This window comes from Agelaius tricolor, unplaced genomic scaffold (genome assembly GCF_023055355.1).
Source record: "Agelaius tricolor isolate 1412-34295 unplaced genomic scaffold, bAgeTri1.0.p SCAF_2, whole genome shotgun sequence".
Lineage (NCBI taxonomy): Eukaryota > Metazoa > Chordata > Aves > Passeriformes > Icteridae > Agelaius > Agelaius tricolor.
This window is the reverse complement of record NW_027269262.1, coordinates 44,126,454-44,243,664: the sequence shown is the minus strand read 5'-3', so window position 1 is coordinate 44,243,664 and position 117,211 is coordinate 44,126,454. Positions and strand designations below refer to the sequence as shown.

The following is a 117,211-nucleotide window of genomic DNA, read 5'->3' as shown; positions in this document are numbered from 1 at the left end:
CCGTGTGGAACTAATTAGTGTTATAATGAATGCCACAACAGTTTATTGCCAGGAAGCATCTAATGACCTGGCAGTAATCTCACAATGACTAATCAAGATTTTCTTCAATTCCCTTTAGCAATTTAACCTGATAAATTAGTGCAGAAAAAAAAAACCAAAATAAAACTGTAAGCAGAACAGAGATGCTCTGATTTAAAATATCTGATGGATGATGCTCTTCGGCCTTCCTGGGGTTATTGTGCGCAATCCTTCTCCATCAATTCTACCACCTTGCATACCAAGAGCAGAGTGGTTATGAATTCTTCTTCACTGATTTCAGAGGAGTAGCCTTAAGCTGATGAGTTTAACTTAAATTTTGTATGTGATGTGTGGGCTGCAACCTACTAACCTGAGGTTGACTGTTTTATCAAAATTGGGTGTGTATTACCGGGACTGGGTAAAAAATGGAGTTACTATTTTCAATTATTTCTGCACATAGCAGGAAAAGCTTAAAAAAAAGAAAAAGGAGATGGATTCAGATGGTTCACAACCAGAGCAGTCCCCATCCCATGCCTAGCCCAGCACATGGTGTGTAGGACTAAGCATATGCACAGCCCCCTGCAGGATGCCGTCTCTCACAGATTGTTTTTCTCACAACAGCAAATATTTACCCTGCAGTACAAAAAAGACAAGGAGCTCCAGGAAGGTCCAGCGAAGGGACACAAAGATTATTAGGGGCATGGAGCACCTCTCTTATGAGGAGAGACTCTGGGCCTCAGAAAAGACTGAAGGGGATCTCATTAATACCTATGAGTATCTCAAAGGTGGGTGCCAAGAGGATGGCGTCGGACTCTTTTAAGTCGTTCCCAGTGACAGGATGAGGAGCAATGGCCATAAACTGAAACACAAGAAGTTCCACCTCTGCACGAAGAAGAACTTCCCACTGAGGGCGGCAGAGCGCTGGATCTCCATGTCTCTCTGGAGACATTCAAACCCCACCTGGATGTGCTCCTATGTAACCTGCTCCAGGTGACCCTGCCTTGGCAGGAGGCTTGGACCAGATGATTTCCAGAGCTCCCCTCCATCTCTAACGATTCCGCGCTGTCCCCGGGGCTGAGCCCAGGGCGCGGCGGCAGCCCCGGAGCGGCTCCGGCGGCGCTGGGATGGGAGCGGGGGGCAGCAGCGAGGCGGGGCCGGGCGCATGTGACCGGCGGCGGGGGCGGCCCCGGCGGGGCTGGGCCGCCTCGGCGGGGCAGTGCGGAGCGCCGGGGATGCGGAGCGGCCGGGCCCCGGGCAGATGATGGCGATACGCGAGCTGAAAGTCTGTCTGCTTGGAGTGAGTAAGGGCGACCGGAGGGTCGCTTCCCCCTTTTTTTGCCTCCTCTCTCGCCTCGCAGGTGGGGGCGGCGGGAGCTGGGCTGCTCGCTAAGCCGGGGAACGCTGTCCCGCTCCCAGCCTGGCTGTCCCGCTTCCCGGGGGGCGCCGCGTCTGGCGGCCCGGGCGGGGCGGGGGGGGCTCGGCCGCAGAAAATTCCTGCACGCCGAAACTTGGCAGCCGCGCACGGGGCGGGGGGAGGCTTTGGGGCTTGTTGTTTTTGTCTTGTTTCTCAACTTTTTAGAAGTGAGAAGGGCGTAGCGGGCTGGGGGAGGCGGAGAGCGGCTCTCTTTCGGGGGTCTCCCCCAGCGCTCCCCCGGCGGAGGGGCCGCCGGCGCAGAGCCATCCCCCCGACGGCCAGAGCCCCGAAGGTACCGGAAGGGGTAGGGGGGTTTGCTGCCCACCCTGGGGGCTCGTCACAGGCGGCGGTGGCCCCGCCGAGCCCCGTTCCAGCGGTGGGGAGCCGCCCGGAGAGAAGCAGCAGCGCTGCCCGCCCCGGGACGCTGTGTCGGGGGGGTCGGTCCCGGCTCACCGATGTGCTGCTCGGTGCTTTGTTTAGTTCCTTGCCTGGCTTTATTCAGCAGCGCTTCTTTGACTCGATTCCTTACAGGAACGTCCTTTTTGCCATTCCTTTTTTTTTTTTTTTTTTTTTTTTTTCTTCTTCTTTCGCTTTTTTGGCGAACTCGCGCGTGCGTTTCACATCTGGAGCAGCAATGTGCTTAGCTCTGCACTTTGGCTGCGCCTGCCCCTCTCTGCCCGGCACCGAGCGAGCTTCCCGGCAAAATGTGCCCACCAAGTTGGCACAAACACCGCCGCGGAGCAGAGCCACCTCTGCTGACAGTAACCAGCAGAGGATCACTACTCCAGTACACAAGTTTCTTTCTAAAAGTCAAACATCAAATCGCCCGCTGCAAGTTCGGCTGCTTTTAGGCCCGCATCTCCATAAGCACTCAGAGAAGCTGCATGAATGAAGGCTTTTTAGAGTGAATTTGCTTTCATGCCATCCAAGTGAGTTGAACATTTGAAAACCAAACACAAATAGACGCTCCAGTTCTCTCTGATTTGTGTTGACACTTAGCCCAGCAGGAGTGGGTACCTTGCCCTGGAGTAGTTCCTGCCAGGATGCGGTGCCAGGGCACTGGAGAGTTCAACCCCAAGTATTTGGCAGTCACCATTCCTCCTTTCTTGGTCAGAATTCCTGCCTTCAACTTTTAAAATGGCATAGTGACAAAAATAAATGTGGTTTGTACAAACATGAGGAGTCTGTGGTAGAATATGTGGATGTGTCTTTGCTTGTTTTCTTCTCCAGCAGAAAATGTTGTAATTTTATAGAGATGAAACGTCTTGTGGTATGAGATTCCACATGTCCATAATTTATTGATGTTTTGTAACATAAAAACTTACTGGAGATTTTGTAAGGCAATTGTTTGCTTTTTTTTTAAGACAGGAAAAGAAACCTATAGTACAGTTCTGTGTTACTAAGAGTATGCAATTACTCTGTAGATTCATTAAAATGATGGGGTGGCAGTGGTAGCACTTAGGGAGATGTGTCTGTAGTTGTAGTCACAACATATCACATTAGTGATATGTTCCTTCTGTTTTAAGAGGGCATAGTTGTAGAAAACCTTCTACTTCTCATCACAGACATCTCATTTACCATGGGTATTGACACTATTTTCCCAAAAGAGAGGAATCCTTCAGATGATGAATCCCCTCAAGAAGTTGACGTTTCTAGAGCAGGGAAACTCCATACCTGTCTGTGTGAACAAATGGAGGCAATAATTGTCTGATCTGCTTGAAAGCTAGATGGCAACTCAAAAATACATTCTCAGATCTACCAAAAGAAATCTTGACAGTTGTTTTTTCAGTAGGTCCTGAAAAAAACCTGGTTAATCTGTATTGTATGTCATAGATCCCTTGATAATCAGTAAAGTCTGGAATATCCTAGTCCCAAGACAAGTTCTTATCCTTGTTAGAAGTATGGATTAAATTGGTATGTAAACCCATATCCCTCTCCACTTCTGAACACAGCCCTAGACTGCACCTCTGGATCAGACAGGAGGATCACAGTTTGGCTTCAAGCTGTGCAGAGGGCCTGGGCTTGGCCTATTTCTGCCTATTCAGAATTTCCCAATGGGAAAAAATTGCAGCTGGTGCAACATTTGCAAAGCCAGCTTCTCCTCAAGCTCTGGAGCCCCATTTGGCTATAGAGGGTCGGTCGAGATGGGAAGATGATGAAGAGGAATAGAGAAACCAGAGCTCTGGGCCACACTGCCAGCCCTACAGACCAGTGCAGTAGTCCAGGGCCAGTGAGTGGCCTGGAGCCATTGCACTAAAGATGGGGAGTAGGTTATTGGCTCCGGGATGTGACCCTACATTGCCAGGAGGGAGCCTGGCCTCTAGTTTTTAGTATTAACCTAAAAAAACAGGATTTGGGTGTCTGCATTTCATTTCTTCTTCCTCCATAGTATCTTGAGGTTTTTAAAACTCTCTGTGGGTGTCACAGGAGTGATTTGGAGCAGCCAGGAGAAGTGCTCTACAAGACGATGGTTGTGGGATTTGTAGCTGTTGGAGGAGACACGAGCGAGAGAAGGGCAAAGGGGAAATCTGGGGCAGCAGGAGGGTGGGAGTGAGTCAGTTTGGAAGGAAGGCTTTGTTGATTGCAGAGCTCTCTGAGAAGGGATGGTTCCAGCTTGCCAGTGGGCGAGGAGGAGCAGGATGCCTGCCTAATTGTCCAGTGCCTTGCAGCCTCGGGTGTAGGAGCTACGGAGGTGCAGTTGAACAGCTCTCTTTAGTATGTTGCCATGCAAGTGTCCTCAAGCCTGCTCCTAAACTACTTCCTCCAGTAAATTATTGCTGCTGGGTAGTGAGGTGTCTGCATGTGGAAGGTGTTCATCTTCCTGAGTGCAAATGCTTGGAGCTCTGTTCCAAGTCCTGTCTTGTTACCCCCGACTCTTCCTGCTCTCTCAATCCAGTTTATTTGTTCCCAGCAGTTGTCCCTGTGTTAGATGCCACATGCTTCTGGGTCTGAGTGGGTTTTAGCTGCAGCTCAGTGTGTGTGGTGAAATGAAGTGTAGCTCTCCTTTGACTTGCATGGTGTTTCCATGTGGGCACCTTGTTGAGGGGCTGGAGGAGAGAGGAGTATAGGGGAGCTGCTGTGTTCCTGAGCCGTGCTTCAGTGCTGAAATGTGGCTGGCTGTGCAGCTGCCAGCTTTCCTAATCTGTCTGTGGCTGCTCAGTGCCCTGTGCCTAGCTCCCAACATTTTCTTTATGTGGGCTGGAGGAGCGATTTACAGCTCCCTGCCAAATCCTGACATAATTGTGTGTGGCAACCGCAGAAGAGATTGCCAGGTTTACGACTAAGGCAAAGTTTCTTGTCTTTGTCACTTCCTGAGGAAACTTTGACAACTCTTCAGAATTTGGGAGGTGGTTTGCTGACTACCATTTAAAATGACCTCCATTACTCCTTTCCTTCTGTTTTTGTTTATTACATTTTTGTGTTGTGACTGTGCATCACAGGACCAAAGGAGGTAGGATTGGAAGAGGCTCAGAGGTCATCCCTTGTCCCTAAAGCCCTTCTTATTCCTTACATATGTTTGTTTCCTCTGTCTTTAAAACTCACAATGTTCTCCCTGGGGTTATGTCCCAGGGCTTAACTGCTTTTCCTGTAGAAAGTTTTTCCTGAACATAGTACCCACGTCTTCCCTGGCTGATGCTTTGTTTCTTTGCCCTTCTGTTTGTGCCTCTGTTTTCTTGCTCCTAAGAAGTCACTTGCTGGCCTGCATTGTGCTAGCATGAAAATGCTGTCTGAAGCTGGTGAGCCTGCATTTGTAAAAGGAGTGACATTTCCTCTGTGGAAATTACACTATGATACAGATATATACACAGATCACTGGGAGTATTTTAGTTTGTGTCTAAAATGTTTGTCATAGGCAATGCTTTTATGGCCTACATGTCCCAGCACAAATAGGAAAGCTGCTGTTCTGTTAAAAACAGAACACACCCCTGGCTGGGTTGAACCAGTTAAGGAGCTTTCTTCTCACCAGGTATGTGCAAGGTGGCCTCCATGGTAAGGTGAGCATCCTGCTGAAGACAGTAGCACTGCTTTGTGCAGAAGCCATGGGTGCATCAACAGCTGCAGTGTTGTAGCCTAAAACAGAGAGCAGAGCAAACAAAGGGGGTCATGAGAAGAGAAAGAATGTACTGATGAAGTAAATGTGTGCCTTTTGTAATTTTGTCCACAAAACTGTCTTGTCTGAGAGAAGAACAGAGACTGCCAAGCAATTTTCCCCCCATATGAATGGTTCATCATTACCTACTCATTCATTCTATTTTATTGTGTGAACAAGTAGCTCTATCATGAGAGAAATTTTTGAGTTGTGATCACATGGCTGTCTTGTGAAGTCACTGGTTTGAAGTGTCCATCATTTCAGCCTTTCCATCAAAGGAGCCCTTTGATCTGTATCTCTTTCCTAGCCAGTTATGTTTTTGCATTGTACTGAAACATCAAATTACAGGTGAAACTGAACAGTGATTTTAAGTCCATGGAGAACTGAAAGACAGACACATGACTAGCTGAACTGCATATACCTGATTTTCTTGGGAAATGTTTTTTCTTTGTGTTCTTCTTTGGTGAAGAATACTCTGAAATATGCACTTTGTGTGAGCACACAGCACTTCCATATTCTGTTGCCCTGCTTTGCCAGTCAAAAGAAGCATACAAGATACTAAAGGAGACTGAGGCTGGTGATTTTATTTTTATTGTGTTTGTCAATATTGCATAAAAATCCAGTTATGCATCAAGCAAGCAAGAAAGGCCTAGTCTCTTGTAGCAATAAAAAAGTGTCTTCAGAAGCCTAAATCAGCCTTTTCATATTATTTTATAAGACATTTAAATGGCTACAATCAGATTTTTTTTTGCAATATAGACATTAAATATGTAGGTAAACAATTTCTCATAATTTGGAATTTAGGATTTCATGCTGATCTTGGCCCTATTGCTTTCCTAATGTATCTACAAATTTTTTTCTTTTGTGATTTCTTCCAAGGGTATTGGGTGGGATTGCTTAGAAGAGCAGACTGGAACATCCTTCTAGGAAAAGGTGATTATGGAGGCCACACTCTGCTTTCGTTTCCAGTGGCCCAACCAAACTGGATTTCTGAAGAAGCAGAAGGAGGAATTTGAAGCAGATTTTAGTTTCAGTAGCAGCAAAGCCTCAAAGGGGAAGCTTGTCACTAATCATTTCCTGGGTAGCAAAAGAGCACCCTGTGGCTGGTGCTTGTTGCTGCACTTCATGGGCTCCCATTTGCTGATAACCATCTCTGAGCTCCCATCCCATGCTTGCAACTTGCCTGTTGAATGAGTCCATGCAGTGACTATCACCCAGATATCATATGCAGGCTGTAGTTCTACTGTTTTTCAAATTCTCTTTATATTTAGATTTCCCCAACCCCATGCTCTTTTTGATTTCTGGCCAAAAATTGGGAAACTTCTTGGTTTACAGTAGTTCTGGAGAAAAAAACCCCACATTCTTTCTTTCTGCCAAAATAAGGAAGTTGAATGGTGATAAACTCAATTTTTTTTTGTATAGTTGAGTGCAGTTTTAGCCCTATTCAGTAAAGTAATGCTGACAGACTATGTGAAGGAGGCAGAAACTTTTAATGCAAACAATACATAGGGAAAAGAAAAACCCTCTCATTTCCATCAGGTGGTTCCTTTGAACTAGCTCAAGTCAAGCCATATTAAAAGGCCATTTTTAATTTGCATTTAAAGTGTGTTTTCTGAAACTCTGGTTGATGGTAGGACTTGTTTCTAAGGTGATAATTTGATTTATCGGTAGGATGTGCTGCAGTTACAGTGCAGTTCAGCTCCCCATGGGCAAAGGCCTTTGAGTCTGCAGGGCTTTTGCCTGTGGTGGTGTTTATAAATTACACAAATTATAGAGTGCTGGTGCATTTTGCTTGTGTTGAGTTGTGTCTGAGCTGGGTCAGTGTGGGTGCTGCAGACTGCAAGTGCACGTACAGGCTGGAGAGACCTATTCTTGACCTATTCTGTCTAAAATTTCTCAAGCTAATTGCTTGTTGAGAGAAGCATTTACAGGGAGGTTGGAGCCATAACTCTGCTGCTCTTGCTCTTTTGCCTCCCTGCTGCTCCTTCTTGCAAATGCCACTTGTCCAGTCATCGGGGTTGCTAGACCCTCCCAGGACTGCTATTAGTCATGGATTTCCTGGCCACATCTCTCTTCAGATAAGATCAGGACAGGCACTTTTTTTTTTTTTTTTCCATTTCCTGCGCCGTGGTTTTGAGGGGAAGGGAGAGGGGCACATTGAAGTGAACACTTTGAACTGAACTGCTTTAGCAGGTTTACACTGTTAAAGAATGGTGGAATGGTTTGAGTTGGAAGGGACCTTTAAGATCGTCTGGTTCCAACCCTGCTGCCATGGGCAGGGTCGCCTTCCACTAGAGCAGGCTGCTGTTGGCCCCACCTTCCCCACAGTTCAGGTGCTGCCCCAGAAAACTGAGTGCAGGGCAAGGAGTTTCTTCTCAGCTTTGGTGGCTCACCGGCCTCCACTGATGTGGGGGCTGGTTTTGGAGCTGTGGTCTCCATCAAGAGGTCTGGAGCTTCCTCTGCTCATATTTTTCTCAAGGTGTTTCTGGGGCCAGCCAAGTGCCCAGCACATGGTTGGAGGTGCCTTCCAAGAGGGTTGGGAATGGAGGTTGGAAGCTGGGGAGAGTCGTTCTACTCACAAGCTACCTACAAGTCTTACCTCCTTCCAGTGCTCATCACACCTATGGGTTAGGTCATGGTGCCAATGAGTTGGATCATCCCGTGCTTTTTAGAGAGGGCAGAGCAAGCCTCCGGTGCTTTGCTCCTTGTCATGTCCCCCACTACCTCCTGACTGTAGGGCCAAGGGCAGCTGATGTGAATTTAACTCTGCAGAAGGTGTCTGGAGCTGCCATGGGACACGTGCTTCCAAAGTAAACCAAAATAAAAGATGTTTTTATTCTTACAGAGTTGTTTTTCTTCTCACTACATACCTTGTAGAGGCTGGGTAGTGGTGTCAAGGTCAAGTGAAAGGAAATTTTTAAAATTCCATCTCCGTTTGTAGGATGCCAGGAAAGGGACACATTTCAGTTTCCTTCTGAAACATCTTGTACACCTTTTCCGTGAATGCTCGCCGTTTTGAGCACCACTGCCAAAGGACAAATCCAAGCTTTAGGAAGCCACCAGCGGAGGTGGATGGGAGGCCAGCTGGGAGCAGAGCCTTGTGTAAGCACATGCCAGTGGTTGATTTACAGTCTCTGGCCTTGCAGGGCTGTGCTGAAAGCCAAACAACAGGCAGTGGAACAAACGCTTTTTATTTTCACCAGGATATTTTTAAACAGAAATGCTGGTTAGTTCATGGGTTTTATATTTTTTGCAGGCAAGGGTAGAGAAGTTACGGTTTTTCACTTTTTGTTTTGGCCAGAGTATGTTCTTATTTGGGCAACATGTGGAAGTGCATGTGCATGAAATCCAGCCACTAAATACTTAGTGTCCCTGAGTTATTGTTTCCTCCTTTGTCAGCAGAGTGACAGGATGCTGCAGACGTCACTGGGTGTCCTGGTTGGACCCCTCAGGGGAATGTAGTCCCTGCAGGGTACTATAAAAAACTGTACATTATAAATACCAGGCTCTTACAGGAATTCACCTACAGTTAGGGGCTCTCTGAAGCAGATTCTCCTTCCCTTTAAAGCCTGTATACCAAAGAACCAAAATAAGTTACAAGAGACTCCTAAAGTGGGTTTAATTCTGAAAAATAAAATAAAAATTTGGGGCCCATTTAATTCTGCAGCAAACAAAACTTAAGTGTTGTTAGGATCTCATGGTTCATCAGCAAAGCTGTGCTTCTGGGTGACAGAATGTGTCTGAAGTCACTTGCATCTCTTTCCGTGTTCACTGATGACCTCTGGGATACAACTGGAGTAGCTTTAACCTTCTCTATCTTATGCTTGTAATTGGTAACTGATAATTCATCTCCAGTACTGCTGTTGTGTCAATTCTCCAGATCTACCCTTTCTCCCTGTGAGGCAATTCAGTGGCAAGAAAGAATCCTTAGCTCAACATCTGGTGTGTGCCGGCAGAGAGAAGCCGTACTGGGAATCACCAGACTTGCCAAAGACTGATTGAAAAGAGCATTTTCTTGAATGTGGTCTGGTGTCACACCAAGATTCAGCTTGACTCTTGAGACTTCAATTTTTAGGTACTTGATTTAAGGGGGCAAAAATATGTTATCACTATGGTCAATAGTTTAGGATTTAGAAGGATATTACAGCTGAGATATTGGAGGTGTTAAAACAGTCACAGTTTTAATTTTAAGCATCTTCTACTATCCATGGAAGCAAATACTAATTTTGTTTGCTTTAGATAGTCTCTGTCAATGAAAAACCCTCAAACCACAAAAAAGTGAACTTCTCACTGACTGATACACACCACTATAAGCCTGTAAGGGTGCACTTCCACTTTGGTGGATGAATCTCGCAGCTGATTAATTCCTGGAGGGGTTTAGGAAATGGGAAAGGGAGTATGTTCTTTCATGAATAGGAAGCCCATTATCTATCTCTTTTTTTTCCTTTTCCTTTGCATACTAAATATAAGTATTTAAGTGTCTATTTTAAGAATCATAATAGCAACACTTGAAATACACCTTCTTAAAGCTGATATGAACAGGAAGCCTCCAACCACTTTTAGGCCAGAAGTTATTCATGGTGCATAGTCCATGCTGACTTCAACCTTTCCAATACTGTGTAGACAAGCTTCCTTTTAGGATATTAATTTTGTGAATATGCTACAAACATGGAGGTTTTTTGCTACATTATCCCTTACACCAGCAGTTTTCTTTTTTGAATGTTATTGCTCTTGTGGAAAATCCAAGGAAACCTGAACTTTGTTTTTGTCTTGGTTTTGTTAAATGTCAGTGAGGGAATTAAACTTTGTCTTCAAGTGTTATGACTCCAACAGCAGAGTGTAGTTTATGGGAATAATCTTCAGAATCAATTGTTCTGTCTTAAATTGATGTGGTTTTTTTTCTGCTTTGGATATTTTTGTTTATTTTTTTCCTGCAGAGGGCACTTGAAAAGAATAAATGCATGCCTGGGCATTAGACAGACAGTTGGGGCATGTTTTATGTGACAAAAATGGCAGTTGGATAAAACCAAATAACATAAATTTGATTTGAGATTATGTTACTGAAACCCTAATCTGAGTAGCATCCTTAAACTGTGTTTGATTCTGAGCATTAGGGTAATCCCCCTTCTGCAGAGTGTCAGGGTTCATCCTTCAGCCTTTGCTGCATGGGCTAAATTGCATCCCATGCTTAAAGCTCAGCATATGCTTTAATGCACAGCTGAATGTGCTGCTGTGTGGAGATTAGGATAAAATGTTTAGGTAAATTAAGTATTTGAGATTATACAGCTCATGAGTGATTCCTGTCATTTGACATTAAAGCCAGACAGAATAGCTGAAGTCTACCTATCTTGTGGCCAGGTTTGTCTTCTCCCTTAGGCTGGTGTGGAAAATGGCAGAGAGAAAGCCAACCTCCGATGCTGTAAATCCAAATTTAAAGAGATTGTCTGAAGGAGAGTGGTAGCCCTGCAGCCTAAAAAAATTCTTCAGGAACAGTTTATGACCAAAGAATGGTTTGGGTTGGAAGGGACCTTAAAGATCATCTCATTCCAGCCCCCCTGCTGTGGGCAGGGACACATTCCTGTAGACAGCATTGCTCAGGGCCTTGAACACTTGCAAGGATCTGCAGATCAGTAGGAAAAGGGGTGTAGAAGTTGGCATGGAGGAGATTTGGAGAAACAGAGAATAATGGAGGAGGAGTAGGAGGAGTACTGAAACTGAGACCAAGGAAGAACATGTGGGAGCGTTGTAAGGGGACTGGTGAGAGGGATTGAGGAACACAGAGCAGTAAAGTCAGGAGCAAGGGAAAGAGAATCTGAGGATAATAAAACAGAAAGCTAGACAGAGCAAAGTAGCAAAAAGGTAGTAGAAATAATAACATGGGGTGAAAAAACCCTGCCAACCTCTCCCTTGATTTTAGCCTTCAGTTTCCTCTTAAATTATTTTAAAACCCTGACTTTGTCTTAGTGCTGTTTCATTTGTGTTTCAAAACACTTTTGGCCAGTGGAACCTGCAGAATTGTTGCTTGCATTGCTTTAAATTTAGCTGTATCTCTCAACCAGTCAAAAAGTCTGTCAGAGATGTGACACAGGGAAGCTTTGGTGGGATCTCATTGGCCAGTTGATATGTCTTCCTCCATCCCTGTGCCTGTTGTTCTGCCTTGTCTGGGATCTGTGGGAACTTCGGAGTTAGTTCCATGTAGTCCCAAACCCTCAGGCTGTGACACTGGAAGTGTGTAGTATCCAGACAGTCTGTCTTGAGGGTGACTCCTCAGCACCTTCTGTGTGGCTTTTGCTATTTTGGAGGGAAAGATGAAATGCACTCTTGTACTCCTTTGTCCTTTGAGGAGGTGTCCTTAAATGTACTAAACTCCATGGTTTAGCATTCCTCTTGACATGTTCCCAGCGTGTTTTCAGTTGAGATTTGCAAAGTCTATACACTTTTGACCATTTCTGGTTCCCAGATTTTGAGTGAAAATGAGAAAAAATGGCCAGATGAATAAAACATTCCTTCTGCAAGTCAGTTGTAAGTTAGTACTGGTTTCCTAGTTATTTTTGTGATGGAGAGAAGAGGGTGCCTCAACAGTAAGAGCAACAAAACCTGATTTTCCTTAGGGGCCTTTCCCTAAAAAGTTGAATTTCATGGCACTAGTGTTACCAGCTTTTAGAAGTTGCTGTGTTTCATTCCTGATGAAATCAACAGGAGGTGAACACATCCAAGAAATCAACTGCTTAAGGGCTACAGCCTTGCACTGATAATTTCTCCCATTTGTGAGCCTGTTTGGTGCAGATAGCTTTAGGTTTAGTAACTTCACAGCAGCACACAGTAAATCCACAGATAAAAAACTCAGCCCTGGGATTTATTATACCGTGCTTGCTGTTATCTCTTCGGTTTGCTTGCATGAGTGATAGAGGGGAAAGCACAAGGTGGGTCTTTATATGATGCTGTTTAAAATAAGTGGTGATGTTTGCTGTCTTAGGGAAAACTTTACATCCAGACAACAGGTGGAATGAATATGAAATCACTACTAATTGAGGTTGGTTAAACCTAAGAGCTGGGTGAAACATTTCTTAGCACAGATTTAGGTTTAGGCAAACTTTTGATTGTCCATTTCCCATCCTGCACATAAATTCAGGAAATGAAAACCTGCAGTTTCAAGGATTTCAACCTCCTTCATGTTGCCGCTGAATGTCCACATGGATGCATAGTATCTACATGTCATTTGCAGTTAATTGGAAATAACAAATAATGGCAAATTTCAGCAACTCTCAACTTGTCCCCTTCCCCTGACACCCCCTGCAGAAGAAACTTGTTTTATTGTGTCTGGAAGGTTGATGGAGGTGGCATTCCAAAGATTGGCAAATTGTAAAAGCAGCTTGCATAAAGAGGGTGCCCATAGCAGCTGGGCAGCCTTTAGACTGCTGATAAAGGAGACCAACTCATACCTTAGATGATCACCAGAGGCTGCTGATTTTGCAGTTTATTGTATCAGCTAAAAGGAACTGATAAGCAGAGTTTCTGGCAATAAATCCAGATACGAAATCCTTAGTTCCCGTTCCACCCTTGTGGTGTTTCCTGACCCACTCCAGGCTGATGGTGTCCAGCTGCCTTTGGCCACTGGAGACCAGTGGAGGAGTTATTTGCTTCTGGTTGTTGGTAGGTGACGTACCCAGTACCAGGGCTCTGCTAATTTGGAGCAAAGATCCTTGGCCATGAGGCTGGTTCCTGTTTGTTAGAGGAGATGTGCGTTTTTATAGCTGGCCCTGAAACTGCCTTCTTCCTCTCTCTTGCCTGTTGCTGTAAGGGAGAAGGGATTGGGCTTTCTTGTCTCTAGGATTGAAGTTTTCAACCAGTGTTTCAGTTGGAACTCATAATTTAAGTGGCTTTTTTCTTCCTCTCTGCTATGAAATGCAGTAACAAGTTGCAGGTGGGACAGTTACAAAGTGGGATGAGTAAGTCTGAACATTGAATTGAATAGCACTTACTGAGCTTGGTTGGACAAATCTGAAGGTAATTGAGCCCTTTTACAGTTTTTCCAGGCAATTGCTGGACAATTTTTATACTAGTGAAATAGCAAGCTGAACACAAGAGCCATTTTGTCAAATGCTATGGTTGATGGGCATATTGTTGCTTGTGTAAGAGCCACTGCCTTCATTTAATAAAAGAAAATGACTTGATACTAGTTGGCAATCTACAATATGAAATTACAGTGTTTGGATTTGGATTATCAATTTCAGATAATGGTTGGAAGATTTTTGATATCTTCTATGTTGGGACAGGAATATAAATTATTTTGTTTTTGTATTTACTAGGTGACACTAACAAGCCCGTATTTCTAAATCATGACCCCTAATGATAGAATTTGACAATGAAAAGAGGTAGAGTGTTGGAGTATGAACAGCAACTTGTGTCAAACAGCAATTTGAGTCAAAGATTATCTCCTCATCATACCAGTATTTTGAAAGTTGCAGCTGTTACAATATATGTGGGGAAGGTTCACTTAGGAAAAGAATTTGGTTTGGAAAGAACTACACAGAATTTTTTATCCCATTTTTTGCTGGCAAATTGTACTTGAAAACAACATTTGTCAGGATGCTGTTGCTTAATGTGTTTACTTAACTGTGAAAACATCAGGTTATTTATGCATGTTGTCTGAAAACTAAATTTGGTTTCCGTGATCACTGCATTGCACAATGGCGATGAAAGATGTTTAACCAAATTGTTATGCTGGTGTGTGTGCATATGGCCAATGGAGATAAAACCCCTGCAATCAATACTCATTATCACTGACAATGTGAGGTACAGTGACTTGTATGTTACTTCCCTTACCTAATTTTTCAACTTCAGGGACAATTATGAGGATTTCTAAGTAGATACTATTCACACATCTTTTTACTGTATCTTTAAATAAGAATTTCTCTGCAGGAGGAGTAGTACATCAAGTGGATTTTTGTGACTCCATGTGTGTTTTGAGATAGAGCAGGTAGGAAAGGAATGGCAGCATGCAGATGCTAAAAAGTGTCCCAGATTTGTCTAGAAAATTAACTCTGACCATTGGAATTGCCAAAACCCAGGTATTACTATCAATAAAATTGCGTAGGCATTGAAGCAGTACCTGCAGTTTAATTTATTTTAGCTTTATTTAGCTCCTCCCTGTTTGAGGTTTGACTTGCTGGAGTGATCTGGGAAGTTTGCTTTTAGTTCCTGTTTTGTTGGTGTTGGGAGTGTGACCCATGGTAAACCAGAGCCCATTTCTCATCCTCACCTGAAAAATGAAATGGTGAACATGGGAGAGGTCGTACTGAAGTGTCTGTGGTGGAGCTCAGATGGGAAATCAGCAAGCTGGCAGCAGGGAGATGTCATTAGGGTGAGCTAGGGTGGTAGGAGAGCGCCTCAAACATGGTTTGAGGTCCCTGAGGGCAGCTGTGGCTGCCCCATCCCTGCAACTGTGCAGGACCAGGCTGGATGGGGCTTTGAGCAACTCGATCTAGTTGGTGTCCCTGTCCATGGCAAGGGGGATGGAAATAGATGATCTTTAAGGTCCCTTTTGTCCCCAAACATTCTGTAATTCTATGATTCTGTAACACACTTTCTCACCACTTACGAGGCACCTCTCAGGGTGGGTTGAGTGGGTTTGTCTTCTGGCCCGTGTTATTCCATGGTCAGGAGGATCCTCTGATCCAGTGCTCAGTAAAAGGCAATTAGAGGTGTGAGAAGATAGTGACTCTATGAAGTCCCACAACTATGGTCTCCTAAAAATTAACCCAAAAATTTCCTTTCTGCGGCATACAACATTGTTGATACTGTGCAGGTTTGGGTGAGGCTTTTATGGGTTTTGTGGGGTTTTTCCTTTCTTTGTTCATTAGTACAATAAATTTATTGTGGGATAGGGGCATTCCTTTGAAGCTGCCTTTGCCACATTCACACTACCCATTGCCACACAGGGCTCCTCAAGATGGTCCCAGCAGTGGGAGATGCCTATGATTCCAAGGGAAGGTGCTCAGGCACTCTTCTTTCCCTCTCAGTCTGCATCACCTTTCTAGTTCTTGCAAGTTCCTCCCGCTGTCCCCTTTCCCTCCCTCCCTCCCTCCCCAGGCTTTTGGCTCCCAGCTCACTCGAGCAGAGTCAGTGTCCCTTCCTCCTGCGCTCCAGTCTCAGCGTGGCCGAGCGGAGCCGGTTCGCTGCTCCCGCAGTCCCCGGAGTCACCAGGTGGTGCTATTGCCCAGGGAAATGCCCTCCGTGCACTGCCACAGCCCAGCAGCCCCTGCTGAGGGGCTCGGTGGGCTTGGTTTTGGGATGGAGCTCGCTTTGGTGGGCAGCTGGCTCAGGTACTGCCAGGGGTTCTCTTTCTTGCCACGGGTTCAGTCTTGAGTCAGTTTTATTGATGCAAAGTTGTTTCCTGTGACTTAATCAGCCAGGGCCTTGTTTGACAGTGAGGTCCCCCAAAGGCTGTGCTGCTTCTGGATAGTTTGTGCAGAACTCAAAAAACTCAAAAACTGAAAAGCTGCTTCACTGTAGTGTGGAGCATAAGCAGGTCTCATTAAGGATATCCTCAGGCTTTGTACTGTTGGGTCCCCGTGCAATCCAGTGGGAGGGATTTTTGCTCATTCATTGGCATGTGCTGCTTGTCCAAAGGAGATCTATGTGTGTGTGACCCTTCAAAGGTGCTCCTCTTCTTTCTCCTTTCATCCTCTCATCTCATTAGCCAGCCAGATTGATACCACCTTATTTGCAGCTGGTTTTTATAGAGATCATGCTCCTACTTGAAACTGTAGAGGCAGTTCAAAACTTGGAGTTGAGCATCTTAAATGAATAGCCAGTGCCCCCAAAAGCCACAATTTGAGCTGAAGGAATGCAAATAAACAGCAAGTTCCTTCTTCCTTTTCACCAGGCTAAGCAATTCTCTCTCCACAGCCGCCCATACCACATGCTGAGAAGGGCATAAGAAATTGATTGAGATTCTGCTCTTTGATTTCAAGTTAAAATCCCCCATTTCTCTTGGCAGTTCAGCTGCTGTTCTGAATTTGATAACTTGTGTGCAAAGGGGAAGGAAAGATGTAAGAAAGGACACAGAGAATTAACTGGAAATTTGATGAGGGGAAGCAGTTTCTAAATAATATTAGTAACAATCAAAGGCTGTTATCTTTGCTGTCCATGCTCATGGTGGCATAGCACTGTGGTTAGCTTGCTCTTTGTATAGTAACGTGCAGTGATTAAGCATAAACAGTGGAATTGGATTATGGATTTGGGTTTTGGGTTGGTTTTTGTTTGTTTGGTTGGTTTTTTTTACCAGACTAGGTGAGCTTTGAAGAATAGCTTTCCCTCCACAGCCCCCTTTCTCATAAGTCAAGATTGCTTTATATTCCTGTGTCAGCTTCATAGACAAAAGAGTTGGCAGGTTGTGGAAGAGCAGCACGATTTGTAAGTGCTGGAAGAGAAAATGTGCAGCAGACACGTGGAATACTTTGTTGGGGCAATGAGTATCACTCCAGGCTGGGGCATGAACAGATTGAGAGCAGCCCTGCTGAGAGGGACCTGAGGATTCTGCTGGATGAGAAGCTGGGCATGAGCTGTCAGTGTCAGCTTGCAGCCCAGAAAGTCAAGCACCTCCTGGGCTGCATCAAAAACAGTGTGGCCAGCAGGGCAATGGAAGGGATTCTGCCCGTCTGCTCTTGTGAGACCCCACCTGCAGGGCTGCATCCAGCCCTGGGGTCCTCAGCACAGGAAGGACATGGGTATGTTGGAGAGAGTCCAGAGGAGGCCACCAAGATGATGAGAGGGAGGGAGCATCTCTAGTACAACAAAGGGCTGAGAGAACTGGAATTGTTCGGAGAGGAGAGGAGAGGAGAGGAGAGGAGAGGAGAGGAGAGGAGAGAAGAGAGAAGAGAAGAGAAGAGGAAGAGGAAGAGGAAGAGGAAGAGGAAGAGGAAGAGGAAGAGAAGGAGGAGAAGGCTTCAGGATGACCTAATTATGGCCTTCCAGTACCTGAATGGAGCCTACAAGAAAGATGGAGAGGGACATTTTATCATGTGTAAGTGGCAGGACAAGGATGAATGGAGTCAAACAAAAAGATAGTAGGTTTGGATTAGATATTAGGAGGAAGTTTTCTGCTGTGCAGGTGGTGAGGCTCTGGAACAGGTTGCCCAGAGCTGTGGATGCCCCATCCCTGAAAGTGTTCAAGGCCAGGCTGGATGGAGCACTGGATGGAGCACTGAGCAACCTGGTATATTGAAAGATATCCCTGCAGGGTAGGTGGGTTGGAGGTAGATGATCTTTAAGGCCCCTTTCAATGATTCTGTTATTCTTAAGGCTGCAGCTGTGATTCTCCATGCCACCAATCCAGAGGAAGAGCTTGGGATTGGAGCCCTAGTGATGATAGCAGAATAATGCCAATTGTCTTGGAAACACTCTAGGAAAGACTTTGGTTTTATGTAATATTACATGCATGGATATATCAATGTCTCTGGCAAAGTGAATCTTTGCTAGCATTAGCTACAATATAGAATTAGCTGCTCTTTAGTCTCTCTTATCTCTGGCCAGGCACATCACTTTGGTAGGATCACAAAGTGGTTTTGGCCATCAATGCTTGCTTGATTTTGTACATTTGTGAAAGACATACCCAAAGATCACAAGCAACTTCACTGTTGCTTGTGATCTTTGGCTATGTCTTTGACAAAAGTAGATAGTTGGAAGAGATTGTAATTAATATTGCAGTCTGTGAGTGAGGGAGGGATGGAAATACTCTTTTTTATCTATAAGAGAGAAAAGGATGTAGCAAAATATTAAAGAAAGTGTAGTTGAAACTTGGGCGTTAGAGGTTTTTGTTGTCTCTGGAAGATGACTGGGCTGGGATCTGATGGAGAGCAAGGGGCCTGTGACTACAAAGAGACTTGCTAACTCCAAAGAAGTCTACAGATATCAGGACCAGTAGGACTGCATTCTCTGGCTCCAGGTATTGCAGATACTGGAGCAGCTATGCAGGCCTGAGTTCAATTCCACAGGAAGATGTGTGCAGGATGTGTGTGGAAGGAAACCACATGCTGAATAATCACACTGGTAAGGGTGCCAAAACTGGTAATGCAGCAGGCATTTGGCTTTGGGGACTGGTTGGGAACGGAGGTGGACAGGGCTGTAGCCTCCCTTCAGCTCTGAGGTGAAGCAGATAGTCAATCGCTGTACATGTTTTGCAAATGGATGTGGAGTGAAGGAAAACAAACCTAGAAAAGGGACCAGATGATGTTTTCCATTCAGAGATGCATTGGGTTTCCGTGGCAAGGCTTTGGTAGTGGCAGGGGGGGTGGGGTTGCAGGGGTGGCTTCTGTGAGAAGCTGCCAGAAGCTTCCCTGGTGTCCTACAGAGCCAATGCCAGCTGGCTCCAGGGTGGACCCACCACTGGCCAAGGCTGAGCCCATCAGTGATGGTGGTACTGACTCTGGGGTAACATGGCTAAGAAATGGAAAAAACTACTGCACAAGAGCAGATTGCAGAGGAATATGTGACAGCAACAACCCTGCAGACAGCAGGGTCAGTGGAGAAGGAGAAGGACAAGGTACTCCAGGCTCTGGAGCAGAGATTCCCCTGGAGCCTGCATGGAGACCATGGTGAGGCAGCTGGGCCCCTTCAACCCATGGAGGTCCATGGTGGAGCAGAGATCCTCCTGCAGCCCATGGAGGGGACCATTTTGGAAAAGATGGATGCCTCAGGGAAACTGTGACCACATGGAAAATTCATGCAGGAGGAGGCTCCTGCCAGGACCTGTGGACCCATGAGAAGAGGAGCCCACACTGGAATAACTTTGCTGGCCTAACATGTCACTCCATGGAGGACCCACACTGGAGCTGTCTGTGCCTGAAGGATTGCACCCCATGGAGAGACTGTGCTGGAGCAGTTTGGGAAGAGCTGCACCCCATGGAAGGACTCACATGTGAGCAGAAGAAGAATGTGGGGGATCTTCCCCCTCAGGAGGAGTGAGAGGCAGAGACAATGCTCTGGTGAGGAGCAGGTAGAGAAACTGGAGTAAAGTTAAACTCGGGAAAAAGGGAAGGATGTGGGGGAGGTTTTTAAGATTTAATTTTTATTTTTCATCATCCTCCTTTGATTTGATTGGCAATAAATTAAATTAATTTCCCCATTTCAAGTCTATTTGGCTCATGGCAGTAGTTGGTGAGTGATCTCTCCCTGTCCTTATTTCAACCCAAAGGTTTTTTGTTAGATTTTTTCTCCCTTGCCCAGCTGAGGGAGTGATAGGATGACTTTGGTGGGCACCTGGTTTGCAGGGAGCATCAGCCCACCACAGGAGGCCAGATACATTAAGCCCTGGCTGGAAAATGTTTTTCTGTTTTAAAACAGCCAGTAGAAATGTACAGGTGGTATTGAAGATGCATATAAATACCAAACAAATAAACTCAGTGCTTGACTATCTCTTAAAGAACTTAAATAGCTCTTTGATACTGTCTGAATGCTTTAGAACTATCACTGTTTTACATCCCCATAATGCTGTTGCAAGGTAAAATCAAATAAGTATTTTCACCTAGCAGCTAGTGAGCTGAGAACAGTAGAGCCAAGAATTACTGTGCCAAATGCAGTCCTTGCAGCACTAGGAGGAGGGATTGCATTCTGGCATTCTGATATAACAGGACTGACCTGATTGTGGGTAGAACAAGTGCTGCACTTTTGTGTGTTGAGGGAATTGATATAATTCTAATGTGCTCCAGAGGAAAAAGTCTGATTCTCTAGCTAATTTTTGCTCTGCAACAGCAATGTTGGCCTGAAAGCAATTAGAAATGATGTGTAGGGTTTTTTACTGTGTGGAAGTTGGCATAGGTCATCCTAACTTAGTGGGAGTAATGTACCAACTGACTTAAAAGACACCTTTACTACTGTATATTATGAGTTTAAAGAAGGGAATGCAACAAAGGGAAATGCAAATAGGGATTTTCATATAAAGTTCACCCAGGGACAGGTGACCAGAAGAACTGTGGTGGTTCCTACTGAAGTGAGACACTGCAGGGGTAAACCCTGGGTAAATCCAGCCAGGGTAAACCCACCAGAGAAGGCCAGTGGTGGCCATCCTCCTCTCAAAACAGAGTTGCAGTGAGATCCATGTGTTTGTGCTGGGATTGTGGGCAACTGGGTTCCAGCATTCAGTGTGAGTGGTGTTCATTTGGCAAGTACCCTTCACTCAGGAAAGAGCATGTCAGCAAAATTACACTTCTGGGAGCCAACTCTGGTCTAGGTCTTCCCTTTGAAAAATTTGCTTTGCAGATGAGTATCTCCCAGATCTTTGCAGAAATTCCTTGAAGATCACTGGTGGTATATGGCCACAAAATTTTAATTTGGAATTTACAGAAATCATTAGTGTCCTGGATGAGATGCCTGTATTTTGACTGTGGAAGTGAGGCTTCAGAGCACCTGTACCTGCATCCCTTTGGTTCAGGCTGAAGCCTCAGGCAGTTTTGTCTTGGTGAGGCAGCTGAGAGCCAGTGTGTGAGTCTAAGAGCTGCTCTTGTATTTTCATCTGTGCAGCTGTGCAGTGATAGCTTTGCCCACTTGGTACATCTTGCAGATGGAAAAACTGAATAAAGGCGGGAAGCTTTTTTTTTTTTCTTCCTAGACACCACTCCAGAGTGCATGGCTTCATTTTCCCTGGGACAAGCCTGACACTTGGCAGATTCAATTCAGTCCCAGGGGTGTCTGAACCTCGGTCTCCTGCAAGGTATTTCTCCTTACAGCAGTGTTTTCAGACAACTGAAAGTGATACCCGAACACAGGGAAGGGCAAAGGATGTGTTTAAGGACAGCAAAAAGTTTATTGGGCAGAGTAATTCTTGGATTAAAATACTGCCCTTGGAAACTGCTATCAGGAATCTGTTGTGCATAACTCTTCCTTGTATGTTCATACAGTTGATAAAAATCCAAAGGCAGTTTCAGATGCTCTTCAAGCTGTCTGTCACAGCCTTCCAGAGCAGCTGTAAGTGGATTAGTAAGACATGGAAAGTATTGCAATGCTACCTGCATTTGATCAGTAGAGTAATGATTAAAATGTTGAAGGCAAGCACAGAGGACTAAAGCAGGCTGCAAATTGCAAAGCTTTAATTTATTTTTCAGCTTGTTGCTTTTTTGCCTCCACTGGAATTTAAAAGAGAGCCATAATCCTGTGCTCAGCCTTAGCATGTCACATGCCTTTGGGTTAAGAACTGGCAACCCTGAAAGCATTCAAAATGCAGGTTGGGTGTCTCAGTGCTGCATGCCAGACCGTGCCCGAGGAGTGGCATTCCTCCTGGACACCAGGCTCCACCAGAGCTGAGCTTACATTTCTGCTAAAGCCCAGTGATACTTTACAGCCCAGGCCCTGCAATTTGTTTGATGATAGCTAATGAAATGCAAACCATTTAGCAGCTCTGAGATGCGATTACACTGCTGTGAATTTTCAGATTCCATCAAAGTCCTGCTGAGGGTAATGGGAACGGGCCAGGGTGATTCAACTGTAAATCAAAAATGAAAGCGTGGCGAATTCTGGCAGTGGAAAGAAGAGCTGTTCAAATGTGCAGAAGCTGATTTGCCAAGTCAAAACCAGCTGTCCTTTACAGAGCTACTGGAATGAATGGTCTCTCTGCATTTGTATTTTTTTTTGTGACTCATTGATTATTTTTCTTCCCCTAAAGTTTAAATTCTGTCTTTCTACCTCAGGTTTGCCTGGCCAGTTGCAAAGCTTTTCAGTGCCTGGTTCTGGTATATAAAATACCAAATGCATTGATAATAAAGGACAGTTTTCTCCTTTTTGGTAACTTCATACCAATTCAAGTGTTTTCATCTGTACATCTTTAATGCTTCAACAATGAAAGCTCTGCTCGGAACAAGACAAGGACCTCTCCTTCCTCTCTGCACTAGCACTGGCAGGAATCAAATCAGTGTTACAAAAAGTAGAATTTAACTTGGGAAATCTTGAGCATAAACTGGCTCCTCTGTTATTTTTCAGTTAGGGATGAATCAGCCAGGAGTGTCCAGCAGTGTGAATATGTAACAGGGAGCCAGGAATTGTTGCTTCTCTTAACAATGAGGAGCAGCCAGCTTCCTCTCTGAGCAGATCCTCTCCTCCCCACCCAGGAGAGTGGGACAGCTTTTTGACTACACCCCAGTTCTGTGTGTTTCATCAAGCCTGGGTTTTTTTGTTGTTTTGATTTTGTTTTGTTTTGATTTTGTTTTATTTTTTGGCTGAAGGATGACAGAAGGTGCTGTTATCTCACTGGACAGTACACTGAGCGAATTGTTAAAGACAAATTTGACCACAGATGTTTCTGGTGCATGCACTTAATTGCACTTCTTGATGCTGACCAGTCTGGAGAAAGCTTCAGAGTAGTTTGCTGGTACTGCTCTCTGGCTGAAACCCTGAGTTCCATCAGTGTGAGCAGCTTTGTAATTCCAGCCCTATACCTGATGAAAAAGCTCTGCCATGAGAGGCTTCCTGGGGGTTACACTAAACTAACCCTGACTGCATTGGTCGTGCTCTTTTTCTCTTGATCAGGGATTCTCAGAGGAAGGGTTCAGCCACCAAGGGGTTCAGCCACAGTTCTTGTGGTGCCTTTGCTCAGGTTAGGGTGGTTGGCTGCTCAGCTTTTGGGGAGCCTGGCACAAATGGGCTCTGAGGAGCAGATGTATTCCTGCTGTGAGGTGCAGGGAAGTCCTGCTGAATTTGATGGAAGCCACATGAGCTGTGGGATCAGTTTCTGGCATGTGGGAAAGGATAAAGACTTGTCAGGTCCAAATGTTTCTCATATTATTACTGAAATAACATCTTCTTTGCCTGGGGATTTTTGAGCACTTAGTATTTATACCCTCCAGGTTGCTAGGGCTCATTCTTCTTTTGATCTGTAAGACTAACTCATGTTAAACCCTGTCAGATTTAATGAGACCTGTCTGTAGCTGATGTTTCAGTGACTCTTAGTTATTGTGAAGAATGTTTTGAAGGGACAGGCACTTTTAAGTTTTAAACATTTTTTAAAATTCACATTGTAAATTTGATTGAATCCTGGCTTTGTCCAAGTTGATGAGAAAACTTCCTTTTGGAGGAGCTGTGTGTGGGATCCCTGTTAATATAGAGGTCAGTTCTCCTGCATTGCTTCTTAATGCAGATTTTTGTGGTGCCTGTCTCCAGGGTGTCTCAACCTTCCTTTAAAGCTGAAATGGGAAGTTAGTCATGAGATCTGTGGTGGTTACAAGCCAGATGTTCTTTTTTTCTTTTTTTGTCCTTACTTTGCAAGTAGAAGGACAGAAGGCAGTTTCTTCAGTGTGTTCATTCTTAGGGTGCCATTTCCTCGTGTGAAGTGCTGTCTAGTGTTCTTGTTTTTGTATTTTAAAAATCCTAGAGTCATAAAGGATTTTTGTATGGTTTATCTAATTTAACACATACTTAGGAAGCCTTGTGTGTTAACATAGCAGAGAAAGACTCTGCATAGTCGAGACTAAAAAAGCTCTTGCAGCAGTGTGCATGATTATAGGGCTGCTGTTTAGTCATCAGTCATGATATGTGTGGATTCTTTTTTTGTGAATCCAACATTTATTCAGTTTCAGATGTAGAAAAAAAATTACATGAAGAGATTAGTTTAGTCAGCACAGTAGGGCTTGACCCTCACTCAGTTAAAAGCTATTATAATATCAAGGGTGCAGACTAACAGCCTAATCAGGGATATGTTTACAGGGTGCTGTAGCTTCCTCCAGTTTGGAAAAGTGCTTGGAGGACCAGGCCCTATCTGCAAAGATATAAATGAGACATCCAGATTTAAATTAAAGTACTCAATTTTTCTGCATTAGCTTTTTCTGCTGGGATAAATGTGTTTGGAACAATAGACAGAGGAATATACCAAATGCCTATTTGTAATGGGAAAATGGTTTTCCTTTTTAATATATTGCTCATATTTTTTCTGCTTTCTTTTTTTTTTTTTTTATCTCCCTGTAAGCTGCTGCAAATCAGCCAGAAGCAGTTCAGTTGTTGCTTGCCTGCAAATGAGTTGCCAGCATCCTATAATGCTGCTGGCTTGAAATACAGTCTCATCTCCTTTACAGCAGTGAGAGCCAAGGAGAGCCAAGTGGGGTGGTTCCCCAGGAGCAGGAGTGTGGGTGGAGGCACTGTTTTCTGTGGCATTCTGCTCTCCATTCTGGTGCTCTTAAAATCCTCACACCTAAATCCGCTGCTAAGGGATTTTGGAAGGACAGAGAATGCGTTTTCCGGGGTTAAACATTAAAAGTCTGGAATTAGTCATGCTTACATTGGTCCCTTGTATTTATCAGAAACATCTGATACAGTTTCAGATTTTGAGTCCATTTTGCTGACCAGGGGACATTCTGAAGCTACTTATTCTGGCAAACGAATAGTGGCTCACTTACTGTGAATTACATTCCTACTTCTTTCCTTCCTCCCTGCCCCACCCACTTTGCTTATCTTGCTACAGGGTGGTTTATAACTGATATTTTGTAAGTGTGCTAGGAGGTTTATGAAGAAGAAAAAGAATAAAGAATAAAACCCTGTAGTTGGTTCCTTGAGTGATTTGTGAACACCTTGATTCGCAATAATTGTTTTATATTTATTCATTTCTTGCCACTTCTTTCCTGGATTGGTATGCTCTTGAGTGTGATGAGTCAATGACTGTAGTGCTGAAGCCCTTGGGTTTCCTGTGAATGAGGATTTTCCCAAAGAATTGCAGGATCTGTAACTTGAAGTGCAGCATAACTCCTGAGGGCATCTTCTCAGTTTCTGAAACTTATCCAATCCACTCTGCTCAGTGCCACCGTGACCTTTTGCATAAGCCAAGATGTTGTACCTTCGTGTATGTTTGATGTTATATGTACACCAACATCAGGTAAAACAAAACAGAAAAACAGATTAGAGGGTGTAATAGCAGAACTCTGAGAACTGGAAAAATAAATCTTCTGTATGCCTGAGTGTTATCCAGGCATGTGGCTTGATAAATCTACTATAATCCTTTGAAGAAAAAAGAACAAAACAAGGGAGATCATCCCCATCAGATGTTAGAAAAATAGGTTTGTGTAGAAAAAGACCATATAGTAAAGTACAAAGCAGGAAAGGTTTATACAGCCTTAGCAAGGAGGTTCAATATCAATGCACTGCTGAGGAAAAAACATTTTTTCTACTCCTTTGAAGCAACAGGTCTGCTTTCCTTGTCTTCTATGAGAGACTTCAGAAATAGTTCCCTGTTGTTGGTAAAAGTTAAGGTCTCTTTAGCTGTTCTCAAGTTGTTGTATAATGTTCATATGCCATGATTTGCTTTGCTTTCAGGCAGGTGAATGTCTTGATTGATGGGTGTCAGTACAGTTTTCAGTAACATTGACTGAACACTGTTGAAGTCGTTTTAAATCCCATGATGGATTATCACTGCCTTAAGTAGGAAGCTTTTTCTATTTTACTTCCTTCCTCTCTGTGCTCTAATTATACTCTGGTAGGTGGTGGTTTGCATCCTCCAGGCAACAAAAGGGAAGCTGGGAGTGCTTGTTTCAACTGAACCCCCCCTGGTGCAATGAAGTGCCTGGCTCCTGGAAAGCACCAGCCACTGGCTGCAGCAGTGCTTGTCCTAGAAACAGGTTCACTCATGGCCCAAGTCCATTGGTTTCACTCCAGTTACTCCAGGGGGATCTTTAGCCCTCTTGGTAGTGCAAGCAATCCCAGGAGCAAAGTGTAAGAAAGCCTTTAAGCTTCTGGAGGGCTGTTGGTGTGCCTGGCGTGTGCTTAAGTTTGACTGTGCTCGTTGTGAGATGTGAAACTTTGAAAGGTCCTTTCAGTGTTATCATGAAACATTAGTAAGAGCCACGAACTGAAAGATGAAGAGGTTCCAGGAAAATGAGCTAAGCTTTAATCCATGCTTGTGGATGTCACGTCCCTGCCAGAGACCCTGGCTCCTCTTGTGATTTCAGTTGCCATTCTGAGTGACTTTGTCAGGGGAGCTGGAGGAAGCAGATGAATCTGAAGCATCGTCGGGTCACCAGAGTCAATGTCTAGTTTCGAACGCTGTGGCAGAAACACTGTCCCCACAAGAGAGAAATGTAATTCCTTGACACCAGTGGGTGGTAATTCTAGTTTCTCTACACCATTTGAAACCATGAAAAATAATTAGATCCTCAATTTCAGGGCAGAGGGATTTTTTAATTTTATTTTTTTAGCGTGTTCTGCCATCCTGGTGTAGTAATTATACAGCGATGTCAGCTGGAATTGATAATGAAGGCAAAATTTGGGAATAGTAACAGGATGTGTTTCTGCTATTGATCAAAGGCTACAGGGCTGTTTTTAAACACTGCTCCTCTCTTTGATCTTTTTTTCCCTATTGATTGAACAGAGTAGATAAACAACTGTCTGTGTAACATGAGCATTTATTATGGCTTTTAAGCTGACTAAGGACAGCTTTGAATTAAATATGAGAGTTTAAATGATGGTTTTCTAATAAGTGCTGTCCATAAAGACTGGTGTGACAATACAGTTTCATGTAAGCATGGTGGAAGGAAATGTAAATAGAGGCATTCTTTTTCTTTCTTACTCAAAAAGAAGATAACATATTGCAAAACTGATTATAAGAGGCAGAAGTGCTATTTTTAATATGTAGCTATGTGTGGGCAAAAGCTGCTTTTCTATTTTTTTAATAGAAAAGTTATGTGCGTTTTGCTGTTAACAAACTCTATTGTCTTATCTCGGCATTTTTCAAGAGTGTTTTGTAAATTAGTCATCTTAAAATGTGGATACAAATGGAGCTACCAGGTACAATCTGGTAGTTCTGCAATCACTTCAATGAAATTAATAGAAAACTTTCCATTGACTGTTTAATGAGTTAGATTGGACCCTGGGCTGTCATTGTTAATGTCTTGGAAAGGTCAGTATTGATTTCCTGGCATCCTTTTTGTCTCTAAGGAGGCTCTTTGCAATTCTGTGGAAGACACAGTGATAATGTTACTCCTCTTCCTTGATAATTCCCTGTATAATTTAAGTTCTACCTACCATCCAAGGCTTTGGGCAAAAACAGACAGACTGAAAAATGTTGCATTTTACGGAAGTTGTTTATATCTTAGGTGCCCAAATAATATTTCTGCATAATTTCAAATTTTCTCCTGCCGCTTCAGGTTATTTTGAATTTTGTTTCAGTATTGTACTGCTGTTATTTTTCCCTACTGATTTGATATGTTGAAAGAAAATAAAAAGATTCTTCCTGCAAATGGAATCAGCCTGCCATGTTGCAGTGTAGAAAGTAAGCTGTGTTGCCTTTAAAGCAATGCACTGCAGACCTCTAGCATGGCATGCACAGGGAGAGCTGCACATCCCCGGGGATCCAGATCTTTGCATTCCTACCTTTTCAAAACCACGCAAAGCCTCTGCAAAGTTTCCACTGAGTGGGCTAGTTTGTCTTGCCATGAAAAGGTTATTTTCACTAACTCAGTGCTGTCAGTGTGCTGAAATGTTGGTGTTATTAGTCTGTTTTGGAAGCTTGCTTGGGCTGGCTGTGCCACAGGCCTGAATGAAATTGTTTCTCTGGCTGTGCCGTGTAATGCGCCGCGTGTTGGAAATCACAGGGTTTGCTTGTACAAGTAAATGGCTCTGCTGGCTGGAAAGCAGTACTTGCAACAGGAATATAAAATCCACCCAATAAAATAGAGGGCTTGGAGAGAAGGGAGTCCTGGGAAGAGGGCCAGGAAGATTTACTTACAATGCTGACGTTTGAAAAGGATGAGCCATGTCCTTACTTTTCTTCTGAAATGTGTGAAATGTGTGTAATGTGCCCTGCTTGCCACAGGACAAGAACAAAGAGTCAAATATTAATTCTTGAAAATGAATCAAGTGAAGTATTGACATCTGGGGTCTCGTGGATGTGACTTCATTGACTCACTGTCATGCTTTCTTTGATTTTCAGGATACTGGGGTTGGGAAATCGAGCATCGTTTGTCGGTTTGTCCAGGACCACTTTGATCATAATATTAGTCCTACTATTGGGTAAGTACCAGACAAAATACCACTTTGGTTTTCACTGGTCAGTGAGGTTTCAAATCTGACCTTTGAGTGATTTTAGTCTTAGGTCTCACAGCCAAAACAGTCTAAAGTGGGAAGCTCTTGACAAGACAAAAACCAAAATCCTACAACCCAAGAGGCTGTTACCTGCACAATGATCAGGTCATCCCATAGCTGAGTAATGGCAGGAAGACCATGGGAAGCCCTTAAAGTACCTTTGTTGAGTGTCCTGGTAGGCTGGGCTGGAACATGGACAGTGTCTGTTTCCCCATATGGATGTGCTTTTGTTGAAGTTTAGGATGTGTCACATTTTCCTTTCTTAAAATAGGAACAATGCAATTCAAACTAAGTATAATTAATTTATATAACTTTAAAAACTACTAAGCTTTCATGTATCAGACCATCAGAATCCTAATAGTCCTGTACTAGATTTTAATTCCGATTTTTTTTTTTCTTTTAATACCTTAGGGACAGATTTTCCAAGTCCAATGCGACCTGGAAAATTTTTGAAGTTAGGAATCTCTTATGGGAAAGGAAGCTATTATGGAATTTACAGAAAGGAGTAATCTGGGGGGCAAGGGCTGATCTGACATGTGTGTCAGAGGTGTTTTACGTTGTCTGTGAAGGACTGGTATTGATTGCTGGGTGTTGTTCAGAGGGTTGGACAGTACCTTCTGAAGCTCTGCCTTTCCGTGCATGGAGGAGTCTCAGCTGGAAGCTGCACGTAGAAGTTCCAGGACAATTTTGGATTCCTGAATGAGATGAATAGAGAAAAATGGACAGAGAGAAAGAAAGCATGTCATGAATAAAATTACTGGCTGAAGGATACTTGTTTGTAGTGAAAGAATTGATGGCAACTTGAGTGGGTTTTTTTTACTTCTGAACTCTTAGCAGCCTTTTTCCCAAGTAGTTGTTGTTGCTAAGTAAATGCCTTCTGCTCAATTTGGAAAACAATTTTTCTCTGTTACCATAATTATGAAAACTAAAGGGATTTTTTTTTCCCATTGGGAGATTAAAATGTGAGCGCTAGCTTCACACAGGTGATATTATTTGTCTGCACAGATAAGGGTATTTCTCTTCCAAATTATTCAACTGTTTTAAATATATAATCCTTGCAATCAACAGTAGCCACTGTGGATCTATAAAGTTCCCATTTTTGAATCTGTGAAGTATTATTGGTTTGAGAGGGAGAGTGACAACTGAGTGAATACACCCTGAAAACAACCAAGAAATGTGCCCATTTTTTTCCATAGTTAGTATTTTCATAAACAATGCAGCATTGTTAAATTCAAACAATTTGCAGATGGCTTTAGAGGAGAACTCTGGTATATCATTCTCAGAAAATGACGTTTGATGTCATTTGGTGCTTTTGTAACAGCCATCCATTCTATCAAATGCATCTTTATGAGCCAGGAAAAATGTTACCACAACAAAAATGGTTCAGCAGTACCCAGATAGGATGGGGAAAATAGAAATCTGCCAGAGTTTGGCAGTCTTTCCTACCAGCTTTCAAATGAACTGCTGTAACACAAAAAAAGCCTATAAATTTGTAACCTTCTTTCCTAAAAGAAAAAACTTTGAAAATATAGACCTATATAATTTCCTATGGAAAATAAAAAAAACTATGAAGACTTCTTCATCCCAGTTGAAAGGGAGAACAACTTTCTTGCATTTGTTTAGCGTGTGCACTCCAGCAGGTGACTTTTCTGTTCCCTGGTGATCCAGTCTCTTATGTTAAAGTGAAAAGTGGTACATGATGTTGTCTGTAGCCTTTCTCTCAGGTCTGTACCACCAAGAAGATGGAGTTAACAAGCAGCAGAAGCATTTGTGCTCCTGGACCCATGAACAAATGCCCTTTGAACTTCAGAGGCTTTTCCCTTCTTTTAAAAAAATACATCTATAAGTAGCATATGTCCTATCTGAGAAAAGGGAGACTTCTGCAGGTATTTTATCAAGGTTTTGGAGTTTTCCCCAAATGCTGTCTAATCCAGAAGAACTCCCTAAGGTCTACTGGTTACATATTCAGAGTGTCAATTATGTTACAAATTTCTGTTTTCCTTATTTCCAGAGCATCCTTCATGACTAAAACTGTGCCATGTGGGAATGAGCTTCATAAATTTCTGATCTGGGACACAGCTGGTCAGGAACGGGTGAGTATTAGTTTGCAGAATGCTTTCCTGCTCTCTCTTAATGTGTTGATGTATTTTTTCTAAACCTTTCATTTCCAGAAGACTTTGTAAGTATCAACCTCCTGCATCTTTGCAAGGCTCTGCAATGCAGGTGGTCAGCAGGCACCAAGGACGTAGGTTCCCTTTCCTTGGATGATGAAAATGCAGACAGACTTACCTAAAAAAACCATACCACTTACCTAAAAAAAACCCCAAACCATGGTATGAATTGTCAGCCACCTTCCCCAAGGCAGCTTGAGCAGTGCCCCAGCAACATCCAGTTCCCCTCTGGTTTCATCAGGTTCCTATGTGGCAGCTCTCATTGGCATTGGGAAGGCTTTGACTTGCAGCCCATGGGCTGGGGTGGTCTGAACTTAGGTGGTGACTCTGATCTTGTCTTGGATTGGGACAGTGAATATGGGCATGGCTTGTGTCTGCTGTTCTTATTTGTATTATAAGAAATTGCCACCAGCAACCTGAACCACTTTGGGGTTTTGTTGCCACCAGCAACCTGAACCACTTCGGGTTTTTTTTTTCTTGATTTTTTTTAAGCATATGAAGAGAATTGCTCAGGTCAAGCAGCTTTTCCTTTGACTTAAAAAAAAAAAAAACAAAACCAACCAAACAAAAACAAGCCATAATGGATTTTTAGGCATTAGTTCACCTGGACTGTATGTAAGTCTGGTTGATAATTTTTTTCCTTTTAATAGCCTCGGTGACAGTAGTATGCAGTACTAGACTCTAGACTGTAGAGCTGTAGGTTTCTCTTAGTACATGTCCACTTTTGTTTTGAGAAATGGAAAAACCTATGCACACTTCCAGAACATCAGACTTGTGAAATGTCACAGTGTCTCTTCATGGGAAATTGCAGCTATGCTCACATTAGGTTGGGATAAAGTGAGATGTTTATACAGCCTGGATGTCAGTCCTGATACATCCTACTGTATTCTCCATACCTGGTATGTGAATTGTGGGCAAAGAAGATTTTTTTACTCTTAATTGCAGGAAATGCTTGTGCTTTTATTTGTAATGCACAGTGTGAGATAAAGTGACTGATGAAATCTGTTGGCTCATAACAATTCAGTAAGTTATTTGTCATGGGAAAATAGACCTTGAAAAACATATTTGAAGCCTAATTCCTTCCCTTGAATCTTGTTTGTTCCATTTCTGCATGGTCTGGAGCTGATAACTAATTATTGCAAGAGCTAGCAAAAGTTCAGTTTTCTTTCCCATGGTTTCAGTTTTCTTGCTTATTCTCTCTCTTTTCCCTCCACTGCCCTGCTCTCGTTGTTTTTTTTTTTGTTTGTTTTTGTTTTTGTTTTTTTTAGCACTTTACACACAAAACTCAGTTGGATTAATACTTTTATCAATATTTATCTATTTTCCTACGTAGTCTAAGGACTCTCAAAGCCCTCTAAAATTTGGTGAATGGTAATATTCATATTTACATATTTACTGAAAAAAATGATGCCTCATTTGAGGCAGGAAATCTGTGACTGAGCTCTAACTCTTGGACACACAATTCATCCTTCCCAACTAGTCCCTTATGTTTCCTCTCAATTCTTTTTTAGCTCATCTTTTTTCAAACATCTGCTTTCCTTTTTTTTTTTTTTCGTTTGTGTGTGTGTCTGTGTGTGAGAAACTATGGTGAGCAGTGAGCACCACAACCTTTGTTAGATTGCTTAGAATTTATTACAGATATGGCATGTTAAAGGTTTTCATTAATTAGTAATCACAAATTAGTCCAGGGACCATCTATTTGTTGTGTGTTTGCACAGTGTATTCCCAGTCCTTCACTAGGACTAGGAAGGTGTCGAGTGGTGTAGTAAACAAAGTTCATTGGCCTTGAGTGCAAGCTGTGGAGGCAGACAAGTTTCCCAAGGCAAGGTCCATACTGGTCCAGGTCATTCCCTGTCCTAGAATATTCCTGTTTTACATTGCAGCTAAAGACATGATGCTTCTCAATATCTTTCTTACTATAATCAGAAAATTTTGGTTGCTTTGTTTTGTGTTGCTTCTTCTGATTCAAGAACAAATGTCTCCCCCCTGTTAATTTTTTTCTGATTATCTTCTGACCAGCAATGATGACCCAACATTTCCAGCCTATCCCTATTGCTGTTTTCACCGTGTACTAATAAATGTCTTCTGAATGTTGTTTCTGCTTTGAGAATTGTCCTTCCCTTGTTCTTTGCAATTTTTGTTGAGGCTTTGTGTCCCACTGCTGAAGCCTGTCAGTTTTGTCAGTCTGTGCTGCTGAGAGCAGTGTTTAGGACTCCCTGCTCTTTCAACATTGCCTTCATTTGACTTCACTCTCCTAAATGCAAGGCCAAGCATAGGCTTGTGCTTATTCTGGAGCTGGGGTGCCCTGTGCTTCCCCAGCTGTGCCAGCTGTGTCTCTGTGCTGATGTGGAGCCCTCACAGCAGAAGAGCCCTGGCTGAGATTTAACTGAGGCCTCACTTATGCCATGAAAGCCAAGCTCAAAGCTTAACCATGGTCAACAAGAGGAGTGGCACTTCCATGGTCCTCATGCAGGAGTTTGTCCTTTTTAAGGAGTTTTCATTTCCCTGTTCATGATTTTCTCTGAGAAACTGCTAGCTTGGAGTCAATGCTGCAGAGTGACAATAATGCAGCAGAAAATGGAGATTAAAAGCTTTTCTGTCATATCCCTGGTGGGGGTGAATGCTGAGTGTGCTTCTTAGGAGGACACCCTGGAGAGGGGTATGTGGCTTGTGGTGAAAAATTCTCACAGTACATGATTACAAAAGGAGAGAGAGCTTCTTAATCCTTTTATCTTGGGTTTTTTTTTTTTTTTTCTTTCCCTTTTTATTGACTAGGAAGAAACAAACTGGTAGAACACTTCACAAAATCCCCCTATCTTCTGTGCCTAAGTACTGCTCTCTGTGGACCTGGTTGCTTTGTGTTGGTGCTCTATCCAACAAACTCGCTTTATTTTTTTCTTCACAGTCACTTTCCCTCCACGCCAGTATTTCCCAAATGTCACTTTCCCCCTCCTAGCTCACGTTTTCTCCATTAGCTTTGAATTGTTGCAGACTTTGGGACTTACATGCCCAGTAATTGTTGTTATTAGCAAAGATTCCCTCCCCTAAGAAGAGTCTCCTCGCAAGTTAGTTAATGATGTTTTTATTAGCAAATATTTTGGTTCATGGTGCCTTAAGTAGCTTTTAATTACAATGTTTTGTTTGAATACCTTGGGTGACTGCCAGCTTTCCATTTTGCCAGCTGAGGAATATTGTAGCAAACAGGGAGTCTGAGGGCTGTGTTTCTAGGGCAGGAAAATTTATCTCTGTCCTTTTAAAATTTACTGTGTTGAACTCTGGGACTTTCAATTTTGTTTAATAGAAGAGGCCTCAATTCCTTGAGCCCAGTTTAAAGCTCGATAGGAATTATCCTGAGTTGTGAGCTTTTTCTTCTTTTGTTTTTTAACCTTCTCCATTTTCAGGAAAAGACTGACTGATGACATGTCCACAGCTCTTTATAGCTGCCTCTTTTCTGAGTGGCAGTAGTTGTCCTGGTGGTTCAGAGACAGTGGCACAACACCATCTATCAATGACTTGAATTATTTCTGCAGGCAAAACACAGCCTGAATTTTGCTCTGTGGTGTCATAAATGTGGCTTTGATGATGTCCCACAGCTCAGTCAGAGTTGGGGTGGTTCATTGTGTGTGGTGTGAGGACCTCTTGCATGCTGCAAATATTGACAGGTGATTTGGCAGTGTGTGAGAACACAAGTGGCATTAGAACTAGCAAGCCAATATCTTATTTGTACTATTTTCAGAGTGAGCATAAAGCACAGTAAATAATTTAAGGGATGCATTTAAATGTGTTTTTCCTTAAGCTTCAGCAAACTTGCAGCACTTGTAGCTTGATGGTGAGTCATGGTTTTGGTGTAGTGTCTTTTGCATCCTTTATTTAATGACTATAAACTTCAGAAAGGCTAAGCACAGGTCACTTCTGTGATGTTGCAAAGGTTTGTTTTCTGCCTCTTTAAAATACCTTTAAAAGGTTAGCCTAAAATGTTGAGATTTTTCCTTCTTCAGTTGAAGAATTCTTAGACATTGGAAAAAAAATGCTCACTTTTATATATTTATAGATATATTTTATAGATATATATTTAATCTTCATTTAACTAGCAAAAAATACCTGTAGATCAGAGACAGATCTTTCCTGATTTACTCAGCTTGCAAATCCTGATAACTGGAATTTCAGCTTTCAGTCATGTAAAGAAAACTACTCAAGGTTTTAAAATGCTAAATGGTATCTGAAAGTGGCTTTCATGCATAACATTTTTCCCATTTGCTCTTTGCCAGCTGAGAATGTCAGGAATTTTGTATCCCTCCCTGTTCGAGGAGCTTGTGTGTCAGGATAATCTGTTTAATGCTTTTGGGTTTTGCCTTTGCTTCTCTCTGCACCACCACAATTTTCTGTTTGTTGGCAGCCACTGCCTCGAAGGAGGCAGGAGTGGGGAGTGTAGCTGCCCAGGCTTGGGCAAGTGTCCTTCAGGTGGCTTTTGGGACAGGACTGAAGGGGTTTTGTGGGAGTGGCCTGGCAGGAAGGGCCAAGGACAGGAGAAACAGGACACCCAAAATCACCTGCAGAGGTGTGGGAATGACCTGCTGGGCAAAGGGACCCGATGTATGTTTGAGGTAAGAGTGCAGAAAGTGTGAGTGGGTGTGATAGGAAGGGGAAGGAAGTTGCAGGACTGTGACGCTGCCTGCACGTGTCAGCAAGCAGCTGAGCCAGAGGCTGTGTCTGTCCTTGCCATTAGTGGCACCCAGATAAAGAGTCAGAGTAAGGATCTCTGACTTTGAGAGGAACCAAGTGGTTTTGTCTTTGGCCACTCAGATGCAACATATGTTGTCAGAGAGCAGCTTCATAGGAAAGGGAGTGAAATTTAGTCAAATGATCACAGCTGTCAGGAAGCAGATCTTGTGCTGCTGTGCACCTGCAGGTGCTTGAGAAGGCTCTGAATTCAGAGTGTGCAACACTTGCTGAGCACTGGTGTGATTCTGCTCAGTCTGTGCACCCTTATCCTCTCCAGCTGTGCTTATGGGCAGAATTATCATCCTTTTGCAGTAAGAGCAGGTAATGTTCTTTACAGTCTACAACAGTAAAAGCAACCAAGTGCAGGAGTTAGGTGGTGGTTGTAGTTGTTGGTTTTGCTTTTGATTTTTTGCCTCTTGACTGTGGAGTTGGGAAGAGGCAGCCCTGCTGTGGCTGTATGCCAGTCTTGGGATATAGCACCACAGGATGGTGCAGAGAGCTGTTGACATGAATTAATGTTCCCTGGTGTGCCTGGCAGATTGAATGAATACCAGCTGTCTTCAGCAGCATTTGTCAGCCTGTATATAAACAAGCAGGAGTGGTAGTTTTTATTTCTGTGTTCATTTGGCCTCTGTTTTGCTTTCTAAATCAGCATTATATTAGACAGGGTTAAGAGACCTCCACTACCACAGCTCAGGTGTGATTTACACTGTTTTCCCTTGATTTTGGTTTTCTGTTCCAAGTAGGATGTGATAGTTTTCCTTCTTCCCCATTCCTTACTTTTAGTAAAGAGGAAACATGGAGGAAACCTGTGACCAAATACACCCCTCCGTGATGTCGTATTTTTCCCAAAGCAAAATACAACACTGCTTTTAAATAGGTGGTAAATTCCTTAATGGCTGCTTGGTTCCATCTTTCTGTCCTTTGCAAGGGCAAAGCTTCTGTTGACTTCATTGAGATGGCCAGATGAGGGGTTGCAGAATCCCAAAATACTCCTGGAATCAATGAGAGAAACTCTGGTTATGAGCAGCTTGCATTTGCACCATGTAAGACTGAATTTGCTCCCTGTACTATGGGGCTCTAAAGGGTTGAGCAGCTTCTAGTTGGACCCTTGGGTTCTGCTTTCAGAGGAAATTTCATAATGCACATGTGGCCTCACTTCTTTGCTTAGTGTCAGAGATGATGAACCACAAGGGCAAAGTGGATGTGTTGGTAGAGGAGCGCAAGGAAGAAGGTGCTCTGAGCCCAGTCAGAATTGCTCCAGGATTCAGGTGACTGTAGGTATGGAGCACACTGTTTATCTCCCAGGAGGAGAGTCCTGGAAGTCTGCATGAAGTAATTGATTCTGGGTTTTGGCATGTTTTTGGAAAAATAAGTTTCTTATTTATATTTTGAGAAGTCCTTTCAGCCTTGCTGTTGGATTGGGAAATGTACCCCTGCAACTTGAGCATGGCACTGTGTGGATTAGCAACCTCAGCCTCACCAGTTGTTATCAGCCTTTCCAAAAGCAAAATGGGACTAATGAGTGATGCAGTTGGTCAAATAGGCAAACTTTTATTGGTGGACACAAAATGAGAGGCATGAAACTTCTTAATTCCCTCAGTAGGTGACCTGCTAAGGGTAATTTACTCATTATGCAGAGATGGGAAGTTTTCCCAGTGCTTAGAAGGTGGAAAGCAGTTGAGATGAAGTTTGGTAGTGTAAGTACCAAGGTTCTGTATTTTTTTGCTCCTAACAAAAATATATGCTGTAAAGTTGTAGGTGAGTTTTTAAATTTTGGGGTTCTTTTGGGAAACAGAGGAGAAAAGCCACCTCTGAATGTATTCACCAGTTGAAGGATGATCATGTGAGTATGATGCAGCCATGAGAAAAGTGTTAGGGGATGTGCAGTTAAGGCTGTTTGTTCAATGTCTATAATGCTGCATAGAAACCTGGTCACCAGCAGTCAGGAAAGATGAGCTGAGGCTGGACCAGGCACAAGGAAAGGTGATTAGACCCTGATTTCTCCCTTTTACCTCAGAGTGTAAGAGCCTGGTATAGCAGACTGGCAAAGTTAAATCTGCAAGTTTGTCACTCACTTATTAATATTTCAGCTAAAGGCAATCAGTGATCCCTTAATTTTACTAAGTCAAGGTGCAAGCAAATTACAAGTAATTTAGTAATTAGGAATTCAAAATGTTATTAATTGTCAAAGTAATATGATCCCTGTAGCAGTATAATGAAAAAAAGAAAACTAATTATTTTAGGCAGAACATTGATCAGCTTTTGAAATGGGTTCGGAGTGTGATTATTTGTGATGGTGGGAGCTGATGGAAATCTCTTTCTGGTCTGTGGTTTCCTGTTATGCCAAGGGGATGTGAGCTGCTGCAGCCTGCAGGAAGGGGTGACATCTGCCAGAGTGCTGCTCTTGGCTGCAGGTTATGGAGGGGCTGGCTCCCTGGAAAGCTGGGGCTGTAACCTGAGTGTTTGTGTGGAGTGGCTGCCTGAGCATTTTTAGGTGGCCCTTCTCAAGCAGTATTGTTCTTATGCCAAATATCAAACTGTTTCTGTTTATCCTAATTTTCTTGGGAATTACTGGTTACAGGAATACTGAACTATAAAATCAAGGTTATAGACGTTGTCATTTATGATACAGAAGGTAGTCCCGTGAGATATAATTTTGTGAGCTGTTTTTTTTGTGTGTCACTTGTTTTGGGCATCTGTCCCACATTTGGTCCTTGGCAGGTGAAAAATGTGCAGATTAGTATTTTGTATCCCTTTAATTAATTTGGTGTGACTCTCTTTTTCCAATTAATTAGGCCAGAAAAATGTTCAAGAGGACTTTGCTTTTGGGCACTGATTTAAAAGAGAAATTAAACATCATTATTTGCACGATATTGGAAAATTCATGTTCATGAAGCGCATTTGTTGAGAGTCTATCATTAGATCATGAAATTCATGCAGTTACAATTTTTCAGCCCCTTTTGATTCATTCAGTGTTCCAAAGAGGCTTTTTCTGTTTTCTTGTAGAGAACAGTGATTTCTTGTGACTGGGACATAGTGTATTGTTATGCTTGTTTATTAGCCTGTATAAGAGAATGACAAAGGGCATTTTTTTGTTGTTGTTGTTTGCTTGTTTGTTTTAAATTTTTTTTTTTTTTTTTTTTTTGCTTTCTGGCCCTAATACTGCAAATATTCTTCAGTGAAACAGCTATTAAGGGAAGTGTTCTTGTCAGCTGGTCAGAAGAAAAGGGAGAGAAATTCCCAAGATGTTGTACAGGTTCTCAGTGTGCTTTCAGGGCCAGTCTTGAAGGAATTTGGAGTATGTGAGTTTAACTGCATGGCTCCTGTGAAATGTGATTACTGTTATCTGAGAGCTCTTTGTAAATTCATGACTACTGTGTAATCTAGATTAAAATGTAATCTAGATGAAGACCAAATCAGCATGTGTGTAGGGTTTGAATGTTTTTTTCCTGGAGTTTGCAGACTGGGAGGAGTGTGCCTACACCATGAAAGGTCAGACTCCCCTCCACAGTTAGGGTTCCTGACTTCCAGATTGCTTCAACATAACACTTATGTTGAGGAGATGGTCTTGGCTTGATGATGGTAGGAGATAACTTCTAGTTGCAGGCATTCAGTGAGCCAACCAGGCAAGATGCCCTCCTAGACTCCTTTGTGATTGGGAAGGACTTGGGGAATGTGGTAGTTGGTGGCATGCCTTGGCCACAGTGATCATGAAACAAGTAATGAATTCAATGTTTTCTTTAGACCTCCTGTGCTGTTAACATACTTGAAAAAGCCCTTCTTGTTATCTGAAGTGATGCCTCAAGCTTGTCAGTGTTTAAGAAGCATTTGGACAATGCCCTTAACAAGATGATTTAATTTTTAGCCAGCCCTGAATTGATCAGGCACTTGGTTTACATGATTGTTGTAAGTCCATTCCAACTGAAATGCTCTGTTCTGTTCTAACATACTGAAAATTTCTGTCGTGATTTAGAAGCTTAAAAATTCTGGGAGGCATTTATTGCATTAAGCATGCAAGTAATAAAGCTGCATACTAAAACCCCGGAAAGCACACATCCACCCAACTCCCTCAGGATCTTGGCTGATCCCATTTCTTCAGACCACGCTTCTCGACTGATTCCTCTGTCTTTTCTCATCCTCTTTCCTGCTGTTTTCTCTTATTAATGAGCTCTCCCACCTGCCTCGCTCCCCAAAACACTTGAGCACTTGACCATCTGTCACTGCTGCTGTGCATCCTCACTGTTACAAAAGGAAGTGCCGACCTTGAGCTGGTGTGCGTGGTCTGTGATAAATAGCTTACAACCTGGCAAGGGAACCAGCGCCGCAAATAAATTGCCTGATATGTTGCACGTGAAACAGCAAGAAATGTGGAGGCTGCTGGAAGTCTAAATGCTCAGTCAGTAGGTACAGATCTGGGAAAAAGATGTGTCCAGTAAATATGCAGAGGTTTGCAGTGTAACACGTGGATCTCTGCGTGTTTGCTGGGCAGTGAGGTTCAGACCCTGCCCTAATAATGTATTTGATTTAGGTGCTGACCTCAGTTATTAGCTGCAGCTTAATATGCAGCTTTTGCAGATAGCTTCCCCCCCCCAAAATTATAAAATGGCTGTGTGAGCATACTGAGACTGAATGCATTTTCCCAGAAAGATTATTTTTGGTTTGTTTGAGACTAAGCTAAGTTGAATCAGCAGAAAGACTTTTTTTTTTACTTCCTTACTCTAATTGTAATTGTAAGCTGAAATTCTAAATCAGCTGCTTAGTCATTGGTAAATTATGAAAATTACGCCGTTCTTCAGTTGTTCTAACAAACATGTTTATTTCTTGTTTTTTTTTCCTCCAAAGAATGTTTTCCTTGAAACTAAAAGCTGAAGAGCAACTGCAAGAATCCGTGTTTTTTGAAATATCTTATCATAGTATAGGATAGGTAAACAAGACAGGTGTTCAGATTTTTCTGACAAGTTAGTTTTATACAACTCATTTGCAATGTTTTACAAAATTCAAACCCAAGCTGAATCCAGTCTTAGATCTACAAAGCAAGATTGTGGTTTGCCAGGGGAAGGGTTCCCTATGCCATCAGGTTAGGCTTCCAAGTGCAGTTGATCTTCCTGTCAAAACTTGTCCTGATGCATTGAATCAGTGAGGGCTGGTTGTGTAAATTCAGTGGGATGAAGAACAGCACGAGATAAAGGAGGTCTGGCTTCTTTGTGTTTAAGGAAGATGAGAGATGGGTGACCACTGATAAGGTCTGTTCTCTGTGGGATGAAGGAAGGGGGGTGGTCCTGCCATGGCAAGTCTTTGGGACCTGGCAAAGCATGTGATAGTTCTGATTTATTAATGATACTTTCTCCTGGGGTTTTATGTTTTAACAGTTTCATTCCTTGGCTCCAATGTACTACCGAGGTTCAGCAGCAGCTGTGATAGTGTATGATATCACCAAACAGGTGAGACCTTTGGGATGCTTTTTCCCTTTGTTAACTCCTCTGTTTGGGCCTGAGTTTGAGTTAAACCCCACAACTGCAAAATTTAATTTGTCTGGCATGTATATACTTGGGTAGTTTTGTAGATCTGGGTAGAGGTGCCCAACTGCCTTAAAACATTAAATAAAAAGTCCTGCTTCTGTGTTGTTTCAACTTCATGTACACAAAAGGTTTGAGACTGCATTTTGTCAATGCTTTTTGGGTTTCCTCTGACTAAGACAGGATTCATATCCTGCACTACTCCCTACCACCACCACCTATGTTCTCTGTGTGGAGTTGAATTTTTACGACAAAAAGCAGCTGTTAGCTTTACCAGCTGAATAGAAATTAAGTTGTTTGCATATTACTGAATTTAAAACTAATTATTTTTATCTAAGCATATCATTTCATGTCTGTATTGCAAGCATCATGTCTTAATTTTCAAACTGGTAATGAAATCATAAGTCTCTGACCTTTTGTCTCAACATTATTCTTTTGGAATGAAAATTTTATTTTTAGATCCTTATCTTCTCTGGCTCATTTCTCAGGCAGAGGAGGCTAGGAGAACTCAGCTGAATGACTCTTTCACTCCTTTTGGAAGAAACCCCTGCTGATATAGCAGACTTAGTGGAAGTGCTAATGGATGGATGGCCAGGAGAGTTCGCTGGCATTTTATTCCTTTCTTGCCAATTGACTTATTTACTACAAGGCTGGGAGGGCTGGTTTGGTTCCCCGGTGCATTAGTGCAATGATCTGTTGCTGACAGTGGTGGTCACTGTTGTGCAGCAGTGCTGTTCTCCACTGCTAATTTGCCAGGAGAAGGTGAGGAAGAGTGAATCGTGCTGGATTGATACTTTGGATTTAAATATCTTACAGTTGATCTTGTAATATACTGTAAGAATAAAATTTTGCCAGCCTTTCTCCAAGCTTGTGTGGAACAGCTCTCAGAATAAAGAGGGGGAAATAGGAGAGGAAGGTCAATGTGTACTTCACTTTCTGATGCTTAATATTCAGTGTTAATCATTAAAGCAGAATGGATTTTTCCCCTAGTGACTGATATGGCTCTACCTTTGGTGATACTGATACAGCCATTGCTGATTTAGAGGAAACTCTTATGTGCATTTCTGAAGGGGAAAAAATTATTTATCATCTGTTTGGGAGCTCACTTTGTCAGTAAGAATTTCAAATGTGCATTATAATTAGAATCTCCAGAAATAAGTGTTACTTAAAGCTACTACTTCACTGGTGTAAGGAAATAGAAAAATTACTATTAAAAGTTTGGTAGCATCAGATAGAGTTTGATTTTCATGCTTGGAAGAGAAAAAAGCCAAGTGAATTGTCACCTCTCTCTTCAGTTTTATAATGAGTAAGTTGAGGTTTACCAGATCACAGATTTGGAAATGCAGGGAAGTGGGCATCTCTGTGGAAGCTCCACTGGATATTACCAAAAATGTGACAGTGATTGAGATGGTAAGCCACTGGACAGAAGTGAAATTAGACAAATGAAGCTCACATTAGGTGAAGGAAATGAGCTATTAGACGAGCTGGAGTAGTTTCTTCATCACTGGAAGTTTAATATTCGGTGCTGCGTTGGAGCAGGGAGGAGGGGAAGTGGAAAAGAGGGAAGCATCCAAGTTCAAGAATTAATTTGAAGAAGCCTTATGGTCTAAAGCTTGAAAAGCAAATTGCAGAGATAGGTAAGGGATCTTCCAGTCTTGTGATCTATATAATCATTATTGCATTAATACTGTCAAAGCTGTGCTCCTCTACTTTAAAAAATAGGCAAATACATTGGCAGAGAGTGTGCTGGTAGCTTATTTTGTTATTTCTCTGATGCAGGATTCATTTCATACTTTGAAAAAATGGGTGAAAGAACTAAAAGAACATGGTCCTGAAAACATTGTAATGGCCATCGCTGGAAATAAATGTGATCTGTCTGATATCAGGTAATACTTTCTGATGTTGTTTTCATTGCAGTAACTATATTGTTTTTTCCCTGCCGGTAACAATTTTGCTTCCTTGTTATAATAGTATATAATTTTGGCCTCCTATACTAGAATCAGTGATTCTAGCAATTCACAACCTCAACAACAGCAACAGTGCAACGTCAATTATGGTTTTTTTAACCTCTCTTTTACTGCCCTTCCTCTTTATTTGTACAATCTCTACATCCTTTATCTGCTGAATCATTGGGAATGGAAAAGGGTTCTCTTTTTTGTTTCTCCCTTCTCTTCTATTAAAAAGTGCAGAATGCAGTAAGTGATGAGCAAAACCAGCAATATAAAGCTATGAGGGTGGGCAAGAGGTAAAATATTAATCGCAGAACTTTGAGAACTTGTGATTTGCAAGAACTGAAACTTTTTCATAATAATGGATGTAGAAAGTGTATTTTTTGGGGATTTTTTGGAGCATATCCTCAAGTAAAACTTTTGTCCCCTGTGTGAAGCAAAGAGCCTCCTAGATAAAAGAGGGAAGGGTTGAACCCATATCCCCTGCAGAAGAGCTGAGATGATGCTATTTGGAGTGAGAGGGAAGCTAGAATCGCTCTTCTGCTTGTTAGCTGTATTTTGGATTTGCATTTATCCTTTCAGGAAATGGAAGCACATTCTGCTGTACAGTAGTGATTCTGTTTGTCAGCCCATGACTATTATTTCGTGCTTCATCTATGAGTACAAACTCAATGATCATATTTGATGCTTTCCCCTTATGACCTCATAGGCTCTCATGGCTGTTCAAATACATCCCCATGTGTTTGGTTATCATTACGTTGGCCCAGATTCACCAGAGCTCTGGAGCATGTGTGTAACTTCAAGTAAGTGCTGCAGTGCTTTTATTGAATCAAGGCCTACACGAGAGTTTGACCTGTGTGGGTTTTATTTTGTTCTCCCCTCTGCCACTGTCAGCCATGAACCAACACAAAGTTGCAACTCACTGCTTTCTGTAAGAACTGAACAGGCCCTAATTCTGGCAAACTTCTGGTTTCTGTTCGGCTAAGGATCAGGGACACAGATGTATTGGCATCTCCTACGTGATGTTGTGATATCCTGGTCAATGTGGTGAAACTGAGTCCTACAAGACAAAAATTTCCAGATACAAAGGAGAAAAAAAGAGGAAAGGATGGTTAGAAAAATAAAACCAAAAGCCAGTTAGCACAAATCAGAGGTTCTGGTTGCCCTGAGAGTCACTTTCAAATTCAAGTGTTCCCAGCAATACAGTTGCCAGATTAACTCAAGGGTAGTAAGTTTGGAGATGGTGACAAATGGCAACAATTTTAAATGAGTCCATAACCAGCCCTTTTCCTGCTTGCTCTTGCACCAATTGAAGACTTAAAAAAAATCCTGTATCTCAGAAATGTGAAAGTACTGGGCTTCCTCACAGAACAACTGTGATATGTGATCTTCTCACCATATTATTATCAACCACTACTTGTAGTTTACTGATTGCTGATCATCCACTTCTTGCTCCTGTTCAGCTGGTATAGCTCTTCTTTGCACAAATTGTTTTGCTGTGTGAATGGTCCTTGTTGTATCTATGAGCTAATGTCTCTTAATTTTTTTGGTTTTTATGGGAGAGGACATTTTTTCTCCTCAAAATTATGAATAGTTTTGGTAATATTTTTTTTGTGCAGTTGTTCTTTCTGCATCTGCCAATCTTTTTTCTTGTTGAAGTTATCCAGTGATGTCCAGCTAAAGTTATTTTGGTGAAAAAATAGAGAGTAGACTATCTCATATGTGATATATTTTCACAGTTCTTTCAGAAATCTGATTGTTTGTGCAATGCATGCAGCTGTTTGCATTCTCTGTCTGCTTTATGTCTTCAGATTTACTTCAGTAAAAATGGTTTTAGGTGAAACATGTCACCAATTTATCAGATTGTTTCCAATGAGTAGAAAATACGCGTGCCTTTAGGCACAGAGAATTTACAAGTAAGATAATGTGAGCACACAGGAGCAAGCTGCTGTTTGTATGCATTTTTGGCATCTCTGCTTGGTTTTATAGAGCTTTTGGCAGATGTTTTGCTGGATATCAGAGAGACAGCTGCTTTTAAGACCAATATGAATAGATGCCAAAGAGGTCAAGCTGACCCAGTTCAAATTGGTTTGATTCTGCCATCTCTGAGTGTAAGAGATAATGTAAGGAGGAATTAATGTATTTCTCATAATCATTGACCAGGCTACCCTCCCTGTTTAGCATCTAAAATTTGGTTTTGAGCTGCCAAGTTGTCCTTGGGACCCTTAGGGATCACACTGCTTTTCCTCAATGTTGTTAATAAGCTATCAGCAGTTCTTGGTGCTCTGTTGAAGTAAATTTCTTCTCCACTTTGAAGGAATTTCTACAGATAGGCAAGCAATTTTATCAACTATAAATCTTCATCTTTGTTGTAGTACTGTCAACTCTTAGAACTGCTGAATGTTCAGCATACTTCTAAGTAATAGGAATAAGGCTTTCTTCTGACAGGGCATTAAAAAGTACTTTAAAAGACGGGAGCTGAAACTTCAATGCTAAAATGTTGTAAGTGTCCATAATACTTTTTTGAGCATTACAGAATTCAATAGTTGTAACAGCAGCTAAGAAGTGTTCACTTCCCTAAAAATGTGGTTCACCTCTTTAACAAATTGTGTTCTCTGGAAATCAGTCAAATTTCTCTGGAAATCCTTGTTTAAGAGAATTCAGCAGAATTTCATGCTCAGATCTTCATTCGATGCATCCATAATATTTCCTTATTCAGTAATTTATCTGGACTTCTTTAAATCCTTTGACATGGTCCTTTACAACATCCTTCTCTCTAAACTGGAAAGAGATGGATTTGATGGGTGGCCTGTTTGATGGATGAGGAGTTGGTTACACTGTTGTATCCAGAGGGTTGATGGTCAATGGCTCAGAGTCCTGCTGGACACCAGTGGTGTCCCTTGGGGATCCATAATGAGGGCAGTGTTATTTAATACCTTAAGTAATGAAATAAATAGGGCAGGAGATTTTTTTCTCCTTCTTAATGCATTTATTTAAAATCAGCTCGGGTGGGAAGGACTGATGGGTCACGCTTATGCCGCCACTGCTTCCAGGAGTAATATGGAGGAGGAAGAAAAATGCAGCTTTGTCTGCTGGTCTGCAGGCTGAGCTGGGGCTTCCGTCCTCACCAGAAGATTTCTGCGTCTTTGGTTTGACATTCACGGTCCTCTTTCTTTTAGGTTAGGGTGAGGGGTAAAAAGGGTCTTAACAGATACTGGATTCTGTTCCTCACCACTAGACATCACTTCAATCCCTTAATTCCGTGTTGGCTCGTTGTTTTTAGGGGTTTTTGCTAGGTTTGGTGAGGGGTTTCTTCATTTGCATGCCAACCCCGATGTCATTTGCTGGCCAACCCTGATGTCCCCTCCACTTCACCGTCCCGGGTGCCACCCTCCAGGAAGCAGCAGGGTGCCACTCGGCAAAAAAAGGGAATTCCCAACTATCAACAACGGGTAGTTAACGAAAACTATTAACAACAGGTGATTACAACAGCAAACAGTTAGAACTCCACCCTGGCAGCAACTGGCCCAACCTGTGAACTCTGCAACCTTTTAAAAAAATGGGCAACTTTTCTACTCATAACAAGTAATGACACAGAAGGGTATGAGCGTGTCAGACACATCACCCAGCTGATGACACCAAGCTGAGTGATGTGTCTGACACGCTCACACTGGGAGGAAATTGTACGAGGAGTCTCTGGATTGGTGTATTGGAGCTGTGGGGTGAAGCAGTCGGTGCAGATTCTGCTGCTGCTCAAAAATCAGGAGTAGAGGTGGTTACAGATAGCAGTGCACATGGGCAGATCCAGCTCTGCCACCTGGCTCACGGAGATACAAGGCCAGCATGGGGCTTGTTTAAAGCAGAGGTCTTTTTGAATGCTGTAAACTGCATTTGCCAGCTTTTGGCATATGAAGTACTGGTTACAAAATGAGAGTGTTTGGTCTGCTGGTGATTTTAAGATGGTGTCAGTTTGGTGAAATGGCAGTGAACTGGCATTCATAGATTGCTGTTGCTGATGTTCTCAAAGTCAGTGGTTTTCTTACTTCAGAATCTCTGATTTCCTTGCTGCTTGCAGACCAAGACACATGATGCTCTTGTCGTTTTCATCCACAACTGTTGTACCCTATCATGTTCGAACATTTGGCATGTGGAGAGTGCTTTTCTTATCAAAGTCAAATATAAAACACAAACAAATGTGATTTTCTTTAAATTTTCTTCCTTTTCTCAAGGCATGGATTCAGCAGCAAGTTGCAGAAATCTGCAGACTGATCAATTTTGTTGAAATTTTGATGTATTTTAATAAGATTATCTAAATGTCATATGAAGAAAGACAGTACTGCTTTTATGGAGATGAAGAGCATATTAATGCTCAGGCTGTGTTTGAGGTTGTTTGGGGTTTTTTCTTAATTTTTTTTTTTTTTAATTTGTCTTCTTTTATTTATAAACGTTTTATTTTTTTTCAGGGAGGTTCCTATGAAGGATGCCAAAGAATATGCAGAATCTATAGGTGCAATTGTTGTTGAAACCAGTGCAAAGAATGCTGTTAACATTGAAGAACTTTTTCAAGGAATAAGTAAGTATATGTTCTCTTTAATTAATTAATTTTGATTGTTTAGAAGTTTTCTGAAAATAGCTGTCTGTTTCAGGTCTATAAACTACTTTCCCAAGGACATCAATAAATCCTATGAAGCCTGTGGTATGGCTATTTATGCAGATGTAAACTAAGAACAGCTTTGAATACACCAGAGCAAAACATAGTAGATAGTAGATACAGAGTAAGCCTGTTCCTTCTAAATCTGTATATAAATCCTGGCCTGGGTCACATCTGCTGTTTCAGACCAAGCCTGCTGTAGAGGCAGTACTGTTGATCTTATCATCATGTTGCTTAAAAACTTAATTGTTGATAAATTCTCCTGGAGGGCATTGGTAAGTGGAAGGTAGTCATTGCAGTGGAATACATTAAAAAAAAAACCAAACAAAAACAGATATATTTCTCTCCAGGCCTTCTAAACATGATGAGGCTGGCACTTGTCATGAGGAGAAGAAAAACTGTCTTGTTCAGTTTGCCTTCCAGGGCTTCCAGTGCTGGTCACTGTTTGCAGGTGGGAAGGATTTTGTGGGTTGGAAGGGACCTCGTGAGAACTTGAGTCCAACTTTCTGCCCAAGCAGGCTTGGTAGTGAATTCAGACCAGATTGCTCAGGCCATTGTCTGGCTGGGCTCCAGAGCAGAGGTTCCAAAACCTCCTTGAGCAGTTGTTCAAATAGTCCCCATAGTGACATCCCCACACCAAGCCAGAGCCTATTCTCATTCAGTTCACTCCCTGTCCTGGGTGCACCTCACTGTTCAGTTTCTCAGCAGCCCTTCCCATGGGCACTGACGGGCAGCTTTGTGGCACACCAAAGCCATTGTGTCTCCAGGCTGAGCTGGCCCTTTTTCCTCAGCCTCTCCTCACAGAGCAAGCCCTCCAGCCCTCACTGTCTTGCAGCCCTTCTCTGAGTTTGTACCAGCTTGTCAACATTTGTCTTGTGTTGTGGGGCTCAAAGCAAGTGTGACCCAGGTGGTGTTGGACCACATCTAGGAGGGGATAACTACTTTGCCTAATGTTCTGTCTTGGTTCCTATGGCTTGCTGCTGGCTGTCTCTGCTGCCAGAGCATGCTGCTGGCTCATGCTCAGATTGCTTCCCTCAGGTCCTTTTTGGGCAGAGCTGCTTCTCAGGCAGCCAGTGCCCAGCCTCTCTCATAGCCAGGGGCTCTTCCTTCCCACGAGTAGTGCTTGGCATTTGTCCTTTCTGAAGGAAAGGCTCCTTTTGACCCGTATCTGCCTCCAGCCTAAGGCCCTATGGAGGGCGGCCCTGCCCTCAAGGCTACTGGTTGCACCTCAGAGTTGGGTGTCATCTGAGGGCTGATTTGGGTGCCTGTTTTTTCATCCTTCAGGCTCTGATAAAAGGTATTAATCAAGGTAACTGGCCTATGGGTAGACACATACCATTAACCACTGACCTTTGAGTCGGATGTTCCAGCCAGCTACTCACACAGCTAGCAGCCTGCCCATCTAGGCTGTAGCATCCCAACACTGACAAGTACAAGGATGCTGTAGGGAGAAGTATCAAAAGCCTTGCCAAAGTCAAGGTAAACAACATCCAGCCATGCTGCCATAGAGGGCAACCAGGATGGCTGGACATGGTTAACCCTTGGTAAGCCCATGCTGACTGGTCCTGGTCACCTTCTTCACCTTCTTGTGCTCAGAAGCAGCGTCTCAGAGGATTTGCTTTGGGTTTTCCCAGGAAGCAGAGTGAGGCTAACCAGCCTGTAGACCCCTGGCTTGTTATGTCCCTGTTTGAAGACAGATATAACATTTACCTTTCTCCACAACCTTTCAAAAACAGCAGGGATTATAAAGAACGATGTTGCTCCCTATGCATCCTCAGGCTTGTACGGGTTAAGATTTGTTAAGAGATCCGTGGTCTGATCTTCTTCCACTACTGCTGTTTCCTCCTCTCCCTGAATCCTCTTCTGGGGTGCAGAGACCTAGGAGACAGCATGTCCAGACACTCAACCTTGTTTCCTTTCCTTGTTTCCCATTATTTTATTTTTTTGAATTTCACATATTTTTAATTAGCTGATATTGTCTAGCACACTTCGCCTGTGATGGGGCCTGTGGAACTGTTTGCTCTGCTTACATGGGATGTATTTGAAATGGTCAATGAGAACCAGTATTCCTAGAATACACTACCATTCTTTTGCCTCCTTTTAAAAAAGAGGTGTGTGCCACATGGGTGTCTGGAGGAACTGGTTCTTCCCTGTTATAGTTTACTTGTTTGTCTGCATCTGAGGGTTGTGGACGTTCTTGCAGAGGAACTCATTCTTGCCACATAATTAGATAATTAGTTTCCAGCTTTGATAGGCATTGCTGCAACTGGCAGTGTGCACTGTCCCTAATAATTAATATAATAGACGAGGAAAATCAGCTAAATTAAATTTAGTATGAACTAGATACCCAGGCAAGTGCACTTAATTCCACAGGCAATTACTTCTATATATAGAAATATTTGGTCTCAGTGGATCTACTTGTGACCTTATCAAGCACTCAGCAGAGAGAAAGGAGAGAGTTGGTAGAGTATGTTTATAGAAATATAGTGGAAACCAAGTGAAAAATGCTTGATTAGCAGTAGAATTAATTAGTGTGATTGCGACTGGACAGAAAGTATTGATAAGTAACTTTCTGATGTTTTTCACCACTTCAGTCTTAGTGCAATTTCCAAAAAAGTCTGTCTCTGCCCAAGTTGCATAGCAACATTTCTGCCTTTTCAGTGTATGAAATCCTCCTGTGGCAATGTCTCCAACTCTGCTGGCTAATTTTGTTTGTGTGATGCCCTAAAAGTCACTCTGCAGCTTTAGTTTTGCTTTCATGCTGCCTGAGAGCTCCTGCCCTTGTCCCTGTGTTGCTCATGAAGGGCATGGTGCAGCTCCCTGGCCTCTGAACAAGGAAGCAGCAATTTCTGTTTACCTTGGACTTTGCAGGTAGACTGTATGTGTTATCTATTTTAAAGTCTAGATTTGAAAGGATATTCCAACATGTGTGGAGAATTTCTCTATTAAATCCTCCTTGAAATTGATAGCCTAAGCAGACTTCATTTTATTTTAGCTAAAAAATTTACCTCCTTCTTGCCTATGGTTTTCATTTCCCAGGGGCATTTTAGCATAAAAATTTTTCCTTCCTGAGATGTCTAACAACTGTCCCTTTCCAGGGACATTGTTGTGAATGGAGTGAAATAGTATGATGGAAAAAATGTATACTCATAATGATAGGAAGAAGGCATAAAGAAAAAAGGGGAACTGGTATGTTTTGTTGACAGCCAGATAAATCTTGGAAAAATAACAGAGATTATAGAAAGATTGCTTCATTTCTAAAGTTATTATATTACACTGTACTTAAAAGATTTTTTAAATAAGTTTCTCTCACAATTTTAGGATTTGGCTGCTTAGAGGGATATCTTCATAGCACAGTCTCAACACAAATCTTTCGTCCTTAATTTGTCTCAAGAAAATGCAACATGTGAAAGACTAGAATCAGTAAAAGTTTCTGATTTTTTTGAAGATGGGTCAAATTTGGCTGGAGAGGTACTCTGCAGTCGCTATACTTGGGCAAGTAAGGGTGAAGAGGCAGACTGAGCACAAGAATTGGCAAGGTCATTGTTCTATGGGAGCTTGCACTGAGCTGGGTAATGGGCTGCAGCTCCTGGGTTCTGCTGTACCCATGGGATTTCAAATGATAAGCTACTGTACTTAGCCTGGGTTTGTTTAGCAGTTCCTGGCTGAAGGCTTGCTGTGATTGTGAAATATCACGTGACTGATTTATGTCTCTGTAAACATGAAATGAGTATTTTTTATACAGTTGTATATTCCTCACTGGAGGTAGATTTTTCCCAATGTCTTTCTTTAAAGGTTTCTGACATAAAAAGGGCTTAACAGTTCAGTGTTTCTTTAATTTGTTCCAGTAGTTCTTTTTTAATAGCTGAGTTTCTATAGGAACAAATGTTACCAACTTTTTATTCCCAGCCTTAAAAGAATCATAGGCACAGTGGCTCCTTGTCGCCGGTTTTTTGGCAGCAGCAAAAATGCCAGGAATGTATTATACAATAGCAGTATAATAAAGTTGTGCCTGTGCAGGGGGTCATACCAGTTCTGTATTGCCCCTTCTTGTTTGTGGGACTTTAGCCCACTGACCTTTGCTTGTGCCTGGCTGGTTTTCAAAGACTAAACAAGCTCCCCAATGTGTACTATCATTTAGTGGCAATCATACCCTTGCAATTCTCAGACACCTGTTCATTTACCAGCTCAAATAAGCCTTAGTTACCTTACTCAAATCTGGTACACACCCAGCTGTTTCTCTCCAGCCTGTGTGTGTTGTTGCCTGCTACCTCAGCGTGAAGGTGGCCCAGATATGAAGGGGCAGGTTACGTAAGAGCCGCCCTGGGCGCGCGGCTGAGCCGAGCCCGTGGCTCCCTGGTTAATGCCCCAGCAGCTCCGCAGGGGAGCGGGCCCTGGGACAAGCAGGCTGCTGAAGAATATCTAGCTAAGCAAAACATGAAATAAACTTGGGCTTAAACAAAACAAACATTATGGCCATGGGTTGTTTTCTTTGAAGTCTGGCAAATCATAGGACAATAGAATGGTTTGGGTTGGAAGGGACCTTAAAGATCATCTAGTTCAGCTCCCCCACCACAAACAAGGGTGCCACCTAGTAGATCAGATTGCTCAAGGCACCATCCAAGAAAAGTTTGAGATCAGTGTGCTACCAAGGGGGGCAAGATTAAATCATTTCAGCATCCTCTGTTGAGGGTGAGAAGGAAGTGGGAAGAGCATTATCAGAACACTCTGTGGAGACTGTGCAAAGAGGGGTTAGCATGCTCACTCACACTGATGCTCATACTACGAGAAGGAGAGACAGGCTGGTGTTTAAAATCCAGATAAGAACATTCTTCCTAGATGAGGCTTCCTAATTAGAGCAGTTTCTGTCTTGGGATTCAAGCTTTCATGTGGTAAATGCTCAGTTATAAATGTATGAAGCTATTGATTTTCTGATGCCTTGCCAGCAGCTCATATATTGAATATTTAATGTAACCCAAATACTCGTTTCCTAGAAATACTGGGAGATTAAAAAAACCAAATCAAACTCGATCTCTAGAGTTTACAGTTTAACCAGCTGTATGCTGGACAAGCTAAAGAGGAAGGTATGAAATACCTGTGGAATGGGTAAGGAATACTTTCCAGCAGACACTCAGTGTTTACACTGACTCAGATGGGCTTGGATGGGTGGAATTGCAGATAGACAGTCTTCAAGCTTCGTGAGTGAGGAGTGTGGTGGTTTTCATCCTTTTATCTACTGATTTGCAGATATTTGTGAAGTACTTTGAAGAGGTCTATGAAAGATATTTTAAGAAAAAAAAATACGTTTAGGTTACAAATAAATTTGACATATGCCAATTTTAAGGTAGTCCAAACTCATAACTGAATTTTTATACAGCATGTGAAAGAATGGAAGAACATTGTCCAAACTAACATTTGAGATTATATTCTTTACAGTTTATGTTCCCTGTGTTTCAGGATTAGTTTTCCTGTCGCTTTCAGACTTCAGGGAATGGAGCAAAACTTAATGACCTTTGGACAATTGCTAAAGTTAAACATGTGAGGTACTGGATCCCTCTCCAAGGAGAGCACTTAAAACTTTGGGCTATGTCAGTAAAGAAACTGACATAGCCTAAAGTTAATTACAGCAGGACCTAAGGTTGGATCTCAGTAATTAAATAATTAGGAATACTGTTGTTTACTTTGATACATGCAAGATTTAAATATTTGTTTGGGTTTTTTTCTGGGGATTTTAATTAAATGAGCAAAACATAGTTGTATTGCTGCTTCCCCTAGCAAGAACTTGTGTCAGCAGTCTATGCTTTTGCTTTAGATCAAACCAAACCAAAGGCTTTATTTTCTTGCATGGAGATGCTGTTAGCTGTGCTATTAGGACTATTAAAATAATTGCCACTTAACTGTGTTTACTTATGCAGTCAGTTTTATTTATTGTGTTCCCTTGCATGAAAACTTACAGCATGAGTAAACAGTCAGTTGGGGAAATCTTAATATCAGTATAAGTATGGGGGGCAGGGGAAAGAGCTAGAGACAGACTAGTGAGCCAAGCTTTATAATTCTTGTGAGAAACTTCTAAAATACCACTGAAATAGGTTTCAGAGCGTGAAAGAATTGGGGGAGATATGAAGTGGGACTGTTTTAAGTCCTACAGGTACAGAAAACTGCTAAAACTGTTGGATCAGATGTGCCTGCTTTGCTCTGCCTTGTCTTCACAGGTGGCTGTTCTTTATTAATGAGGTTTGCAGGGGCTCATCTTGCTGGGATACAGCTGGCAATTTGAGGAGGTGGTTCTGGGCATTGTGTAGCTGTTGTACCCTGATTGAAGTTAACCCTTTCTCAGGTGAGCCATTAGAAACGCTCACCTAAGCTCTGACAGGTGTTAGGTTGCTTCTCTGGGGCAGAGTGAAATGTATTTCACCTTCCTCTAGCCCCCTAAAAATTACCTGGTACATGATTTTCAGGAAGATGGAGAGAAAGACAGAGAAAGCCACTGCACAGGACTCTGATTGCTGCTTCTCCTTAGAGTAATAGTTGTGTTAGATAGCAGGACTCTGCTTCTTGAATGGCCTGAAGTTGTGTCTGGGGAGGTTTATGTTGGATATTAGGAAAAGGTTCTTCACACAGGGAGTGCTTGGGCACTGAACAGGCTCCCCAGAGAGGTGGTCAGAGCACCAGCCTGACAGAATTCAAGGAGCATTCGGCCAATGCTGTCAGGCATTGACTCTTGGGGTATCCTGTGTAGGGCTAGGAGTTGGACTTGCTAATTCTTGTGGGTCCCTTCCAACTCAGCATATTCTGTGATTCTGCAAGTCCTTGGGACTTGACTTCATCATCTGGATGTGCCAGTTCAGGTTGATCACAACACATCTGTTTCCACAGTAAATGAGTCATCTGTTCAATGCATTGTTGTGTTTGTCCCTTTGTCATCATGGTAACTGTTGCAGGTTTTTTACAGAGCCTTATGCTCAGGGCTGATCCCAACCTTTCCTTTGATGCAGTCTTTTACAGGTCAATGATGAAACTATTTTCATGTTTAAAAACCCAAACAAGAGCAAAAAGCTCAGCTCCAAGCCCGATTCTGATCTAGTGAATGTCACAGCTTCCAACTGGAGCATCACATTAAAAAAGGAGTAAAGAGAGCAGCTTTTATTACTTTCATGATGCCTCCTGCTTCCAGCTGCACTAGAGCACTCCCTGTGTGTCTTTCTTCAAGTTCTGCTCACTGAGCTGCTACCCAGTCCCTGCTGTCTCTCTTGCTTCTCTGGTCCACTTTTCATTTTTCTTCATTCCCATTTTGTTTACCTCTTGTTCCACCCTCCCATTTCCCAGTCTCTTTGCCTCTGGCACTCTTAGAACAGCAACGCCCACAGTGCTGATTAATCTCTTAACAAACCTCAGATTCAGTAGCAGCAGTTGGAACTCTACCAGGTTTTGGAGAAGACTCTGACCTTCATCCTGGACTGCCTCAGCCCGACTCAAACATGCCAGAAAGGAGGAGATGCAATTGGTATAATGCTTTTCATCTGTTAATCTGGATGATTCACTTCAGAACTGTGACAATTTCTGTAACCCTACATTTGAGCAGTCTCTTGTGACACTTCTTATTTTACACACCAGTGTTTACTGGAATGAGAGAATGGAGGACACCAGGACCTCTTCAGGAATGTGCAGAGGTGGATGGTTGCAAACAGTTTTGTTGCACAAATTCTGTGGTCTGAACCTTAGTGAAATAAAATTGAAATATATAATCTTATATTTAATAATAGTGCAAAATCAAATTTTAAGTTGCAGTCAGCAACTTACTCTGTAGGAATATCAGCAATAGGAGCCATATAGAACTTTCATACCAGCTCAGTAATATTTTATCCCCAAGTTCCTTGTTTCACCAGTTCAGCTGGAGAATTCTTAGATAAATGTGCATGCATACTCTGTGAATAACTATTTCTGGAATCCTAAAACACACTCCTGCTGATCTTTGGCAAGCTGGCAAGTTGTGTTCTGCTCTTCAAAACAGGGTGAAGACTATTTGTGGTCTAGTTTGTCATCTTAAGTTAAGCAAGAGATGAGAACAGGTTGTCCTGAGAGGGTGTGGATGGAAGTGCTCAAGGCCAGGTGCCCTGAGCACTCTGATCTGGTGAGTGACATCCCTGCCTATGGCAGGGGGGTTAGAACCCCCCTGATCTTAAGGGCTCTTCCAACCCAAGCCGTTCTATTATTCTAGGAGTTCAATCTCTGATGGTGCTTTTAAGCTGACTGCCTTTACCAAGCAGTCTTCAGTTTGAAGAGGAGTTGCCTTAATGTTTTTATTTCTTCAGCATGAGAAATGCAGGGCTGGATGTCAGAGCACTGCTGCTTCTTTCTGACATAAACTGCACGAAAGAAATAACCTACAGCATTTTTAATTTATGGTATTCAATACTGGGATATTTTTATAACTCTGGAACAGAAACTATGGATGCCAGTGAGATGCAAATTTTAAATGAGTATATACTTTCCAAAATTAATTCAGTTTGTGACCTCTGTTGATCCTGACTCAGTGCCAGCTATATTTGAGTTGGTGTCAGCAATATTGATGCCATATTTATCAGGAGCTGAATGACAAGATGAGATGATCACAGTGCTTTTAGGTGGCAATAGTGATTGAGCTGGGTTAGAAGCAGGAAGTGTAGATGCAGGATCAGCATTTCACTCCTCATCCTTAGTGTTCTCCTGCTGCTTAGGCATTTCTCTGTTAGAGTGTCTACTGTCAGGGAGGCCTAGGGAAAGACAGTAAGTCAGACAGATTTCTGACTGATGTTTTAATTCACTTTCTCTGATGTCTGATGAAAAATCACTGTATCATTTGCTGTGGAGCTGGTTCTCAGGTGTTAGACTGAGTTTTATGCTCCAAGATAGTTATTCCTGTCATGGTAAAAGCTGTTTGGGCAGGGATGTCTTGTTACTAAAACTAAAATGGTTTAACTTCATGGTTTAATAATTCTGGTAATAAGAGAAGTAATAAGTGAGGCAAGAATCACCTACTGAAAAAATATTCTCAGACTCAAATAAAGTAAAAGTTTAGACTGTTTAAACATTTATTTCCTTACATTGAGTTCAAGGAGGGGGTAGTGGTATCAAAACAGCAGAAAACATGGCTAGTTCCTGACAAACAGTACTTAAGTTCAAGAATAACTTAGCAGCAAATAGGTCTAGAGATTTTTTTGTCTTTATTATTTATAGTTGTTATCTATGTGGGTTTTGTTTGTTCTGAGAAATTACTTAAATCTGGGTGATTCTTAGCAACATATATTGTGTCCTGGTCTGAACTGGACAAACTGTTTGCTGACCTTGAAGCCTGCAAGGTTTTTCCTCCAAAGATAAGTTTTCCTGCTTCTTGGCATACACATCAGGAGTACCGTAGAAACTACTTGAAACTCATAGGAAATATGAAAAGCTGAATGAAAAACAAATAGAGTTAATGTCTTTGTTTAATGCATTTCTAAAATGAAAGTTAGGCTTTCATTTCTAAAATGAAAGTTTGCACATTAAGGCTCTCCTCTTCCAAAGTTACTGTTAGAAGAACAAACGTTTAGAGGTATTTGATTAATGACAAATTTTTTATGGAAGCCATGTCTGGAGTTGCCAGGTTTTTTAGCTACTTTGTGCTCTGGCTGGGTCAGATTGACAGAGTTTTATTTTGCTGGGACTGAGTTGAAAGCCCTTTGGAAGTGTTAGGTACTTAATGCACAAGTTCCCTGCAGGTCTCTATGACGACAGCACTGCCTTCTTGGAAAGCCTCTCACAGATACCATGTTCTTCATATTCTCTAGAGTTTTAAGAATTAGTGGATTCTCTTTGTCTCCAAACAAAGCCAACAGCACTAATGCATGTAACAGCTGGGTCTATAACCACCTATTCTGCTTTTTATTTTACTTTACAAACATGAAGTCTGAACTGAAGAATGTTAAGCAGGATGTGAAGTTGATAGTTTAGTGACCCAAACAGAGCTCAACATTGTAATGTCAGTGCTTATACATGCTTTGCCCCTCAAGATACACATTTTTCACTCTGTTGGACCAGATGCAGTATCTTTACCTTAGTAATGGGAGGAGGTCTCCCTTTCTTATTCAGCTGTACAAATACACAAAATTACCTGCTTTAAAAGTAAGAGAAAATTTGAATCTTGGCTGAAGGTAATTTAAGGACAAGTTTTACAGATCAAATTTTGCTGTTTGATTTCATTTGGATTGGATTTTACCCGAATGCTTTAAACTTGCCTACCCACAACCACTCCCCCAAATAATTTGTAGGGCTCAGGCTTCAGCATAGGTACATAATTCATAGAACATTTGGTAAGAGAGAGCTGTGAATAACTGAAGCAAAGGATGAGGAAATCTAAGCTGTAAAATCCACCTGGATTATGATGAACTGTTCACAGGAACTCTGTATTCTCTGAAAGTGGTATATAAGAAACAAATGTTAAATATTTTAACTCATGTTATTTAACATGGGTAATGGTAAACCCAAGAATAATTCATAAAAAAGGATTCAGCTTCAGAAAAAAATTTTAGGAAATCCACAAAGTGATGGGAAAGTACATTACCATGACTGTAAAATCTCAAGGTACTGATGGAGAGCTCACACAAGGTTTTAATGCAAAAGCCAGATGCATACCAGAGAGAGAGAGACAGAGGATGGACTGGACCTGAGAGAATTTTTTTTCCATTTATTATTTTTCTTATTAAGCACATTGTATGTTTTCCACTAATAGGAAGCCGGTTAGACAAAAGATGCAGCAGTACTACAAGGGCACACAGGGGAGGGAGTTGGAGCAGTGCCCTTCTGCCCCAGGAGAGATCTCTGGCTCTCCTGTAATGGCTGAAATTCTTTCAAACACTCTAAATAATTGCTCCATAAGATGATTAAAAAATCAGGAGAGTTTGCAAGGAAAGGGGTGATGGTGATGTTAGGTAATCAAAGCTGTCAACTGGAAAGACATGGGTATGCCTAAAAAAGAGGAAGGGATTCAATGGAAAGAACAGATCTGTTTTTCTTTGTCAATTGTAGGCACCATGTGTTTAGTTACAGTGCTTTGTAAAACTCCAGTGTGCTAGGACTAAATGTCATGCAGATTTAGGAGGGGCACAATCTCTTTAAACTGGCACCATTCACATTTAGGTGGAACTAGGAGAAAGATGACAATTTTCTCTTTTTAAGTTGCAAGGAGCTCAGTAAGATAACTATTTAAAAAAAATTCATGGATAATATAATTTCAGTGTACTTCATGTCCTCTCAATAGCCATATTTCATATATATTTTTTAATGTGAAAGTCTTTTTTCATGGGAAAATATTCAAGGTACAGTTGTTTTCTTGTAAAATTTCACAGATGTAATTCTTATGCAAGCTAAATTCTAACTGTTACCTGCATGGTGTGTTGTTCTTACATCAGGAAAATTGAATTCATGTCTCCTCATGTGTTTCAGGTCAGCAAATTCCACCCTTAGATCCTCATGAAAACAGTAACAATGGAGCAATCAAACTTGGAAGGCAGACTTCACAGACGGGTAGGCGGTGCTGCTGACCCAACTTGATCTTTTTAGATTTACTTGAAAAACAGCATCATTTGCTTTTTTTTTCACTGAGAAAGGACTTCGTGATCTCAGTGACGTGGCTCCTTATCTTGAAAGCAGTAATTTCAATACTTCCCATGAGCAATAACGCAAGGACCAGAAGCAGAAGGCTTTACTTCAAAGGGATTTTGCAAAACCCAGTTGGAAAATCCTCTCTAATATCCTGTCAAAATTACAATGTCAAAGTACTCCAATTCTCTGTTGAAACCAGTGACTGTTTTGTTGGGGTTTTTTTTAATAAAATGATCAGTTTTTAAATAAAATTTAGGTTTGCTGCAAAAACTTATCTTCTTACATTTGCAAAGTAAACTTGGCCTGTTTTTAGAGTTTTCTCTGTAATAATATGGTGAAAAAATCCCATAAAACCTGAATTTTGGCTTACAGTTTCTCTGCCATCTTTTTAGCTGGACTCTGCTTCACGATTTTTCTAAATCTGCAGCTTCATCTCCTACTTTCAGTAAACATCAGCAAGAAGTGGACTGAATTTGCTAACTGAAGGAAAAAAAAAAAGGATCCAAAGGATGATTGAATGCAGTTTTTATGGACTGGAAGTCAAAATCTGTGTCAGGAAGTGCTGTGTATGTGGAAGAAGGAGTTGTCACGAAGGAAACTGCTGGACCCCATACAGTTCCAGTGTGCTTCAGAAAGAAGTGAAAATGCAGCCACTGTGTAGAGTGGAATGATTCCCTGTGCAGGGTGTGGGTTTCAATAGTTGCTGAAAATGTAAAATGAGCATAAATACAGGTTTAATACCCACTGCTTACCAGGGTTCCTCCAGATCTGTGCCCCAGACCAAAGTTGTCTGTGTTCAACATTGCATATTCCTTGGTTTCTAAGAGAGGCTGCCACAGTGCCCCACTCCTTGTGGTGTCACTGCTGTGCTCCAAGAGGTATTTGAGTTCAAAGAACATTATTTCTGTACAAAAAAACTGCACAAGAGAGCACAATATTATTTGGGGTTAGAGGCTGGAATCTAAAAACAAATGTGAATGTTTGCTTACAGATGTAATTCCCTGAATTTTTGGAGTAATCTTCTCAATTGTGTGGGGATGTGGTGTGGAAGGCACACTATGTGATATCTTTGAAGTGTGATGCACTTGGAAATGCAGTGGAGGAAAGAATTCCTATAGAGGGTTATGAAGTAGAAGTAATGTAAAACTGTATGTGTTTTCAACTTCTGTCTTTTATGAATGTGTGTGACTGGGATGATAAAATCCAAATTTATCTTCTTCATCAATTTCATTGGAAGTGGGAATTAGAGTAAGAAATATTCAAAACCAGAGCCCAGCCTGAATTCCACAACATTAATTTGTTCTCTTATGAGGAAAATTATCACCACTGCACATTTTCAGGAGGGCTTATAAAAGCAAACAAAAGGGAAAAATAACTTCCCACAATAAATCATGAGCAGGCAGCCAAGAGCGTTGTTTCCGTGTTGATACATAGAAAACCAGACCTTATTGGCTGGTTTATTTTGTGAGATTGCTTAGATAAAATGTCACTAATTGTTAGGGCTTGAAACAGAGCCAGATAAAATCAACAGGAACATTTTGTCTCCAGAGGGTTAGGAGTAGCATAGGTGGGAAATATCCCTCCGCATTTTATTTGAGAACCTGTGCTGCATTCACATATAAGTAGTTTCTTCTATATTTTGGCCTCTTTTGAAAACACTCATTCTAGAAAATACAGCCTTGGATATTTTGGCTAAACTTTCAGTTTTCAGCTGTGCTGATATATGATCCACGTCTCTGTGTCACTGCAGCAAATATTTAACTGATAATGTAGGGTTATTTAAGTGAAAATTCAGTAATCATTGTTGGTAGCAGGGGAGGGAGACGGGCTCCTTTAGGGAACATTTAATTCCATCCCGGTACAAGCGAGTCTGCCAGGGATGCCTGGCTCTTTCACTTGGCTGGAGAGGGAAAAGCTTAACATGGCCTTCAGTGCTAAGGAAATACCAAACTTACCAACATCACAGGTTCATACATTTTATGGGTCCATGACCCAATGCTGGAAGAGATCTGATTCCTCCTATGTAAAACCCAGTAAGAGGCTAGACCAGTTACCCAGAAAAGAAGATGAGATCGAACACGTGTTTCTAGAGGTGCCATAAACTTTAGTTCAATATATAGCAGTTATCCATAATTGATTTTTAAGCTTTTGTAAATCATTGTTGACTATTTTTATTTTTTCTACAATGGCATCTCAAAACTTACTAAATCCTAACTGAGATGTCTGAAAGCTTTTTAAGACAATTTTGTGAGTACCTTGTATACTCTAATTTATGTTAGAAATGGCAATTGATACTGATCTTTACAGGATGTTGTCCTGAACAAGCAGCTCTGACAGCTGGCTTTGAGCAGTATGTGAATCAGAACAGCTTTATGAGTTATATGTTAAAATAGTTTTAAATTGGAAGTTTTTACAATGGATCTTTGACAGATTTTAAAATTTTAATGGTGACTAAAGAGGTTTTGCTTTTGTTAGGGCAAATCTAAATCACTTTATTCTGCTTTTAGTCCAGAAAAATATTTCAATTAATAAGGTATCTGATTGTATAAGTTCTTGAGATTTGGGTTACTGGAAGCTTCATTAGGGAAGTCTGAAGCCAGAATAAAAATAACAGGCCAATGTGCTGTGCAGAGCATCTCACATTTTCTCTGAACACAGGGCTCACTTTTGACAATATTGTTGCCACTCTGCTGTTTGTCAAAGCCAAGGTGCAGCCTATTCAAATGGGGCAATTGTTTGTTTAAAAAATAGTGATTTAAAAATGTAAATTTAATGATTTCTGCTTCCATTGGTTGCTTGTGTTTCTTGGAAAGTACCAGCGCCCTTCATAAACAGTCAGAAAAATGACAGAAAAACCCCCAATCTCAGAGTTGAAAGTTTTAGCAGCAACTGGAATTCCTCTTAGTAGTTTATGGCTGGTGAAAAGCTGAATTACTGTACTGGAGCACCTGACTGTGTAACTGATCTTCTCTAATAATAATAATAATAATAATAATAATATCAACACTGCAGTTCTTGGTTAGCCAGCTGGTGCTGGATTTGTCCAAGACTGATTTTCTCAAGAGAGCTGGCAGCAGGACTGAGGCACAGGCTGTAGTGCCAAGGATATTTGGTGGAGCTTGTTTGCACTGTGACTCAGGACTGTGACTGTCCAGTTGAGGGTGACTTGCTTTTCTGGCTTGTCGTGAACAAGTTTAAAAAAAAAAATATGAAGGAACTAGTTTTTGTATATGCTCTGCATATATGTGTGTATATAAAGTACAGTTTTGTATTGTTCTGCTGACATGTAGTGTTTTTTCGCTATGTCTGGTTCTCATATACAACACATTTTATTCTGTAAGTACATTTTTCTGTTAGTGATCATTTCACCTTTATGAACTTAAAGTTGTGGATCAAAGGTAGCAAGAAGATAGAGATATGCATAGGTACAATTTTTGACTTGCCATTCTTGTGCATGAAAATGGCATATTCTAGAAGATGTTTGTCTTTCAGATTGAGAAATCTAAAACCAGCCATTATTTTTCAGGAATTGGAACTTAGAAGTAATAAAGTGATGCTCAAAAAGCTTACTATTTTTGCTCACAGTACAACATGTTATCTAAAGTGCTGCAATGTAATATGAGTCTGTATCAATACCTGAAAAACTTATTTGTCATCCCATGTCTTCTCTAATCCTTCATGGCACATGGGAGTAAGTGTGACTAGATAAGTTACATGTGTGAGCATTCTGGCTGTCATCACACTGTTTCACTACAGTGAAATATTTTACTAACCTACCCTTAATTATTTATACCAGAGTCAGTGATAAATTTCCAGTTTAAAATCACCTGCTAGGTACTCTTCCTCTGTTTTGTTTATATAAGAGCTTTGATTGGGCTGGACCCACTTGCTTCATGTATGGGATGCTGCAATCTGTTAATACTTTACCTTCTGTTTTACATATTAATTGTATCATACCTAATAATATTTTTCCCCCTAAAATGTAGTTTTTGTGGTTTATTTAACCTACAATGATTAACCCTAATAAATGTTTTAAATGGTTCTGAATTGGGACTCCCTCTGGTTTCAATAAAGCAGAACAAAATAGCTTCCATTTTGCATGTCCTTTGCTCTTGAAAAAGGGCTGTCTGCAGTCTGTGGATTACTTGCCTGGGATTTAAATGCTGCTTTAAACGTGTATGGATGGCCTTTTAACAGAAAGTGAATGCATTCCTGGGGGATCCTGCAGTCCAGATGAACTCCCAAAAAACAGAAAAAGAAGATCTGAAAATCCTTTTTCTAAGTTATTTTATTTATCCATTAAAGGAGAGGGACCTGAGTGGCCAGCATCTGCTTAGAAATTTAGAATAGTAGCTGTCAGTAGAAAGTGAGCTCCAGTTACCACTCACTTTGAATAGGAGCAATGACTAGTATGGCTTGTAAGACACTTCATCTTTTGTATGCTTTTATTTTGGTGAACATTTATTTTTTCACCCTACTTTATGTCCCTCCCTCAGACTTGTGTCTAGAAGAATTAACACTCTCCTCAGAAATGTGCAGATTTTTGCACTGTTTGGTTCATATTTTCACAGTTGTTACAACAACCAGGAGGACTGTGAATGAAGAGCTGGGTTTATTAAGGAAGAGCAGGGTTTTGGAGTAAGACTTTTCTGACTGCCATGATAAATTCAATGCACAGCAGTATGCAGGAAGGAAGGAGTGTCATTCAAATAACAGCACAGAACACCACTTTTCTGTGTAATGAAAAAACATTATTTCAAAGACATTTCATACATGGTGAGTTTAATTACTGCTGGAAGATACACAGGATCTCTTCCTTGCTTTAAAGCAATTTAAATTATCTTGAAAAATTTATGTATCTTACCTCCAGCTGTGCATAAACAAGAAGGAACCCAGGTACATAACTGTAAACTAAAGGGTGTTGTACTTAATTCATGGAAAGCCTAAGCCCTTTAACTATTATCAGTGTGCTGGAAAATCTGAAGTGAATGTTGTTTGGCCCTTAGGTGTTTGAAGAGAGTTGTGCCCCTGAATGGATCAGTCCTTATGTTGTCAGTGGGATGTTTTACATGGCTTGGAAGCATGTGCCTGTGGTGCTCTAGGTTAGCTTGAAGTTGAATTCAGCAATGAGAGGGGAGCTATACAATTGACTAGAAAATAAATCTCCTCTGCTTTCCTTTGAAGATTGAAGGTTGTGTCTCAAGGTACGTAAGGAAAAGTATTTGACATTTTGGTCTTCAAAATCTTCACCACTGCAGCTTCAGCCTCTGCAAAGAGCATCACAGGACACCCTGCTGTGATCTCCTGAGCACTGAAATCAGGACAGCAAGGCTGATGAAATAGTCTGTGTAGGCTGATGAAATAGTCTGTGTAGCTACTTCATACCTCCACCCCCTCACCTAATCTGCAAAACTGTTCAGGCCACTACCAGGTTTCCCTCCCTTCCCTGAAAGGAAAAGAGGAAACTGCAGGATTATTATTTTTTTAATCCCCTCTCAGTGTTGTTTTGTACAAGGCTACAGAATAATTTTCTTTAAAAGTGTTAAAACACCCATAGGGGGATAGACTATCTAAAGGTGTCGTAAAAATGCCTTTGTTAATTGGTGCTGGTTACTCCCTAAGGACTTGACATCAATGATAGGATGGATGTCTTCATTGTGTAATGGGGTTCTTGGCCATCAATAAGGTCCTCTCTTGGACTACTGTTTTTTGCCAGCTGGACCAGGGATAAATTAATTGCTTGATATAAATGCTCTCTCACTGTCCAAAAGTAAGACTTCACAAAAAACTATAAAATCAATAGCTAGCCACATTTAACAGGTTAAAGATGAGAAAGAATAAGTATTAGCATAATGTGGGAAAATATAGCTTTTTTCATGTCTATTTCAGGTGGGTTTCTTGTGTTTCAATTAAGAAGAGTCTTTATTGCAAAATGCCTGCATTTCTGCTACTACCAAGTGGGTCTTGATGCAGATTAGTTTGCCTTATCACCTACCACTGCTGTGTATTTTGTTCAAATAGGAAGGCAGGCTCTTGATACTCATCCATAATCCTTTTGTTTTCAAGACATAGCTCTAGAAGTGTTACTAGAATTGTTTTGTAACACAGGCATTGTGAAAATTTGAAGATAGTACACTGATAGAACTTGAAGTGTAAGAGACCTGTACAAACTTAAATTTAGTGTCACACCAATTAACAAGTTTTTAATAAGATATCGTTATTTAGTGTGGAGAAGAGAATTTTGAGGATCCTGGCTAGGTATTAAACATTTAACAGCTTGGGAAGGATTTCTTTTATCTGGCTGTTAAATTACTCATTTTTTTTATCCCTGAGACTGCCTGAAAGTCTTTAAAAAAAAAAAAAGCTTTCTTTGAAAAGTACTGACCTTGTTTTCTGAAAACCTCCTGAAGAGCCCAAGCTTGCTTTCTCCCATCATCTGTCAAAAGTTTTTTGAGACACGCCTTATTTATGATAAAACACTCAACCATACGCTAGGAATTTTAGAAAACAAAAATGCCTCTCCCCTAAAGTCCATTTAATTCACATTTGTTTTACTTAGTGCCACTCATGCTCCCTCCACAGCAGTAAAATACATGTTTAAATAAGAAGATAACTACCTAACAACTAAACCCCTATTCCCCTACATCAAGTAGGGTACCCTGGGGAAATGATCTGTTACAGACTAAAACAGAAATGATCCCTATGCTTCTGATTACATATTGACAAGAACAAATCAATAAGAAAGTCAGCTTACAAGTCTGAGAGATGCCCTTGAGGAAAATGAACATCACATTCCTTCCTCTTGGTCAATATAACATGACTTGGGGGAACAAGCGGTAGCATTGTTGTTACTGATGAAAAATAAATTAAAAATGTTTAGGAGGATAGCAACAGTTTCTCTTCACTTCTTTAATAGGGTTGAAATGTAGGTTAATCATCTTATAAAAGAAATCCCTGTTACCTGTCATCTTCAGACATTGGCAGCTTTGCTGACAAATATGTGTTGGGAGTTGTCACAGGGGTTTAGCAAGAAAGAGCAATGGATTCAGCCTGGATGACACAATGCATTTCTATATTCTAGCTCTGCAAAAAACCACGTCATCACCAAACCTATAGAATCACTACCAAATATCCAAGCTCTTGTGTGTGTTCATCACTCATAACATGGGAAAATTTTGCACCATAGATATTTACCTAAAAAAGAATAAAATATGTAGAAGTAGTCCAATAAGAGCCCTTGGAAAGAAGGACATTCAAAATAAAGATGTAGCTTTTCTGTGCTATTTCTTGACACAGTCAGAAACACAAATGAGAATTAAATAGCTTTCCTGGCAGCATTCCCTTTGGAGATACTGTTTGTCCTATGAGTTTTGCCACACTCTGTAAGTCATTCCTGATTCTCAAGGAAAATTTGCTTTCAAGGTGGCAACCTGAACTGCTTGCTGGCACCCAACCAGCTCCCCTCCTACTCTGCAGCCTTTGACACCACAGTGGTTCTCCCCATAATCTCAGTAAGAAGGGCCAGAAGTCTTGAGATGTGCTGGAAATATGAACTCATTTTGATGTAGGAAAAGGTTTCAACAGTTTAACTTGTTTTCTGATGATAGGGATACCAGAAAAGCAAACTATTTTTAATATATGTAAGTTTTTTACCACAGTATTTTTTTTCCTGCACTGTTTTAGGTCTGAAATTTCTGGAGGAAAAATAGGTTTCTTGGAATGAGAATGAAGCCAGAATGTCTTGTTGATTACAAAATTTGAAGATGGAAAATAATGTTTAGAACTGAAAAGAAGGGATGAACAACATGAAGATACCCTACCCTGGGAGATTCTCTTCATAGTGGGTCACAACCCCTCTGAGGTGATAAGAAACAAAAGCTGTGTCTGAAGTACAAAATCTATATTTGGGGTAAAAAGGATATCACGCTGTAAATGGTCAGAGTGCATATACACTCATTTCATGGCACAGCCATGCCACCTTAACACCACTGTTACTTGAGAACCCTAGCTGATAAATAAGCATAAACAAACAGAAGATTAGAGTACACCAGGTGCCTATGCTCCACCTATTAAAAAACGATAGCATATCTTTACATGTGGGTATGCCTGAATCTACCAAGTGCAAAGTCCACGGAATAAAAGATGATACCCATTCATGCAGTCCATGGCACACCAGTTACTGAGTTGGAACTCTGGACAAAGGACTTTGGCTAATACATTCCAGTACATTTATGTAGCCACCCTGCTGTATGGTTTAGCTTTTCATGATGCTTCATGCTGTCTGAATGATGTCTTGGAATGATAGGTGCTTTTGCACAAATTGTTCCAGAGAAGACTAAAGAAGAAAGGATGAGGCGATGATAAACGTATCCAAGTAGATTTATATTGACTGATTTAACCACAGCATGTAGTATGTACTTAAGTAGTTGCTGCTGGCAGTACAAAGGCTTTACAATAACACAACATCCATCACTGAAAGGTAAAATGGAGGGATTTTTATTTTAAATCTCTTGGGAGGAAATTGATGCCTTAGAAAATCTGCAGCACTTGAGTCATCAAGTCATCACTGTCAGCGAGCATGTCTTTCAGACACTTCACCTTATCTCACTGTGACTCACACACCAGGGAAAGATGCACACCATGACACAAAATTGCACCCTCCCCTGTGTGATAGACACAGCTGAAAAAATTACATGGCCTGAAGCAACTACTAGATTATAAAGAGAGTTGCCATCTGAGAAGCCTGTTTCTCATCACATCCATGACAACGAGGTAAGGATGTCTAGGAGCCACAGGTTTCAAAGCTCCAAGAAAGTGGTTACTTAGCTCTTTGGCAAAATGACTCAGCTCAAGTCTCTGGTAGTGCAGGAGAGCCTGAATTTACTGAGGCAGCTTTCTGACAGGTCTGCTTTCGAAGACAGCTAGCTTTCCTGGTGAAGTGGTGCTAGGATTCCCATAAGAAGTCTTCATTTCTAAAGAAGTTCAAGGAAAGACATGATCCTCACCATTTTCAACCAGCTTTGGAAATTTTCCTTCCATTTAGTGGGACCTCCAAGCCATAACAAAGTCCTGGATGTTAGGTAAGTCCAATGTATATTTCAAGCCATGTGACCACAGGCAGGAAATCTGAGTTCAGGAACTTGTGATTTTCTGCTGGTATCTTCAGATCATTCTGGAAAGGTAAGGAGGCTGTGTTTCAAGCTAGGCCATCTGATTTTATACACATGTCATAGAAAGTGTGTGATGAGGAGATAACAAATCTCTATCAAATTTTGTAGTTATCACCATTTTGAACATAACCATTACTATGGCTATGTCACAGTTGTCATTTGCTTGCATCCTTTATACTCAGAGCAGGTCCTTGGAGACTGTGCATCAGTAACAAAAAGTTTAACCAAGTTAAAATATTAAATGTTCAATCTTAGAGGGGGCTAAGCCAACAAGATTACTCTTTAGGCCATTTTCACATTCTGAGTTGGGTTTCCAAGCCTGGAGCGCAATCTTCAGCAAATCTCAGGAGGATTGATCTGGATAGTTTTGATGGAGAACAAAGCAAGGAGCTCTATCATTATATTTTTACTAAGTCACACTTTAACTCTGAGGATTAGACTCTTCTTTAAAAATCATCGTGTATTTGGGAAAGCTACTGTGTTTCACTGACATCATGTGTGATATTTCTTGACCATTTTTTCTCTTTATATTTACTGAAAAGTGAAATGAGGTTTTCAATCTTACATTGGTCTCTTAGAGAGTGAACTGGATAGATGTGGAAATGGCCTAAACTGTAATCTTATTAGGGCTTAGCCACCTCTAAGATTGAACATCCAATATTTTGGTTAAATATTGGTTAAAAGGGTTAAAAGTTTTGTTACTGATGCTTAGCCTAAAATCCAGCTCAGCTCTCTCTGTCACAACTGTATAGTCTCTGAATAGCCAACAAGAGCAAAATGCAATGATTTCTTTTTTGCCTTTGATATGAATTCACGTAGGGACAATGTTTTTTGATAACAAAACACAGTTTTTACTAAGCTACTTTGAAAAGTTGGATTTCTTTCTGTTATCATAATGAAGTGATATATTTTTTTTCACGCTCACTATATGTATGAGAGAATGTTCATCAGTGAAAACAAAACACATTTAAATCTTCAGGCTTCAATGCTCCCACAGAGTATGACAAAAATAAAAATTGTGGAAATACTGTTGGAGCTATTCGTCTTCCTTCCGAAATAATATTGTCGGTCACAGGGGAGATTTCAGATGACTGGTAAAAAGTGAAAGTGCACACTGTAAAGAATAAATGCAAGGAGTTTTGGATAATTATAAGCATTATATAGACCCTGGGCAAAATACTAATGAAAACAGATTATAAAGACAGAAATAAATAGAAATTAATTCATAGTTAGTATCTTATGTAATGTTAATAAATATATTTTTTTTGTGTGGAAAAGAGATGCATTCAAGCAACAAGATGAGACTAAAATACAATTGCTTAAGATACATGTATTGATTTATTACACATGGATTACTTTAAGTCATTTGATGTAGCCCTGCATGACAATCTGGTAAAAAAAATGCAGTACTATACAAAATCAATTTACCTATATCAAATGCTCTGGGAACCAATTAGCAGCTACATCAGCATGTTTCTACTCTCTTCTAATGGGTTATTTAACAGCTTCAAAGGAGCTAATACAGCTCAATATCTTTATCAGTGATCTGGAAGAAAACATAAACTCTGCTGCTAACTTCGCAAATTACACCAGAATTGCTGGAAAGGAAAGAATGAAGAGAACAAAATTACATAATGGTATTGAAGATGCTGCTTCAGATCTTGAGCATTAGGCCACTATTTTAAAAAATCCTTTAAAAAAGGATTAATCTCAATGTGGAAGATAACACTAGTTTCTGTCTTCAAATGTGGGATTCTCTGAAGCTTCTGGAGCTGACCCAGAGAGGGAGGGTGATTAATGAATAGAGACTACTCTCTGATCCACTGGAGGTTCCCCTTTTGCTCATTTCTATTACTTATCTTACTCACAGAAGGAAAAAATGCAAGGAATGGCCTGGTAAAAGAAAAAAATTACATTACAGATTTGCAGTGGCTAATTCTGTTTTACCATTAGATTAATTTTTATTACATTTCTTTTTCTCATACTAGGGAAAAAGGAGAGAAAAACCGACCGGCCTCCTTTGAAGAGGAAAGCAGGGGAAGTTTGCTGCAAGCTACTGGGAACACAGAGGCAGGAACAATGTGAATTAGGAGAAAGGGAAAGGGAAAAAAAACCCAGCAAAATACAAGAGAATTAGTTATGGGGTGATGGACTGGGAGCAGAAGAGTCTCTCTCTCACTGTAATTTTTTTCCCACTGAAGAGCAGAATTGAAGACAGGAAACCTGTGGCATTAAAATAGAGACTGCACAGTTAAAGTCTGTATTAAAGGCATGCTCACCAAATATTTACAAGCATTTAACTTTATGAATTTAACAGTCAAAGTCTATTTATGTTTTTGTCTGCAACAGGTAGTGATATATTTAGGTACAGGGCCAAAGTAGCAGCTGAATGGGTACAGTCTCCCAGCCTTCCTTGCTCATGCTTGGTGTTGGAGGAGGAAAATGGCAGATATTAGAGTTGTAGGTGGAAAACCCTGCACATGGTTGCAGTGTCCATAGCATAGGTAGAACTCTGCTAAAGGACAGAAGGGACTGGGTTGCCCACAGGGAAGGAGAGCATCAGAAAAACATGACAGATTGCTGGCTGGTGAGTGCACATGGGCGAGGAGCGGACAGGTCCCACATGAGCTAATCCAGGTCAGAGCATCGTTTGCTACATGGGGCTTTCTGCAGGTCTTTTTAGCCCTTGCAAACAAGAAAATGCTGCCAGGTATCCCTGCTTGGCCTCTGCTAAGTGTTTATACCTCTTTTAAGGTGACCCACCAAAGTACCAGAACAAAGTCTGAAAGACACAGACCTGTTTTTGTGCAGCGTATCAATTGCATATTGAAATCTAACAGGTCCTCATGGATATCATTTGTACAATTAAGCGATAAATAATTCAGTATTTGGCAAAGACTCCATCCATAATAATATGCAGACTTTTTTCTTTTTTTTTTTTTCTTCCCAGAATGCAAAGTAAATATTTCATAAATAATCTCTCAGGTAGAGCATTCAAGCTTTTGTGCAGACACAGAACACATCTGCAACAAACAAACCGGAGTGGGGAGATGATTTTAGAAACTTTGTGTCTTTAGTACTAGACATAATAAATTAGTCAAAAGCAAAGAGTTTTCATCTGTGTCTTAGCCCCACATTAGTAGGGGCTTCTTGCATCAGTTAAAGAAGCATTAGGAGCCATCTCTGTTTCCTGCTACAAGACAAAGGTAATGGTGCAAGAATTTCCAGGAGATGCCCACAATCCACAAAAGCAGAGCGGCTATGGATGCCCACAGGAGCTGTGATCTTGCAAATATGCAAGCTCATAACTTCATGTAGAACTTCATGTATCCAGCATTCCTCTCAATTGCATAGAAGTGCAATTGCAGAGGCAGACCTTTAGCTGGCATAAGTGCTTGTGATTTAACTGATCATTCACAGTGGAGAAAAATCCTTATGTTATTTGGAAGCAGACAATGGGAAAATGGATATTTCCTCATCAGTCACTACACAAATGATTGAATCCACTGACAGCTTTAATGTCTCCCCTTCTTTTGCTCTGCTCATTTTCAGGCTCTCAGATAATTTGATCTTTTGGCAGAGACAAACATTTCATTCTCATGTTCATGATACCTATTTATTTTTAAAGTGTTGTTAACATAGTTTCAGCTGTCTCCCTCTGTCTGGCCCTGCCTAATTGATGTAAAAAATAGCTGTTTAAAATGTTCTTCCTTGAGAAAAGTTTCTAATTCCCCCCCAGAGATCTTCTCCTTGTGTCTGCCTCCAGTCAATTCCACTCAATTTTGTAAGAAAAATCTAGCACTGCACCTTCAGAGTGTGTTTACTTTCCTTGTAAAACCATTGCAAACTAATGTGCCCTGGGAAAAGGAATTGGATCCTTCCCATTTGCAAATACCATTAACAAAATTGTGGACCAAATTCCAATATGCAGCTCCAAATTACACACTCAATTAGGGCCTGATCCAATGCTTATTGAAGTCACTTGGAAAATTCCCCCTGATTTTAATGGGCTGTAGCCCAGACCTCCGGAAGTGGACATTTCCACTGCAGATGATCAGTTTAGTCTTTGAACATGCTGGAATTCATGCAATGATAGACTCATAGGGCTGGAAAGGACTTCAGAGGTCACATCTCAAGGCAAGATCAGCTAAATTTACATCTCCCAACAGATGTCTAACCTGTTCTTGAAGGTCAGTGACTGGGACACCATGGATTGTGCTTCACACCATGGATTTTGTTAATTATCCTTACTCTTAAGAAGTTCTTCATACCTGCTCTAAATCAATTCTTGCTCTGATCTACACCCATTACTTCCTATTTTATTCAAAGTAAATGGGAGAAGACTATTTTTTTTTCTCTTTCAAATAGCTTTGAATGTATTTGAAGGCTATTACTGAACACGTGAGACCCTCTTTTCTTCCTTAGGATAAACAACCTTGGTATTTCAATTTATTCTTATGTTTCAATCCATCTGTTTTCTGGATCTTAGTCAATACAGGTCCTTTCTTCTGGACTCCCTTCACTTATCCTACATATTTTCTGATAGATATTCCCCAAACCAGACAAATCCCTTCAGCACAGGTTTTATCAGTGCTTTGTAAGAGTGGAAGCAGTCAAATGTCAGGCACAGCCTCAGCATAGTGCTTGTCTTTCGCACGTTGATATGACACTATTTACTCACATTTACCTTATGATCCATTAGAACTGAAACAGAGCATAAATCAAAAATATAATTTGAGGGCTTCCTGGGATGGTTGGGGAAATGCTGAGGGTGGAACTAGCAATGCAGAGCTGCTATAGAGAAAATGAGAGGGGGAATTTGAATCTCAGTTGCCAGATGATTTCTTCAAGCTGAGATTCAGAAAGATCATGACATTGTTTGCAAGAATGTCAGCTTGAGAAAGAGATGTATGTGATGACCATAGGGCACTATCATGCTGGTTCTGCAGAGTTACTTCTCAGGTAAGACTCATTTGAGTCTTTTAAGAGTCTTTAAGGAGGCCTTAAGACTTCTCTTCTGGAAGCAAGTTTCAGCTATGTACTTATGTTTGTATACTTAGTTACAATTTTGATTTTGGGCTACTTTTTAGTAAAGTCTTTGTTGATTTTTAGATATGCATCATTTAGATATGCATATGCAGCAAACAACAGCCAACACATATACACACAGAGTCTGTATTTTGTATATTGAATTGTCTCATGAATGGGTATGAATGTAAGAATAAATTCTTGAAACAATATTCAAAACTCTACTTCCTTAATAACTTTTTCCTTTATCAAAGGACTAATGGCTTTTAGCACATTTGAAATTGTCTGAGGAATCCCCTGGTTCTTTAAACTGTACTTTAAACCACAAAGACAAGACAACACTTCTGTCTTGCTCTTACAGAAGTCAATGGTCCAGGGCAATTTTGTGTTCAGTAGAACAGAATTGGGTCCAAAATATGAAAAGCACATTAAATTTCATGCTATAGCTATTTATGAGAATGCCTTTATGTGTTATTGGCTTCTTTCTTCATGAATATTCAACACGTATTGTGTGGTTTTATATGTAATTTACTGTGGTAAAGAAATACACTGTAGTTGAACCAAGTTGAAGATATTCAATCAAGATCTACTTTTCCATTCTGTGGAATGGAAACATTTGAATATTGCCGTAAATCTTCAATAATAGTTTGGACTGTGACTTAATCTCTGATTTACAATATAACAAGTGGGCCTAAAATTATATATGGACCTCTAGCAGTCAAGTAAATGATAACTAGAGCCTGCTGTAAGAACAGTTTTGTATTTCAGAAGAAAAACAGCAGCAACAAAAGGCCAGGTATTTCCCTAAAGAGAAATTGGAACATATTCTTGGCTTTATACCTTTGTATTTTGCAATATTCACTGACTTAGTAGTGCAGGATGCATGAGATACTTCACTGAGTGAGACCCAGAGTTTTCCCATTAACACAACAAGTAATGCAGCACTTGGTTACTCTTTCTGACAGTCTCAGTAACAGCAAGAACTGGCAAAGAAGGTTGTGATATCGTTTTATTGCAAGGCATTTCCAAGTTTAGAATTGGTGGGACTGACCAAACAACCTGCACAATAAAACAGGAAAAAGCTATTAAGAAACTGAATCCATTCTATTACTTCTCAGGAACAGAGAGTGCTTATTTAATATTTAATAGCAAACAGTTTTGAAAGATGTCAAACTATCTCGAAACTGAGATATTATAACAACAATACTGAATTTGCAGAGTGAAAAACATCAAGATCTACAAATACACAGGACAAATGTTGACCTCAGATTAAGCAAATGTTATCCTTTTGCAAGCAGTGATGAATTCACTAATAGCACTTCTGGAATGACATTATTATCTCACTGAAATCAGTGACAGGAGTTCTATTGACTGCAATACATCCAAGGTTTCATTCCAGAGCTGTGCTGTGAGGTGATGAAATGAAATTAATCAGATGTTGGGGAAGGTTGCCCGATATTGCTGATCAACAGCACAGATGTAGTTTTAATATAAAAAATTACATCAGTCTGGATGAAATAGAAACATTAGATCAGAAATGACACTAAATGCAATAAAACAGATCAATGCATTAGTAAGCTTCAAAATGTGTTCAAACAAAAACCAAAGACCACAGTAAAAAGCAGCTTTGAGTTGGAAATTAAACTGTGGCCTTAGTTGGGTCCTTTGCAGCCTTGCTGATGATGTGACATGCCCCCAGAGCTTGGGGCTGTGCCCTGTTCTTCATTCACTGCCTCTCACTATACTGTGAGACCAACCCAGTCTTCCCCCAAACCATGCACACCCCCTGATGTCAGTTCCATCTACTGCACAGCCATGTCCAACAAGGTGTTTGCATGGGAAAACCTCTAAGTCCTGTTATCATATTAAGGAGAGATCCTATCTTCTTGTTTTCCTCAGTTTTTCTTAAACAAGAGGTGTGTAGAAGAATTAGACAACAGAGATACTTCTGTCTTCTAAATCTGCATAGCAGAAGCTTCGAAGCTTCCTTTGCATTTATATTCTTTTCTGTTATATTTTTACCTCGTTAAAAGGACAAAAGACAGAAACTTTTGTGGCATTCAGCATTTTTCAGCCATTTCCCATGTCTTGATTTTTTGCCAGCTGAGACCCAGTTCTTCTGGTACATAACCAGTAGGTAATTCTGGAGGCTGAATTACTGTTTCTGAAAAGTGTGCACTATGGCTTAATCTTTGCTTGATTCATGAACAGAAACAGAGAAAGAGATAACAGAGTTAACATCCTTCTTCTGTGTTAAAATAGAAGAAGAAAAACCTCTATTTTCCAGTTTATCTTCCAGATCCCAAGGGTAAGAAAGCATAAACAGAGTGGAACATTTGTTTTGTTTACAAAGCCCAACAGACCACCAGATAGCAACTTTAAATATTGCATTGTAAATAAAAGATGTAATTTAAGATGCTGTTTTATGTGCATCGTAAAGTAAGTCTGGAAAAAAACTGCAGTCAGAGTAGTTGCAGAGCTCTAGTGACATTTTCACACATAGGTCAGGTAACTCCACCTATTGAAGCCAATTCCTATCAGGCAAACCTGCTCTGAGGTGCTTTTCTAGAGCACTTTTTACTTGTTTCTTCTTCAGGCAGTGATGGTATTAGAAGTCATGTGGGTTTTGGTGTTGGCAAGAGTGGTGTGGAAAAAAGTAAGCAGGAATGATGGTGGCAGGGCTGGAGGAGGGGAGGCAGCTGAAATGGAGGGTGGAGGCTCCAGGGCAGAATCTGAACCTAAATTACTCCCCAGCCTTACCAGTCCACAGTCCTTCCTTCATGGCTCAGCTGAACCAGAGGTATTCACCAAAGAAATTATGTGATCTGCAAGTATTACTATGAAGATCTGATTTTGAATGCAAACCATTCAAGTCCTCTCAATGCATTTATTATCAGGACATATTTTTCAAATGGGTTATTATGTCCCTATATATGCTCTTAGCATACCTACACCAGATTTTGCAAGAGAGAAAAAATGTGTTAGTCCTTCTGACTAAATTTTCATCACCTGTACTCCAACTTTGCATGAATATAAACTTATCTCTTACATGAAAATTCTTCAGAAGCAGATTTAGGATACAGAAATCATCAAGGTTTGGATGGATTTGACTGTCTAACTGTTTTTTCTTGTTTGTTTGTTTGATACTGGTACATTCAAATAGCCCAGGATGCACCATCTGCTTGAAAGTATGGTACTAATGAAAAGGCCCACAGTGACAACACTGTATCTGACAAAAAATGTTAGCAAGGAGGATGGCAAACAACTCATGTTTCTGCCTACTAATAATTAATGACTCTTATTTTTCATTCAGGTTTTGCAGGAGCTCAATCTCTCTCAACTTTTCACAGAATTGCAGAATTGTTAACAGAGTTGGAAGAGATGTCTGGAGATCATCTGGTCCAGACCCCCTCCTGAAGCAGGGTCATCTAAAGGAGGTGACACCGGAATGCATCCACGTGCGTTTTGAATGTCTCCAGAGAGGGAGACTCCATAACCCCACCTCTTCCAGCGCTCAGTGACTCTTGACATAGTAAAGTTCTTCTTCATCTTGAGATGGAACTTCTTGTGTTTCAGTTTATGGCCACTGCTCCTTGTCCTGTCTCTGGGCACCATAGAAAAAATTGGCACCATCCTCTTGACACCTGCCTTTGAGATACTTACATGTATTAATGAAATTCCCCTCAGTCTTCTCCTCTCTAGACTAAACAGGTCCATTTATTCCCTGTTAATATTCCTAAGATGTAATGTAACAACAATTTTCCTACTTTAATGGTTTTGGCTGTTTTCAAGGCCAGAAGGTCAGGCCCATTCACGTCAGTGCCCAGGTCCCTTTGGACCAGACCACAGCCATTGCAACGAGGGTACCTGGCAGCAACTGGGAACTGCCTCATCCATGAACAGCACTGACCCATGTCAGAGCCACCAGCGCCGCCGGGACCCACCACCCAGGCTCGCTCTCCCTTCTCCAGTTTAAAGGGAAAGGCCGGTCCAGCCGCTGCCCCTGAGGCCCTAGGGAAGGGCGCCCGCTGCTGTCCCCCCAAGACTACAACTCCCGGCAGGCTCCGCTACTGCCGCGGGGCATGCCGGGTGCTGTAGTTCTCCCGACGCGGCTGCCCAAAGCGCCGAGCCAGCGGCACCCTTCCCGCTCCAACCCGAACTATGTGTGTGCGCTTGGGAAGGCGAGGAGCGAGGGTGCTGCTTCTCCCCGCTTCGCCCCAGCCAGCGCTGCCTGTGGGGACCGGACCGGGCTAAGTCGCGGCGCGGGGAAAGACAAGACTGGATTGATGAGCCGAGACCAATGGTGTAGTTCAACGAGAGCAGGTGCCGGGTCCTGCACTTGTGTCACACCAACCCCTGCAGCACTACAGGCTGGGGGAAGAGTGGCTGGAAAGCTGCTCAGCAGAAAGGGGTCTGGGGATGCTGGCCAACAGCTGCTGAACATGAGCCAGCGTGTGTCTAGGTGGCCAAGAAGGCCAATGGCATCCTGGCCTTTATCAGGAATCATGTGGCCAGCAGGACCAGGGCAGTGATTTCTCCCCTATATATAGCACTGGTGAGACTGCACTTGAGAACAGTGTCCAACTCTGGGCACCTCAATTCAGGAAAGACATTCAGGTACTGGAACATGTCCAGATAAAGGCAATGACGCTGGTGAAGGGTCTGGAGCACATATCCTGTGAGGAGCAGCTGTGGGAGCAGAGTGTGTTTAGCCTGGAGAAGAGGCGGCTCGGGGAGGTCCATGCCTGACCGAAGGTTTTGGCCAGGTGGCGGTCAGTCTCTTCTCCCAGGCAATTAGCAATAGGATGAGACTACAAAACCTCAACTTCCACCAGGAGACGTTCAGGTTGGACATTAGGACTAATTTCTTCACAGAAGGAATGATTAGGTATCGGAATGTGATGCCTAGGGAGGTGGTGGAGTCACGGTCCCTGGAGGTGTTTAGAGAAAGACGGGACGTGGCACTGAGTGCCGTGTTCTACCTCACAGGTTGCACCCGATGACCTCGGAGCTCTTTTCCAACCCAACTGATTCGGGGATTCTGACTCGCTCTAGCCGTCAGAGCGGGAAGGAAGGGTGTGTGTGGGAGTGTACGTCCGTCTGTTTCCACGTCCCTCTGTGTCCCGGTATCTCTGTAGGTCTAGGACGACCCCGCGGCGCCCTGGCGCATGCGCACAAGGGAGGCCCGGGGGAAAGCGCGCCGCCGCCGTGCCCGCGCAGGGGGCGGTGCTGCCGGGGCGGGGAGGGCGCGGGGCCGCGCTCGGGGGCGCGCAGCAGCAGCGGCAGTGCCCGCCCTCGGCCCGCGCCCCGCCGGTAGCGCCCGCAGAGCCGTGCCGAGACACCGCCCGCCCGCCGTGAGCGAGCGGCGGCACCGCCGGCCCCCTCCGCCCCTCCTCCTTCTCCTCCGCCTTCTCCTCCGCCTCCTCCGCCCTCCCCCCTGCCCCTCCTCCCGCCGGAGAGAGCGAGCGAGATGGCGGCCGCTGGGGCTCTGGCGAAGCACGAGCAGATCCTGGTGCTCGATCCGCCCACCGACCTCAAATTCAAAGGTGAGGAGGGGGGAACGCGGCGCGGCGGAGCGGAGAGGGGCGGCAGCGGCGGGGTGTCCCGTTCCGCATGGGCGCCGGGCCGCCTCCGGGCGCCGCGTTCCCCGCTGCCTCCCGCGGGCGGGCCGCGGTGCCGGGCGCTGCCCGCCCGCCGGGGGATGGGGGGCGCCGCCGAGCCGGCGAGCGGGATCGGCCGCCGCCATCTTGGGATCCCGCGGGGATCCGCGGTGCCGGGTGGGATCGGCCGCCCCCTCCCTGCCCCTGCCCCCGCCCGCCCCGCCGAGTCACCGCTGCGCTCCTAGGCCCGGCCCCGGAGCAGCGGCGCCCGGGGACGCGGGTGTCGCTCTCCGGTCGCTGGCGGTGCGGGCTCCCTCTGGCAGCAGCGGGCAGGAGAGGCCCTGGAGCGGGCGGTGGAAGCCTTGCGGGGTTCCAGGCTTCACGAGGCTGCCCTAACGCCTGGCCTTGTCCCACTTCTCCTCTCAGGCGTGCTGGGGCCCGGTGTCCGCGCGGAGCCGGTGCGGCTCTGCACCATCAGTGCCCGGCACCCGCGCCCTCGCCCCGGTGCATCCCAGCCCGGCACAGGGCTCCCCAACCTTTCCCCAGAGCTGTCATGTCTCAGGCAGGCTCTCGGAACGTCAACAGGGAGCTCGCCTCTTTCCTGGGAATGAGGGAAATGGAATGCGTGCCTTTCGGAAGTTTTATGTGTGCTGTGTGTTGCGTGCCGACCGCATGGCTGTGACTGCTGACGTGCTGCTGTCAAAATAGGTCCCAGCTAGTGCTGGTATCGTGTGTGTCTGTCTGTGGTTTTCTCTCCTCGTGAATTAGATAGTTGTGAAAGGAAAGACTCTCTCAGAAATGAGTGATCGTTTAAAGGCAAGGGCATAAAAAAAAGTGTGTCAGAACATGTAGTTTTTGTGATGATATACCTGCAAGGGGCATTGAGAAAAATCTCAGAACCTTTCAGATTTGAAAGGTTCTGTATTAGATTTTTTTTTTTTAAGAGTAGTTAATATTATGTGAACTTATATTTTTAAGTGGTGTGGCTGGTGTCACCACATGTATGTGCCTAATCCTGTACATTCTTCTGTTTTCCACTTTTAGTATGCTCATTTTTCATTGTTTTAGAGAACAGAATGGAATTTATGATGCTGTAAAAATCTTCCACGGACAACTAGAACAAATGAATGTTTGTAATAGAAGAGAACACTGTATTCCCCCAAAATACCTTTGGTCTGGCCTAGCATTAGCAAACTATAGTTGTTTTATTGATCTGTCAAATCAATTAAACCCCAGCATTTGTCTGATTATGCATATTAATTTCTCGATAGCTTCAATTTTAAATTTTTTTAAATTGCACTTTTATACACAGACTCAAAACCATTGCAGGAACTTGTCATTTTCACTTGGGTTTTGTGTTGTTAAAATGCTGCTGGTCTGGCTGCACTCATATTTCAGTATGCTTTGTTCAGAACAGGTTGGGGAAAAATGCATTATTTTAATTTTTTTTTTAATTAAAAAAAATGCTGTGTCTAATTCAAAGCCTGCAAATGTGGGATGTCTTTGAGCTGGAACTAAGCTGTATTGATGTGATATGAAACAGTGTGTTGATAGAATAAATACTAGATTAGAAATTCTGTCTGTGTGAAGCTGTTGTCAGTCAGTGATCTTTATTGTGCTATGTGTCTATGCACTTAGAGCATGAAATGTGTATTCTTTAGGCATAAACTTCTGTTTCAGACTAATGCATATATTAGGAAAATTCCTGTAGAGCAGACTAAGCAAAAACAAAATATGAAGCATAATGAGACTGCAGCACTCTCTGTTACTGTACTATTGCAGTAATATACTATAGAAAGTGCTATCAATTCAGAGAGCATTGAGTGCACTCTCAAGAAATATTTTCTAACTGCTTATTATTTAGAGGTGTTTAAAAAGGTTTGTGGGCCACAAACTAACCCAGTTCTAAAGTACTGTGTTGAAGAATACAATATTGGCAGTAGTGAATTCTGAGTGTCACCTTTTAAAAAGTAATTGGTTAGTAAGAAAGAGAATATATGACTCAGAACAAATGTAGCATGGTGTAGGAAGAGCATAACATTTTGTTAAAAGAATAAAACTACATTTTTTCAGTGCAGTAGATTATTCAAAGTTATTTTATTGGTACAATCATCCATTTTTAATATTATTGTTGATGCATATGAACAGAGATCTAGTTTAAGTCTAAACATTTGAATTGAGCAAAAAATTTTATTAGTTTTCTTGCCTCAGGAAGTTATAATGGGTTTGCTGACCTTTAGGGTAACAGTGAAATGTGATAGTGTGCCCCTTTACAAACAGCTATTTCATTAAAAGATATGTAGTACTCAACATAAGGGGTTGTTAACAACAAGCCTTTAAATTAATCATTGCCTGATGAAACTGCTTTTTTTATTAATAAAATCTAATTTACTCTGTCAGCAAAAATAAGGTCTGTAATACATTTATCCTTGAATTTTATTCAGCACGATTCAAGGGGAGTTCTAAGAACGTGTCCTGTGGTAGCTAGCACGTTACGTAGTTCCCTTGGTATCCAAGACTGCAATCCTGTTTTTGTAGTCCTTGTAGTTCTAGAAATTTCAGTCATTAATAGTGTTTGGGTCATGATTGATTCCCTCTGACCCTCTTTGGTAGGTGGATTTCTTTGGATTCTGAAACTATCAGGAATATCTTAAGAAAGCCTACAAAACAATTAAGTACTTTTCATAGTGTTGTGCAAATGTGACAAAGGGAAAAATTGTGCTTAAAAGTGATGAAATGAAGAGGCAGTAGATAAACTATGTAATACCACTTTCAGACGTTCAGTATGGAGCACTGAGAATTTGCCTCATGGCAAAATTCTGGTCTTGTACCCAGGTTCTTCAGCCACATTGCTCCTCCAGGTTGGCTTTCTTTTGTATTCTAATGTGTTTTGTTTGACTTCCCAAATCTAAAGTTGTTGGAGTTTTGTTTAGGACTGGATAGGTAGGATTGAAACACAAGACACCTAAAAGCAACCCATTTGGAAGGTGGAACATCTTCTTACTGGTGTCTTCTTCATGTGACTCATACATGTAATCATTGTTGGTAGTTCTAGTTCAGTGAAGATTATAGGAATCTGGAATTGGTGCCCTGTGAATAAATATGTTTTTTTAATTTTCTTTTTATAAGGAGTAATGTAGTTTAATAGCAACATTTGAAGTTTTAAGTTGAAAAATTTGTAGCGCTTTTATGGAAACTCCTTCTTCCTTAAGGCCAAAGAAGCCAGTTTTGCAATTTTAAGTAACGTGGATTTAAGTTGATCCTGGATTATGGTAGTTTTTTTTAAAAAAAAATTGAAAGCCTTCTCCAAATGTTTAAATCAGTCATAAGACATGCTTCTGCAACACCTAATTGAAAATCAACACTAGTTGATTTGATGAGCTTTGGAAGATTAGTAGACAGTGTTCAGAATTTGAATTTCATGTGATTCAGAGGTGTCTGACTAGCAATGCAAGATTCTAAAAATGCCTGAATATTCTAAATTGATATCCTTTACTGAAGTTCTGGCTTACAAGTGTGTGAAGTCCAGTTGTGTTACCTTTTGTAAACATCTCAAAATAATGAGCTACTCTTTTGCTTTAGCAGACTAAAATAAAATTTAGAATGTGTCTGTGTGCAGTAAATTTTCTTTTTGGTGGTTTGAGTTACTAGGAGAGATCAGTGTGACTGAGAATATTTCATTTCTGATTGTTGATCTGCATCATAGTCTGGGATTGTCAGTGTATAAAATCAGCTATCAGCTGGTGTATGTTCAAATGACTTTTCATGGGAGGTAGAGAGCACTTCACTCAAGTATTGCAGCTTATTCTGAAAAGCAGATTTCGACAACCTTTTAAAGAATACAGAAATATTGCTGTAGGTTATTTTGTAATCATTACACTGCTATTGGTAACACTGAAAGCCACGGGATATGTGTTGCTGCAAATCGAGAAGGTGGAATTTAAAGGCAAAAATAGCTCAACGTTAAATGCATCCCCTGCCCTCAAGGTCTGTTGCCAGAATTGGCCTAGGATGCCTTTTGGTGTAGGCAGAGTTTGAAGTATTCAAATGTGATCTTACTGCCTTACTTGTGTGTATCTTGATTATGTCAAATTATGCCTATTTTCACTCTCTTCAAGGTACCAGTAAATTTGTGATGTCCCAATTTTCCAAGATAGGTTAGAAAAAAAGGTGATTGGGATGTCAGTTTTCTGCTGTCTTCATTCAGGAACATTTTTGAAACTAAAAGAGTGGGAGTGTAGAGGGGGGAAAAACTGGTTGTAAGTGATTACTAATATAGTTGTGACTTTCTGATGCTTTGAAATGGTTCCATTTAAGTTAATATTTTTACTGGCTGAGAATTGCATAATGGCAATAAAATGACTCAGTATTCAACACGTAGTCTGACATTTTTTTTTCTTTTAAATACAAGAGCGATTCTTGGCATTGTTTGCTCTTCCTATATGTATACTTCTATCCATTGTTTCATGGCTCAAATGTAGTATTTGTTAGTATTTTAATTTCTTTACATTATATGTGTTATTGAAGATCGAAGCACAGGATGATTTGTGGGAATGTGTTGAGGAAGATAAAGAAGGGTAATGTTTTTTTACCAGGTGTTGCTTATTAGGTGGTATTATGTTATACAATCATCTCTACCACTGTGCTAGACTGCATTTAAAACTGCCTTGTAAAAAGGGAATTATATTGATCTGTGAAGTCAGGTGTGTTACAGTGTTAGATTATATTTTGGCAGAACTAGTTTGTCATTTGTTTTAAGATTCAGTAATGAAATACTTTCCTGTGGTGGTAGAGGTATATACAACAGTGAAAATTTAGAAGTTTAGTCCTTTACCTGAAAATTATAGGGCTCTGTTTTGCTTAATATTGCTGTTGCTTCACTAAACAGTGAAACACTATCCAAACCTCACATCTTGTCCTTCTAGTGTGTACCAATGATTGATATAAAAGCTTCACCTTTGCATTGTAATTACTATAAAGTGCTTATTCATGCTGCTTGTTGATAGCATAAGCAGGTGTTCTAGATCACCACAAGACATTTTTATTAATATTATAAAGACATTCTGTATTATGCATGAACAGTGTACTGTTGTTCAAGGCCAGGTTGAAAAGTAGAAAGTTTGAGAGGATTGAGAGGACCTGTTTTATTGCATCAGTAAATAGATCAGAGTATTTAGTGCACCAACTGTCCATTGTGGAAATAGAAATTGTTCCTGTTTTGGCCTGACCATGGTTTGTGAACATTTTACTTTCTTTGTCTTTGGGACATGTTTGTTAACCAGATCTTTGTGACTATTAGTCACTAAAGGGTTTTACATGCTTCCCTTATAAACCATGAATTTAAATAGAAAAGGTTTCTGAAGAGAACTTACTGTATTAAAAGTGGAAAAACCAACCCTGACTAACTAGATAGGTATTACACTTTCCAGCTTGGAAGTTGTCAGTTTACAAGGCTTGAGGTGTCAGATGAACCTGATAAGTGAGTGTAAGCTAATTTCTTTAAAAAGAAAAAAAATCAGCAAAATGACTCTACTAAGATAATTTCTGATGTGGTATTTTTGAAAATAAAAATGCATAAACACAAGTTAGAATTTTACTAACTTTGTTTTTCTTAAGGTGGTAGGACTTTACTTGAGGCGTGGTTATCTTGGCTTCTTGCTTCTCTTGCCTTTTAGTGTTGTTTTGGATTGTATCAAGTTATTTCCTGGCATTTAAAATTATTTAGCAATGTAGATGTCATATTTCATTTTAGTATTTGAATGTATTTAGAAATAGATCGTTATGTAAAGGAAAACAGATATTTTCTGTTCATTCCTATATGAGAAATGTCTTGTGAATTAAGATAGTTTGCTGAATATTATCCTGCTGTAGGACTTCATGTGTTTAATTAAACATGGAAGAGGAAGAAAATAAAGTGCTTGCATGAAATTTATAAAGATGATCAAATTAGAACTTTTCTGCCTTTTGTTTCTCAAAATCTGGTCTAACTGGGATTAAAATCTTCCTCTGACACTTCAGTGCTTGAATTGGTCTGGCCTCAATAGTAAGCAAAGCCTTAGAGGAAAGAAAGAAGACATTGAGGTAGATGGAACATGGAACACCGTGCAGTGTCCCAGGTAGAATGTGGCAATCTGATCTGAGACCTTCTCTATCTGTGATACTGGGGATTGCCCTGACCCACGTGCAGGACTTTGCACTTGGCCTTGCTGACCCTCATGAGATTCCCATTCAGCCACCTTTCCCTCCTGTCAGGTCCCAGTGGATGGCTTCCCTTCCCTCCAGTGAATCCACTGCATCGCTCCCTTGGTGTCACTTGGTGCAGACTTGCCAAGGGTGATGTCACTTCCAGTGTCATCCATGGAGACACTGAGTAATACTGGTCCCAGTATGCATCTCTGGGGGATACGGGTGCCACTTGTTGCTGGTTTTCACTTGAACGTTCTGGTATTGACAGGAACTCTTTGGACAAACCCCCCAGACAATTCCTTGTGCATCTAACAGTTCATGCATCAAACCCATATCTCTCTGATTTAGGGGTAAGAATGTTGGGGGGACCATATTAAAGGCTGTACAGATGTCCAGGTAGGTGACACGTGTAGCTCTTCCCTTGTCCATTGATGTCCACCATAGAAGGCCACAAGATTAGTCAGGCCTGATTTGACCATGATAAAGCCATGTTGGCTGTCACTAACTCCTTGTCTTCAATACATTTTGATATATTTTTGAGGAAAATCTGTTCCATTTTTCATTAATGACCTTGGTATGGGTGGGAGTATGCTGGTACAGCTCACTGGTAATGCAAGGTTAGGAGATGTGATGAATGCAAAAAAAAAAAAAAGGGATGTGTGCTAATAATAAACCATTTTCTTAGAGGTGATGAAAAAGAAGTAAAACTAGCGACTAGTACTTAATCATGGGTTTATTGTGAATGTGACAAGTCATGAAATGGGGCAAATACAGGACTGTAATTTTGTAGTGAGGAAAGTATTAATGTCAAGATTTTTGCCTTTGATGAAGCTTCATCTGAATGCATCCCTGGCAACACCTAGTCAGATAAAATGAACCCAGATGGGAATGATGCAAAGACAACTTTATTAACACAAGTGAAGTAGAAATAGAATAGCTTTAGCTTGTTAATCTTAGCAAAATGAAGACTGAAAGGGGATCTGATTGCTATCTATAAATACATCAGCAAGGTAAGCACTGGGGAAAAGAAAATCTATCTAGACTAAAGGATAGACTTGGTGGAAAAATGAATTTGCTTCAAGTGGCTGTGAATGTATTTAGATCATTAGAAACTTAGCTGAATCTGAATCATGTCAGTCTGAACCAACCTTCTGAAAATTATGTGGACAAAAATAGTTTTAAATTCATCAGATACCATCTTACAAAATTATAAGTTTCATGCGGACTTCAGAAAGCTTCTCCTAGGTCATGAGTTTGCAATGTTCTTGATAGTTTGGTAGGACATTAATGGTACACAATTATTTACTTAAGCAAAGCAGGTATGTTGTGTTACATTCCAAGACATTGGAATAGCTTGATTGAGATATGTTTAATTTTTTTTCCTTTGTAAAAAGGGATATCTATGAATTTAAAAATTATATATGTGGGACTAACTGCTCCGTATCTGAAATAAACCTAGTATTTCTAGTCCATATGGATATGATGTTAATTTAACATGTTATCATGTTAAACACTATGGTGCTAATAAGGCCTGTAAACATAGTAGACCCACTGAAAGTAAAAACTGTTTCATTTTTTAATTTGAATGTCCACCAGTCATCTACCAGGCACGTTCTGTGTTACAGCTCAGGTTGGAACTCCAGCTGCTTCTGTAGCAGTGACCTGGCTGGTACTGAGAAGTGTGGCTGCATTAGCTCAGCTCAGTACTGGGATGTGAAGTTGATGAGGAAGTGGAGTTTGTGGTCCTGCCTGGTGGACAAGACCGACTAAATGCAACTTCTGTTTGAAGCAGGTGTTTGTTTGCCTGAGTGACTGTAGGAAATAATTGTGCTTGGCTTTCAGTGGCTTGGGAAATGGAGACCTGTGGCCTGTGCTTCCAGAGACTGAAAAGTCACCCTGAAGCTGCAGTGATCTGTTGATGTGTTTGGGAGGCAGTCCAGTGTCAGCTAGTCCTGTCTGTAGGAGATTTTAATGTCAGATACACAAGTCTGTTTTGGCCAAGGTTGGATACCACGTAGAGGTCCAACAGCTAAAACTGTTTGTTTGTTTGCTTTTAAGAATTTTCTGGGCTCTTGTCCATTCTGGGAGACTTGCGAATTTGATTGATTTTTTAAAGTTACTTTGTTACACTGTTGGGATATTGCTTGCAAGGAAACGAGTGAAAACCACAAGAGCTTGGGTGGTTTGTTCAAGGTTTGTGTCTGGCCTCTGATACCCAGTTCTTGGAGTGCATTGGGCAAGAGCTTTTGATCAGGTCTTCTGTGGGAAGACTGATTTTCTATGTGCCACTACAGCTGTCACCTGAGATGATTACAAGTGTTCTGATTACTGCTATAGAGTTTGAAGTGTATCTTGTATGTTGCAATGCAGATCAGTTAGGTGTATCCAATGGGAGATTCCTTACATGCTGATGCATATGGATTTTCAGTTGCTGGATATTTGAATATTTTAAGCAGCACATCTGGGTTTTCCAGCATCACTGAAACCGCTACAGCAGGTTAAATACAAAGCAAGTTTAAAAGGAAAAAGGAAAGGGAAAAGTTACTTGTTTATTTAGTTCTGTTGATCAAATATGCTAGTATTCTGGAAATCTAAGAAACTCTGTAAATATCAAGCTCATTAAATATCCTACCTTATGCAAGCAAAGATAATAGTTGCTCCAGCAGGAAGGGTTTATAACATAGCTCTTACTGAACTAAATCCATACTGAAAGATTGCATGTATATATTAGTTGCTTCAGGACTTTGGATGGATAATTTGGTGGTTTAAATGTTCAAGTTAAGCACCATTGAAATATTTCTACTGTTCTTGTTATTTCAGCAGTGCTTTGGTATGAATAATACTTTATGATTAGATCCTGAAGACTTTATCCTACCAATTTTAGTATGCTCTTAATAAGTCTCTGACAAGAATAACAATATAATCGAGTACAGCTAAATTGTGAGTAAGAAATTCACTCTCTTATGGAGGTTAAGTTTAAGGTACAAGCATCTCTTTGATGTTAGTAACCAGATCGTCCTTTAGTAATGGCACTCTTTCAGTAGGAAAAATGTCAGGATTAGATGTTTATGGCTGACTTGGGCCTAGGCTGCTACATTTTAAAGCTTAAGCTAATACCAGCAATAATATCTTTGGATGAAGTTATTCTATGTTATACCATCTTGCAGCTAGTGGTATTTTGTGGTTGTTAGGGCTAAAGAAACCATTGCCCATATTTAACATAAAATACAGGACAGTCTACATTTAGTCTGTATTTTATCTAATATATAAAGAAAATAATGCTCTTTTGATCAGAATTCCTGGTAATGATCTGTGATTGTACTTTACCCCGAGATAGATGCTTACTGCATTTTTCCTGTGGTTTCTTGGCTACTAACAACATTTTAGTCACAAGCTGGGGTGAAAATAAGAAGTTTTCATCCAGAAAAAACATGTAAGGAAATGTTTTGTCTGCTTTGAAATGTCACTGTGTTGTATTTTTGTCTTTTCTCTGTCAGAATGGCAGGCAAAAGGTTTCAGCTCCCATTTCTCTTACACCAGCCCCCAGTAAAGCCCGTGTGCCAGCATCTGCACAAGCACCTCTAATAAGCTGTGTAGCCATATGCAGGCTCTGCCCCTTTGACAGAGGAAGATGAGTTATTTTAGGATTAAAAAATGGGCATTGTCTCAGCATTTTTTAGAAAGAAAAATCTATGATAGACACATCAGCAGCATGAATGCTGACAGCATGTCATCGTGGGGAGCTCAGATAAAATCTGATGTTACCCCTTGTAAACAGTGGTAGCCTAGAATCAGCCCTCAGGAATTGTGGACATTGAGGTGTGTCAGCTTTCTTACAAAGCCTGTTTTGCATTCTGTTTTTTACATGCAGATTGATGATAAAACATAACTGTTTCTTAAGTGCCAGGGTAGAATAAGAAGTGAGATTCTGTAATGCTGCTCTAATATATTAATATCTTCGTGAGAGCCATGATTATTTGTATGTATAATTAATATCTTACCTTCATCCACTGATTATTCCTGATCATTCATATTCATGTTTAAGTATTAATCCATGAAACCTAAGTTATTATGCTTCATAGACCATGAATAATTTTAATGTAGGTGATTTGTTAGAGTTGGGATTTTTCTTCCAGTTTGAATGCTCATGGTTCTGGTATTTCAAGAGGAAGGAGTTATTTATGTTTGATGGCAATGTATGTTATATATTCTCTTCAGATTTTTTTCATAGCGGTCTGAATATTAATTTCTTAAAACAAATGTATGGAAATAAAAAATTCCACTCACTTTCTTTTGTGTCAGCTATGTCACCTATGCTTTTTTCAGAAAGGACTATAAAATTCAATTTTGAGCAATAAAGTGCGTTGGGTATATTTTAAGATTGATTTTCTTATCTGATAGTCAAGGTAGTTTTGACTTGCTACAGAACACAAGTATTTCTCATTTTTAGACATCTTTCCTTCAGTACCTCTAGTGGAAGGTGATCTGGTCAAGGAATATTTAAGTAAGCTAGACAGAGTATGTCCAAGGACTCTGGTGCAGTGCACACGTGGGTGCTGAGGGAGCTGGCAGGTGGACAGACAAGCGGACAGGAACCTTGTGAAGTTCAACAAAAAGTGCAAAGTCCTGCAGCTGGGGAGGAACAGCCATCCAAGCAGCAGTGCAGGTTGGGATCTGACCAGCTGGGAAAGCAGCTTTGCAGAAATGGCCCTGGGCATCCTGGTGGCCACCAAGTTGATCATGAACCAGCAATGTGCCCTTGCTACAAAGGCCTGTGGTGTCCCAGGCTGCAGTAGGAGGAATGTTGCCAGCAGGTTGAGGGAGGTGATCCTCCCCCTCTGCTCAGCACTGGTGAGGCCACAGCTGCAGTGCTGGGTCCAGGTGTGGGCTCCCCAGTACAGGAGAGACATTGACACCATGGAGAGAGTCCAGGAAAGGGCCAGGAAGATGATGAACTGGAGCATCTCCCTTGGAGGAGAGGCTGAGAGAGCTGTGGCTACTCCAGGCTGGAAAACTGAAGGCTTGGGAGAATCTTCTGAAGTATAAAATACCTGAAGGGAAGGTGCAAAGATGATGGAGATGGGTGCCCATGAGCAGACCAGAGGCATTGGGCACACCTTGGAACACAAGAGCTTCCCTCTGAACGTGAGAAAACACATTTTTACTCTGAGGGTGACCAAGTAGTGGCACAGGTTGTCCAGGGATGCTGTGGAGTCTCTATCCTTGCATGTATTCATAAGTTTTCTGTCTATGGTGCTGGCAGCTGGCTCTTGGTATCCCTGCTTGAGCAGGGATTTTGGGCCAGATGACCTCTAGAGGTCCCTTCCAGCCACAGCCATTTTGTGATTGCTATGTCAAATGATGGGAAAGAAAAACAATTCTATTTTGGCCTAATTAAAAAATTCCATACAACATAATACAAATATAGATTACATGGAGCTTTCTTAATTTAACTTACTCTTTCTTTACTCCATTGTTGTATTTGATTCTGGCAGAAGAAGTTGCTGGAGATCTTACTCTGTTCCTCTCAGGTCTATCTGAAAAGTCAGTTTACTTGGTCTCAAAGTTTCTCTTGCTTGGTTTAAAATAATGCTATTAGTTTTTATTCTGCTGACTTGAGCCCATTTCTCATTTATTAGGGCTCAAACTGTCAAATGCAGTAAATGAGTTTTCTTTGTCTGCCCAACCTAACTGTACTGTGCACCCAAAGAAAACTACCCTGAGTTTGTTTTAGTTAAGGTGCATTGAAGTGTTCTGTATGTTTCAAGTGCTCTTGGAAATTCAAAGGTGATGCAGCAGCTTTTAAAAAACAGCATTCCACTTAAAGCATATAATCCCCATATTTTTGAGGTTAATACCATAACACATTTTAAGGAGTTTGGATTCCTTTTGCCAGTCCGTATGTTTTTTATGTGTACTTACATTGTTTTTAGATGTGGCTGAATGTATCACTTTGCTGTGTCAATTTACAGCTTAAATAAACTTTAATTCAGTGCATGAACTAGAATGTTTTCTGGCAGAATTGGCTTAAACATTGGCTTTTGCAGCAGCTACAGTTCATTGTCTTAAATCGAAGCAGGCAATGTGCTTAACACTTAAGCTGTTTCATAGAATGCTGTTGATTTTGTTAAATAATGCATGCTCATTTTTGTACAACTCTACAAGTGATGTGCCTTCTAATTATCAAAGATTTTGTGTAATTTAATAAAATTATAATTTATTCTTATCCAATTTTATGTAGAGGTAGTATTTTAAGACAGGCTTTTTCTGTACATTATGGCAGCTTTTCTTATTTTGAATGGAGCTTCTTGCTGACCAAACCTGCCCCCTTCTCAGAAGTGCTTTGTTTGCTCTGTACAGCTAGAGATTCTGACATGGGTCTCTCACCTTTGCCTAAACCTGTGGAGGTTTATCTAAACTCTTCCTTCCCACACTAGGGAAGGTGTGTTCACATCATCATTTTTTCCCTGATGTTTGACTGTCTCACAGGGTAGAAAAATGGGTTTTGAAGCTGGGACAGTGAAGGAGACCTGAATCTGAAATGAAAATGACACCACTGATGAAAAAGATCTCTGTTTGGGTCCTACCTATCCAGTAATATGCATATTTTGGTTTTACTGCATTATAACTGGCAAGCTTGTGGCAAGCTGGGAAACTTGGCACTGTTTCAGCAGTAGAAACTGGCTCTGCAGAATTCGTGGCATTTCTTCCTGCCCACTAGTTGCTGTAGTCCAAGCTGTGTAGTTGCCAGAGGCAACCCCGACATTAATGTTGTGTGATGACTGCACTGCAAGCTAGATGAAAAAGAAACTCAGCACATGAAGTTTTTGGGTAGATCTGGTATTTCTGGGTGTGATTAAGCAGGTGTCTGTCCTTCTTTTCTAAGGCCCTCATAAGTCAAAGTGATAGGGAGACTTGTGGCATGAATTGTTACTGCTCCATTCAAAACCAGTTGGGACAAACTGGCATTTTCACAACCTTTATTCCAGGAAGATGCTGTAATTGTGTCTTGAATTTACACTACTAAGAGAGTTATTGAACTCACTGTCCCCTTTGAAGTAACTCTTGACTTCCAGAGGTTATTTGATTGAGATTACAGGTTTATAAAGCAGTGACCTCTTGTCATTAGACATGATGTTACATTGGTATGTAGCCTGAGGATTTTATTAGTTGAATTACCACAGCTTCTATGTGTACAGTTAGACATAAGCCTATCTGAGATTTAAATAAAAATCTACTTGGACCTGAGTAGCATGCAAGCAGCAGGTGAGATGCTATTTTTGAGATGATAATGCTGCCCTGGTGTAGCTGAATATTTACTGAAATGAAGTGGGTGTGCATTTGTCCATTTTGATGCATGAGCAGAATGTTTGTATCCATCTTCGCCAGTCCTTTTCCTTGTTTACTTGCAGTCTGTGTAGTACAATCCAAACATTTCTCCTTCCTGGTTCCTGTGCCTGTGCCCCACATTTTTTCTCAAGAACGTTTGTAATTCAGGATTTTGCATTTAGGCTATTACTGCCAGCTTGTGTTTAATTTCCCCGCTCCTGCAAAGGTAGTGGTGCTTATGTTTGTGTAATAGTGAACTCTAGAATCTTCTTCAGGTGTTGCAGTTTCTTTTTTGAAGGCTCTGTCATGCTAACTTAGATCATGAAGCTTCTCAGAAAGGTACTAGATTTTTTTTTTCTGATTTACTATCCTTCTGTCTGTTCCTGCCTGTCCCTGCTCAGATCCATGCTGTTGGTTTGCCACTAAACTACCAAACAGCTGGGTTCTGCAGGAACAGTGAAATTCAGTCCTCTCTTCCTTTTGTGCACCAATTTGTTACCACCTATTTATTAAATCTGATGGTTGCGAGTCTTGAGAGTCTTTATACAGCTATTTTCTTTAAAGCTTTTAGAAAGCAGGTAAAAGGTAAAGCTGTCATAAGCATCCTCTAGACCTTGAAAAAGATTTCAGTCACCTCTGAAAGAAATGTCAGATTCTAAAAAGTGTCCCCGAGCTAAAAGCTTTTTTTTGGTGAAGTATACGGGGAATGCAAAGGAGGTCACTGCATTCATGTACCTGGGAAAGAAAAGCAGATTTCTTTTAATTATCTGAGGTGTTGAAACTGACAGTAAATAGCAGAGTAATTTGAAGAATATATTGAATCCTATCTCATTATGGCACACTTTAAAAAGGCAGGCATGAGGAGACCTTTCGTGTCTCAAAAGAAACAGAACATCTTTTATTTTTGTTTAAGAACCACTTTATTGTCAGTTTATAAATTCACTATTGCTTTGTCTGAAACAAGCTGGTTTTGAATAGTATAGCTCCTTTTCTTGATGACTGTGCTTTTCAAAATGAGCCTCTGAACAGTGTAATTTTTTTTTCCTTTGTGCAGAGTGTCCTTAGTAAAAGTAGTTGAGAAGATTTAAAAGCAGACCACCTCACGTTGCCTAGAGTTGCAATTAAAAAAAAAGTAGCCCTCAAGTTTGAAAGTCAGATTCAAAGTGCTCTTTGCCTCTGGGCACTGCAAAAGCAGTGGTTATTAGATGACTAATAGCTTAGGTGATTGTTAGTAAAACTCCCAGAATAACTTCCGCAAAAATGTGGTGTAGCTTGAAAAAAATACATGTTGGGTGTGTTATGAGTGTATCACCAGTCTTAGAATGAGAAGAGTATTCAGCTGCCTGGTTTTAGTTCAGTTTGTGGTATGGGTGATGGGAGGTTTTTTTTTGAATCTCCCTCTATAGGTAAAGACAACTAGATCGTGCAAGAACCATCGAAAAGGTAAGTGGCAGGAAACTTTCAAGTAATTTTGTAAATCTTGGGGGCTGTGTCAAATTTGCCTGGATTGAGAGGATGACTTACTTCATCCACCATGTAAAGTCAGATCAGAAGTGAAGTTTCAGACAAATAATACCAGTTCCTATTTTGTCAAAAGAACCTCAGTGAATGGAAACCTAGCTTGCATGTATCTTCATCTGCATCTCAGTGTTCTGGTTCTCAGGGATTCTCTTTTTAGTCTTTATGTATTTGTATCTTGGTGTTTTGTGTTAGGACTGTTTAACGCTCTCTCAAAATCAAGTACTTGGAATGAGTTTTAGAAATAAAGGCATCAGTCAAATAGTGAGCCCTCTAGTGTAGTAACGTGTTTGCTAGTGGGCAGAGCTTTTTCCCTCAGAGAAGTGCAGACTCCTCTCTGGAATAAGGTGTTGTTCAGACTTTTCTGAATTGACTTCCTATGTGTCATGCAATTAGTGGTTTTGTTATACTTTACCACTTGTTCGTATCACTTATATTTTTCATCCAATTTAATCTGAAGTTAGCTTTCATTGTAGTTTTTTAATGGAAAAGTTGTTTTTGTGTTTTCAATACTGATAAAAAATATTTTCTAGTTATTTAATGTGTTTAAAGAACTATAAAGAAGGTTCTTAAAAGTTAATGTACACATGGAATATTCTTGAATAAATTTCATGTTCATATGAAACACCATTTTTCTAGAGCCCTTGCAGTCTTGCTTTCAGATGACAAACATAAGGAAGATTAACACTGCTCAGAATGCTGTGAACCTTATTTTTTGTGCTGTTACTGTGTGGCATTGCATGAAGGTGATCGCTGCTGGAAGATGTGCTTTTGCAGCTTGATATTAGAATTATGCCTCCTGTCCAGACTTGGAAGGATTCCTATCCTGAAGGTTTAACATAAATACAGTTTAGAGAGTACACTTTGTATATTTATGCATTGAATACATAAATATAGTAACTTCAACTGCAATAGCGACTATTGCTTTTCTGTGGATCAGGTGGAGTACATGCATAAACAGAGTATCATCTCTCTTGCTTATTTTGAGTTTAAAAGAGGAGATTGATACCTTGTTCTTTTAAGTCTATAGGAGGTCAGAACCCCACCCAAGTTGAAATCTCAAGAGCAGTGACTAAGTTTTAGTCTCAGTGTTTTCTTTCTCTAAACAATTGAAAGAGTTCCAAAGAATGTGTGACTTCTACTCCTGAAGAACAATTCAGTGAAATTTACTTTTGCATGTGACCAGTACCTTCTAGGTATTGCAAATATTAAGAATGATTTGGTAGGAATAGCGTATACATATATGAACCACTTGTGCCAGCAGCTCAAGTCTGTTGTAATATTTAAGAGTTCTTGATTGTTGTAATGTATGTTGTTATAACTAAGGTGATGGAGCACTCTTTGCATGTAACACAGGGTATGTGCCTAACAGGTGTATGATTTAACCTGCTTTTGCCAGTTTGTTGGCAACAAGATGTATTTTAAGAGTTACTTGTACTGTATAAACAGATTTCTTCTCCAGAGATGCGATTTTAAAAAGACCAACCTTTTTTTTTAGGTCCCTTTACAGATGTAGTAACTACAAATCTTAAACTACGAAATCCATCAGATAGAAAAGTATGCTTCAAAGTGAAGACCACAGCACCTCGTCGATACTGTGTGAGGCCAAACAGTGGAATTATTGACCCAGGATCATCTGTAATTGTTTCAGGTAAAAATAAATGCATGCAGTTGTAGGTTAAGTGTTCCTAAGGCCTCTGATGCAGTTCCCTAATGCTTGATCCTAAAGACTGTTTGAAGTATGTCAGCTTTTTAAAACCTTTTTATTTTTAAATAGAAAGGATTCCCCTCATTAGTGTGATGACAACTTGATGTAGAGCTGCAATGATACATGAAAAAATCTTCGATGTAGAAATACTTGCCTTTGTCACATTTATTTGTGGCTCTCAAAAGGAGGAAAAGCAAGTTGAAAATGGGCAGTGACATTAACAGTACATTTGCCTCAGACTACTATATTCATGTTTGTATCCTGAAGTAGAACATTTCTTGGCTGCTCTGATGTGCTTAAAGTGTAACATTTCATAGTTCATAGCATTTAAGAAAAAAATAGTTTACAATTGTATCTAGTAGTTTTTTTCAAGAAAATGGGAAGACTAGATAACAGTCTGCAGATTTGGTAAATGGTTTTTGTAGGTCATTCTCCTGACCGTTTTGTGGTAGAATCTCTAGAATAAGGGATATTCATTCAGGTTGTAGATGTCACAGGCAATACAGATGTGAACTCCTACATCTCCTAGGTCTAGAAAACTGATTATTTTAGAACCCTTGGAGACTTCTGTAGCAAAGCAAAAGGGAAATAAGGGAGCAATCCTCACAGCTTTTCAGATCTACATTCTTACACCCTTTGGGAAGTTTAAAAGAAGCTGGAGAGCTATCTTCAGGTGATATGTTCAAATGATGCAAAGAAGAAGGCAAGACAAGTTTGTGATTGATTAAAACTTTAGAGTAACTTTCCTTTAGGAGTTTTCTAATCTAATATGATCTGTAGAATGGAGCCTTTTAAAACTTCATTATTGCTTCCCATGGCAGTCCAGCATCTGGACTCGTGGTATTTATTCACTGGCTTGGGGATGAAAGATTTAAGAATTGATTTAAGATTCAAATAGTCAAAAACTTCTTTATTTCTGTCTTCAACTACAACTTAGAGCCATTTTACCTTAGCTGTGTGTTTGACCTGGTATCTGGGATTTTTCCACTGGGTAGTTCAATATCACAATCAAGATCTTGCTGGCATTTCTCTTCAGGGAATTGAATAGATGGAGGGATTACATCCTGTGTGTTTTCATAGCTATAAATTATCTTTTTAAAGCTTTAAATATTTTGGTTTTTTAAATGAGTCAGTACTGGAGCTGTAAACAGTATTGTGGCTTCAGGATCTCCAATAAAGGGAAACGTGTCATACTGCTTGAGTCTTCAGTTGGCATGGCAGGAAGTCTTTGATGTGCCTATTTCTGTATTGCTGGATTCTCATGCAGTTATTCAGCTACAGTGACCTCAAGATGTTTTTGTGTGCCATTGTTTAGTTACAGTGATTCCACAGTGCTTTTCAAAACTAAGTTCTCTTCCCCACAGTGTCAGCTTCATATTTTTTTTTAGGCATATAATTTCTTTTGGGTCATTTGCTAAGATAAGTGCACAGATTATTTTTCTAGTGACCCACTTTATCTCATCAGTCTCTCAGCTGAATGTTTTCAGTGCTGAGTCATCTTTCATATAATTAAAAATAGATTTCTCTCATATTGTTGTGCAGAGAGAAATAACTATAGGATACTGTGGGCTGAAGCTCTTATGTTCAAAACTGAATGTTGTGGTAGTGTTAGCTGTCTTCAGCCTCTTTAATGCATTGTGCTGATTCACAGCCAAGACAGTTTTTAAATTCATTGTTGGAAATGTGATTTGAAAATCATTATATAGAAGTCCACTGTCAGTTTTTAATCATTTATTACTTTTCAACTGTGGATCACTAAGTAGATCACTTCTTCTGCCATGTTTTTTCATTTTTTTCCTGAAATACAAATTGCGTAAGAGCTGTTTTTCTTTACATTGATACTCTAAATTTACTATTTATTATCCTGTCGTCGTTTGCTGTTAACTTGTTAACAGAAATTGCTTGTTGTTGAGTTTTTTTCATAATATACAATGTTACTCTTGTTCCTTCAAAGGTTGTTACTGTTACTTGTTAATGTTTTCCCCTCTGCTTTTGCATTTTTCAAGCTCTATCAGTATCTCTGCCACAGCTTTCTCATTGCTATAAAATAGGTACATATATAGTTTACTGTTATAGGACTCCATGTATTTTTTCTTATATTTTTCTGAAAACTGCCTCTGCTTCTCTTAATTTTGTATAAGGATATACTGAGCTGAAATTCCCATTCTGTGGAAGACAGGTGTATGTACACTGCAAAATAATTTATCTCTCCAGTTCATTGAGTCCTCATTCTCTGGTAGATCAAGTTTCAAGTCTATTCCCACATACACATATTTAGATGTAATTTTTTTCGGTCTCTTTTACAGGATGTTTGTTCGTATTTGTATATGAAATGTCTTTTCCTATAGTAATTACAGAAATAATCATGTCAGCCACACCAGACTCTGACCTCTCAGTCCCTTTTTCTACAGTGTATGCACTGCCTTTGCATTTTAACTTTCAGTGTCTGCTCAATGAGGACTAAATTTGAAGTGCTTGCTGTATGTACATACTTGCTGTAGTAATTAGCTGAAGAATCACAGTTTTATTTTTTTCCTTTGGAACAGTAATGCTGCAGCCTTTTGACTATGACCCAAATGAGAAGAGTAAACACAAGTTCATGGTACAAACAACCTATGCACCACCAAATATTACAGATATGGAGGCAGTGGTAAGTAAAATTGGAGTAAAATGGCTGATGTATCTTTTTCCTTAAAAATTTTGGCTTAACTAGAAATGATTCCTTTTTGAAGAATTGAGTTTTCTCTGAACAAGGTCACCTCTTAGAACTTGCTTGTAGTGATTAGCATAGAGGTTACTGAATGGAAATAGGAGTGAGTCTAAGGTAAGGTCAGTTCAGTGTTAAAATATGGGCATATTATACCTTTATATGCAGCTAATTTAAAAGGGATAAACAGATTTAAATTAAACGAATCAAGAGTATATTCAAACAACAAGCCTGAAGCTGTATGTGAAGGGGTTCATTTGGTACGAAAAGTGTTTAAGTGAAATGTTGAATGGGATTATAACGAATTAAAACATTTTCAAGACTAAAAGTAGATCTTGTGTCTCCCTACAAGATACCAAGATCAAGTAGATCTTGTGTCTCCCTACAAGATACCAAGTGCTGGCTAAACACAGCACAAATGATAGATTTATTTTCTGTTTCAATAGAACATGTCGTAACTTTAGTTCTTAGGCTAGGTGGGTCTGATGCAAGATCCAGAAAGAAGGTATGTAGGTTTGTGCTTGTTAGTTCAGAAGTAAGGTGCCTATTTCTGATTTTGCTGGCTGGCACCAATGGGAATGAAGCCCTCAGTTGTCAGAACATGCCTTTTAGGGTGTATGTGGACTCACATAAGTATGTCCTAAGGTGGAGGTCAACGTTGCACATGCTTCTAACTCTACAAACTGTTTTAAGTAATGCCTGGGTTCACACAGGTACATTCGATGTTCACTCAAGGCAGAGAAGGAGAGGGGAAACAAAGGATAAAGATGAGATTTTATAAATTGCTGAAATCCAAGAGACCTTTTGGTCTCTGTTCCCTTATATGAAGGCAAAGATTACTGTGGCATCACTCTTCACTGGAAGCTGTGGAAAACCTTCTAGATTTTGTGAAGCTTTGGAGACATGAATGTTAACATCTGTCTGCCTTTTTGAACTGGTTTGTTTTTCTTCATCTGCTCTAGGAGCTCTTGGTTGTGTTTGGTAAATGAAGCCTGCCTGTTTGGTTAAGGATATAAAAACCAACTTCAGAAATACCTTTCAAATAACTGCTTTCTTAGTGAGTTCAGGTATACAGTACTGAGAAACAGATCTTGCAGAAATTTGCTAATTGTAGTTAAAAGTGACTGTATAACTAATACTGCTGGAAAAAAAAATAAGCATGTTATGAAAAACCTGAACATTTGAATCTGCAACACCTATAAGGTAACAGGAGGACCTATTAGAAAAATTGCTTCAGACTTCAGACCTGTCTCTAAGCCCAAGAATTTAAGGCAACTACATGAGGTGCATGCTTTGAAAGTTAATTGTCAGTTGAGTAGAGAGATTCCAACATAGTTTAGTTATTTAAATATACTGATAATCATTAAAATTTAAATGTTTTTTATAAACAGCTTTGAAAAATTCTCTAGGCCCAAATTGTTACATGATATGCAGTAAAAGGTGAAAGTGGGTAACAGTCTAAAATTTGAAGAACTAAAGAAATATACTCTAGAACACATGTAGAGTCACTAAAAGGTGTCTTTCAATCTTTTATTTAAAGTCAGTGCTTTCAAGATGGGATACAAGCAGTACATTTACTGAGGCATAATAGGGCTAGAACTTTCTTTTCAAACTGACTCAGATGCTACTTGTTTCTTGTTGTTTGTTAAGAAACCACTGTATTGTCCCCTCCCTGTGTCATACAAACCTCTGATGGATCTATCCTTGCATTCAGTTTACTCTTTTTCATTTCCAGACTTGAATAACCATCTCTAGCTTTTGTTACTTCACAGCAGTGAGTGTGAACAAAAAGCATTGTTCATAAGCAAGTCTGAAAATTGCAGGGAGGGTAAGCGTGCTATTCAGCTGTATAGGAGGTCAGTGCTAAGAGCAATCTTGTGAACTGTTGCGATGTTTGCATGAGTGCAGCATGTTAAATAACTGTATTAATTGTTTTCTTAGTGGAAAGAAGCGAAACCTGATGAGTTGATGGACTCCAAATTGAGATGTGTGTTTGAAATGCCCAATGAAAATGATAAACTGGTAAGTAAGGAATAAGAAACTGTCATACACTGACTGGTAGGCTCTCACAGAAATTTCAGGGTTTTTTTTAACTTACTTGATTTAATGACTAAATGAATTGATGGAATTTGCACTAAATAAGACAGGAGGAGTGTTCAGTACATAACTTTTTAAGGATTCACAGAATCATGGAATATCCCAGGTTTAAAGGGACCTTGAAGTACCATGTGGTCAAATATCTTGTCCCAGAAGGAGCACTCTGTCCAACCACACCTTTAAAAACTCCAACAATGGAGAGCAGTTGCAAAAACCTGTATTTTTGTTATTTTTATACTTTATAGTTTTCAGATGCAATCTCAGTTTAATCTTGAGGGGAAGGGGGTGTAGGGATTGCTTTGTAGTTGGGGATTTTGGGGTTGGTTTATTGTTTTTTCTTTCTTTTTTGGAAAGGATAATTTATGAGATGAAGGTGTAAACTTCCTAAATGTGTGTTAAACAGTAAAAATGTAAAGGTTGAGCATTTATTATCAAGGCACTTGGTTGTCTACTTTCTGGCTTTAATTTTATAAAGTGTGTAATGTAGTGAGAGAAATGTAATGAGCTATACAAAACCACCTCCTTTTGTACTTCCTCCTAAGAAACTGTCCCTAGGGACAGAGGAGCTTGCTTTTTAATTAAAAAGTCATCTCTTTACACGCTTAAGGGGCTTTAGGCCCTTTTAGGGCCAACTCTTTAAGGCCATTTTTCTTAGAGTGCAAGAGCTCTCCATCCTCATGTGTAAGAAATCAAGGAAGACAGGCCAGAAAATGGCCTGGCTGAGCAAGGATCTGCTCCTTGCACTGTGGAAGAAGGTAATGCACAGCCAGTGGAAGCTGGGACATCTGACTTGGGAAGTACATGAGGGTGTGTAGGGGTGGGATCGGGAAAACTAAGTTACAGATGAAAAGGGATGTGAAGAGTAACAAGAAAGCATTCTGTAAGTGTGGAGTATGTTAGAAAAGAAAGGACAAGGAGAGTGAACCCCGCTGATAAACAAGAAAGGAGAACTGGTGACAACAAATATGGAGAAGGCTGAGGTACCCACTGACTTCTTTGCCTCAACCTTCACTGGCAGTCAGGCTTGCCAGGTCTTGAGGGTTCTCATGGTTGAAAAGCTGGACATGAATCTACAGTGTGTGCTCACAGCCCAGAAAACCAATTGCATCTGGGACTGCACCACAAGAAATGTGGCCAGCAGGTCAAGGGAAGAGATTCTCCCTCCTTACACTCTGCCCTTGTGAGACCCCCATCTGAAATCCTGAGTCCAGCTCTGGGTTCCCCAGCATAAGAAGCATGTGGACCTGCTGGAGCAAGTCCAGAGCAGGGACTTGAAGATCCTCAAAGGGCTGGAGCACCTCTCCTATGAAGACAGGCAGAGATAACTGGGGTTGTTCAGCCTGGAAGAGGCTCCATGGACACCTCATTGCAGCAACTTTTAACACAGGCAGATACTGATAGCACAAGGGGGAATAATTTTCAACTAAAAGAGGAAAGATTTGGGTTTGGCATTTGGAGGAAATTCTTTGCTCAGGAAATAGTGAGGCACTGGAACAGGTTACCTGTTGCAGTGTGATGCAATATCCTGTTTCAGCTATCCCAGTCCCTCCCAGGTGTGCCAATACCTTCTCCCTCCCCCTCCCCCTTGCCCCCTTGCTAAGTGCTGTCCGTCAATCTTAACATTCTAGCAAGGGCATTGTCTGATTGGCAAAAGTTCAAAAGATGCTTCTCAGCCCTGGAGTCATTGTCCTATCCAGGTGTCACTTGTCCCCTGAGCCTTCCCCCCTCCCACGTGGTTGGTGGCATACCTATCCCTTCCCTCCCCCTCTCCCCGAGGCTTAAAAGACACAGCAACCCCGCGGTCGGGATTCTGTTGTGTTGGAATATCACAAGATTCAGAGATCTGTGACCCTGGAATAAAGCTCTGGATTAAACCCTCTGGCAGAATCCATCTCCTTTTCCCTTCACCATCACCTAAGGCCTTTCCACCAGAGCTAAAGCTGAGTTCCTGCATGCCTGGACCTGTCCCAAGCGCCCAGCTGCAACATCCAGTCAGCCAAAGGTGTCTCTGAGGTGAAACACCACAGCTGCCACCTTTGGTCCAGCAGCAAGGGTCAGACGAGGCCAGGCATGTTCCATTCAGTAATACTGGGATCTTATTTCAATAGTTACCCAGAGAAATTGTGGATGTCCCATCCCTGAAGGTGTTCAAGACTATGTTGGATCAGGCTTTTAGCATCTGATCTGGTGAAAATTGTCCCTGCCTGTAGTGGGCCAGGGGGGGAAGGGAGTGGAACTAGATCTTCTTTGAGGTTCCTTCCCATCCAAACTATTCTATGATTGTGTGGTTTTGGGCAAAGCTGTGGGAATTAGATAGTTAATTTCAGTATTGTTCTTTTCACAGCTTTTTGTGGCTCTTCAAAATTAGTAATGTATATTTAGGATGCTGTCAGACTTAATTTTCATGATTGTGCAGCACTTTATTTTCCGTCACTAAAAAGTATTACAAGTGCAAAACGTTGTGTCACACATACTTCATAGGAGTTTGTGACATGACCTGTTATGATTTTACTTTTTTACTTTTTTTTTCTTACTATTGCAGGATTACTTTCTTGCTTTTATTTCCCCCCCCCTCCAAGTTCAAATGCTCTTTGGTGTATTTTATGCCCTCTTTTGGATGCCTCCTGGGTCAGTGTTGAACTGCTAAAGTATTAATTTGTGTCTCAATAGAGTGTAGTACCAGGTAAACGGTGCAATCTTCTCTTGCTTTTTTAATACTTGAGCTAATCAGAATTGAACTGTCAGTGTGTCTGTTCAGCTTACTGTAAATATAAACATCATTGAACTATATTAGTAGCTTCATTGTTTCACTTTTAAGCTGTGGATGATTTTTCTCTAGGTAAGTAAATTCCCAAATTATTCTTGATGTTTACAGAATGATATAGATGCAAGCAAATCTGCCCCAGTACTGAACACATCTAAGCAGGATGGACCGATGCCAAAACCACATAGTGTTTCACTTAATGACACTGAAACAAGGAAGCTTGTGGAGGAGTGCAAAAGACTTCAGGCAGAGATTATGAAGCTGACAGATGAAAATCGGCACCTGAGAGTAAGTTCTGCATCCGCGTTTATACTGAAGTGGCTTCACTCTTCTTGAGTGAAAGGTCTGGTTTCTAATTAGGCCAAAAGATGTATACTCCAGCAAGTAGATAAAGCTGTTAGAATGTCAAGATCAATTCATAATATGACATTACTGTCCTGTATATAATGTATATTTTGAACTTTTCAGTGATTGAGACTTTGTGATTGTAATGGAGGAGACAGTGAAGCTGCAGAGTTTTCTTCTTAAATGAAGTGGTCCTATTTAAGGTGACCTTAGTTACCTTAACTATAAGTCAAAGCTACTGAATTAGTAGCTTTGTATAAGTGCTTTATTTTTCATTAATAATGAGTGAGATCTAGAGCAGTAATATTTTGTATTACAAACAGCTAGTGAACAAGAGCAATTGTTTGGCCAGAGGAGGTAAGGAAACACTACTTTCTTGTACCTTTATGTAAAGGTGTCATTTCAGTGACCAGTAACTAGTCAATACATGACTTTGTGTCTTTTCTATATATTTGCTTTTGGAACAGTTTCATTGGCCATGGTAGCCTTTTAAAGAACTATGAAATAATATGATATCTCCACACCTGTTATTCTGATGACATTGACACTAAACAAAGCAGGTATTTCTCCTTAACAATAAGGAATTACTGCTATTTAATTTTGACACATATTAAGTAAGAGCAGAATGCTTCATTGGGCCTGGCAAGATTTTTGGTATATTTTTTAAGCAGAGAAACTAGTGAATTACAGTCCTTATTTAAAATACGGTTTTCTATGTTCATATTTTGGATTTTGATGTGATGTAATTTTGTATGTGCTGAAGGTTTTTTTAAGCTTCATTTAAATATTCAGCAGTAAATATGGCCTTTTGAGTTCAGCTTTTACTATCCTAGTGATGTATTTATGTTTTTTTTTCCATCTGTGTTTTTTCTTCCCCTCAGGATGAAGGCTTGAGGCTCAGAAAGGTAGCGCACTCGGATAAATCTGGATCACCCACAGCTTTGGCCCTCAGAGATAATGGCTCTAATTCTCTTCCTTCACTTCTTGTTGTAATTGCAGCCATTTTCATTGGATTCTTTCTAGGGAAGTTCATCTTGTAGAAAGAATGAGTGAGAGAAGCATGCAAAACTGCAGCTTCCTTTTTTTTTGTTTTGTTTTGTTGGGTTTTTTTTGTTTTGTTTTGTTTTTGTTTTTTTTGGTTTCTTTTTTTGTTTTGTTTTGTTTTTTCATTTTGGTTTTTTTTTTTTGTTTTGTTTTGTTTTGTTTTCTCTTGGCCAGAAAAAGGTTTGTTTACCTACCACATCATGGGTAGTACGGCCCGAGCGGCCGTTCTTGTGTACAGCATCATAACAGGCTTTGCCTTTAATGATCTCGCACGGTTAGAAAACACAATCTGAAAAGACAAACTGTTCAGCTGCTGGACAAAATTGTATATTCAGTCATCAATAGCAGGTATCAGTTGCACAGTCAGTCCTTTATGAAAATTCATAAATAAAGAATTGTTCTTTCTTTCTGTGGTTTTAATAAGAATTCGAAAATTGTTCAGAGTCTTGTAAATGTTATTTTAATAATCCTTTAAAATTTTATCTGTTGCTGTTACCTCTTGACAAATGATTTATTAGATTGCTAATCCCACTCATTCAGGAATATGACAAGAGGTATTCTGGGGGAAATGGTGCCTCTTACTGTGTAAATTTTCTCCTTACCTTACTTTGCTAATATCATGGCAGAATTTCTTTCTTATTCCTTGTGAGGCATTGTTGAGAGTTCTTCATCCTTAACAGTCCTGTCCCATAATATTTAACATGACAAAAGAAATAAAATTGTTAACAGATTTTTCTGCTGGGTAGCCTGTTTGTGTGTGTCGTGCTTTTAGAGGGGATTCTTAACAAGTTCATTGTTCATGGTAATTTGCTACTTGTAACAAATGGCTATTTTGAAGTTTATTTGCTTAAGTCTCTGGCTTTGACTGTTGTAATTGAAGCTTGGGAAAGGAAAAAAAAAAAAGGTTTCCATTCCATTTGTTTAAAAAAATGAACTGTTTTCTGGCTGCTTTCAGCTACAAAGAAGATGGTTATCAAACTTGTTTTGGGACAGAATAATTTGGATATCCAGCAGGTGCAAATGCCAGACATGAATGTTTTCAATATATTAACAATTTGCTTGGATTGTGCAGGAGTGTAATAATCAACCTTCTGTTCCATCTTTGGATCTTCTGGGTGTCTTCCAGGAGTCAACATTATTCTTTGATTTCTTAAGGGTACTTAATTCACATATATTAACTTACTCAGTTTATAATTCTGTCTTAGCAGATACTAAAAAATGCAAGTTGAACATTCAGACACCCATAGTGAATTTCATGATGCAGAAGAGTTGATATTTTCTGAGTTGCTCACCTTTGGGAAATAAAAAGCATTTTATGCAACTCTTGGCAGATCTACCTGTTTTAACCATGTATAGCTAAGTTTTAAAAAATGCATTTTTGGGGTCTGAAATGCTTCCCTGCACTTAATCTTACATCTTGCCTCATCTCTGAATATGTCATAAAAACAAACAGTAGTATTGAAACAAAATATTATCTGTACTTCTGAGTAAGCATCATCCAATACAGGGAATTACTTGTAAACTTGAAAAATTGTGGAAGAGGTATACTCCTGTAAGCAAAATTGTGTATGCTCTTGGACAGCTTGACTTGATGTGATGCAGCTAAGTGTGTTAGACCTTGGTATATGCACACCTTATGTAGCTGAGAAAAATGTTCTGGGAAAGATGTATGTTATCTTGGTTGCCTTTGATTTCTACTGCTTTTTTTTTTTTTTTAATTACATCATGTTCTGTCATAGCTCTCTGTGATAAACTTTTTTTATAAACTCTTGCACATGTACAAGGAAGATGATGGAGAAAATGCAAATACTGCTTATGTTTTCACTTAAGCATGCAAGCACTGATGTTTCCAATTACTTGTTCCAGTGTCTGCATTCAAGTCTCCTTCCATCCCAGTGACTGGAAAAAACTCTGTTAAGGTTTTGATTATTTTGGTTCCGCTGGTTCAGAATGGTGTATTTCTTCTGATTTTTTTCTCTAACAGAACATTTCCACATCAAACTTTCATAGCCTGTTCCAAACTGATTACGTGGAAAATAACGAAAGCAATATTGTGCAGGATGTAGTTTGCTTCAGATAGAGCAGTCATTCCTGCATTGAAGGGAGAAAAACCACACAAAACACTCTGGAAGATCTTAAAATGTTTACAGCGTGGTGTGTGGAGGTTTTCAAAGGTGCTAGCACTTAGAGGACTTAAAACCAGAAAAAAAAAGTCATTGCTCAATGCAACTGACTCAGGTTTTGATACCTGGCAGCAGAATATGGTTAAAGTAATGATAAAATCAGAGTGAAATAACTTTTTTTCATAAATAAGAAAAAAGTTGATGGTAAAACTTTGGTCGTGGTTTAAGTGATGCTTTCAAGTGTACAGCGCTCTTGTAACCGGAGTTCTCAGTAATGCTCTAAGGAGACTGACTTGGTTTCCCGTAATCCCTTCATAGCTGTATATAAAATGTAATGCTAAAACTATTTTGCTCTCAGGAGTCACTTTGGATGAGATCAGCTGTATTCAGTGAATTATGTAATATGGATTAAATTGTTTGTCTTTGTTCCTGAAATGGTTAGAACTTCTTGCTTTGTCTGCCTGCTTACTCGTGTATGTAAGCACAGGGAAATACAGTCTCTTCACCTGCTCCTGGTGAGATGAGCAGACCATGATGCCCATAAAGTTGTGTCAGGGTAAATGCCTAATTTCAGTTAAATATATGTTGCAGGTTGCTCTTCTGATTCCTGAAAAGGGCAAGATGATACAAGTATACAATAGCAAAGTAGTTATTTAAAAATTTTTACGAATATAGCACTTTAAAAAAGAGTAGTATGGTTCAGGGGGAAAAAAAAATAAACATAGCTAACTAGAAGATACAGCTGCTGTAGTAACTCTGGGCACCAAATTTAACCCACTTTTAAAAAAATCTATAAAGTTCATTTAAGAAAAAGTTATTTGTATCAATGCACAAGTTACTTGTGTGTTTCTACTCATTCTCTAAAAGCTGTTGACAGACACTATTGCCCAGGCTTGCATGTTTCTGCTGCTATGTTTGAAGCCAACTTACTTAAAAGAAGCAACCAAACATCAGCTTGGAACTTCATTATCCTCCTGGGAGGAGGGAGGGTGGAGGGAGGAGTTGAAAGGTGACATTTTGCCAAAGGGGAAAAGACAAAGTCAATAAGCAAAACTTATCTTTCAGGCCTTCTTCAAAGTTATTAAAGGTTGAAGTGTTAATAAACTATTAAAAATGTAGCAGTGTCCTTTTTATTTTGGAACTTCTCACTGACTCCATTCTGTGGACTGCTGCTAGAGAAGAGGCGTATCTGGTCCCATGGGTGGTGTTACTGCCCTGCTCTGGGTTCTGCTGGTAAATGGCAAGAGGCTGTCTTGGATGAAGAGTCAGTGCTGGAGTGAAGAACAGGTGCCTCAATCCAGGCAGCACTGGGGATGCTGATGGGTCTCTCAGATTTATAAGAATCATCTTGACAAATTTTCCTTTTGGGAGTCCACTGGTTTTTATGTATGAATTGACTTGCTGGAGCAAACACTTGTTTCAGTCTGTAGCAAAAGATGGAATAAGAGCTATGCAGTTACAGAGCAACCCTAATAAATAAATAAATAACACTGCAATGCCCTCCTCTCCAAATTTGCAGGTGGGATTGAAATTCCATAGCCTGTCTTTTTGTCTGCATTGCTGTGAAGGTAACAGTTCACTGCCTTGCCTGCTACTCTGGTTCCTGTGGAATGGCTTTGTGGGGGTGTTCTGGAAGGCCCATCTGTGTGTAGCACTCACCACTGCTTCTAGCGAGCCTCTGTCTTGGCTGATCTTGAGCTTCTGTGGTAGCTTTAGAGTGGTGGCACATTGGAGTGTTGGACAAGAGGGGGAGCTAAATGCAGGAGTCAGTTTTCACAAGGGTTTGAGCTCCTTCCTGTGGGAAGTACTGAAACTAATGATGATGGCATGAAGTAGGTTATTTCTTGTCCAAATGTGTTTCCCAGGGACACTGAAATAGTGTAACCAAGTGTCTGATTGAAGTTGGTCTGTTGTGTTTTTCTGTTTCAGTGTGTGTTGGGTATGCTGAGGAATTGCTGATTCTAACAGGGCTGCATAAGCAGAGGTAGTGCTGGTGTTGTTTACTTGCCCTGTATGTGACAAATTATCATATAGAACAGAGGTCTTGTGCAAAGACAGAACAGTTGATTCTTATATTTTATCTGGGATTGTCATTACTGCCAGGGGGTGGTAAGGTCTGTGCCTGTGCCTCATTTGCTGGGAGAAGAGTTTATGTGTTTGTGTGGGGAACTAGATCTGGTAACTTCTTTGGATGAAATTACTGTTTCATCCACTACAAATTATGTTTTAACTGAATCCTGATACAAGCATGCAGTGCCACAATGCAGTGCCATTTTATTTAAAACTTGGTACCAGCGTATGTCATGTTGGTAACACTGCCAGCAGGGTATTGAATCCGTGTTTGTGCTGCAGCTACTCTCTTGCTGGCAGTGGTGGAAGGCTGATGTCCTCCCTCTTCCTTAGAAGAGACTTAAAAGGATGTTTGTGGTAACCAGGCACAGAGTTATGGGCAGACATCCATAATTACAGTGAAGCAATCTGAGCTCAAGCACTTGAAATAAGTGAAACAGTAATTGAAGGGTGGCTGAAATAGTTATTGTTACCTTTTGAATTGGTTGATAAGAAAAAAAAGCATTGTAAGTTTTTTTGTTTAGTTGTGGTGGTTTGTTTTTTTTTTTTTTTTTTAAGTTAGACTGCTGATCATCCAAGTTCTGCAAGGGAAAAAACCCCTAACAATCAACCAACCAACAAATTGCCATAGTCTAGGAGTAATTATTTCAGGATTTTGTGGAAAGTGTTTACTAATATTGGTGCAGGTTCACATGCAAAGATGAATTTGGAAAGACTGTTATTGGGGATCAGTATCTAGGCTTTTCTCACGATGGGTAATAGTTAAATAGCAGTCTTTGTGACTGTCTTGGTCTGCCTTGTCAAGAATGGGTTATCCTGGCTTTTGAGATAGGGAAACTGAGGCATCAGTGTTGAGGCAGATGACTAGGTAGTTTAAGCACAGTCCTTATTTTCTAGCATACATTCTGTGCTGTTTCTCATCAATTATTTCCTTGAGCCATGTCCAAGTCTTTTTTTTTTTTTTGTTTGTTGGATTTCAAAGATGCTGCTTCGTGTTGCTTAGACATCTGTAATAGTCTTTTGAAGCAGCTTCCTAATGACTTAGCTGTTGCTTTGTCTGTTCCTGAAGCCAAGTGTTGAACAGACAGAAAATGTAACTGTTAGGTGTTTAGAAGTGGAATGTGCTCACTGGGATTATAATGCCTGACCTCAGCCAAAGATAGTTGAGGGGAGAATAAAGGAAGAAAAATGCTAAGCATTTGGGTGTGTTGTGTTTGTAGTCCTGAAACATAAAAGTCAGTCTGTGTTGCAAAAACCTTCTGTGGATCCAGTGCTGTTTGCACTTAACAAGTAAAAGAAAGCAAACTGTCCTAAATGTGTACGGCTGCCCTCTTGGTATATGTTGTTGCGTTGGGTTTCCGTGGCAAGGCTTTGGTAGTGGGGGGGGCTGCAGGGGTGGCTTCTGTGAGAAGCTGCCAGAAGCTTCCCTGGTGTCCTACAGAGCCAATGCCAGCTGGCTCCAAGACGGATCTAACACTGGTGAGTCTGTCAGTGATGGTGGTACTGACTCTGGGGTAACATGGCTACGAAGGGGAAGAAGGTACTGCCCAAGAGCAGATTGCAGCCAGAGTGGAGAATATGTGTGAGAAAGAGCCCTGCAGACACCAGGTGAGTGAAGAAGGAGGGGCAGGAGCTGCTCCAGGCACCAGTGCTGACACTCCCCTGCAGCCCATGGGGGTTCACAGGGATGCAGAAATCCACCTGCAGCCCATGGAGGACCCCACGCTGGAGCAGGTGGATGCTTGAAGAGGCTGTGACCTTGTGGGAAACCTGCAGTGGAGCAGGCTCCTGGCACGACCTGTGGACCCATGGAGAGAGGAGCCAATGCTGAAGGTTTTCTGGCAGCACTTGTGACCATGCTGGAGCAGTCTGCTGCTGGAGGAGTACACCTTGTGGAAGGGAGCCATGTTGGAGCAGTTTGTGAAGAACTGCAGCCCATGGAAAGGACTCATGTTAGAGAAGTCTGTGAAGGACTGTCTCATGGGAGGGACCCCATGCTGGAACAGGGGAATATTGTGTGAGTCCTTCCTTGAAGAAGGAGCGGCAGAGACAATGTGTGATGAACTGATCACAACCTCCATTCCCCATCCCCCTGCACTGTTTGGAGGGAGAGGAAATCAGGAATAAAATCAAGCCTGAGAAGAAGAGAGGGGTGGAGGGAAGGTGTTCTAAAATTTGGTTTTCTTTTTCATCATCCTACACTGATGTGGTTGGCAATAAAGTAATTTGCCCAAGTAGTCTGTTTTGCCCATGATAGTAATTGGTGAGTGACATCTACCTGTCCTTATCTTAACCCATGAGCCTTCCATTTTATTTTCTCTCCGAGGGGAGTGATAGTACAGCTTTGGTCAGCATCTGACATCCAGCCATGTTCAACTCACCACAATTGCTCTTCCCATGGAAGTGGAGAAATATTTTTCCTTTGCTGCTTTGATAGCCCAAGCACAGATGATACAGACAGATACTTCAGCACTTCTTTTTTTAAAAAAAGCACTTCTTTTTTAAAAAACTAAACGTGTTTGACTCTTGCAAGCAAAGATGCTCCAGAATCCATCTGACTCAGAGGTTAAGCCCACTGATGTGTTTTCACTCAAAATTAGTAAATGTTTCTATTACTGTTTTTCAGACTGCAGTAGATTTCTGCACTAGTATGAAGGTTGGTCTGAGAAATGTTAGTAATGAGAATAATTATCTCTGCTTCATAATGCTTGAGAGACATTACTTTAAATCCATGCGTAGTTTATGGAACCATGTTATGGAAAGGCTTAGGAAGAAAGTCTGTAGAAAACAAAACCTGAACCTTGGGTCTATCCCTCTGGAACTGCAATCAGAAGTACTAAGAGTGCAGCTTTGATAATGAAGTGAGTGTTTCTTAGAAGAAGAAGAAGAAGCTTATGTAGTGGCTATTTTTCACCACTTGCCTTAATCGCCTCTGGTTAGTTTAAAATGTTGAAGTGATAAATATGAGATATGTGTCCCACACCTTAGGAATGGTTGGTGTCAAGTGAAGAAAATCAAGACTATGGTAGGAAGAGATGGCCATGACAAAAGTGAGGTGGACTGCATCAGAAGTGGCTTTGTGGTGGCTTTGTAGTCCCAGGATGCCTGGACGGTTAGAAAGGTCTGTATGTGCTGCCTTCTCTCCAGACATATGCTGGGAACTGCCATGCCTTCTCCAGGCATGGGGATTTCTCTCCAATTTTAGGGTGTAAAGCCTCAAACATGGTGGTTGCCCTTGTAAACAGGAGAATGCTGGGAGAAGGATTTTCATTTTATTTGTGCCCAGGATTGTCTAACCTCAGATTTCCAGTGCAGCCTTCAGTTTCATGGCAGTGCTTTCCGACTGCACTGAATACCTTGAAATACTTTAGCCCTTGGGCCTCTCATTTCACATCCCAGCTTCAAGAAAATGAGAACAGATTGCCTTCCTGATTAGGTGAAATAATCTCTTCATCCTGCCTCCACAGGAACCAGGTTACAATGGCAAAGGAAGGTCAGCGTATTTGTGGAAAAACCTGACTTAAAAGAGACAAGATTTATGTGATTGCAGCATTTTAGCACTGCTGTTCCCTGTGTGAATTTGAAATCTAGTTCAAGCCACATTTGATAGAGAGGTGTATGTTTCACAGATGCCAATTACCTCCAATTAAAGGAAGATTAGAGCTCGGATGAAAGACATTTAAATTGAGTCTCCCAGCCTGGGCAAGCTTGTGTGGCAAGCTGGAAAGATACCTGTTCTTCTTGCTGCTGTTGGCATCCTTGCCAAGCTGTGGGCATGGGCACAGATCAAACACCCTGGCAGCTGCTGGCAGTGGCCTTGCTCTTGTCAGCAATAGGGTGAGAGATGAGTGGGCTACAAGGGAGCAGGTTGGCAGGAGCAGTGGAGGCAAGAGCTGTCACCAGACTAAGCTCATGGAGGGGGTGTGGACGTGAGACTGCTTCATCTACCAAGGAGTGGGAATGGGTGACCCAAGAAACCTGCTAAGAAATGGGCTGAAAAATGCTAAAAATTGGAAGAAAGTATAATCCTGCATGTTATGCATCCTCGCTGCTCTGCTCAGGTACTTCAGAAACACTAATGGTTCAATGATTGCAAAGAGATCACAGGAGTCTGCTCTTCAGTGGCCAAAACTGAACTCAAAGCTCTTTGTAGATCAGAGCTTTTTTATAAATTCTGGGTGCCTAAATCCACTTTGTGAGGTGTGTAGAGGTTGCATTTGTGGAAGTAGAGGTTTAGAAATGAAGCAGCTAATCAAAAGTAAACCAGCAGTATATGGAAGGGACCCCCTGATTTCCTTGGCTACTGCTCAGGGAGAGCAGCAGGGAACAGTAGTGTGTGACCAGAGTCCTCTGGTGCTCTGTGCACACAACACAGCACATTAGGTCAGCCACACCAGCATCAGCTGCCCTGTGGGCAGGCATGACAAGGGGGTTATGCAAAACCATTTTTTGTGTCTGTGTATGTTCATGTCTACATCAGAGTTGTGAACACTGATCTTTCTGTGGTGCCTGTATGTGGGCTGGTGGTTGCAGCAGACTGGCTTTCTAGAGGGCTTTGCATTGTATCATGCATTTGTAATTGCTTCAGTTGCCTCTAATCCATTTTCTTCCTTCAGCTGCTCCTAATTTTTGAGTTACTTTAATACTGCTGATTTTGAGGGTGGCTGCGTGCAAACACACTTCCTTCCTTCCTTCTTGCCAAATTGGAGCCATCTCCTCTGAAACCCCTCTGAAGTGCACTCTGAGCCTCTGCAAGTGTTGAGACCTTCAAAGAGAAACATGAGGCCTAAGCAGGAGAAGGCTCACACAAGGTGAATTTCCAACATCCAGGAGCAATTGCTACTGCTTTTATGTAGTGCACAGGTCTCTGCTGTAAATGCAAAAGCATTTTATATTTAAGTAATTTAAATATCGATTTTTTAACAGGAGATCCTTCCTGGTCTCATTGCTGATGGCCCCTAAGTCCTGTATGCTCCCTTCTGTGTCACTATATAGTGACTGTCACTGTATAGTGATACATGGATAGTTGTCTCCTAGTCATGGAAACTAAAGCACTTGCTGTTATAACAGGGTGAGACAATAACACTTTAAGATTTAAAATTATAGTGTATCTGTCAAAATTCTGTAATTCCCCCCCATATTTAGTGTATTTGAGAGTTTATACAGCTCTTAGATTTAATTGAGTGTGTGATACTTCTCATTAAAAATTTCAGTAATTCCCTGGATAAAGTACTTTCACATGTGCTGCGTGTGTTTCATTACAATTTTTGGTTGGTACCTATATGTACATTTCTGGCCAGATTTTGAATATGGACAGATGGTCATATGTTGAGGCAATGCAAGGCTGCCAATTTAGTAACAGTATTTTCCTTCTATGGAACACGCATAAGTGCAGAACTGATTGGTACAGCTTAGACCATGTAACCATTTCCCCTGTATTTCCTTGCAGAGTGTAAAGAAGGGAATTATTTAGTGCATAGGTTCAGCAAGTTTTGCCCTGATCATATGGCTCTGGGTGTGCGAGGAGGGCTTCTATGAAGGCTGCAGGGGCAAAGCTTCATTTTGGCATTTCGTAGCTTTTGAAAGCGTATCTTCACATTTTTTTTGCGTGTAATTCCTGATTTCTTTTATCACTACTGCTCCCATGATGGTGCGCCCCTCTGGTAAGAAGACAGCATCATGCACCATGTGGAATGAAATTGTAGCGTTAGTCTGAGCCTCAGGGAAAACTTGTGAACTGGCTTTAAAAGATGGATGCTTTATTTTCTGTACGCTAAAACCATGGATTCCGCAGAGAAACTGGCTTTGTTACTCATTCAGGTTTTCTGGGTGGTTTTTTTTGCAGCTTGTGCTCGATAAAGCGGACAGAGCCTGACGGCTTGGCAGAATTTGAGCCCCGCTCCCCTCTCCCTCGCCGTGTTCCCGCTGGATTTTGGCGGGAGGACGCCGGGAGGGGCACGGGTGTCCCGCAGGCTCCCGCCGCCAGATGGCGCTGTGCCCCCGGCCCGCGCCGCTCCCGGGCCGATCCAGAGCCCTGCTCCCGCCTCCCCACAGCCCGGCCCGGGCGCCTCCAGAGCCCGGCTCCCGCCTCCCCACAGCCCGGCCCGGGCGCCTCCAGAGCCCCGCTCCCGCCTCCCCACAGCCCGGCCCGGGCGCCTCCAGAGCCCCGCTCCCGCCTCCCCACAGCCCGGCCCGGGCACATCCAGAGCCCCGCTCCCGCCTCCCCACAGCCCGGCCCGGGCCGGGCGCTCTTCCTCACCCCGCTCCCGCTCTCCCAGAAAACGGCGGAGTGTCTGGGGACTTGTGTGTCTCTTGTTTGTAGTGTTGAAACTACTGTTTGTAGTGTTTGTTGGGAAGATGCGATTGTTTCCAGAAATGCCTCAGAGAATCCTAGAATGTCTTGGGTTGGAGGGGACCTCAAAGGTAATCTTCTTCCAGGTTACTCAAAGCCCCATTCAACCTGGCCTTGAACACTTCCAGGCATGGGGTATCCTCAGGTTCTCAGGCAACAGGTACCTCACCACTCTCACAGTGAAGAATTCTTCCTAGTATCCAATCTAAATCGACCTTCCTTCAGTTTAAAGCCTTTAGTCCTTTCCCTCTTGCAGCAGGGAACACCTCTTGCTAAATAGTGTGTACCCATCTTTCTGCTAGACCTCTTTTAGTTATTGAAACACAGTAATAAAGTGTCCTTGTAATCTTCTCTGAAGTGAATGGTGCCAAATCTCTCAGCCTTTCCTCACAAGAGAAGTGCTCCAGCCCTGATCATCTTCATGGCTCTTGCCTGGACCTGCTTCAACAAGTCCATGTCTTTCTTGTGCTGAGGACTCTGGTGCTGGACGCAGCACTCCAGATGGGCAGGTGAGCTCTCATATTGAGCAGTTAATAAAGCTGATGCCCATAGATAATTTTTTTTTTTTTTTTTTGGTCTTTGGTTGGCGCTAAGAGCAAAGGGATTCAGTAGTTGGGCAGTTACTTAAGTAAATAATGCATGTGTCTGTCCAGCAAACATCTGTCCTTTGAATGAAAGTACATACGTCTGATTCTGTTATTTTACTGTGTGTTAATCTAGGAGGCATAATTCCCAACATTCCCAAGTATAAACTTATTCTCCCAGCATTTTTCATTCATTTATTTGAAGACAGCACTACCCTGTGTAGCTTGCTTTCTCATTTTCCAACAGACCATCTTGGAAATGGCAGCAGACAAGGAGCACTGGGGTTCCATGGGAAAGGATGTCTGCCTTCTTTAAGGTGGTGATTGTGGGCAGTTCCCATTATTGGATGACATGCAGGAATTAATTTACTGTCCTCAGGGTTTGGTAGTACCTTAGTTAGAATCCATGCCACAGACTGGTCTATACCTTGGAACAGACTTGTGAAGAAGATAGATGGGCAGAGGGTGCCTGATAAATAATTGCTCAGGCCAACAGCACTTCTGCCTTGGCTGTTAAGGGTACCCATGATATGATTCCTCAAAACTGTGTTTGTCTCTGCCTGATTCAGAAGTGGAGTCTCTTCTTATTATTTATTGCTGGTAGCAAATGGCAATGAAAAAAATCCATAGTGATTGCACTAGAGAAGACTAAAAGGATAAAAATACTTGTAGAAAGAGTAAAAATGATGGAAAATTAATGGAACAGAATGAGTGGTGCTGGTTTTTGTTACCTGTCCTTCCTCATTCTGTCAGGACTGAGTAAATTATGCCAAGTAGAATCTTGCAGAATTTTGCAATAAATTGCCTGAATTTATCCATACTCCCTGCTTTGTGAGGAAGGGAGGCCACTTCAGAGGCTGTGGCTACTGCACTTGGAGTACCTTGTAATTTTAGGCATATTTCCTGAAAACAGAACTCATCTTTCAGGGATCTCCTGAGTCACTTTGAAAAACTCAGGAACTGGTGAACTCCAAAGCTTTTGATTGTGGTGGTAGAAGGCTCAAAGACTGCATTTCACCTTTTTCTGTGTGTGGGGCAGGAGTGAAACTGCAGAGCACTGAGCAAAGATACTTCTGTTATCCCGTGTCTTGCATTACCTTCATGGTTTGTTTCAGGTTTTTCTTTCTTTTTAAGAAGTGTCTCTTCCCTCCCTGCTCCTTGCCCCAGGCTGCAGCCCTTAAAGCAACTGGGATGCAACAGCAGAGAGGCAATAGTTGTTTGTTTACATCTCACTTATGAAAAATACTAGGTTTCTGTTGAACAATGTCCTTTGTCCTGACACAGCTGTTCTCACCACACTCTCTCGTTACTCACTGGGCACCTCCAGACACGATTTTATTCAGAAAACCTGAAGATGTGCTGTGAACACCAAATCTCATGT

The 117,211-nt window shown here is 41.1% G+C and overlaps 2 protein-coding genes across 2 annotated transcripts; both read left to right on the top strand.

The window, feature by feature from the left end:
• The first annotated feature begins 1,175 nt into the window (after window positions 1-1,175).
• On the top strand, window positions 1,176-63,252 carry RAB31 (RAB31, member RAS oncogene family). The gene is made up of 7 exons (XM_071417049.1): window positions 1,176-1,315; window positions 28,423-28,502; window positions 30,586-30,667; window positions 40,840-40,911; window positions 42,766-42,872; window positions 47,399-47,508; window positions 59,047-63,252. Exons 1-7 carry the CDS (start codon window positions 1,277-1,279, stop codon window positions 59,142-59,144), a joined length of 588 nt encoding a protein of 195 aa, XP_071273150.1. The 5' UTR covers window positions 1,176-1,276; the 3' UTR covers window positions 59,145-63,252.
• A 15,383-nt stretch (window positions 63,253-78,635) lies between these two features.
• VAPA (VAMP associated protein A) lies at window positions 78,636-107,942 on the top strand. Its single transcript, XM_071417033.1, has 6 exons — window positions 78,636-78,949; window positions 95,535-95,687; window positions 98,291-98,394; window positions 100,393-100,473; window positions 103,424-103,600; window positions 104,539-107,942. The coding sequence occupies exons 1-6, from the start codon at window positions 78,874-78,876 to the stop codon at window positions 104,695-104,697; spliced, it is 750 nt and encodes a 249-aa protein (XP_071273134.1). The 5' UTR covers window positions 78,636-78,873; the 3' UTR covers window positions 104,698-107,942.
• The last annotated feature ends 9,269 nt before the right edge of the window (window positions 107,943-117,211 follow it).

Coding starts and splice junctions, on each gene's coding strand:
- RAB31 (XM_071417049.1), top strand. CDS start 1,277: ATGATGGCGATACGCGAGCTGAAAGTCTGTCTGCTTGGA. Junction 40,912..42,765: donor TGTATGATATCACCAAACAG/GTGAGACCTTTG, acceptor TCTCTGATGCAG/GATTCATTTCATACTTTGAA. Junction 42,873..47,398: donor TGTGATCTGTCTGATATCAG/GTAATACTTTCT, acceptor ATTTTTTTTCAG/GGAGGTTCCTATGAAGGATG.
- VAPA (XM_071417033.1), top strand. CDS start 78,874: ATGGCGGCCGCTGGGGCTCTGGCGAAGCACGAGCAGATCCTGGTGCTC. Junction 98,395..100,392: donor TTACAGATATGGAGGCAGTG/GTAAGTAAAATT, acceptor TTGTTTTCTTAG/TGGAAAGAAGCGAAACCTGA. Junction 103,601..104,538: donor ATGAAAATCGGCACCTGAGA/GTAAGTTCTGCA, acceptor TCTTCCCCTCAG/GATGAAGGCTTGAGGCTCAG.